Below are 144,179 nucleotides of genomic sequence, written 5' to 3'. Positions count from 1 at the left end.
GTCAGATTGTTCACAGGGACAGGAAGTAGATGTCTGAAGCGTTTAATGCCTCTGAAAGCTCCTTCACTGAAAGCTATTATACAAAATGGTTGTGAATATGTTGCCTGGTGCCTGAGACATTGTTTATGACAGTTTTGTGATCAGGTTTTGACCTAAAGCATATTTTCAAAATGCATGCAGGGCAGAGAGGTACATGCAGGGCTTTTAAAGGCAAAATTGCATCGTTTTTCCCCACTATTGTATCATTATCCAAATTATAGATAAAAACTCACTGGTCATTCTGGATAGTAAATAAAATGGATGTATTTGCTTTGTAGACCTCACAACCCCAAACATTATGTTTTTTCACAGATGCAACTATTTGAACAGAGAAACTGATGTCTTACCTCTTATTTTTAACTTGGCTTTATCATTTATGAGGTTTGTTTAAATTTCAGTTGTCAGTCCTGCTTTCATTATTTATGACAGCCTGAAACAACCCTTTGTTGTTTTTGCTATCTTAACAATCCTTTCTTCCTGTCCATTACAGGTTCCAGAGCAAGTACTTGTTCATCTTTAATTTGTTTACAACACACTGAAACAGCCTGTTAAACTTTCCCGCTGTGAAAAACAAAGTTCCTCAAAGTTCAAGGAGGAGAAAGGGCTCATCAGATGAAGGTTTTCCAGAGTCAGAGCAGAAGGAAAAGCCCTTGTTTTGGGAAGTTTAATCACAGTAAGGTGTATTTTCAGTTAATGGTGCATAATAAAGCTCCAGGCTGGTCTGTAAGTGTGTGCTCCTGAAGCCCTGCGTAGCTACTTTTTGCTTCAGTCAGTTTATGAATCATTCTACAAGATCAAAACTCATTTTAGACTTTTAACTGAGTTGGACTTTAGACTAAAATCATTTTGCTTTGAATGACCCTATACCTTAATTATGTTTGCGTTCTTTAAAAAAGTGACTGGACATAACATTTTATTACTACTAAAACAATCTTAACATTACTATAACTTGTTGTACCAAATGTTTTGGTAGTGACTGTTAGATAACTGTGACTGAGATAATTTTAGCTAATTTTTAGGATAACTCAAAAGCATTAGCTAGTAGCGAACCCAGCTTTGAACACAAAAAAGTATTTGATTGTAGAAAATATGTGTTTCACTAGTGACAACTCTTAATATTACACACTGATTTTCAGATGTTGGGAGACATTTACTTCAAAACAATGGGATCTAACTGCTCACCATGTGGCCATGAGGGAAAGGGATGCAGTCTCACTTCCTGCTCTAAAATGCAGGAGTGTGGCTAAAATAAGGCTCCACCTACAGACTAAAACTCTGTGTTTCGGTACTGACATGAAAACAAGGGACATCTTTAAATTTTTTCTTAATTTAAAAAATGAAACTCATGCTAAATGTAAATCAAAATCAAAATCAAAAAATTAAAAACAAAATTAAAAACATGCAAAAAAAAAATGCAAATATTACTTGCACAAGTTGAAATTTAGGGGTTAGGGTTTGGGACACCTCCCAGTAGAAAATACCCTATAAATTACTATTTTGTATAGGGATGCATCAATACCATTTTTTTTTCAGACTGAGTACATCTGTTTAGTGCTTGCCAATACTGAGTCCAATACCATACTGAGTGACCTACTTAGAATTAAGGAGTTGTTAGTGTAAATGCATATGTACTTTAACAGTTAAATCACAAAAATCGATTTGATTTTAAATGAAGTGCATTAGTTAGCCACATTATTTACCTTAGATTGGGTAGTGCTGCAGTGGAGAAGAGCAAATTTTGTTCCATGTCAGAAAAGTGCTTCTGTACAGCTGTAGGTAAAGTATGTTTCATAGATTTGATCCCATGGTCCTCTTTCAACAGCAGTCCCTGTAGCACAGTGACAGCAGGAATCACACCTGGGGCTAATCTGAGGAGCTCACGTTTTGCGTTGTTGGACTCTTCTGGTTGGCTGGTAGAGCTAGTTGAATGTCCTCTAAAGCAAGACAAACACTGTGCCATTTGAGAAATATTGTGATCTGGTGACTCTGATTGTAGGTTTGAATAGACCATCATGTACAAACAAAGCTTACAATTTATATTCACGCTGTGCGAAAACGCACCGTCCATGCTATGTGATTCACAGCCTCTACAGACAGCTGTGTCTGTGAACAAGTTCAAAAAAAGCTATTTTGTTCAAAATAACACACTGAGCGCCCCGGGTACAGAGCACAAGTACAGCAGCACTGCTAACAACTAAAACCAGGTGATGTACATGGTAGGACAATACAGTCTCTCTACAGCCTATTTTATAAAGACAATTTAATAAGTCAGCATATTAATGTTTAAACTTCGCTTCTAAATTCAGTTAAAAGTAGTAAAGTTGCAAATGTTGACTTTTTCGCCTCCGTTTGTTAGTCTGTGTATACCCGTCCATGTTGGGGAAGTGGTTGTGATTGTGTTTAAAAACAGGCTTAAACTGCACAGCATATGAGCACACGATCACTGCCAGCTCGAGTCGTTTGTTCATTAGTGTGGCAGTGTACACTAGGCTTACGTCACTTGGTATCAGCTGATATGTAAGTATGGATAAACATGCCATGGCAGATATCATATGCTGTCATGACAGATCGTGTCCTGTAGTATAAAATTCTCATGCTACCATTACTGTTACTTGGCATGACAGATGCAATAATGTTTGATGTCATGATGTCTAACTTGAGTCACTTACAGCAAAAATTAATGTCATAAGCTGTCATGACGTCAAATATTATGGCATCTGTCATGGCAATTTATCATAACAGTAATATGACAGTTATATTATTGAACAAAATCTGCCCTGACAACATTGTGACAGCATATGACATCTGCCATTACATGTTTATAGCATGGTTATGTCAATGTTATATAGCAGAGTTCAAGTAAAGTGATATTCTGTTATGGGTTTCTGCAAAATTGATAGAAACATTGCAGTAGCCTCTTATTGGTGTTTTGAAATGTTCTTTGAAATAAGTGAGATGTAAAAATATGACTTGTTTCTTCCTGGTAAGTTAACATTTACAGTCTGAATGTGAATGTGACATGAATTCACCAAAGCTATAAAAGTCATTTAATAAGTCAAAGAGAACAGTTTCTAAAATAATGACAGTGTGTGTGTTAGACATGGACAAAGTGCACTGGCAAAAAGGGGCAGTGGTCCTTAGTTAAATCTCACTGAATGCATTAGAAATGGTAATAAACATAAGAACAACAGAAAACATTGGGCTTCATTCACCGTTCAAGCGTTCTTAAGAAGAAATTTCTTCTTAAAACCCACTTACTCAGTTTTCGTGAAGTTTCTGACATTCACCAATGTTTTCTTATAGACTTTTTCTTCAGACCTTTCTCAAGAACATGTTGAAGAACAAACTTAGAAAGATATTGGTGAATGAGGCCCATTGTCTCTGTGACCCAGTCTGAATAAAACCTGTGTGTTATGACCTTCAGAAAGCTTTAAGTTATTTCTTTCCTTGAGGAATCCCACTACATTCAGGACTAGTACAGCATTCCAAGGATTAATACTGTTCTGAAGGTTGTCCTATCCCTTGTTATTAGGAGCTTGATAGTAATTTAGTGTTAAGGATTTGCATTATTATGTCCAATTATGTTCTATTTGAATGTATTTGAAGGTGTGTTAGTTTGCTCACAACTCTGTAATCAGAGGTGAAGAAATACCTTGTTCTTGGCATATAGAGTCTCATAGAACCCCAGTATGACACACCTAAATCTAATCTTAACTAGCTAGATCAGGGATCATGTTACAATAGGGTTGGAGCTGAACTCTGCACGGAGATGGACCTCTATAAGCAGAGCTGTGCTGTTGTGTTCTAATTTCAGAGACTGTTCATTTTTGTGTAAGGAATTACTCTAATCTAATTTGAATCAGGATCTCTTTTGATCAAAGTTTCTATTATCATAAGAATTAACATTTTGGTAACAATCATGTTTCTCTTGCAGTCAATGTCTTCCACCGTGTACTAATGAGATCACAATGACCAATGAGCTACGCTATCCAGGATTTTTACAAATTTAGGTGGGCATTTTATTTCTATACTTTATATCATTTTCATTAGCTTTTATAGCCATTTACATTTGACCTACACTGTCTATGTAAAATGCAAGACATGCCGGTAAATATACCACAGACAAGACTTTTGTGGCAATATTGCTATGAAATATTACAAGGCCTTCAGATACCAGTCATGATGACCACAATGACCACATTGCCACCTGCTGGCACATACAGTGTATTGCTGTAATGCCAAACCCCATGTTAGCTTGTCAGGGACAGAAAACTGAGGGCCAGAGTTCAGCACAGTTGGTCATCTCTCTACTCTAACAGACCAACTAAGCGTAAAACTAAACTACTGAGTTCAGGTGTGTTTGATCATGGAAATCACTACACTGAGCAATATTTCATCCCCTCAGGACTGAAGTTCCACACTCATGTGGAAAAGGTTGTAAACTAATTGTTCTGTTGATTGAGTGTTCATTTGCAGTTTGCATTTCACTTTGAAATGACTTACAGTACAAAAGTCAGAGACCACCCTGCGTTTATTTCTTTCTGAATGAAAACAGCCACTATGTATCATTCTTTTTTTCAGAAGATACTTCTGAGGAGATTAGATAGAAATGTGCATAAGGGGAAAGAACAAAGAAAATAAGTTAAAAAAAAAGTTTAAAAGCTGAAAGCGTGGAAAAACATCCCCACACAAGCGTGGACACACTAAATACTGAAACATTTGATATTATATTTTGTTTATGAGGCTTCTGTATCATCTGTTGAATATCAGTTTCTGCTTTTTCCTGACACTGAAAAATGTAGAATTTGTACGTAAAGCAACATTATATAATACTTTTTGTTAAAACTGAAAGAAATAGCTTTTCTGAGTATGGAGAAAACAGAACACCCTAAAATATGGAATGTGTGTCGTTGCGAGTCGCCCTGTAAAGCCTGAAATAATCATTTTTAAGTCAGAAGCGTCGGGGCTGATTTGGGGGGAGTTTTTCGGGCCACATCCTAAGTCTTTACCTATTAACATCACGCATAGGGGCTCAAAAAGAAGGTCCAGCTTGATGTTTAGGTCTCAAATATAAAATCAACAATATACTGATGAAGACATTATGAAAATAATGGATAATTCACTCACGTCCTCGGAGCACAAGTCCTTCACCAAGTTTTGATTGAGTTCTCTTTGAATTCTCTTTCAATGCACTCACAATCACCAGATTCATCCACTTGTAGGGGCCCGAAGCACAACTGACATTACAAAAGGCTCTTTCCCACATTGCATGCAATTACATATTTCCAGAGAAATCTCCAAGTCCCCAAATCCTATAGTGCTGCCTTAATGGCCGATTTGACTGGAAATTAAATAAATGAAATGTTTGACTTATGTTCACATTTCCTGAATCAACCATCTAAATTTTATGCATACACAAATGATTTACTGAGTATTCTGTAAACTTTGATATTATATCAATGTTTTATTGTTTGTGTGTGTGTGCTACATAAAGGCAACATTGTGTATTTTTCCCCAGACAAATCAGTAAACTTGTGATACAATATATTTAGGCAATATAAAAAGTGGTATAACACCATATAGCTTTAACAGTTAACTTCTAGACACCACAGGCAAAGAACCAAAAGTATATATCAATATCTTGATAGGTTTCAGTTAGGGAAAATGTCTTTGGAACATGTGTAGCATCTCAGAAGTTGATGTCTGTTCCGCAGCTTTCCGATTACACAAATTTCAAACAGTGACAAAAGTAGTACTGGACTTGCACCACAGTTTTCCAGTACAGAGCTTACAAAGTTTAACAACTGACTGGGTTACATTTGTAAATAAAAAATGGCTAAGGGTGGACAGTCCAAAATTATTTGACTGTTTAAAGAGCAGAAAGTTTGCAGTGCACTTTTGCAATGTGCTATGGGCTTTGTAATGCACTTGTCCATCCTACAGAGCCATAAACCCACCACATTTTCCATTTGCGATTCTCACTTCACCAACGTACGCCACAAGTTCCTGTGCTTGGAATTCTAAATCACGACAACCCAGTTCATCTCAGTTTATAACAAACTCCTGTTCTTGGGTTAGCCTGGTACTACAATAACTACATATAAGCTTTTAAAAAAGATACAACAGTCATACATTCCATTTGAAGTTATATATACAGTCGAATGGCATACCATACCAGAGGTTAATTGTTGCATAGCCTGAAATGTATATATTTTTTATCAGCAGTTTCAGATATTGGGTGTAGCATACAGAGCTATAATTGACAGTATGTTTGTAATAGTATACCATAGTGCATTACCAAGTTACATCACACTAAAAGTACACACAACAGATAATTCTCTCGTATACAATATGCGGTCTTATATGGGTGTAAACCACAATTATAGTCCTATGGAATATGATAATATACTGTACATCACTTTTACTTGTAAAGTAACCTGACAACATTCTTTCTGAATACAGATGATTTGGTTTATGTGACCTCAAGTGCAACATGATTGGAAAGAAGAACAAAACTTTGGGGTTGAAGTTCTATGCTCAAAGTACACTGAGAGGATTTTTGCTTCGTAAGTAAAGGCTTGGTCCTCCATGTGAATATTAAACAAGACAAATAAAATAGTTGTCTTGAAACATCATGTAAGAATCCTGCAGCTGTATTAGGATAAAGTAATAGAAAAAATTATTACTTCTAACACAGGACGAACACGATGTTGAGTTTGGATTATTGCTATGAATGTAATGACTGACGTGGAAAAAAAGTCATTTAAGATTCCATTTTGGTAAATACAGTGTTGAGGACATTCTTAGTTCGATATGAGCACAGGGTCTGTCTTAGAGCAAAGCACCGTTCCCTTAACAGGCTGTGGGCTGCAAGTATTGAGCCATGGACGACATGATTCCTGAGTGACAGGACATGCTCAGTGTTGAGAATCTGTCTTGTTTCTTAAGACATCATTCTCAGGTCAGCATTGGATTCTTCATCCGCACTGATTTGCGTATGTTACTGTCCATCAGCTGTGAGTCAGTGAACCTCATAAGGAGGTCTCCACGCAGGAGCCATTCCTATGGAAAGAGCGGTGGTTGGGGCAGCTCTCACTGCAGTGGACGATGAGAACTGGGAAGCAGAGGGCATCTTGGTAAGGCGGGGGGTCATCCTCAGCGGTGGCGATGTGGCCAGACAGGCAGCGTGTGTTTTCACTTGGGCTTTCAGGTTCATCCAGGCTGCCGCTGCCGCTCCTCCAGAAGCAGCTGCGGCGTGAGCCGTACAGCCGGCCCAGCGAGAAGCGGCTGCCGCTGAAGGGGACTCGAGGGCTTCCGTTGCAGATGCTGAGGGCGCTGCGGGAGAACACGGAGGAGCTGCTGATGGCACGATGGCAGCGCTCACAGTTCTGTCGGAAACCTCCAGAACGTTGGGCCAGGTCCATCAGACCCGCTTCTGAGTAGCTTGGCACCAACTGCTGATTGGAGCGGATGTGCCACTCTAGCTCAGTGCTGTCAATGGTGTTCACTCGAGGGATACGCCGGCAGTATGGATGCTCGTCACACGGCGTAACCGGAATGTAGTCGACCCCAAAAAGCTTCTCCACTCGGTAGTGGACGTAAGCCGTGCGGTACTCCGTCAGAACCCTCAAGGGCCAGGAGAACGTGAGGAAGGCAGCCGTCCAGAAGACATAATTTGAGACGTACCAGGGATGGTTGTCTGGGTTTGAGAAGGCAATCATATACTCTTTGAAGTCTACATTCTTCAGGTGCATCCCCTCGCGTGCTTCCATGTAATCGTCAAGACCCTCATTGTCGGTGAAGAACCTGGCCCGCTGAGTTAAGTAGGAATTCTCAGACTCCACGTTAGCAAAGCTAAAGCACTTAGTGAACCTCAGTTTGGTGATAGCTGACTTATCCAGGCCAACCAGCTGCTTGGAAACGTCCTTCACCCCACAGTGGCCGTAGTCGAATTCAGCCTCAGCCACGTGTGTGTTCACCCTCTCGTGATACACCTGAGTGGTAGTGTATGCATCTCCGTTGCGGTAGCGTGTCACCTGCCTCGTTCGCCGTACGTAATGGTAGCTGATGGCTTTCCACCAGATACAGGGCTTAGACTGCTGCATCCTCTGAACCCTTTCGTAGATGCCCTCCACATCTACCTTGTACTGCAGCTCATTTCTCGCATGGCAGTGCCAGCACTCCACCAGGTAGACCACATACAGCATGACCAGGAATGCTAAGGGAATATAGATGTAGCCGTCAGAGCAAGGGCTATCGTGGTACATCATGGACTTCCCTTTGTAGGCAGTGTCGAAGCTCAGCCGGGTGACCTTGGTGACATGACACCACACCATGGCGCCCATGCATCCGTACATGAGCATGGAGAGCAAGAGGCATTTCCAGAAGGCTTCTCTACACAGCGACTTGCTCAGGGACTGTTTCAGGGGCCTCTGCTGCTTGTCAACAGGGAGACACAACAGAGTACATGTGCAGTAGTTTAGTGAGTTGTAAAGAACATATAGCTTCTGCAAAGGTGGATTTGAATGACTTTATACACTTACAGAGGTGGATAATGAAGGCTATTTGTCAGCACTTGGACACTGGTGTGGCATTTTATTGATACACTTTAAAGGGCTCATATCATGGAAAATCTTCCTGAAGTTTGATGCAGAATGTAAGCATTGGTAAAGTTTTAAAAGCGTTTACTGTCCACATACTAAGCTGCAAAACAACCCATTTTGAAGTTGTTGTTTTTGTGATGTCACAAAAACAAATGCATTTACATTTACATTCCTGCCATTTCAGCCTACTGTAGTGTTCAAGTTGACAATAAAAGAAGGGTTTTGTTCTGTACTGTTTTATGAATGGCCCATAATACATGGCAGCCAATCAGGTAAAACGTCATTTGCATATGTCAGCCTTAAATGTACATTAAGAAAAACAGTCTGCTTAATTCTAAGGGATAAAGGGAGGCTGGGAAATGGTCATGTAAAAAGGAATCATGATTACTTTGGGTGCATAAACCCACCACAAACATCATAATAAGACCCTAGGGGAACAGACAGATAGATAGATAGATAGATAGATAGATAGATAGATAGATAGACAGATAGATAGATAGATAGATAGATAAGAAAAACGATGGCTATGGACCCTTTAAATGCAGCCTGCTCACTTTATTTCATGCCACTTGTTATCACATTTATTTAACGCTGATTTCCCATTTTCAGCCCTTCATATTGATGCTAGTACTGTGCATTGCATCTATGCATAACTTCCTCTGCTGCAGTGGTCTCCACATCGCCTGTAGCCTGTGTGGCCCAGTTCAGACCACAGGGATGAAAAGCCCCTGTAGACTGTATCAAGCGCGAGAGCAGGCTAATTAATGTGTTTGCTAATAAAATGACCATTAATACCTCCTCTCTGGGGCTGTCCGTGTCGTCCTCGAAAACCGTGGTGGTGCTGCTCTCACTAGCCGTCGCAGCCGAGGCTGGAGGGGACATGGCAGCTCTGAGAGCAGCGCTGGGCCCTGGAGCACCTCAGACGAGAAAGAAAAATCCCAAACTGCTGAACCGAGCCCTAAACAGCCTAACGTGGAGGAAAAAACTCGCTGTTTTCTGATTAACCGCCTGCCGTGTCGCCATCCAGCAGCCTGAAATCAAATCTCTTCGCCAGATCCTCAGCTGAATGAGTGCTGCGGCTCTCGGCTAATAACAGGAAGACGGCGGCTGAGGGTTAAACGATATGAAGGGAAAGACGGAGGAGGCGAAACATGCGCTGGAAACGTCTGTGAGTCGCAGTGTTTGTGTCTGATTCAGCATTCAGCCTCGCTCCATACCTCAGGTTTGGTACAAACGTTTTAAGACGGATTCTTGACGCCATTAAAGGATGAAGAGAAAGATGAACCTGTTAGCTCTCAGTTTTGCTCGTGCTGAAGGGGATTTGGAGGTCTCGCTGGAGGTTTGGAGGCTGAGATGTTGGTTCAGGGTGGAACCGTGTTGTTTCGCTAGGCCGCTAGAGGGCGCGCTGCTGCAAGCTTTAGCCTCACGCCTCATGGCGACAATTGAGGGAAAATTCAATTACTGGGGGAAGTTGACTGTAATGTGCAATTTTAATTTTACTGGGAGTTTTGAGCTGGAAAAACTGGAAACAGGAATGAAAAGGTTTTAATTTTCGTGCTTTTCCAACGCTTTTCTTGCCATCTCCTTAATTGTGGACGTAAGAATATAAAATATCTGAATAGTGAGTTTATTTACAGTTTATTTTGTCCTGTCTGTACATGTACGCCTTGAGAAATAAAATGTCCTAAAATTGTATAGGCTTATGCGTACAGTTCTAGAAAAATATCATTGATACAGAACTTGCAAAATTTCCTTAACTACCTGTTTTTCAAAATGTCTGCATAATTCAATCATTCAGATGTAAGCAAAGTCATTCAGTGTGGTTTGATGTGAAATTGTACACTGTAGAGAAACTTATAAACTCAGATTTTTACAGTGGTGTTGATGGGAACCAGAGGTCATAATGTCTGCAGCCCAGTAGCCATTTTTATTTACTCTCTAACCGGTGAACCTACATGTCTTCTGTTTTTTTAATATAATGTTGATGATGGTAAAATAGTGGTAGATCTGAAAGGCTTTCTTTGTGGACTGTTTTGCCTTATAATGATGTACATGTACATCTCCACCATGAATGGATTAAAATAAGTGGATTACAAGACATTTTAGACCAAAACTTTATGACAAAACTAAACAGAGTTTAAAATAAAACCTTATCTCAAAACAATGTCTCAGGCATTAAACAACATATTCAGCTTTCTGTGAGGTAACTGTTAGAAGCATTATACACTTTGGACATCTGGTTCCTATCACCACTGAACAGTTTTGACTCTGTTTCTCTACACTCTTAAAAAAGATGGTGCTTCAAGGGTTCTTTAGTAAAGAAAATTGTTCTATATAGAACCTTCAAAACTTAAAGAAACCTTTGGACTGATGGAAAATGTGCATGAATGTGCTATAGATTCTTCTATTGTTACAAGCTTGACACCGTAACAATAGAGGAACCCTTTTCGGTGCTATATAGAACCATTTTCAAAAAGGTTCTATGTAGAACCAAATGGATAGTTAAAGAACTTTTATTTTAAATGAGTCATTCAGAGTGGTTTGATGTGAAATGCTCAATTCTACAGTATTGAAAAAGACGGATCTTTCAGGGTTCTTTAGTAAAGAAAATGGTTTGCATATTTAAGGGTTCTTTGCATCATGGAATAGTTCTTCAGACTGATGGAAAACATGCTGTAGATGGTTCTACATAGAACCTTTTTGAAAATGGTTCTGACTCTTAGGTCTTCATTTCGACTTAGCACAGTGCAGTGATAGCATACCTGTTACAGGAACAGATGGTACACAGTGGGGTGTTTATCTGTGGATTAGGTAAGAAACCCAATGCACATTCCTAAATAATCAGTATGATTAATGATTACATGAGTTGCATGCAGTATTAAGAATATATTTTTTGTCATAATTACTTTTTTGTCATAATTATTATAAGTGATATTATATCTAATTATATTTTTGACTAACTTGCATATAATATATTGTTCAAAGGTAATAATTATATTAGCTAATCTAGACTGTGTTCCTATTTGATTAATTATAGCATTTGTTAGCTTTTATGCTATACATTTCTCAGTAAGGAGAATTGGGTCTAACATGTTTCAGGCGTGCACACATTGGAGAGCAGCCTAAACTGCAATAATAAAACTGCAAACAGAAAATGAGATTTGGGTTTATTACATGGCCTGTAGGAAGAATCCAGCGTCCAGCGATGGCCTGCTCTGTCTCTGTGGACTCGCCAGCACCATGGACAGCGCTCTAGTGCTTCACTACAGCGCCTCTCAAGCTTCAGGCTACCATGAATGGGCTTCATACACTATCATACATTTTATTTGATATTTTGCATATTTGTTCTATATTTTTCATATATTTTTTTCCTCACCCATCACAACTTTTTCTTCCCTTTTTTTATTTGTTTTGGTTTTTATTTTTTTTTATTTACCTCAAACTGATGAAGTAAATCAACAAAACAACAAAGGTTTAAAGGGGAATTCCACAAATTTTCAAAATGCCTTTATGAGTAAATCATTAAGATGTTAACAATCTCATTTAGAGTGGTTGGATGTGAAATTCTCTCATTCTAGAGACACTTACCAAGTCAGAATTATTCACAGTGGTGGTGTTAGGAACCAGACGTCCGAAGTGTTCAATGCTTCAGAAAGCTACATCACAGAAAGTTATTACATTAAATAGTTATGAATCCTCTGCTTGATGCCTGAGACAGTGTTTTATGGTAGTTTGGAAAGGTTATGGCCTTTTTAAAATCCATTAATGGCAGAGACAAACATGCAGGGTATTCTAAGGCAAAATAGTCCCTTCAATTTTATCTCTATTTTATCATCATCAACATCACATATAAAAACTCAAAGGACATGTGTAGGTTCACTGATCATTTTGAATATGAAATAAAATGGCTATATTTGTATTATGACTATATTAGACATTGTGACCCCTGCATTACTGCCACTTAAAGAAATCCAAGCTGCTAAGTTTCTGTACAATGAACCATTTCATATCAAATTACTCTGAATGAGTGATTTCCCATTTAAGAAGGGGGATCGAGGAGAGTTTTACTAATTGCTGTTTTTTCATATTATTCATCAGAAGTTACAGTAGTAACCATTATGGCCGGTTATTAAGCTATTTTGACGTTTTAAATAGAAATCAACAGCTTAACTTCATAAGTTAGACTTCTTCTATCAGCTCCATTACTATTTGCCCTTTTCTCTGTCATTTTACGCTGTGCAAAAACAGTAAAGGGATTAGTGACAGGTTATTATTTAATTGAACATTAGAAGTGATATTTTCACTGTCCACCAGAGAGCAGCATCGCCTCATGCCTGTTTTGCCATTGGTTCCCATTGGGGCAACTTGGAATTAACTCCATGGAGCTTTGCCTGATGACGTCCCCTTGTTTTTGCACCCTCCACCTGGAGAAAGATAACACAAATATTAAGAGATAAAGCTCTACACTCTGTGAACAGCCTTCGTTAAACATTACAACTTCCTTGTATTGAGGGTGAACCTTATGGAGCTTTTGAGGTTTGTAAATGTGGTTAGGTTGAGGATAAGACTACTTTTGCATATTACAATCAGAAATATTTACTGATTTCTCTGCTTGCATGGCAAAAGCCTTGTAGTTCAATGCTTGTACATTGTTTCTGAATTCATTCACCAATTTTCATGTAAATCCTTGAAAGATATTTTTTTAGATATTGAACTCTGCCACCTTGAGAACAGATTTCATTGACCTTCATGTGACTGTTTTCCCAAAAGTCTTCAGTATATTACAAACTAGGTCATTTATGCATATATACATATGCAGATTTTTTTCTCTGGGCACAAGCTAGAAATAACAACAGAGCCAAATTTACCCAATTAAGTAAAGTTATTGACAAATCACAGCATCTTAATGAGTAACTTTCAGTGGTGTGTGTGAGACATAGAAGTTACGCATCGCTGTTGTCGGAATAAAACCTTGTATCTCCATTTTTGATGTTCTTCAGTTTTCTCGAAATCTCGAAAATACTTGTTGCTCTTTACATTGTGTGTAAACTTCATGATGATTGGACCAAAAGAAATGACCCAAAATGACTTGGATAAAGATCTGGTTCCATTGATTTACATGAAAAGTAAAGTGTGGTTTTTCCTTCTCCTGTGAAGTTACCATTTTGGAGATATGAGGTTTTCTTCCGACAACAGCGTTATGATGTTTGTAGAATCTGCACTGCTGAACTCAATTTGAGAGGTAGCAGACTTCCCAATGACAAGAAGAATGTGTTGAAGATGTCTGAGAAAGAAAGGGAAAGCTGGTGTAGTAGGAAATATGTTACACAGTGATGGAAAACATGCTAGGTTTATATAAGACAGCTATCTGCAAAAAGAAATCTAAGTTCTTTGGGTTACAGCTTTTTCAACAGAATATGTATGACTTTAATGTTGGGCCTTTGAGTAGGTTGTTATGTTCAGGCCTTGGGTCTTTCTGTGGCTACTCTGGGGAAACTTTTTTGTCTTTCATCATGACGACAAGTTCCTGAAGATCAAATCTCAATGGCTGTTAGGTTCAAAGTGAAGCTGCTTCTGAAATCCATGTTAAGTTAAAAGTAATAATTCATGGAATAAAAGTGTCAGATTTAACCATCACTGATGCAGACTATACAACTCTCACAATGGATACTATTTTTAAATGCTTTTAGAAACAGCTGGAGGCAGAATGCTAGCCCTTCTGACTGTGACAACACAGATTCCCTACTTATTTCAAAAAGTAATATGCATACAATCTGTAACATTTCATATAACAGAGCCTATATTCAACACTTTCATGTATTTTGTCCACTTTTGACATGAGTGTGGTTTTATGTACCGAAAGCTCATTTTAATTCATTTTACATGACCAGTCCAATGAATATCCAGAGTTTCATTTTGAGATCTTTATGATCTCACTGGTCCAGGTTTTGAGAAAACACACCAGAAACAGAGAGGACTGGGATCACTGAACTGCCTTTCTGCTTACAATAATTAATTAGTATATTAGCAGGGCTTTTGCTTGCTCAGATATTTTTTGTTTACAGAGCCAGAGTCTATAATCCTTGCTAAACAGTACCGAACTGTTGCTATGAAATTATTCTCCTACCAAACAGGAGTGTTTGCCAAGCACTTTGTCGTTTCTATGAAATATGGCTCCCCCTCTGTTATGTATGTGACACAGATACAGGAATGAAAATATTCATAATATTCAGTGAATGTGACTTGCCATTGATGTCCATCCATGATCCACATGCTTTAGATTATATCCAAGTGCCTCTTGTTCAATCACATTCAAAGAAATACCAATGATATGACAGGCTAATGTGACTTTCTGCTTATTTGTGACATTTTTACTGTTAGAAAACACCAGGACAAAGGAAACAAAGAAAAAAAACAACAAATCTCATGTGAGCTCAGTAGTATTGTAATTCGATGCCGCTTCCATCTACAAAGATTCAAACGCTACTAGCTTTTGAAATTGAGGAAAACTGAAAATCCTCCCATGCAGTTAACATTGAAACTTACATTGAAGATTACATTGTCTTCTTATTGTGCACTCACTGTGGATAGGAACCCTTATAGAGTTAGTATCTTTTTAATGATTTGTGCAGTATTTGTTCATTGAAGCAATTACCTTTTTATCATATCCTTTCATTAAAAAAAGCTTCATTTGCACTTTCCTGAATTATTCAAATTGAATTTGTGCATTAACATACAAATTAAATAATGTTTCGAGTCTTCCAACGTGTGATAAGTTGCTGCCAAGAAGCCCATTAAAGTTTCTCTTTGAAATGTCACTTCTGACACTAAGATAGTGATCTTGAAAGTAGGTGGCATCCTCATTTTAGAACAATGACCGCAGAGGCAACAAGAAGAAAAATGTTACACAACAATGAAGCGGAAAATACTCTTCAAATGAATCTGGTTAAACTTCTTTTTACGGCTAGTAATACCTCTGGTATAATTTCGGCTCTGTATTGTGGTTCATATTGTGCTGCAGTTCACAGGCATTTTTCAGACAATTGAGGAAAACACTATCGAACTTTCGGAGCCAGTTCTTAAGCCTAGACTTGGATTTAATTGCACTGTCAGTGAGGGTTCTTCATTGACAAACCATTTTACTCCCAGAATGAAGTTTCATCTGCATCCAGCAAGCCAGCCGTACAGCTGGCACTCCTTTCCCATCAGCCTGTGGTAAAGATACAGGTTCCTCTTTTCACACTGTTTTAATTGCTATGCCGGGCAGGTAATCAATACCAGCACTGAAAACGCAACAATACTGACTCGCTCTCAGCAGTGAGTTTTCATGACTCACTGGCTGCTCATTCAGCTTCCCATAATAAGCAACACACATTGATATTGGTTGAGTCATTCTATTCACAACCTTTGTGCTACCATAAGAGTTCACTTGTTCTTAGTTTCTAGATGAAATTTGTTTGGGCCAGGCTCAAATGGCATTCCCTCTCCCCCTCGGTGCCTTTTTCTGAGGGTCGTATCCTGCTATTTGTTTGTTGTGGAATTGAACTTCTGTGGTATTTGACATAATATTAGCTGAATTTCAAAAAGGTTTCTGTTGATAACTTTGAAAAATTATAATATGGAGAAGTAATGTCACTATTTAGAGCCCCTGTGTCAAACACAAGGCCCGCGGGCCACATCAGGCCCACCACACAAAAGTGTTTTAATTTTCTATCAATATTAGCCTGTTTCACAATGTGCTGCACTACAGTCCCCAGCATGCACTGCAACATAATGTGCTCTGACTCTCCTACCCCAATAACAATCTATGGGACTGCGGTTACACCTCAATTCTACACAATTCTGCGCAATTCCACACCAATCATATGACCAAAATGCATTTCAGCTGCAGTTCAACCAATATAAACACTTCACATTAGCTCAGTAGCTCGGAAATTGAGCACAAGTATTAATGAAGTTAGTTAAGCAGATAGGTAGGTTTAAAAGACCGAGCACATATAAATTTTGAATATTTCAAGTGTCCATGTAATATTTCATGTGTCTGTATTTTCCTGTTGAAGTTTTTGCATATTATGAATAAACAATGGCGAGTTCAGGTTACAGCACAACATTAATTAAAAATTAAATAAAAACATTCTCTAGCCCACAGATTTGATGAGATTTTTTAATATTGCCCTTTTACTGGTTGAGTTTGACGCCCCCGAATTAGAGTATAGGACAAAATACAAAACTTTAATAAAGTTATTCATTAAAAATGCAAACAAAACATTTCAAAGAGGACCTGCTGAAAATATCAAATTTATCTCAATTTTACTTGCATAAACACTGAGACAAAGTAACTTTGCAGAAATCCACATTCAGCCCCCTAATGAGCATCGCTGAGGGCAAAAGTGGAAAGAACAAAATGTCTCTAATAAAAAGTAGAAACTCTAAGAGGAGCAAAGACTTAAAAGTGGGTGACACCAGATAGTGGAATTATAGCAAGTAGCAAGTTTACAAGTGAGAATAAAGTTACACTTAATAATAATAAAATAATAACCGTATCTCTATGTGTCACATCTGCAGTGTGTGGAAAAGAAAGAACACAACAGAATGAATAGAACTAAAGAACAGAAAATCTGTTGACTCAAAGCCAATTTAAAATAGAAGACATTTAGCATTTAGTAGCTGAATTTCATCACTTAATGTGTATGCAATTCTTCTAATACAGGTATTTATAAATTAACCTGTGAATCTGTATATTTCACTCTTTCAGAGACAGTCCAGGTTACTCAGATTTATTCACAGATTTCTGCCTATATTGTGACAGTGCAGTGGTTGCAGTTTCAAAATTTTAATTACAGAACTGTGCAAAAGTCAGAGACCATCAAGTATAAGTTATTCATTTTCAGGCGATATTTCTGAGGAGATTAGATATAATATAATCAACTTGCATTAGGAAGAGCAAAGAGTTTTCAAAACTGGAGTGAAAATTTAATGAATAAATAAACACAGAGACAAAAGGTAAAATGCATGTGACCAACAAATAATTTATTTCCTAAGATTTCCTACTGACCACCTGAAGTGGTGAGAAGTGCAAATCAAAAAAGGTCTCATAGGCCAACAAAGTCATGTAGGGACAGTCGCATGCGGATGTATGTATGAATGCTCTGCTCACACGGATGTTCTCTAGGAATCTTCTCTGACATTCTGATTGACTGAAGCCTTTGGCAGTCATGACATATAAAACTGTGAGAAGGTCAGAGACCGCAATTTATTTATTTAAGTTTCCAGTCAAAATGGCCACGAGTTACTCATTTTTCAGCAGATGTTTCATTACATGTAAGATAAGCCACTTGCATAAGGGAGGGGGCAGTCAAAGGAAAAACCTTAAGCTTCCAAAACCTTTCAATTTTTAAAAGATACAAAGAAAAATGAGACTCCTAACAGCCATGGGCAACCTGGAAGACCACCAAACCTGTCACTATCACATAAACAGCACTTAAAGCTTCCAGCTTTGAGAGAGAGCAGAAAATCAAGCTCCACTCTTACTTCAGATCTGAAAAATCCACAGGTGTTTCTGTTCATCCTTCCACTGTGAGAAGACAGCTCAACACTTTGAGTCTGAAAGGATGTCAAGAAGCCCTTATGGAGAAAACGAAATAAACAAAATAGAAGACAATTTGCAAATCAAACACAGAAGCTGCTGGTGTTCTCAGAACAATAGACTGACCACCCCAGAGTCCAGAATGTGTGTGTGGGATTGTGAGAAGCAGAAAATGCAACCAACTTCTAAGACTGAACTTTGAAAAACTGAAAGCAAGGCCCAATCCCATTTCACCCCCTTTGCCCCTACCACTTAGTCCTTACCCCTCTGATCTGCGTGTTCACACCTTGAACTTTATATACCCACCAATATGGCTGCACAAGCAGCCAAAGAAACCCACAAATGTGAGTATTTTCTCTGTTTTAAAATCACCGTAGTATGATCTTGTAGTTAGCCAGCTAAATTTCCCTTTCCACCTTAGATGGTGCAGCAGTTCTGATGCCTGAGGCACCAAAACATAACTGCTGCGCCATTTAAGGTGGAACAGGAAAATGAAAGCAAGAAGCTAGCAAATAGCTGACTTCAGCTTCATATCACCGAAGACTTAGGGGTGGTAATAAATAATTGTCACATCCCCTCTACTGGACAGCATGTTTCACCTAAATTTAACCTAAGACATGCAGCGAGGTTGCTGCCAGGAGTAGCCTGTTAATGAAGTAATGTTCTTCTTTATTTGAGGGTTGTCCCATTTTGTTGGGAAAGATTTCAACCACTACCCCTTTTAACTCAGTTCCAAGCAGCAAGGTGACACTCGAAAACATGGAGTAGGGGTAAACATAAGAAATGGGATTGGGCCCAAGTCTCTTGAAAAGAGTGGAAGCTGTTATAAAGGACATAATAATGTAATAAAGAGTGAACACACTAAACACTGAAAAATGCTAGTACTTAACTGTTGAGTTTTCTTTTAAATGTGTTTTCCTGCTTTTGCCTGATGCAGAAAAATGAATATTCATTCACCTCGTGGCAGTTTTGACTAGAAATAAAATAAATGAAAGATGATCTCTGACTTTTGCGCAGCACTGTGTATGATCATGTATTATAAGTGAGTTTCAAGCAATTTGGTTTTCATTTATTTCCTAAGGACAGAGAAACACATTAACATTATTGTTTGTTACCTTACAATGCAGACTGAAAATGCTGGAGTATTCCTTTAAACAAAGCTACTTGGGTCACACAGATATACTTGGATCTGTAAGCTAAGCTAATGACCAGTGTTAAAAATATGTCAAAGCTCTGGTGGACTACAGATTGGTTGGACATATATGTAGCATTCTTTTTGAGTATATATACTAGGCAAGAATTTCATTATGACTGTAAGGCAACTTCAGGAAAGAAGTTATGAGTTCCTGAGGATTGATGGTCATTAAGCTAATTACAAATCAAGACAGATTTTCCATTTCAGGGAGATGTGATAATAGACAGTTCACTGAAAGTTCAAATTAATTTTCATGATTGTTGTGTTATGAGAGTCTGTTGTTCAATTGACCGAGGACCAAAAATACATGCATCTCACAGTAAGAGTATATTTATCCATATGGTCCATACTGAAGTGATAATTTAATCTTCATTACAGACAATAGGTTATTTTTAAGCATGGAGAACATGTCATTTCATCTAGATCTCCACATTGGAAATAGCTTCGATCTACTGGCTAGCATCTGGTGTAAATATCGTCCTGTATAAATCAAGGTGGTCAGAGAGTTAGACTTTAGGGGAGCTTTAGGAAATCACTATTGTTCAGCCAGTACACCACTCCAATAATGCCTCAGGTACCTAGAGGCATATACAACTGGGCTAGTGTGTTTGACTAAAACAGCAGCAGACACGTACTGCCAAGAGGGATATTCAAGAACATCTGTCCAAAAGCCAACACCTTCCCATTTTCCTGCAAGAGTGTGTCCATCAGGGAATTAGCAGCAGGCCAACAACGAGCACTAGCCATTCTGAGCAAACCTCCAGTAGGGCAGGAAATTGGTCCCATGGCAGCGGTGCACAAAGCTGCAAATGGACAGCAAGTGTAAGGCAGCAGTGCGACCTGAGGCCAGCTAAGACTGGACTACAGCTAACAGCCTGCTGCAGCAGATAAAGAGCGCACGCTCCTCCATCACACAAATCCCAATCACCACTAACAGCCACACACCACTGCTTGAAAACTGCCATGGGTTTATTTTCAGATTGTGCACTTGTCTGCTGGACTTACTTAACCAAGCGCTGCTTTGGGCGAAGCTGGCCATATGCATTCCCCTGCAGCTCTACAGCTCTGGATGCAGTTACATATCGCACTGCGCTGAAAAAAAAATCATGCATTGAATTTTCCTCATTTAAATGTGTTTTCAGCAAATCCATTTCATAACAGTGCTGTGAAAAGTCAACTCCCCCTTTTTTATTTCATTTCCAGTCAAAACAGCTATCAAGTTTAAGTTATTCATTTTTTTAGCATCATGAAATAAGCCATACATCATGAAATAAAACATATATTTAACAAATGGTTACACAAAAGTGTCAATAAATAAATATAATATCAGCTTTGTCAGTATTTTGTGTGTCCACTTTGCCTTTATTATAGCTTCCATTCTTTTCAGGAGACTTGCTTTCATTTTCTTAAAGAAATCTGCAGGGATATTTTTCAAAATATCCTTCAAGGTTCAGTCTTAGAAGTTGTCTGCTTCTCAAGCAATCAGAAACACATTCAGTGAAGTTGAGGTCTGGACTCTGAGGTGGTCAGTCCATTGTTCTCTCTTCAGAAATATCTCCTGAAGAATATGCATCTTGTACTTAATGGCTGTTTTAACTGGATATTACATAAACGAAGGGGTTTTTAGCTCTTTCTCAGTACTCCAGTGCAAACTTGAGAAACTAAACATTTTGCTCATGTTACTGTTTATCAGCACCAAATTCAAGGCTATGTTTACTGCAAGCAGTAGATGTTATTACATTGGTTAGTGTAGTGGAGTGACTTATGAGTTTTCGTGATTTACAATCATAAACCCCAAATGACGTCTGAAGGGCTACAATAGAACAGCTCTTTTTTGTGTTCACATTGGGATGTTGCTCTTTGTCAGTGTATCAATGCCAAAAAAAGCCAACAGCACTGTACTGTACACTCAAGATGGTTCTTCAAGGGTTCTTTAGTAAAGGGAATGGTTCTATTTAGGACCATGAGTTCTATATAGAAGCATTTCCTGCTTAAAGGTTCTTTGCATGGTGAAGTGGATCTTCAAATTGATGGAGAATGTGTCGTATATGTTTCTATATAGTAAGTTCTATATGTTACAAGTTTGGCATTGTCACATAGAAGTACCCTTTCTGGTGCTATATAGAACTTTTTTCCAAAAGGTTCTATACAGAACCATATACAACACGTTCACCATCAATCTAAAGAACGGTTTCAGCATGCAAAGAACCATTTAGGCATGAAATGGTTCTATGTAGAAATCATGGTTCTAAACAAAACCATTTACTTTACCAAAGAACCTTTGAAGTACCATCTTTTTTATGTGTACATCAACACAGTTGCTGCCGAAGTAACTAAAAAGGCCACACTGTGTTGATGTAAAAATTGTAAATGATGTACTCACCTGAATCAACCGAATTCAATGATTTACTTTTTTCAGGCTGGGCTACACAATTGCCTTCATTCTTCAGCAGTGCATTAGTTACGCCAGAAAAGCTAAACATCCACATGAGACTGAATGCAAGACCTGATTTTGTGATTAAAAATGAATTAATTTAGGCTGATTTCTTTGATACCCTCCTGTTTCAACAATCCCTTAATCTGTGCACAGTGACTAGTTTTTAATATTAACAAGCCCTCTCCTGCAGAGATTCATATCATCTTGTTTATTTGAAAAATAACTCCCTGCTTTTCAAAATTAAGTGCGCCTCCAAGGACCAAAAAACATGCTGTTCTGGACACATGAAGCTGTGACTGCATCGCAGTGTCTCTGTGTGCAGCAGGACATGAGAAATTTTTAAAAGTGTTCATAGAATCTAGACGTTTAATGAAAATGTCACACAACCCCATTCATTTCAGTGGAAACAGGGGTGATAGGGCGGATAAAGACTTTGCTAAAATTATATAAAATTGTTATATAACGATAATCAGGGTTAAAGCAGATCCTTGACAGAAGGAAATGAACTAGGTGAGGATTCACTCCGACGCATTTTAATAGGTGTTCCATTTGGCAGGGTGTCCTTTTTGCAGCCTTTTCGGTTTAGCAGAAGTATATTCATTGTGTCAGACTCGACCCTGTTAAAGGCTGACTCCCTGCAGTGCACCCTACAGCACACTGCTTCAGCTCCGAACAATCAACTCAGCTGATCTCGGCTTTCCGCGCAATTTATTTCCATACCATTTAAAGCTCAGTTACGTATTCAAAGCAGAGGCAGGTTTAAAAAAGCTATGAAGGTAGAATACAGTGCTTCTACACCAGATACATTTATCATTGTCAACGCAGCCCCTAAAGCCAGTCAAAAGAGGTTTGTTAGCATGTCAAATTCTCCACTTTTAACCATAATCAACATTTTACGGTGCACTAGCAGTGCTACACATCAAGAACCAGCTCCAAAGCCCCACGCAATAGTGTACTCAGGCATATTAGTGAGGCAGAGAATGCAAAGACCAGACATTGACGAACTGAGCAACGCTCCTTTAAACTGTCTGTCAGCACCTACAGATCAGGTCCAAATAATGCTTGATAGCAGGAACAATTAAGTCAGCAGTAAAGGGAATGGCAACATACACAATGCACCGTGATGAAGCGTCTGAGGTACAGGCAGACAGTGATTACTCCACTGAGTGCACAGTTCTACTGAATTAGAAAGGAAATAAATACCTCGCTGAGCAATACAAAAGCAACAAGTAGGAATTAGATTGAGAGAGGTAAAGAAAAGTCAAATGGCACATTGTAAATTCACATCATGGAAAACTATAAGGAAATAAAAGGGCTTGATGTAGAATGTGGCTTCAGAGTATATCATTAACTCCTGTATCTATACATCTCAACTCCATATGTGGAAATGAAGCAGCAAAAACAGCCTTACGTACAAGGCTTTGAAATTGACATCACTTTATTAGATCAATCCACCACATTGGTTTGTAAACTTAGTTTTTTGTTTATACATGTGCTCACACACACTGTCAGAGCTTAAAGAGGCAATAAGCAACGTTCACGACCACAAGACATTATATACAAAAGTGATTTGTCATTGTATGTATGTTTCTTTTATAATGTAGACTCACCTGAGATGATGCCTTAAATTACTTTGTAAGCTTGTATGAACCATTTCATCATAACGGGCCGCAGGTCCATGTTTAGATCATGTGACAACAGTTGGCCAAACTTACTGTGGAACAAAAGATTTGATTGGTTAAAGCTGCTAAAGTTATACTGGACACTTTCCGACATGCTATTCAATGCCGTTCTGGACAAGTGAGTTCTGTATTGCCGAATATTGAATACTGAATGGAAAAAAAATATTATGGAGGATCTTCACTACTCTTTACAAACAGAAACTATGGTCGTTAGCAAGTAACAGTAGGCTGTGTAAAAAATGCAGAATAAACAAAGGAAGAAAACTAAGGGAGCAGCATCAGCATAGAAGCAGGGTGAACATCGATGTAAAGTTTTCCTGCTGGAAAACCCTAATGAAGGATGGAGAGCTTCAGAGTGAGGCCAGAGTTGCTGATTTTTCACAAGTATAAATATGTGTCGAAGTATAATGATGTTTTAGCACTAGCATACACACGAATAGTGCTCCCACTTTTCGTGATACAGACTAATAATAATAATTCACCATGCTGTGTTGCTGTAAGTCACTTTTTCAGTATGGTCAGCTTCAGCTGCAAATGTTAGCAAAGTTTGGGAATAATTTTACATTTGAAAACAGAAATCACTCAATCTCAAACATTAACCAGCCAACATAATGCTGCTTGATGCGCTTGGTAGCTGTCATGTGTTGCTTGAACAGATAACTAAACTTTATTGTTGTGACAACAGCCATGCCAGTTTTTGACTACACAGAATCCAAAAACAAACAATTTATACAGTTACCAGTAACTTACCTCTGACTACAATATCTTTTGAACGACACTGATAACATAGTTGTAGACTTTCGTTCCACTGTCAAATGAGGAGAGGGCCCTGTCTGCAACACCGGGGGGCAGTAAAGAAGCTTTGTATCACCCATCAAAGTCAAAGTCAAACTTAAAGTCAGCTTTATTGTAATTTTTTCTCATGTGTGTTGAGAGAGGAATGAAATGCAGTTTCTCCAGGACACTGTGCCACATTTAACAGACAACAGTGCAAACAGACAATAAATAAATATACTGTACAAACACTATACAATAAGTCCATCTCTACAGTATACAATAACTACGACTATGCACAGGACAATAGACAAAATAGACCACCTGTTGGTTCACAGCAGCAATAAAAGTTGTGCATGTATTGATTATCATATCATCTTTATCTTATAATCAACCATATACTTTTAAAGATTCTTCATGAGTTCTTTAGTAAAGAAAATGGTTCTATATAGAACTATGAACATGAAGAAACCAGTGCATCACTAAATGGTTCCTCAGATTGATGGAGAATATGCTATAGATGGTTCTATATAGAACCTTTTTAAAAAGGGTTCTACATAGCACCAAAATGGATTCTTCTATTGTTACAATCTCAAGCCTGTAATAACCGAAGAACCCTTTGGTGCTATATAGAACCCTTTTAAAAAAGGTTTATATAGAACCATATAAAACATATGAAGAACCTTTCATGATGCAAAGAACCCATTAATCATAAAGAACTCAGTCACTGATGTATTTAACTCAGTTACTGGCATATGCAACACAACTACTGACATACTTAAGTCAGTTAGTGACATATTCAATTCAGTTAGTGACATGTCTCTCTCAGCCGCTTGCACATTTCACTAAGCCATGGGCATATTTCACAGTAGGTAGCCTTGTAGCAAGCAATACTAGCATAGCTAGGTGGTTAGCTAATGACACTATTGTGTTGAACTATATTTCACCCAAAAAATCCAAAGTAGATCACTTGTGACTTGATGTTGAACATTTTATTCTATTAAATCTATAGAAATACAGTACAAATTGAGCTTGAGCTTGGTGTTTATTGGCATTCTCACTGTGATGCATCCTATGTGGTATTTGACTAGGAGTGTAGTTGAATGAAAAGTTCCTTTCCTATCTGTTTTTATTGATTTTGCCTGATCTGGAAGCCAGTTGGATCCACATCTTAGTCTGCCAATGTTCTAATGAGTCCATGGGCTACAGATCAGGAAAGACAGATTCATTCAACTGTTTAGAAACGGCCTAGACTTATTAACCCTGCAGACCACCCTTAAGACATGTTATGACATCCTGTTCACACACCCACATGCATTCATGCAGCTTACAGCTGTTTAGTTCTGTCCATTCACATTGAGGCTGCAGTAAATATGATATCCTTGGCACAACGCAGTCAATCAGATCATATACATATATCAGTCTTAAAGGTGTGACGAAAGATGTGACAAAGAGCATGTTGAATTCTAAGGTATAAAACATAGGTAGAAAATTGTCCTAATCATGTAGATAATGACTGTTTTTCTACATAAAAGCACAAAGATGTCATAAGTGGACCTCAGGGGAAAAATAGGAAAAATGTAGGAAATGTAGGCCTTTTAGAAGTGAAGAAAAACTGTCTGGACAATGTTAGAAATTACCCAGAAAGTTATTGAGAAACATATTATAGGATCAGTATCATTTTTTCCAGTCTTTTAATGACCACCAGATTATGATGAATGAAACCACATTTATGGGAGACAAGAGTCATCAAGTATAAATTATTCCATAGTGATCTGCTGATCACACGGCACAGAGGCAGAGAAATGATGGAGCGAATTAGACTCAGTCCAGTCAGTCCTCAAGGAATCCCCATCCAGTCAACTCTTTTGTTCTCTTTCTGTTCCAGCTTCTAACAGGGAGTCAGTCAAAGTGCCTTGAATGCTGATTACCTGGGGCTGGAACAAAACAAGATCTGATTTAGGAGACTCTGAATTAGCAAGCATTTCACAGCAGCTCTTTACTCACACTGCAGCAAATATTTTACAACAAAGCAAAAAGAATAACTGATTTTGAGCTTTATGAATGATGTGTTGATCATTAATTGATCATGGGGGGTACTTCTAAAGTGCCAACACTTATATATATAACAGAAAATGACAAAGAAGCCTCAATGACTAAATATGAAGTCATATCTTTCTACACCTCCTGAGAAGTTGGTTGCATTGTCTGCTTTCTGCTGTCAAGATCCAAATGGTAATGTTCAAAACACATTCAGTGATGTTGAGGTGTGGACTCTGGGGTGGTCAGTTCTGAGAACACCAGCAGCTTCTTTGTTGTTTATTTCCTTTAACAGCTTTTTCTCTGACATGTCCTTTCTGACCCATAAGTCTGACTTGTTGAGTTTTGGAAGCTTATTATATTTTGAAACTTGTTCTTTGTATCCAGACAGATGTTTCTATTTATGCAACACTTGTATCCTGTGACACAGATATGTCATTGTGACAGTCATTGTCTCTTGTGATATTTTGAGGAGGGAATATTTAGAGCTGTCAAAAATGTAAATAATGAAGTGGTAAGAAAGGAGCATTAGTGTCTCAGTAGGTGTAATGAAAGCATTTAATTATGCACAGATGAACAGACCTTTTAAATTCAGTATGGTTAAGGATGTGCTAAATGGGCCATATCTACAGATCAACCCCCTTTTCTTTTCGTTCTATTCAGGAATATTCCTGGAATCATAATGCTTGAAGAACCTCAAAATCAAGATGTATTTTGGTTGCCATGTCTTTCTCTCTGTTGCTGCCTCGCTTGCCATGTGAAGTTACAGTGCACTGGAGAAGCCATACTCGAGTGCCACAGATGTCATTTACTTCTACTGTCACTCATGCATGCAGAAGAGAAGTACCAGGGGACATGAGTGCTGGGCAGGGACAGAACATTGAGTTTTTATTGGATTGCTCAGCACAGGGCTGACAAAATGTGGGCTAATTGCAATGGAACGGGACTAATCCAGAATTTATATAGGCCACTGCGGAGGGCACGTCTAGATCTCACAGCTACCTGACTTCAATAACAATGGGGAATAGAATCTGGAAAGATAGAGAGACATTTTTCTAAAACACTTGCAGCCTGCGGCCATGGTACTGTGTATACTTATGACCTGTGCTGTCTCCATATTGATAACAAGTCCTCATAAGCTTTATGTAAATCTGTTTGTTTGAATATGACTGAGACTATGTTACTATGTTAACTATGTTAACATTCTTAGAGTTTTAAAACGCACTGCTCACTTCCCAGTCCATACAGTCAAGTTATATTGACTCCACACACCCCGTCTCAGCTCCAGGCTTTTTTATTGTATCCTTCTGTTTTTAAACATTAGGTCATGAAAAGGTACAAATATGTACTTTTCACCTGGAAAAAACTTATTTAAGCTACAAAGTTGGACTTTAAAACCAATGTTGTACCTTTGAGGGCACACTTACATTGCTTGTACCTTGATGAATGGAAAATGTACCTGCACAGTACCTTTATTTCTATTAGTGTAAAATCCTGTCAAGAGAAAAACATTTAACATTTGGCTGAATAAATACACTCATGAACTGAACTAGCTTAGTATTTTTTGAAAGAAGTTACCTTGAAGGACGAACTTTGGTACGTTCCATGCTCTGGTGAAGTACCGTACCTGAGGCCTCCTCCCTGACTGAGTCTACTCTCTATTCCATACTACTTTTATCCAGTCTGTTCATTGATCTATCTCTCCGTTTCAACTCTGTCCCTCTTTTATGCTGTTTCTGTCTTTTCTGGTTCTGTTTTATTTTTTTAATTAGATCTATAAGCATCATGATTTTATAAAATAGCTGATATAGATCCTGAGATTTGTTTTCATGGTTGTGCAGTGCAAGCAAATGCTTGCTAATGATAACTAACTTGCATTTAGCTTGATTAACCAAATTTAATATTTATTTTTACAGTAGCTATGGAATTTGCCATATGAGAAAGATAGCTCTATTCCAGTTTCAATACTGATATTAACCTATATACATTTCATATATGTGTCAAACTATTTTGACACATATATGAAATTTTGTTTAATCATAGAGTGGTGGCCATATATATATATATATATATATATATATATATATATATATATATATATATATATATGTATGGATAGATAGATAGACAGACAGACAGACAGACAGACAGATAGATAGATAGATAGATAGATAGATACTCATAGACCTAAGCTCTATATTATAAATACATAGCTGAAGAGGGTGCACTACTGAAGGCACTGCTCCAGCAGTGCATACTCCCCTGAAGTGTTCCACATACAATTGCATTTGTTTTTTGTAATTTGTGACAGCGAACATAAAATGCATTCTTGTCAAGTCAAACACTCTGTCCAAATCGTATTTAAAATTAGAAGATACGAGACATGTATTTTTTTTGTTTGTTTTTTTCATTCCAAAGATATCCATATATTTGAAAAGCAATGCCAATCTCTATAACATAATACATCAAATAGCCTTAGTCTAGTCATAAAATAAAACCTTTACAGGTACTTACACAAGAAATGTCTTGCCACAGGCCATTAATTGTGTATTGTTATAGGAAAGTGTAGCACACAGTACAGACTGTTCTACCAGAACCAGCCAAGAGAGCAACAGTCACAATCTGACTCCAGGACCATTTCTCATTTTAGGAAATACCATAAGATCTTCTAGAACCCCACTGTTAAAACTGAACAGCCCGCCCTTCAGCAGCTGCAAAGAACAGGACTGGGACACGGACAAAGATAAGAAAGCCAACTATCAAACCTAACCTGCACCACCTGACTCCTGAACAGTTCCACGGCAAAAGCCTTCCTAGCAGGATCATGATGTTTCCTGGCAGCCTCTGGCAATAAGAAACCGACCAAAGAGTGAGAGGAAGTAGCAGTCAGGATAAAGGACGGCAGTTTTGTCAGGAAAAAGAATCCTGAACAGATCCGAACTCCCACAAATGGACACCTCGTGTTCTTTTGTTTTTTTCTTTTCTTTAACTTTTTTACTTTTTTACTTTTGATCACACTTTATTATAATAGTCCTCTATAGACTGTCTACAGATGTTTTAGTTGTTCACAAATCTGGTGAAACTCAGCTGACTCAACAGTGCTTTTGTTGAGTTAGGATTTGATGTAATTAAATGTATTACATTCGACTATATTATTTAGTCGCTTTTTTTTAGTTTTTAGTGCTAGTTAAAGACAATTTGAGTATCACCAAGAATCTACAGAGGACCTTAATTTTTTCTTTTCTTTTTTGTACCAGTGCAACCTCCACCAGTGACTTGGTGTCACTGCTGAGAGTGATCCACCCACACAAATATAGGCTATTAAAAGCATCTATTTTATGGACAGAATACATTAAAGAGTAGACCTATACTTTCTACTAAATCATGTAAAGACCCAACAAACTTTACAGATAAAAAACACATTTAAACAGAAGATGGTGTGATTTTTATGACAGCAATAAGCTAATGGATCATAGCTTGGATGGCGCTGACCTGTACTTCAAGCCCAGGTGCTGTATGATCTCACTCATGTGTTCATGTGCAATGGCACAAAAATAAATGTCACTTCTGCTGAATGAACAAGTAAACCTACATGTGTAGAGCTAAAAGACCCACGGTAACAGTTCTGTATAATCTTAAGATAACATGTTTGTCCACTGTAAGAATTTAAATATTACATTTAAGTCAGACAAACATTCATTGTTTATGTATGATAGGGCATTGTGTAGTGAAAAACAGATGTGGTTAGACAGTGTTTAGCTTTAGAACTACTGAACTTTAGGCTATATTGCAGTAATGCATTAGCTCCAGTGTTTGTGCTCTGTGAGGAGGGGCATTTTTTAAAAGTATAATGAGCACATGAGCTCAGCTGCAAGTAAACTGCAGTCTGTGCCCATTTTGGACAGAAACATGGCACAGAAGGAGAATAAATTAGCCCTGTCTGAAAACACATGCCTATTTTTAGCCTTTTTAAGAGGTCCCAGTCCATATGTGACCGTGGATGCACCTTCACACTGCAAAAGCTTTCCTAACATAGTCCAGCCATTTGTGACCCCTCACTTTCAGGTCAGGTGAGGCAGCAATAGGAACACAAGAGGCAGACAGAGGGCTGGAACACTGTCGGTACATTTCATCCATTCAGACATTACATTGCAAGCAATAAATGAAAACTATTAAAATTAAAAGTTACAAAACGATTTTTTGCCATACAATCTGAAAAACTATGCTTTTCAGGATGTAATTGATGTCACTGTGGAGGTGCCCTCAAGGGTACATCTTCAGTACCTTTAGTTAGTGAACTGTCTCATATTATGTTGAAGTTTTTTAAATTGCCTTGACTCTATACACCCTGTCTTGACTTCAGGCTTTTATGTTATTTTTCTATTTTAAAAAGTTTCATTATGAAAAGGTACAAATATGCCCCTTTCATCTGGGAAAGTGAATGTAAAGTATCTTTAAAACTCTTATGCTCTAAAATTGGGCCTTAAGGACCCTGTGTAGGTCCAATTACATTGTAACTTGGGTGCAGAGCCAGTTGGCGCTATACGCTCGCTATGCACATTGCAAAAAACCACGCAAATTACGCAAAGGTCCCCTTTGTGTCAAAGCTGCTTATTATTTACATAGCCCAAACATGAGGACTGTCCAATCCCTCAGCTCTTGTCCTACTGGACAGGGTTGATTTTGGGCAAAAGTTGTCTGGCTAAACTGAAAAATCCTGCTTTGTGAAATAAACCACCAGGTCACGAAAAAAGAAAAAAAAAGAGAATTGCAGGAACAACAATGAGGTAAACTTGTATTTTCTCCTCTCCAAGTTTGATGTCAGCAAATAACAGTAACGTTTAACAAATAAAAGTGTTTATGTGCTATGTTTGATGAATAACAACAGGCAACAGTTTACAGTTGTTTACAAACTGCAGCTCGGAAAAGATAACCGCATTGCGCATAAACATGTGTTCATATGTGCATGCATAAAATGAAACTCTGTGGAGGCCGGTCCAGTCCAGACAATATTTGGGCGTGAGGCACCCATTTCATAGGCGCACATAATTTTAAAAGAAGACAATGAATATCTAGTCTCTAAGTCAAGGCTTAGTTACAACTCTGGACTAATGAAAAAATGGAAAGCAATGGATTGACATTGACTATTAATTAAATATTGAATTTAAAATGTTGATTATCAGGTATACTGGGCAATATGGATGCACATCTCTTTGTAAATAATAATCATCAAGTATTCAGCCAAGCCATAGTATAAAGAGTATTTTATATTTGAAAATGTGTAAAAGGAAATTGGTTATAACAGGTGTTGAACATGTTGAGATGGTCTGCATTATGCCTGTTACATGTTCAGTGACCTCTCAGGTTAACATTTACAGATATGAATTGGGACCCTCCAAATAAAGCGACAAACAACTGAATTCAGCAGATTGTGAACAAGTTTTATTTACACAGTTAATTAAAATTGTCTTGATAATCTACTGAATGTATTCATGCTGCTACATCACTGATGTGTTGTTGATATGTTACTGAGAGTCTGTTGAGGGTCTAAAAGGACCACTCAAAATAAAGTGTCACCAGGAAATCTGGGGAAGACAGTTTGAATGAGCCTGTTGCAGCTGATACAGTTAATAATAGTATTATCTACCATTTTTCAGGTGCTTTGCTTAAGTGTGTCAGTAGAAGAATGAATATTGATTGATTGCCAAATATTGTTTATTTATACTTTATTCTGTTCTGTATACTCATTCTTAGACCAACACATAGAGCAAACTGTTTTAAAGGAGGGAGGATTGTAGTGGGAGCACTGGGGTGTCCAGTGTGACTGTCTGGCAATTGCAAATGGTTTATAGCTCATGGGTCAGGTAGGAGGGCCCCTTTGTAGAATTTGGCTTAGGGCCCCAGGGAGGCCAGGATCAGCTCTGCTTGGAGAGCTAAAATCTCCCAAATACCCAAACAGTATTTTTTCTCTGAGAATTTGGGTTCATTAAAGATCCTTTCAGTGGATGGTTCTTTGAAGAATTATGAGATGCGTAAGAAGCTTTTAAAATTTAGAGGACCCCCACAAACCTTTTTTTTTTTCTAAAACTACATGTCCAAGCAAAAGCCATTTAGGAACATATTACAGAATTCTTCACTGTCTTTCCCATTTTTTCTACATCCAGGATCCCAAAGGGTTTCTGAAGACATGCAAAAGTGATGAAGGTTTTTAGCAACCCAGTAGGAGGACTTTGGCTGCATTTAATTCCGTTTTAAGGGTCAGATCTTTATTCTAATAATCTCTAACCCAGACTCGAGTAAATGAAATTTCATGTCACCAGGATACCCTGCCTAATGCTACAATGGCAGCAAATGGCAATTTGATGCACAATGATTTCCCACGGCTTCTCAGCTGCGTGGTCTCCCTCATCCATAATGAATAGCACCAGGATCTAAGCCCCTACATTCTGAAAGGTTTTTTTTCCCCTTATCCCACTCACTGCCGTTTGATGCCACACATGTACAAGGTGTCATCACCACACCGCTCAGATTGAGTTTCAGATGAAAAGCCCACATTATCAGAGAATTGTGCTAATTAAAATGCTTGTGAATTTGCATGTGCCTTTATTCTTTCTGCACTCTCTGAGATAATTGCTATTCTTTCAGTAGTGCTATTTGAGGATAAATAGTCCAGTGTATGCTGTTAAACGTTAAGAGGTATGTATATGTTTCTGGCAACTCTTTGGGGCAGCTTACAATTTAGTGTTTTTACGTGGGACTCGGTGTGCTGTTCTGATTTGCTAATGCAATGTTCAGTTATCTATTATTTATTGGATTGCTCAAAACATCATAAATTTTCAAACTGAAATTAACACTTTTTAAAGAAATGTACATCATGTACATTCCTGTGCAAAAGTCAGAGACTATACATTAATTTAACTTCAGGTCAACACTCAGAGACTTGCTTTCATTTTTTGAAGAAATCTGCAGGAATAATTTTCCACACCTTTTCTGTTTCTCTCAATCCAAGCAATCCCAAACACATTCAGTGATGTCGAGGTTTGGACTCTGGGGTGGACAGTTCATTGTTCTGAGAACACCAGCAGCTTTTGTTTAATTTATAAATGTTCTTTCTTTTTGACTATTTCCTTTTCTCATCAATTAATGGCTTCTTGACAGCTGCACATCCTTTTAAGACCCATAGCACTGAGTTGTCTTATCACAGTGGAAGGCTGGACAGAAACACCAGTGGATTTTTCAGATCTGAAGCAAGAGTGGAGCTTGATTTTCTCCTCTCTCTCAAAGCTGGAAGCTTTAAGTGCTGTTTATGGTCAGTACTTTTTACTACAGTATGGTCCACTGGGTCTTGCATAGTTATAAGGAGTCCCATTTTTTTTTGCATCTTTAAATCATTTTTTGAGCTTCAGTTTTGGAAACTCCTGTTTTCCCCTTACTTTCTATGACTTTCTCCTTCCTTATGCAAGTGGATTATCTTATATCTAATCTCCTCAGAAATATATACTGAAAAATGAATAACTTGGACTCACTTGTTGTTAAATGAATGAAGGGTAGCCTCTGACTTTTTCCCAGTAATGTAGATGAGATAACTAAAGCTAAACCCATTACAGAAGATCCAAAATCCATGAAGAAGTATCTACAGCGTGGTTTCTTAGTTGGACAAACAACAAGTATCACGCTAAATCACTTACAAATATACATTATTTGAGAAAGATATGGTAATATGGGACATAAACAGAGTCATGGCACTGAATGTTTTATAGAAATAGAAGTTCATTTGTGAGGAGCATGAGTGAAAGTTGGTTATATGCTTTTATTTACAACTTCAATGGAAATGGAAAAAGATAATGCTAAATGCTTCAGCCCACTGTGGGAGAAAATGCTATGAAAAACAAGCTGGGCTTTTTTATTCATTTTGCTCCTTTGCCATTGCAATAATACTAGAACAAAACAACAGGTCACATGATTGTGCTGAAAAAAGTGGACTGAGTTTGGATGATTCAAATGTGCATGTATCATTTGCACATGAATAGAATATATTACACAGATATCGACACAGTTTTGCCTTTTAGTTTGCTCACTTTTGGCAGGTACTGTGTTCATGTGTTATGTTTTATTCATGTGGGAATGCTGTACACATTTGAATCAAGTCATTTCAGTGCACTTTTTTCAGAGTGCATTGGTTCTTCTGAGCTTGTGGGAGAATATTGTAAGAGTACAGAAAAAGTATTAATAGAATGTAGATAGGACAATGAGACAATGTCTACAAGTGTGTTAAGGTGTTTATAATAAGATGTTAAGTTGTACCATAGAAATGTGGGTGGGGGTTAAATGGGATGAGTTAAGATGAAGTGAGTAAAGTATGTTCTTCAGTGCTTGATGACTGACACAATGGAAATGAATTCCAAGAGGATCTTGTGTACTTTTTCTACTTTGATATATTTAAAAATGATCACCAATTGATGTTTTCCACTGTTGTTTTGAAAGAAAGACCAATAACAAGCTCTGATTCTTCACTTCTAAAGAGATCAGTGATGGCTTTCATCTTCAATTATAGAAAGGTGCATATGTTGATCAGACAGGAGAGACATGTAGAGGAATGAAAGCAGGAAAAAATTCAAATGTGTTCACTACAGGATGCAGTGGAGAAGTAAAGACTTGACCCACATGATTAAAAATTTACTTTGTCCTCATAATCATCACCATCCTCATTATAAAATATATGATGCATGCATAACATTAGTGAATGTAGTTCAAAGACGGTACTGTTTAATAATATATTAATAAACAACAACAAAAGGGCAAGGGTTCCTAAGGAAGGTCCATCTGACCCAGAAGGTCGTGTCCTATCTCCAGGATCTTAGTTCAATAACCAGTAAAGCAGCGTCCATCTCTGACCTCTTCCTCATAGAGAGCACAGCAGGCCCTGCTTCTCTCAGGGTGAAAGCATTGCTCAACTCCTCTCTCCGGTCCATCTACAGCGATGTAGAAACATGAGCTTCTTTTAGGTCATGTGCTGCACACTGGGCGGTCATCACTCTCCCCCAAGCACACGCTGCTGTCCTAGGATGTTGCATAAGCAGCAAAAATGCCTCAGAGACAAAAAACATTGCTGCCTTCACATTTCAAGATTTGTTGGTGCTACACAATGGAGGAGATTCAGGCAGGATGGGAATTGGAATTGGAACTGGCAAAACTCCAAATACATTAATAAAAAATAATTCAAAAAGGCAAAGTAATAAATAAATAATACCACCAAATGTTCCCAGTGCGTTCTCCATTAATGACTCTCATTGCATTTTTGTTCGTTTGTTTGTTTTAAGTGGCTGAGTTGTAAAACATTAATAGCTTCATGGCTTGCACTGTTTGTTTTTGTTTTCCATGGCCTGTTAAAGAAAACTAAATGTAATCAGAATTAACATAAATTCATGCTTTGCCTCAGTGTCATGACTGCAAAAAGTAGCAGAAAAACAATATTAAAATGTATTTAGTTAAAATGTATTTTGCTCTGTTTTAGGGTTACTAGTGTTGTAGTACTCGAGTCTGGTCTCAGTCTCAATATCAAGACTGTAAACTAGTGGTCTTGGTCTTGTCTTGGTCTCAACATTGTTTGGATTCGGTCTTGTCTCGATGTCGGGGTAAGTTGGACTTGGAAATTGTTGTCAAGACCAGCTGTGTACTGAGACCTGTTTTCTATTATTGTTGAATATCAACAACATCTTTAAACAAACTTCACAAACTTTTGCAACTCATGATCTACACAAACCACTATGAAAGCTTCCATGGGTCACAAGCCCTAATCAGACGGGTTTTTTTCTGACTTACCTAATGAGATAGCAGTCCTTGTTTGGCAGCTACTGAGTGCTGGATGTCAGGCTGAAGAGAGGAAACCAGCAAACGGTGTTCTGACTCAATCCAACAGGTTTAGATACATATTCACTGTGTTTAGTCTCTGAGTAGCTGTGTAAATTGTTTGGTTTTAAAGCTTCATTTAAAAAAAGACCCCTCAGCAGACAGCACAGAGCAGAGTTGCTCATTTCCAGTTCACACATACGTGAAATTCACCACTATGTATTTACTGCTGTATTTCCTTCATGTCAGTTATGATTGCATTGAAAAATACCACTGAGCTCAATGTAAATATGTTTTTGCAAATAATCCACAATATTTATCATATTTAAAATTGCAGGTCAAATGCCTATATTGTATTGAATCTGTCCAGTGTAAAACAAACAAAAAACTGACGGCCAAACAGCCCCCTAGCAGTACCACCATGGCCTACTTGGGGGCCACAGCCCACAGGCTAAAAAACACAGATGTACATCTTATAATAAAATCTGTTTGCTGCCAGTTGAGAATCTAATTGATCCTTTTGATCTTTCCATGATGACATCTTATTTTTATTATTTTTTTCTTGATGTTCTTTCAAAATTTAGACATCCACTGAGAGTAAATCAGAATGTTTGATTATTGCTATGTTTTCAATTAATAATAAAAATGGTTCTATGTTGTTTGGTTTATGTTCAGTTGACTTTAGGTGGTGATTCTAAGTAAGTTTTAAAGAATTAGAACAGAGAATAACCTCACCACTGCATCCAGTTACAATGCAAAGTTGGACTAAGACTATAATGCAATAATAATAATATTATATTGTTTTAGGCCATATTTAATTTGTTATATTTTACAAAATATATTCTAAAATATAATATTATGTATTAATGTATATGATGTTTGATATAATTCAAATTAATTTACAATTAACTACAAACACATTTCAGGGTTTATATAATCTTGTGCCGGTCTCGTCATGGTCTCAGCCACTCTTGCTGGCTGTAATATAACACCTTTTTGAAGCGTGTAAACTGCTCACAGTGAGAGCTAACCAGGCTAAAGTGTAGCCTCCACACGGTGGGGTTAGTTTTAACTCAGTGTTACAAATAAGAGTCCATATCCCCCATATACATTCAAAACAGTTCATTTTTTATTTGTATGTTTTTTATTCAGTTTTAATGCACAGGTTCATCAACAATGTGCTATAGATGTTATATAAATAAAATATATTTAGTTTTATTGTTCTTATATTTGCTTTTCTGTTTCTATGATTGACACTGACTCTTTTCAGTAATCGTATTTATTCTGATGAATATATTTAATGTATTTAAGATGGAAAGCTTATCTGGTTCATACAGCATAGAACTGCATTGAATTAATTGTTTTGCACTGATTTTTCAGACTTTTTAGTGATTGTCACGACTAGCACCTCCATCTGTTAGAGTTAATCCCACCTATGGTTGTAACATTTGTGCTCACTCCTCTTTTGGCTGAATAGGATTATGGTAAAAAGGATATAATCTACACTACTGCATGTTTTAAATATTCTACTTTCTCTTTCCTTTTTTCCACACATATAGTTGAGCTTTCTAGAAAGCAGGAATGCAAGGTAGAGAACTTCTTGAAAGAAATGAAGTCTCTTAAGTTTGTAGCTACAGTGCACTATGGAGCTTTTAAAATGGTATGTCTATAAGATAAAAATGTGACTTTGTTGTATTGTCATTATTTTTATGGAGTCCTTCACGCCTGTCTAAAATGCATGAGCTGCCTCCCACAGTCAACACAATACAGCGTAAGCAATACATTTATATTCCTCCACAGTGTGGCTGAACATTCGATATCAAAGAGAAACCTGACTTTGATGTGCGACTCTGGCAGGAGATCTAACAGTTGACTGTGACAAATGAGCACAACTGCACTGAATAAGATGAAATGTTTTAACAAAGTTATGGAGCTCTGCTGATATTTCGCATGGGCCAAAGTGAGCCATGTCATCACGTTCGGGACAGAGGGGAATTGCAAGATTACTAACACTGATCGGTGATAACATGTTAAAATGCTTTATCTTCTTCAATTCCCAGGCTTATTGCAGCATAAGGCTTATTATTCAGCAGCTACATAGAAAGCAATGCAGACTGGCTGTGTTATTCCTAAATTATAATAGTGAAGAATGGAAGCTTGGTGGCTCCTGGTAGCTTAAGGGATTAAAAGACATGAAGCTGGAGGCGGTCAGTGGAGTAAAGGCCATAGATTAACTGATGAGGAATCAAAGTACTTCACATGGGTTTTAATTATGCATGGTGTTGGAAGTAAGTTTGCTTTTTGGGTTACTGTTTGCAATAGCATGATAATGAGGTGAAGAATAAACTCATGCTAACTCCCAGTATATTTTGTTCCCTGTAAGAGGCTGTGGAAAGCAAGAACAAACAGCTCAAGCTGCATAAACATAAACATAAAACTATTAATGTTTTATGACTTCAGCCACTTTAAACAAATACAAATGCAAGGAATCATTAATGTACAATTCATTGAGAAGATTTTCCATTGCGTGTGGTGGGGGTGGTGATGAGTGCGCTCTGTGTAAGGGGGCAGAGTATAATACTTTTAGTATTTATACTGAATTACACTTTCTCTTTAAATAACATAGAATTATGTCCAGTTGGTTTCCAATAGGACATCTAGTGAAGGTACAATATGATGAAGGATGTAAGAGAACGCCAATAGGCTCCACTTCTAAATACAAAATGTTATGTAATGTAAAGGGGCATGTTGATGGTAACTGAGCTGAACAAATTCAATTTATTTACATTTGCCTTTCCAAAAAGTATTGCACTGAATTTACTTGATTCAAATGCTTCCAAATTAATAACATATACATCAACACCATTGTTGCCAAAGGTAAGTAAACCTAAAGAAAAAAAATGACCAAAATGTTAATGTGATATATACTATATGGCTAAAAGTTTGTGGATATCTGACCATCATAGCTCCACTCTTCTGGGAAGGCTTTCCACAAGATTTATAGTGTGTCTGTCGGAATTTGTGCCCATTCAGTCAAAAGAGCATTTGTGAGCTTGATCACTGCGGAGGACATGTTTCCACTGCTCCAGTGTGTTTTACATCACTCCAGCCCATGCTTGGCCCTGCACGTAGTGATCTTAGGCCTGTGTGCAGCAGCTCGACCATGGAAACCCATATCATGAAGCTCCTGATGCACAGTGAGTTTGCATGGTCTGTCGCTTTGTTGCTGAGCTGTTGTTGCTCTTAGACACATTCTTTGTACAATAATAGCACTTACAGCTGACCAGGGCAGATTTAGCAGAGCAGAATTTTCACAAACTGGCTTGTGGCAAACATGGCATCCTATGACTGTGCCACGTTTAAAGCCACTGAGCTCTTCAGTATGACCCATTGTACAGCTAAAATGTGTCTTTGGAGATTGCATTAGCATGTGCTTGTTTTTTTACACTTGTGCTTGTTTTTTTACACTTGTTAGCAATGAGCATGGCTGAAACACCTGAACTCAACGATTAGCAGGGGTGTCCACATAGTTTTGCTATGTAGTATATTTAATTAATGTGGAAGTTGTATGTACTTTAGAATCAAGTAAATTCAATTTATCACTCTTTTCAGTGAAGAAAATTTAAATCCTTGAAAATACAGTATGCTGTATATGCTACCACAAGCAAACCACGGTTGATTAGGTCCTGTTCTTTTTTGAAATAATAAGTGCTATTAGCTTTAATTTTAATTTTCAACAACATCAAATGAGCCATTAGGAAATTATAGCATGCTGGTCACACTAGGCATTACAGTCATTTATAGCAGAAATTCCTCATTTGCTCTAAGACTTTGCTACATGCATTTGCTACATGCTTCTTGAAACCTAGAGCAGCAATAATCAAAAATCATTAGCTTAGAAATCCGTATATTCATTAATGATAGATCAGGAGTCATCCATGCATGAAGTCTGCTTCTCTGGGCTTCTGTGAGTGCAGCGAGAATGATTTTCGCAGATTGAAAGAGAGACGCAGTGGAAAGTCATTCAAAAGAGACGGGTGGCGGGGAGGGGGGAGGTGAGTGGGCTCGAGATGGTGATGGCTTTAGACATCATAAGTGAAATATTTTACCAAAGTCTGCTGATAGCAGGGAATTCCCAAAACATCTTGTGCCAACTGCTCCAGTGTGTACGACTGCAGACAGTTTCATTTGGAACTGCTTCAAAGAGATGGCACTGGCTCTGTGAGCAAACTTAAATAATCTGACTGCTTTTTTTTGTGTGTCTGGTTAATCTGATATATGCCAAATGCTCAAGGTCTGTATTATATTTCAGTAATAGAACAGAAGAACTTTACTAACATGTATTACATGAAGCATAAAAAATTAAATCAGACTACAGCCAACTAATGCAGTGAGAGAGAATGCTGACACAAGTTTTTGAAATAAGAGCAAACCAGTTCCTTTAGGGCCATCCCAAGTATGTGGTCAGGTTTTCACAATCAATAAAAAAAACACCTGTTTTCATTACATTACAAGACTGTATGCAGGACTAAATGTAGCATGTAATTTACCTTTTACAACACCATTTCCATTTTCTAAAAAAGTTGATTGAAAGTTGAACATTAAATGTTGAAACTGAGAAATGTTTGCGAAATATATGCCCATTTTGAATTTGATGCCAGCAACACTTTTCAAAAAAGTTGGGACAGGGGCATGTTTACCACTGTGTTGCATCACCTCATCTTTCAACAACACCCTGTAAGCGTTTGGGAACCAATTGCTGTACTTTTGAAAGTGAAATGTTTTCTCATTGTTGCTTGATATAGGATTTCAGCTGCTCATCAGTTCAGGTCTGCTTTGTCATATTTTTCATTTCATAATGTGCCAAATGTTTTCAGTGGATTACAGGTCTGGACTGCAGGCAGACCAGTTTAGCATCCAGACATGCTGTTGTAATACATGCAGAATGTGGTTTAGAATTGTTTTGCTGAAATAAGCAAGGCCTTCCCTGAACCATCACCATCACAGATGTTGGCATTTGAACTCCTGCTCTGATAACAAGTCAGATGGTCCCTCTCCTTTTTGGCCTGGAGGATGTGGTGTCCTTGATTTCCGAAAAGAATTTCAAATTTTGATTCATCGGACTACAGGACACTTTTGCACTTTGCCTCAGTCAATGTTAAATGAGCTTGGGCCCAGAGAAGATGGTGGCGTTTCTGGATCCTGTTTCTCTTTGCATGGTATAGTTTTAACCTGCATTTGTGGATGCAGTGACAAACTGTGTTTACAGACAATGGTTTTTGGAAGTGTTCCTGAGCCCCTACAGTGATTTCCACTACAGAATCATATCTGTTTTCAATGAGGTTCTATAGATCACAGCCAACCAATATTGGTTTTCAGCCCTGTCCCTTGCCTACAGAGATTCTCTGAAACTTAATAATGATATTATATACCACATATTTTGCACACTGTCCCAATGTTTTTGGAAAAGGGTTGTAATTGCATTTACAGTTGTATGCAAATTATGTTTTATTGATCATCAAAATAAGTAAACACATCCTCTACAGAGAACTTCTGCACATTTTAATGCACAGTTATTGTTTATTTTATTTTAATTTAACACATTGGGGGAAAACAAACATAAAATGTGACCTACACAAATGTTATGGTACATATTATGTTTTACGCTTTATTATTATTGTGGAGTTAGTGTAGAATAAGATGTGGGAAACGCTTAAAGGCAAATGTTCACAGGCAAATGCTCTTTTATCGAACAGGTGGCAAGTGAAAACCGCTAGCCTAGGGCTACTCAATAGCAGTGGATAGTGAACAGGTCACTTCTAGCCATTTGACTTCTCTTTATGGTAGACACTTAAACCCCCACTATCTCTCCCACAGCCCAATACAACAGAACACAAGCAACACATAAATACATCTCCTTCTACAACAATATTGTTAGCAGCACAAATATTGTCCTTTCTTTCCCGGGAGTGCAGCACTTCCTGAGAGCTTCTTTGCATGGCAACGCCTCCCATGGCCGTGTGGCCTGTGGCGGACACCACATTAGTTTTTTTTTTTTCAATGTGTTAAACATAGCGCTGATATTTGCAGAAAAAGCCATATTTAAGTGTGTTCCTTGAAGAGGTTGAGTATACCAAAGGAGGAGAGGAACAATTAGTTAACTGATCTTCACTTAGAAAAATCAATGAAACATGTAATTTGACCAGGGATGTTCAGACTTTTGCATACGACAGCATGTGCAAATATTCCAACAACATATTTTAGTTACAATTCTTAGAATTCCAAAACATGCAGATAAGACAATATTGATCCCCTTCATGTGACTATAATTATCTACTCCATTGGTACTTGTGCTAGTGCTTCTGCTTACACAGAGGGCACAGCTGTTTAGCCTACATCTCTTATGTTACCTTAGAACTTTGATGCTTTTCTCTTAGACGTAGCTGAAAGGCTGAGATCAGCATTCTTATTCTGAGAAGACAGATAGATAGATCAAAGAGATATTTGCTCCCAACTCCAAAGTTCAGTCTTAGAAATTGGTTGCATTCCCTGCTTCTCATGATTCAAGTAATCCCAAACATATTCAATGATGTTGAGATCTGGACTCTGATATTGCCAGTCTATTGTTTTTGAGAACACCAGCTAACATAAGCTACTTGTTTGATTTGGAAAATGCATCCTTTTTTGTCTATTTCCTTTTCTCTGTAACAGCTTCTTGATAGCTACCTATTCTTTCAGACTCATAGTGTTCTCATAGATGCAAGGATGGACAGAAACACCTGTGGACTTTTTCAGATCTGTACCAAGAGTGAAGCTTGATTTTCTACTATATATATATATACATATATATATTATCCCAAGCCAAACAGGAAATATTTAATGAACATTGATATATACACAATGAACTTTGATATATATACAATGAACTTTGATATATACACAATGAACTTTGATATATATGGAATAAACATTGATATACATACAATGAACATTGATATATATGGAATGAACGTTGATATATATACAATGAACTTTGATATATATGGAATGAACTTTGATATATATGGAATGAACACTGATATATATACAATGAACTTTGATTTATATGGAATGAACTTTGATATATATGGAATGAACTTTGATTTATATGGAATGAACTTTGATATATATGGAATGAACTTTGATATATATACAATGAACTTTGATATATATACAATGAACAGTGATATATATGGAATGAACATTGATATATATTGAATGAAAGTCGCTGTTGAAGGGTTGAGGATGGCCAAGAAAAACTGTACATCAATAAATGGGCATAACAAACTCCAGGTGGAGCTTAAAGGAAGGGAATTCTGATAAAGTGACCAGTATCTATACACAGTGATCCCGTGGACAGAGTGACCTGAGAGTGGCGGATATATGATGTGAAGAAACAGATGGGTGGAGTTTCATATTTACATAATTTGACATGGTGCAGAAGAAGAGTCAGATGAGGCCATAACTTCTGTTTGAAAAATGCTCTTTTACTGAGAGCAAGGGAAAACAATGCAACTTGAAAAGCAACTGAAAACTGAGGTAGGTCACTCCTAGCCCTACTCTTTCTTCTGAGGGTCACCAAACACAAACGCACTCTCCCTAACTCTGAGCTGGACACAAAATAACACATACACACACTGTAACTGAAGAACAACAACATAGCAACATTAAATAACAATGTAAACCTTTTTTTTTTTTTGCGGGGGGGTAGGCTACAACACACACAACCCCAAAAGTCCCTCTCTGTCTAAACAAAACATTTTATGAATTATATTATTCGTTTTTTCACCTCAATGTTCATGGCATATATATCAATGTTCATTCCATATATATCGATGTTCATTCAATATATATCAAAGTTCATTCCATATATATCAAAGTTCATTCCATATATATCGATGTTCATTCAATATATATCAACGTTCATTCCATATATATCAATGTTCATTCCATATATATATCAACGTTCATTACATATATATCAATGTTCATTCAATATATATCAACGTTCATTCCATATATATCAACGTTCATTCCATATATATCAATGTTCATTCCATATATATCAATGTTCATTCAATATATATCAATGTTCAATCAATACATATCAATGTTTATTCAATATATATCAAAGTTCATTCCATATATATCTCAGTAGAACAAAGATTGATATATTTGGAACGAACATTGATATATATACCATGAACTTTGATATATATGGAATGAACATTGATATATATGGAATGAACTTTGATATATATGGAATGAACCATATTGATATACAATGAACCATATCATTCCATATATATCAATGTTCATTGTATATATATCAATGTTCATTAAATATTTCCTTTTTGGCTATATAATATATATATATATATATAATGATGCTGATGATGATGGACTGGCAACCTGTCCAGGGTGTTTCCTGCCTTCTGCCCAATGAGAGCTGGGATAAGCTCCAGCACCCCTGTGTGTGTGTGTGTGTGTGTGTGTGTGTGTGTGTGTGTGTGTGTGTGTGTGTGTGTGTGAAATGTTCACACAATGTAAAGGGCAGCTGGAGTGTCCAAATGGTGTCTAAAAAGAAAAAATTGAGTTGTGAAGTTTTCATATGACAGCAATGATATCCATTTGCGTATATACAGTATATATGATTCTGTAGGCTGAACAATGACAAGGCAATGTCGCATTCGAAAAAGACGCAGACCTCTGTCACTTTCCTAGCTACTGAACACCAAGCAGAAAAAAATAGCGTGCCAAAATACATGACAACTAACAAGCGCCTCTGAAAGTTTCTTTGGTACAGCTGATCAAACTTTACATGCTCATATCTGTCACTGTTGTTTGAGAAAGAGACAGAGATTGATAGTAAAGATGCACTACAATATCCTTCTGTGTCTGACTGCACACTGAAGCATCCTTTCTTCAGCAGTGCTGCTCACTGAACTTTTGCATCTCTCAGTCTCAGTCCTGACAGGCTCCCGATCAGTCCCCTAGATTATGAAAGGCAGCGCAGGATCACAGCAGCTTTTCCAGTTGAAGAGCTAATGATCTCCCAGCCTCAAAGCCAGAAGACCTCGGTGCTGCTGTACACTCCCACTGTGTGTTTTACTCTGCCCTGTAAACTGTCAGTTCAGGCACGTGATAATCACTAAAAGAGGAATAAAAGGCTGATACAATCACTCTAAGGCCTTCAGCAAGCCCTTTCACTCTGATACTCACCAGAATAGTGTGACTTTTCTGACAAAAGCTTTGATGTCTTATTTATCTTAGCAGCAGACGTTCTTTTTATTAAATCTCACAGCAGCTTATCACTTTGCGGGTCTGTTGTCTTCTTGTGGAAGAAGTGCATCAGGGACTCATCCATGTAATTTACACTGAATGTCGATTTCATCATTAAATGGGAGACTTTCTATCCTATGTAATCCATGGGGCTCATCTGCAAATAAGACCTTTAACTGCAGCACAATATCACAATACGTCTGCACCAACAAGAATACCGCAGAAAAAAGAACAAAAACACAAAAAAAGCACTTTGGTGTTGTAATTTGTTGAAATATATGGCAGGTATGATTACAGATAATTATTACAGATCATTTTTACAGATTACATTAATATAAGAAAAAATGGAAATAACATTTATACAATAAACAGTCATTTTATGTATATTAGCTTGACCATTTCTTCCTTGACCACACTTGTTCTTCTAATTATTTTAGATGTTAACTACTTTTTTGAAAACAACATTTTTTAACACATTAATATTTGTTAGTCTGTTATGCATCTATTCTAATCTTATATAATGTTTTCAGGCAAAAACACTGTTACTAAGCAAATAAATGGTATTGCATATCATTGCTGATGAAACAAAACCTTGTATCTCCAAAATGGCAACTGTACAGGAGAAGGAACCATTCTATTCTTTTAATGGAAGTTAATGTTAGAAGTACAAGCATGTAAACAGTCACGAAAGTAGCTTTTTATCATTTGAGAAATATTGGTAAGTGCGTCCTTTTCTATCTCAGAGCAACGCAGAGAAACTTGTTCATGCATTTGTTACAAGCAGAGTTGATTACTGTGATGCTCTTCTTACTGGACTTCCTAAGAAAACAATACATCCTTTACAACTCATACAAAACGCAGCAGCACGGATCCTAACAAAAACAAAACAGAGATATCAGATCACTCCCATTTTAAAAGAGCTGCACTGGCTGCCTGTATCTTTCAGGATAGATTGTAAAGTTCTGCCACTAGTTTTTAAGGCTCTAAATGATGAAGATGTGTTTGAACAGGAAAATCCCCAAACTGTGCAGAAATCTGGCCCTCTAGAGTTCCCCACCTCTGCTCTAGTCCTTCATCAGTGGTCACAGGACACTGTCCACAGGACGCTGTTGGCTGGAAGTTTTTGGTTGGTGGACTATTCTCAGTCCAGCAGTGACACTGAGGTGTTTAAAAACTCCAGCAGCACTGCTGTGTCTGATCCACTCAGACCAGCGCAACACACACTAACACACCACAACCACATCAGTGTCACTGCAATGCAAAGAATGATCCACCACCCAAATAATATCTGCTCTGTGGTGGTCCTGACCATTGAAGAACAGGATGAAAGGGGGCTAACAAAGTGTGCAAACAGATGGACTACAGTCTGTACTTGTAGAACTACACCTATATGGTAAGTGGAGCTGATAAAATGGACAATGAGTATAGATTCAAGGAGGTGCACTTAATGAAGTGACCAGATGGAGAATCCCACATTACTCAGCTGTTTTGAGTTTGGGGAACTTTTTTGATGGTTTCATGTATTCAAATGAGATTTTTAAGTTGAATCAATGTGTTGAAATTTTGTTTCGTCTGTTGCCATCAGCAGCTGGAGAGACTGGCACAGTAGACACAGTAGAAGATTTTATTGAATTCTCACTCCATCTGTTTGCATATTGAGCATGAATATTCCATTTAGCCAATTTTAGTAAACTGTGTTGGATCAGAAAAAAAAAATCCAGCCTAAAGTTTTCTTAAAAGCCATCCACCAGAAGCTGACGCTTTATAATTTTCTGCCACGGTTGCATTTTCAAACTAGCTCAATTTGGTAGGAAAGACTTGGCAACCCTGCAGGTAAAGAAACATTTTTTGAGTAATGAATACCATTGATCTTGATTAAGTCAATGCCATTATTTATAACAATACTCCTATGTGACCCACACTCTCAGAAGAAAAGGTAGTAAACTGTCACTGGGGCAGTACCCCTCTTGTCACTGGGGTGGTGCCCTCAAGGGTACATCTGAGTACCTTTAGTCAGGGAACATAATTGTACCATAATCCATTGTAATAATATTTTCTAAATTTTATTGACTCCACACACCTCGTCTCGTCTCCAGACTTTTTATTTTATTGTTCTTTTTAAAACATTAGGTCATGAAAAGGTACAAATATGTATTTTTCCACTGGGAAAAACTTACTTAAGGTACACAATTGGACCTTAATATCACCGTTGTACCATTGTTTGTACCTCGATGAATGAGAAACGTACCTGCACAGAACCTTTATTTCTAACAGTGCATGACAGGATAGAGAATATTGTGGCATCAGTGTAGAATAAGATGTCGGAAACTGCACTGCACTTTGAAGGTGAATGCTCTTTTATTGAACAGACAGCAAGGGAGAACCACTTCTCAGTGATAATTAAGTGGCCAGGATAGCAGGAAGGTCACTTCTAGACTTCTAGCCATACATCTTCACTTTATATGGCACTAACACTGACACTACTACCCACAGCCCAACACAGTAAAGCACGAGCAAACATCAGCACCTCATTCAGCTAACAACCACTTATTTGCAAGGAATGTTTCTCCTAGCTCCTCGCTTCCAGAGAGCCTCTTCGTATTGCCATTTTGCATGGCCATGCCTCCTACAGTCAGTGGCGCAGTTTGCTTATCTGCTTTTTCTACACAAGCAACTCTATCTGCATTTTTTCTATATCTCTTTTCTTTCTCAGAGCAGCTAGACAAGATCTGTTGTCTGTGAAACATTAGACGCCTGCACTCTCCCTCTCAAAGCAATGATATTCTGATCCCCAATCAAATTGGTGGTCTTTCACAAACAGACCCCTGCTGCCAGTGCAAATGAGAACTCTGCTTGGAGAAGCCCAGGTCACATCCCACAGCCCCTGGATTTGAGAGGCTGCTCTGAATCCTGAGCAAGTTGCAGTTATATTGGTCGAAATGAGCACAATATATAACAGACAACAGCAAAGCTGAAGGAATGGGAAAATTCAGCATCTGAAGAAAATGTGAAAACAGTAATAAGTTTCTCTGCTGCATTTCACAAGCCTTAACCTCAGGGGTGTGCCACAAACTCTGCAAAGAGCTACATGAGAGATCATGAAAGCCAGAATATTCTCTATAAGTCATTGGATGTGCATCTTAAAAAGAAGTATGAAGGCAGGCACTTGTGCATCTGTTAATTGAGGTAAAATTCCTGATATCATCTGCCCTCCACAGAGTAACAAGCATTGTGACTCATGCATATTTCAAAACAATTATAGCTCCCCAGCACATATTAATATATTCAAATGATTTTGTTGACAAAAAAAAATGCCAAGTACTAATCTGGATTAATAAGCACTTGAATTGAAATACACTAAGTTAATTACATGCAGTACTGCTAGTATTTCAGAGCAGTGTAGTGTTGCTCGAACGCTGTTAAACATACATAAATAATCTATACAAAGCAGTTAATGGCCAATTGTTGAAAAATCTCCCTCTCCAGGAGGTTTTTTATGTATGTAAAGTATCTTGATCGGTTTAAATTAGTTTGAAGCAAGTATGGGGAAGTGAGAGGAGAAATTATGCTTTGATGCTAAGTTGTTGATGCAGCTTTCCTTGAAAATGTGAAATTTCTCCAGGGTGACCCACATCCTGACACGCGAGGAATAACAAACCATCGCAGAGGAGGTGAACAAAGCTGCCTCACAGGCCCATAGGAAGGTGTCTCCTACTACCTTGGCTAACTGCTTTGTCATGCTGCATTCTGCTGAGCACACCAGGACGTGGGTGGCGCGAATGTTGGACCCCCCTCCTTTTCCCCTTGCCAAAGTTGAGCCCCTGTTGTTCTTAGAGGCCCTTCTGTCAGGGTCCCTGTGTGAAATGAATGTTTATCAGCAAGGCCATTTGAGCAACGGTGACCAACTCTTTCTGGAGCCAAGCTGCTGGATCTGTAGTTGGCCCCGTGCCCAGCCAGCCACGCTTTACCTCCCACATCTCATCACCCCGCATGTAGCATCACAGTAGGAAAGCACAAGTAAGGCGTCGAAACACTCTTTCACCATGCAGCATGTGGCTTACAGCATCTCAGACTTGTGAAAGGCAGGAGAAAAAGAGGCCCATTAAATTTTCAGCTTTCACCTACAAGCCTGCTAGCCTTATCAGAAGTGAAACAGTATCCTCTATAACGGTTAACACTAAGCAAAGCAGTAATCAAATTATGAAGAAAGAAGGTTCAACATCAGAACAGTTTAGAAGCAGGCAATATGTTTGCTATATGTTATGGGCCATAATCAATTACCATCTACGTAGGGCATTCTGTGTAAAATGTATCTATGTATAAACGGCAGAAAATGCTTGACTTCACTTCTGCAGCCCTTCATTTAAGTAACACAGGACAAACAGAATAACGTCTGTGGCCGATGGCAGACATCTCCTTAGTGTATTATAATGTAGGTCACTTGAGAATCCTTGCACAGCGCCGAGGTGAAGACACAGAAGAGGTTGCTAGTGCCCTCTAGCAGTACTTATGATCATCTTTGCTCGTTCATAGGCATCCCAAAAACGCCGTACATGGGATATAAAGAACATAAAGCTTTTGAACAGTAGACTATACTATTCTATTTCATTTCCTTCCCCTCTGAATTATTCTTAGTGCCTCAAACCAAAGGATCCACTTCACACGACAGAGCCACTGGATAACCGCGTCGTGGCTAACAGTTTCAGCAGGCAGGCGCTTAACGGTTAAACCGTTGCCGTAGCAAACAGGCAGCAGGTGGAGAAGGCAACATGCAGTGAACCCGTATTCAGGCAAAACCTGCCTCATGCGCTTGGGATTGGCTAGCAGTTCAGGCTCAAAAGCAGCCCTCTAAATCGGCCAATCCGGTTCTGCGGAGTGCTTGCGAGGATGAACTACAAACCAATCCTAGCGCCCGACGCGGGAAAGGTGTGGCCAATAAGCAAGCGCAGGAGGCGGACTGTCTGGAAAACGGGTGGGGTAAAAATAACGTACATCAGCCCGCTTGCCTTAGAACGGAACGGCGTCGACAACTTAAGACAGCGGTTTAACGGATTCGGAGGGACGGTCGAAACTTCATCTGTTACGTGTACTATGTTTCTTTTAAATAATTTTTCCCGTGTATTTTACTAAATCACTTCTGGTGGATGTCCAAAAAAGCTGGCACCGTTCAAGTAACCTTAGTGTACCGTGTAGCTTGACGTTTTTTTCCATTTTTTTAACCTGACAAGTTAGCCGTTTGTACGACTGAATTCCTCTCTCTGAACGGGATGAGCGGGAGATGCTCGGGTTTCTCTTTCTTCTGCAGTGCACGGAAAGACGACCACGGTGAACCTCGTTAACCGGGTAATACTGGATAAATGACTGAGCAAAGTGTGTTTGACTCCAGCGGACTAAGCCAGCGGCTGCATGGGAAATGAACGTGGCCGGCAAACATCAACCCGATCTGTTAGAGCGACCTGCTAGCCTTTTAGTACCAACATGGGTGAGCAAAGACTAACGCTACTATTCTTGAAACTACACGTTTGAAAAAATGTCGTTTATTTAGGGGACATGTAATGCCACTATAAGAATCTAAACAAGAGAGGCTATTTTGTTTTAACTGAAGCATGCCAAAAGGGAAATTATTGAAATGTTAACTGCCCCTCATATTTATTCCGTATAGGTAGCTAGGTTAGCTTACCTAACTTTGTTAACCTAGTTAGCTAATGCCTGAGGTGATTGATTGTGAGTATTTTCTTGTTTAACGCCGAAATAATATTCAGAAAAAAGTAATTAGGGTCTCAAGTTTCACCCTCCAAGCAGCAAATGTTTAAGGTAAAGACTAAAACTGCAGTTTTGTAATAGAAGACGTTAAACAAGACATTTTACCACAGGATGTGAATTCTTCTCTGCTTTGTTTCTTCTGACGTTTGAATGTGCCAGCACTAAATGAGTATTTTATGACAATGCAAGGGTTTCCTTGTCATAACAGCTGTCTGTGTCAGATTTGTACAAATTCATATTTGAGAGAGAGAGAAACCTCCAGCATATAATACCTCTGGCTGGAATTTGAATAATTTGTGCAAAATATATATATATATATATATATATATATATATATATATATATATATATATAAACAATACTGAAATCTATTTGGAAAGACCTCCTTATAGACAGAGGACTGCCTGAAACACAAGACATATCAGGAATCTGAATCTTGAATTGACAAAAATAAGCTACGTCATTTTACAGTGCAGTATCATTTCACTGTTTGTGTGATTGTTGTGGTTCCCACATTCCCGTTCAGAGAGATGATGTGTGACAGTGTATGGAATATTTCTATTCTCACCATTCACAGGACAGTCTCCGAGGTATTTCTGAAAAGCAGAGCTGTGCTTAGACGGCCGCTTGAGAAGTAGCCTAAGTGTGCTCTTTTTCAGCTTTTACTCGTGGGCTAGTGGCGAGTGTTTCCTGTAAGGTGGAAAACCATGTCCTCTTATTTGTCCTTTTGATGTCTGTATAAAACTGTTGTACGTAATTTCTTTTTTGGTACTTAGATAAAGGTTAATGCTAGGTAAGTGATTTTAAGGTGTGCTCATTTTAAGAGGCAGGACTGAAAAAAAGGTCAAGTTCCTCCTCTTTCCATTAATGCACAATAACTGTTTATAGCCTTGGCCAAAGTTACCAAAAACAAGGAAATGCAGACTGAATAAGTTCGACAATATTATAAGTCTAAATACCATAGAAGAGACAATGTTTAAACAGTTTCATGGACACTTGATGGACAGTTTGAATTTTCCTCTCTTTTGAAAGTAGGCTTATTTGATCTAGTACAAACCCAATTCCAAAAAAAGTTGTGAGAGTAAGAAAAATGCAAATAAAAACAGAAAGCGGTGGTTTTTAAATTCAAATTGACCTGTATTTAAATGAAAATAGTATAAACACCAGATGTTTAATGTTTTGCCTTTTGAACTTAATTATTTTTGTAAATATATACTCATTCTGAAACTGATGTCTGCAACACATTACAAAAAACTTGTGATGGGGCAATTTAAGTCTTGAAACATTACAAAACATCTAAAGCAGGTGATGCAATAAGGCTTGGTATGAAAGGAACATCCTTTATGAGTGAGTCCTTTGTGAGTGAAGATGGGTAGAGGCTCACCCCTTTGCTAAAAAGGCATCAAAATGCATCGGTAGTTTATGAAGTTTATGTATGTTTATCAGTGACTGTTTGCAAGGCTTTTATTTATTTCACCTTCTATAGTGCAGAATATCATCAAAAGATTTAGAGAATCCACAGATTCAGAGATCCCTCAGATGGGAAAGTTCAAAAGCCAGCATCTGTCATGGCATGGGGGATACATTAGTGGTGTGGGTGGTAACTTGCACATCTGTGAAGCTACTATTAATGCTGAGGGGTACATATGCATTTTAGAGCAACATATGTTGCCATCAAGACTATGTCTTTTTCAGGGATGTCCCTGAATGTTTCAGCAAGACAATCCCAAGCCACGTTCTGGATGTGTTGTTTGTAGTAAGAGAGTGCAGACTGGCGTGCCTGCAGCACGGACTTGTCTCCCTTTGAAAATGTAATAAGCACAGCACACGACAATGGAGACCTTGGACTGCTGAGCAGCTGAAGTGTTATCAAGCAAGAATGAAAAGAAAATCCACTTTCACAACTACAACAATTAGTGTCCTTAGTTCCCAAACTATTACAGAACATTGAACAAGGAAAGGTGACATAACACAGTGGCAAACATAACCCTGTCCCAATTTTTTGCCATTTTTAATGATTATGCCACTCACCATAAATCATTATTCTGCTAACCCACAGATACAGTATTTCATTTTATGATTAAGATTACGTTTTGGAGATGTGAAAAGAGAGCCACATTTTGTGAGTGTTTTCCTTCATTTTTGCGTGTTCGGATTTCTTTCTTCGATAGCTTTCGATCAGTGGTCACAAAAGGTTACTATGTGTAAGTTACCATTTGTGTGCACCCAAGAAAGCCAGCTAACATTTCATTTTTGTTGAAATGTCTGTTGAATATCATAACCGCTATGAGAGCTTATCTGCCGACTATAATTTACATTGCAAATAGCGATTTTTGGGGTCCAAGCACAGTGCGCCATTATGGAGATAATACAACATAATTTATGGGCAAAGTGGGCCTGTATCTTAATAATTGTGGGCTCTCAAAAGAAGATCTAAACTTTACAGCGCTGTGGCTCACCAGGACTGGAGTCTGGCACTCCTGCCTAAACCCGTATAACACTGAAGGTCAGAACAGTTAAACCATGATGACCATTGGAGTGGGATGTGAGAAGACTACAGCATATTTTTTCTGCCAATCAGACACAGAACTCAGGAGGGGAGGTGAGATGCTGCAGAAGTTTTCATCCTGTGAATGAATGTGTGATTGAAAAAGATGCCCTCTGATTACCGACTGATGATTGAAGAGGAATGCGACAGCCTCTGTTGGAATAAGAAGGGCAAAGAGTAGGGGTTTGGGTCCCTACAAGGCCCCATCTTTATATGTACATGCTTAGATATGCAATCAGGATTTCTCTACATCCTCTAGCTTCCCTCTCAGGAGCTATGATGTTAGAAGCCTTAAATAGCGCATGCTGGAGGTGCTGCAGCTCAAGGGAAACTCAGATGGCAGGCAGTGGTCGGCACTTATGAATGTGTGGGTTTCAGGTTATTTCAGTGTACCCGTGGCTCAGATTAGATGCTTTTTGGCCAGGACAGCATTTTTGCACAAGCATTGACAAGCCTCAGAAGATCTGCATTGGCTGTCAACAATTAATGACCAATTTGATGTTGCTGCAGCTTCTTCTGTACATGACTTTTCAGTTTAAAATGAATCTGATTTGTGCTTGTAGTACTGGGAGGCTGTAATTAATGGATTCCTGTCACATCATTCTTTAAAATCCAGGCCACGTTTATAGCTGTCTTGTTTGAAAGATGGCTTTGTCATTTTTTGGCCATTGTGGCTGAAACACCCCAGCATATCTATCAGAAAAACACATTTATTGAAGGTCTTGCCTGACAGCTTTTGAACAGTGAACATTAATTAATCTATTTTTTGATCACTTGCTCTTCAGTGATATGACTTGATGTTTGAATACCCATGAGCAACTAGCTACTTTCGAATTTACGTTTGTGTTTGATTTCCATGCTGCTTATGTGTTCTGTGTCATGCTGTTTGAAATGCAGATTTAGCGGAAAAAAACCTTTGCCCAAAAGTCTGTATTTGCAAAGGCAAATTCTACTCCCAGAGTAAAAGAGTCTTTCTGTGGAAAAACATAGCAAGCAGAATTTCTCTGCAGCCATTTGTAATGTCAGGCACAGGACCCAATAATCCCCCCCAAACAGATGCTCAAAGGGACACGCAAATCTTGTGGAAATATGAGTATGGTCATGAGTGTTCTTAGTTGGTTGTGTAACAATGTTTTCAAGCTCAAGATCATTTTTGATTCAGAGGTAAAGATTAGTTTGGCTCTGTAACAAGGCAAAGCCCAAAAATTAAAACCCCTAGAATTTACAAGCGATATCAGGAGTCACCCAGTTATTTGAACTAGTGGATACATGCAGTGCAGAAGCCCTCACTCCACTCCACACATACACATTACTTTAATAGGATGCACCCAGATGCCTCATTTTGATAATTGACAGTCGTTTCCTCAAAAGACACAAAATAAGAGACCCTCAGAACAGAAACAGGGGTTTCAGAATTTGATACACTGTTTCAGATGTTTTTTTTTTTTAGATTTTTAAATACTGTGTAGAAATCATTACACCCTTGGTACTTGGAATATTGGGTTGAAAGTATGACATTGTACTGCTTTTATTGGGGCTGGAGCCACTTTTTGATTTACTGATAATTATTGAAAACTTCATTAATAAATTCTTCACTCAAAACGTTTTGTCTTTGGATTCTTTTTATGGATTTAATGGACTGAAACCTTCACATCAAGTCCGATGCACTGTTTTTTAACACTTTGAATTTGAGAAGAAGACTCAGAGGAAGAAATAATTCCAACGAGTACTTACTGCAACTAAGTTATCATTTTTCTTTTAGCCGTTGCGACTCAAAGACACAGACACTCTTGACTTGACTTGACTTGACACCAATCAACAGCCCATTCTGCTAAAAAATAAGTTAAATAAAAAACACCATAAGTGTTTCAACATAGTGGTATGAACATTAAAATTCGTGAACTACAGGGGCAACTAGGAGCTTCGATGAATTATATTAACGTGTACGTTTTGAAATACCGCTTTGATACGCTTTGATACCCCTGTCTGACACAAACAGAAACAGTCATGTGTGTAACTATAGTTTTAAATAATGAAAAAAAAAATCACCATCAGTATTTTTGGCCCGATTTATCGATTAATTGAGTTGCTTATCATCTCAGCTCTAATTCTTATAGTTGGTAACATGAGGATTTTGGTTGCATACATAAGTATATTAGTTCTTCTTAAGTGTGAGACTTCTGCCTGGTTCTCCTTAAAACAGAACAGAGCACGCTCAGGCAGTATTCTCCAGCCGTCGTTCTGATACCAGTGCTTTGTATGCTCTACTGGATTCCTTATACCTTTAGAAAAAAAGCCTTTATTCCTTACGTTTAACAGGTCGAAATGTATTGCTGCCTTCCATTGTAAACTGTAGAGACGATGATGTATGTCAGTAACCCACATTTTATTAATAGCAAAATCCAATTCATATCATACATGCCCCCACAAAATATTGCATGATGAATGAACTGTGGGATATTTTGTCAATATGTTGTCATTTAGCCATAATTTTACCTCTACTGCATTTTCCATCTACACAAATAATGAATTACATTTACCTAAACATCACCTGAATGAAATGCCCACAGTAATAGATGTAGTTCAGCATGAACTGGAATTGAAGCTGCTTGCAGACATGAATCATTTAGATTCACAAGTTGGCAGATGCATGGACTGCACGTTTGGGTTCCCTTGAGGAATTACGAAAATAAAACCTTCTGCCTATCTTTACATACCAGAATAAATAGATAAAGTTTCCTATTGCTTGCTGGTGCCCTTGCGATAAAGCCCAATGCATGGTAATGATGGGAGTTTTGAAGTTATTACTCTATACAGTTTCACTTAAAATGACTGCTTTATAGTTTATCTCATCTCCGGCAGTGGCTAGCTGACATTACCAAACAGACTGATTTCTGTACATATCTTGCTGTTGTCTTTGGGAGTTGGGGGGTTTGATAATCTGTGGTCTTGTGATGATTGCTAGCCGCTTTATATCCATAAATGTAGTGACTGTTAACCTTCTGATAAAAAAGGACAGGAATAAATGCTCACAATATTTCATTTCAAAGTTATCTTCTTGTATGTCTTATTTATGTTTGTATGTATGTATTTGTTTGTTTTTTTGTTTTTTTTGAAATCATACAGTCAATTCACCATGTGTTTTACCAGGGCCCCATCCAGTAGTGCTAAGTATGCACACGGAAGATCATTAGGTGTGCCATTTCACTGGCTTATGCTGATCCTCCTCAGTGGCTTTTAACATCACTATCTCATACAGACAACCATAATACAATCTCAGCTTCCAAATGATCCTGCAATTATTCTTGAGATCAGCTGGGTGGTACAGTATTAATGCTGTCCTGATTTGTTTACTGACCCAATAAAAGGGCCCACATCCTTCCTTCATTATTCCTCCCCACTCCATCTTTGCCTTTTCATTTCCATTTTGATCCAGGACAGGTATGAATTTTAATGCACACCCTCGCATTTTAAGCTTTCTCTCCTGAATGTTGAGATATTTTTAAAGAAAATGAGAATGATTGTAAAGGAAATGGCGTAGATGAAGATGACACTGGTGAAGAAGTCATTTGTCTTTATCAGGTTCATAAAATTTTGAATAGAATGTCCAACTAAAATATCATTAGGTTGTGCCTATGACAAAAGAAGGTTAGATGTTTCTTATTCAATTATGACTTTTTTTGAGTAAACAGAAAATGCTACAAATGATCTCACAGCAAATCATTGGCCTCTTTTCCACTGCAGGGCTAAATGGTTCTGAGGGCAACCAATCCAGTGGCATTTCCACATGGACACTGTTTGACACGGAGCGCTTAAAAACCAGACTTAGCAAGTTTTTGTCGACACGGTTTGCCAGCTGTCCTTGGGGCCACAGAACCATTTAGTGGGATGACGTAATGACGTAGTGCTGCTAACCAGGAGAGAGTAGCCAGTTAACATTAGCTTAGTTGCCATGTTGCTAGCTCTGCAGCTCTGCTTACCACAAAACAGGTTCGATTCTGACTAACAAAAGATCTACTGACGCAAGTTTAGATGAAGTCAAGTGGCTGGTATTAGAGGGACAGAAAGCCGAAATTAAACGTGTTCTGTGGTGTTTGGAGCGTTAGCCTCCTGGCAAAGCTAATGCCAGCTGGCTCCTCTCTTCTAGCTAACTTAGTTTAGTTAATGAGATTCAAAACCCCAGTACAGATTTGATTCCACTAACTGCGCTCTGCTGTCAGATGTATAGATGGTAAAAATATATGACAACAAGACGCAATATCGACTGATTGGTGTTCGAGTGACAGAAAGCCAAAATCAAACCTGTTCTGTAGTATTTTAAGCTGTGCGAGGCTAAGCTAACATAAGGCTCCAGTGAACCGATGCTTAAAAACACCCATTTAAAGGATAAAGACATCTGAGATCACACAAATGTCTGGTGTTGAAGTGACAGAAAGGTAAAAAAACAGAATTGTTTTGTGGTGTTTTAGCTGTGCTCTGCTCACTAATGCTAACATAGTTAGCCGCCTGCAAGTGCTACCCACCAAAGTAGAGGCTCAGTTTCAGTACCTGATGCTCAATTAACACCTGTTTAGAGTATAAAGAATCTGAGAGCATGCCGAGAGACTGGTGTTGGAGTGACAGATGATATCGAATGTGTTTTGTGGTGGGTGCTGTGTGTAGCTATTAGCCTGTTAACCAATCTTTTGTGTAGTTTTCTTCAGTATTTCCTGGTACTGATGTAGTGGCAACAGATAGAAAAAGAAACCATAACCGGTCTCATTAGTCCACAAAGTACGGCCCTGAGAACCATTTGGTTCGACAGTGGAAAAGAAGCAGTTAATGCTTTTCTGTTATCGTATACTGTATTTAGTTAAAAATTAATTTACAAATGGTTTTTGTACTGATATGACACATCTGCCATCTTTGCCTTGCACAGGCAAAATTAAGCAAGGGTAGGTTTCTTATTTTACCTTGAATATCACTGTTAGACAGTAGAATGATGACTGCAATAATCTACATCTTTAAAAATGATGTTAAGACTGTAATGTTTTTGAGTGACCTTGGTCTGTTCAGCTATTTATGTCATTAGTTCAGTCACTTCACCAGCAGTTACTTTGCTTTGTCCCTGTACTGTAGACGCTGGTAGTGTTTTAGGTGTTGGGTTGTGAATGAAAACCCCTGCCATTACAGTTTGTTTCTGACAAGATTAGAGCAGGAAGAAGCATTTTAGGCTGAGAATGGGTACCTGTCCTCCCCATGACTGTGGGAATCCCTGCTGGAGTTTGCTGAAAAAAATCCATTAAACTCATTATAGCCTTGAGCTTCATGGCGGCCATCAAGTCCATATGATTTGTCCCCATGCAGTGCTTTTCCGTCTTCCAGACTATCAGAATTGGTGCACAGGGCACAGTTCTGGAATATAGATTCAGCAGATTTACACTTTGCAGCTTAGAGGGACTATATGTCTTTGATATGTGAAAAGTCAAGAAACAAACTACTGTAATAGGTCTGATGCACCTAACACAGACTGTGTTTCCCTTTAAATGATGTTTTGGATGTTTAAGGATGTAATAAAAGCTGTTTTTCACTTGTCCTAGCTGTGGAGAAAGATGATATTCTTGGCTAACAGTGTGAGAGAACCAGCCCTGGAGGAGAGTAACATTATCAGGTCTGATCTCCAGTCAGCAGTTGACCTCCAGTCTCCTTCTAAAATTGCTTTGATTGAGGCAAGCCAGTGCCCAGATTCTCTGAGAAGATGCTGTGGCAATCTTCCCTGTATAAATCAAAGAGCAGTGTGTGGTTTTAATTATTTGAAGCAGGTTGCAGAGCATTTAGGTATATTCAAATAAAGACTTTCATTTTGCGTATTTTTGTGCTGAAATCACGCTGTCCTTCAGAAAGAAGTACCCTGCAGAAAAAATGCAGAAAGAGAAAATATCAGTAGGTACATGGCACTTCCCGCTTGGTTGAGTTTACCACATCCACTCCTCATCAGCTGCCATGTTTCCTGTGAGGCATTGCAAAGCTGTTGCGATTTGCAGCATGGAAAACACTGTTCAGTGTGCTTAAGCAGTGATTTTATGCATTAAGGCCCTTTCTCTTGGGCTACTCCTGATTCTGCACTGTCTTTATAACCTTTAAAGTGAAACAGAAGATATATCAAGCTTGGCAAAGAGCTACAAGCTCTCTAGCCAAAAACTCCGTCCAGAGCTTGTTAAATGCTGTACTATAAGTACTGAAGTGGGTATATTTGTATTAGTTGGTATGGTAAAACACATCCCAGACACTTTGAAATTCATGTAGGTCTGTCATGATTACTTGATTAAAATCTAATACTCAATTAAAATTGATCTATTACGTTTACTTTCTCATTGAAACGGCTTAGAGATTCATTTGCAATTTAAATGATAATAAGGATATCTGCTGGTCTTTATAAAGCCTTATTTGGCAGGCTGAAGATTCTCTACAAGTGGGGAGCTGTTAGCATTCAAGTCACTTTTGCGCATGACTGAAAAAGAGGAAACTACACCACCAGGATCTCACTGATGCGCATTTGTTTGTAGCTACATATTACATGTAAATGAAACAGAATTATTTTTTGCTGATACAAATTGTGTGTATATGAAGTAAAAAAAAACTGTGTAATTCAGAATAGGCTGAACATCTCAGCAGACAGCTGACAGGCTAACAGGCTTCTCCAATAATATTCAGAATTTGGCTTGTTATTTGTCTGTGCTTTGTGCTAATGTAACATACAGAAGTGGTAACAGTTTGTTAGCTTAACTATTGCCAGACCTCTCCTCAAGGAAATCCAGTATTTAATTAGCCAGCATTAATTAGCCAACATTTTTTGGTTGTGACATTCACATGGGTCAGCAGACCAGCAGTGAACTTCATACTACAGTGTAGTTTATTATTAGCCTCACAGAGACTTACAGTAATGTGCTCCTGTCTTTGCCACTCTAGCTGTGCAGTTTGAATCCCAGGAGGCAGACATGCAGAGCCCAGTGGTGATCCCCAAGTGCATACTGTACCGGTATTCTCATAGAGTCAGACCATGACTCAAAACTTTGATTAATTATCCTATCCCTCAGGAACTAGAGGGGGAGTCACTTGACCTAAATCTCTGTGTCTCACGGGAGAAATGCTCGCGGTGCCGGCAAGAGAACTAGGCCCGGACAAAGTGGCTGTAGATCTAGTTGTGGCTACAAGAATCAGCAGTGTCACTCTCACAGGGAGCAGCAAATGTGACCATAATTAAAGCAATGTCTGATTTGTGACACATTCATCTCTGAGTGTGTCTTTATTTTTTCTTTTTATGCTCTGTTTTTGTCATAGCAAGGTCAGTATAGAGGAGGATGGAATTGCTGACAGCAAGGATCTCTATAAATTAAGCAGTGAGGCACAAGCAGTTGTGCTTAGATTGCTTTTGACACTCTGCTTCCTGAATTCCCATTCGAAAAGTAGATGGAACCAGGATGGGAAATCTTCTTGCTTCCATTTTATTCGTTCACAATCATTACAGACCTGTTTATATTTCACTCACGTTCTGAAGAATATTTTTCAATTTAACAGCTACAGGAATGTGCTCTTGGGATTAATTTCTGAGTGTAACTAAATTAACTCAGCCTGTAAAGCTTCGTGTTATCTGTCCTTTGTGCCTTATTTTCCTGAAACAACGTTTCAAAGTTGTACAGACCTGAAAGCAAGTTTTCTTTAGCACATTTTCAATTAACCCCTTGAAGTAGACAAGTCTCTCAGCAGAAGGGTAGGATCAGTCCTCTGGACTGTGCTTTTCATCTAGTATTATAGTGGAAGAATAAATAAATGCTTTTTGTTCTCTGCACCTAAAAACGGGCTTGTCAACAAAGTCAAAAATTCTAAATATGTTTGCGCCTTGATGCTTTTCTTATTTTTAAACAGCATTCTTGGTAATTAAGATAGATTTCAGAGTCAGCTGGAACGTTTAGGCCGTTCAATATCCTTTGTTTTCATTTGAAAGCTGATAAATACTTCCACTGGAACATGCTGGATCAGCAGCTATTGAGACTAATACAATTTAGAGTGTTGAGAGGGGCTTTAATAAATGTAAAAACTCTTTATTTGCAGCACACTGACTAACGCTAATCCCAAATCATTCAACTGACGCAGCATTTTCCCTCTCTGTTTTGCAGACAAAAACTGGACTGGCCCTACTGTATGACGAAGACACCAATAATACCTACGACATCCGTTTAAAGTTAACAAAAGAAATGTTGACCATACAGAAACAAGATGTGGTCTGCATAGGCGGTGGTGCACATCATTTAAACGTAAGTACTAAAGCTTTATTCTCAAAAAAGGATTAAATTTCACTGATGCCCTAGCTTCTTTAGATGGTTGTTAAGAGCTGAACATACATCAACATTTTTTTGGCCTTGTGTGCAGTACCAGTGCAGTGTTGTGGGAGAGTTGCTGTGCTACTGACAGATTGCAGAGGATCAGCAAAAGGAGAGGCATTAGAATATTTTTCATTACATTTGATATCCCAGTCAAGCGGCACATTCTAATGCATAGTTTGGAAGAGTGAGACACTTTTTCTTTCACAGTTTACATCACTTGGCCTTTCCTCAGTACCCTGGTACTGCTTTTGCACAGTGGAACGCATTATGTACATTTTCTCACAGATATCATCATGTTTGGGCTGGTACTGAATAAATATGTAATCAGGATGTGCATGCCAAGTTATCAGTGTTGTCATTGTCGAACATGTCATCCTGATGAACCTGATGCCTAAATAATTTTACCAACTAAATTCCCATTTTTTAAAGCACAGAACTGTTGTACTCCGAAGACAGGCAACTGGAGGCCTTGGTCTGAGTATCAAAGTAGGTTTATTTTGTCTGCTTTCTTAAAATACATCAAGTCATTTCAAGGAACTTTACTGAGCATCCTTATGTATTAAGATGATCACCCTTTACCACAGACAAGAAGGATGATTGTTCAATATGAATCTGTTTTAGGGATCAAAGAGAGCTTTGTAGTAGAGATTAAGGCTCATTACACCATCCAGAAGAAACTTTGATGAGGCAATAGAGCTGGATGGTGCTCTAAGTTATGAAGTGTGGCTTCTGTAATTAGTAGGCGGTAGAAGTACAACTACATCACATTGATGGACTTTTATTTATTTCAGGGAGGAGCTGAGCATAAAGTGCCTGTGGTCATTTCGAAGATTTTCAAAGATCAAGTAGGTGAGGCACTATCGAGTTTTCCTCCCAATTACTGCACAACTAAATTAGTTGAGGCTCAAGCAAGGAGTATACTCTACTCTCTCACAACTATCAACTGCGATTAACTCTTTTTAAGTTTGTAATTTAGACTGTCCACAGCGCCGTGCCAAAATCCACTTGATCTGTAATGGCAGTCCGTTTGAAAGCGTGTAATTAGAGGCCGTCACCCGTGCTGGTTTGCTTATCCCAAGTGTGCAGAAGCTCTAGGATAGCACTGAGTTGTGGCTCTTATGCCGCCTCTGAACCATGAAAAATGAAAGGCTTCATATAAGCATGCAACAGAACTTCTAAATTTCTAGTCCATTAATAGGTTCTTTTCCAGGGGAGAACGGGAACAGCATCCATTACAAATGGTCTTCTGTGGGTAAATGTGAGTGAGTATGTGTATGTGTCTGAGCAAGACTGTGAGAACAGCTTTTTTTATTTGAAGTGTTCTACACAATGGCTACCATATTAGTTCTCTCATGCCAGAAATGACACAGTGCTGATGGTTTTTCTAGTGGCTCCCTGAGCCGACTTTCTCTCATGAGCAGATACAATCAATAGTTTGAAATTTCTGCTTCCATTAATGGTAGGTTGGGTGCAGACCTATATCATACATGAACTTCAGGCTTCTCTGGCTCTGTAAAACAGCAAGAAAAATCCTGTAGAGTGACTGAGAGAGCTGCGGTACAGACTCATCAATCAAAAGAAAGAGGATGAAGAAAGGTGTGAAACGATTGCCCATAGCATCAGACATTACATCTGCAGTATCTCAGCAAAAACTAATGACGGGAGCTTTCCCTAAGCAGGCGTGGAGCCATATGTTCTGTTGCAGTAATACAAACATGTCAGTGCAGAGTGTGGAGGCTGTTACATTTGGAAACTCATAGCAGAGGCTTGGTGTGGGTTTTGGAAACCCGTTTCATAATGGTTTGATTATATTTTGGTTAGGTTTTATAACTTGCAGTAAAAGATTATTAGCCTCTCTCATCTCCAGCTTAGCTATGCCTCTGAGACAGTTTGGCTCTTTTTAATTCACGCTAACTTTCAGAGCCGCATGACAGTGTTCGGAAAGCTAATAAAGTCCCATTGTATTTGTCAGTCACGATAAAATGAACTAAATTCCAGATTTGTGTGAAATTTGGATTAAATTCCGTCTTGTCTAGCACATTGCTTAGGGCTTTATGGTGGGATTCATCAGCTGCCATTGCTGATTGCCATTTCTATCACATTAGCACATATGAAATGAGTAATTATATTCCAATGTTTCTGTTAACCTTTGACTCTGTGTGTCTGGCCTACAGCGGATCAGACAGGAATGCTGTTTATCGGTGATGCCGTGTTACAGGTTAGTGCAGTGAGCATTAGCTCACTCTTATTCCTCACACTGCCCAGGGCCATAGGTGCATGTCAGAGCAATGTGCTCTCTGCATTCTAATGATGTCTTCCTCTGATTCATTTTCTCCAGGTTGACTGCTGGTTTAACCTTTGATCTCATTATACGAATCTGAAGAATAGCTATAATGAGGCATTTAAAAAAGCGTAATCATTTTTTGGGCCTTGTTACCACAAGTGTCTCAAATGGAAAAGAAGAAACGTAATGAAATGTTATACCTTTCATCTTCTAATTTAGAACGGTGTCCTATTTTCCCCTAGACTAATTTCATTGGACTGTTTTCTGCTGATAGATGGGACGGGTAGACATTTAGCTCTCTACAATAAACAAAGCTTCTTGTGCTATTGCTGAAGAGAGACCTATATATATTAGTGACCTTTTAGTGTAAGTTCAGCTATCCTCGCTTTACCATGCTGTGGCACATTTATCAAGAAGACTGAAGTTTTGCTGGATTTGAGTTTGGAAGCCTAATAGGATTATGTATTAAAATACAGTACAAACAGGTACAGAGCAAAAAAAAGTACTCAGAAAAAAATAAAGTGTTTAGATTGAAATAATGTAGGAAAAAAGGGCTGATTGGAAGATTGTGACACATTGATTGTGGTACTTACCTTGAGTTGGATATGAATATTAAACTAAACTAAAATGTACTATATTTTATACAGATATTCTAAGGTTATAATTGGATAAAGCTGTTCCAGTCTGTTCAGGTGCAACTTTGACCTTTCTTGCCATATAAATATATATGAAAAAATCCTGCACCATTAGTACTCTCCGTGAAAGTGGATGTCCTTCAAAGATCAGGGCAAGGGCACACAGCAGAAGTGACAAAGAACCCTAGGGCTACAGCTAAGGCATCTCCTGCATTTGATAACAACTGTGTTCATGACTCACATGGATGCTCCTCAGTTCTACTGAAACAAAGTTCCAAAGGTACACATTTTTGATAAATGTAAACAGCATTACATTTGCAGAAACAAAACCCTGCGTACCAACATTAGATCGTCGTCCCGGCTGTGAAGCATGGTGGGGGGAAAATAAAGCTGCTTTATACTGTCTCAGGGCCTGAAATAAAAAAAACAAAACACCAAAAATTATACTTGTTTGTCATTGGTTGACATTCAAACAAATAAAAATAAGTGCAGACTAGAAGCTGTCAATACAGATTGTAAATTGAATGTAAAAATATATAAATGTGTCTCAAACTATTTAATTATATATGTATTTACAGTCATTGGGCGCCAATGCCTTTCGCCCAATGACAGCTGGGATAGGCTCCAGCACCCCACCGCGACCCAGAAGGATAAGTGGTTTAGATGATGTATGTATGTATGTATGTATGTATTTACAGTTTGCAGCATGCAGGCCAAATACTATATTTTGTTATTTTTTGAGTTGAAAAAAAGTACACACAAGCTGTTCAGCAAACTATTTTTCAATGCACAGTTCCTTTATATTTGATGAACTTAAAATAGTAATTGTAATGATATAATAAAGCCTGACTTTTCAGACCTTTTTCTAACACAGAGCAAACATGTTTTCCTTAGCATCTGGCTGAAGACATAAAAAATTAAGCTAATTGATGTCTACAAAGCAGGGAAGGCTTTAAAAAGGTATCATGGCGATTCTAGCTTGGAATTTCTGAATTTCTTGGAATGTCTGAAATGTCATTAAGGAACGGTAGTTAAGAGGAACTGTGGAAGTCAAGGCAAGACCTGGAAGACTAAGAAGACTCTCCGATAGAACTACTTGTATGTTGGCCAAAAAGGCACAGCAAAACCCCTATATGACAGCAGAGAAAAATTGTACACTTTGGCCAGGATCACCAAAGAAATGTTTGGAGAAAAGAAGAAGCAGCATTTGATGAAAAGAACACCGTGCTGATTGTTAAGCATAGAGGTGGATCTCTTTTGCTTTGGGGTTGTGTGGCAGCCAGTGACAGAGGAAACATTGCACAGGGAGATGGAATAATGGATTCCACTAAATATCAGCAAATTCTAAAAGTAAATTTGACAAAATCTACTATCACTACTTCGAGAAACACAAGCTGAAATTTTTTGAATGGCCCTCACAGTCCCTTGACATAAACATCATTGAAAATCTGTGAGTAGATCTTAAACATGCTGTGCTTGCAAAGCAGCCAGTGAATATTGCAGAACTGTTCTGCAAGTAAGAGTGGGTGAAGATTGTCATTTAGTGGTTTAGAAAGACTCCTAACTGGCTACAAAAAGTGTCTGCAAGCTGTGAAATCTGCCAAAGGAGATGTTACAGAGTACTGATTTAGTCCACTTTTGCAAAGCCACAATCACAATTTTATTTCTCAGTTCAGATGTAAAGTTAATCATAACATTAAAATTTGTGGGAAAAAATAAATAATTTGCTGTTTATTTTACTTCAAAAATGAACAAAAGATCAACAAAATATGTAATTCAGCCGCACAAACTTTTGCATTCAACAGATGTAATTGCATTTGTACAGTACAGCAGAATGAATGAGTAAAGTAATACAATTTGAGTATGTTAGTTACAGTTATTCATATTAACTTCCTGACTACTGATTTCTGGAGCACATTTTGATAGAATGCCATTTGTTGCATCCTTTCCACTCATGACAGCGACAGTGTATAAAAGAACTCAGTTTTCTATGAAAACAATTTCTCATAAGAACTCTTGTCTTGTGCAGGTCAATGGCATTAATGTGGAGAAGTGCACACACGAAGAAGTTGTGAGTATTTGCTCATCAATTGTTCCATTTATCCTGCCTGCAGTGTTGAAATGGCAGTGATGTAGCATTGATCAAAGGTGCAGCAGATGTCTCATTGAAGCGCATGCAGTCCTTTTATTTCTAACAAATGTTTCTCTTTTTTTCTTCCTGGACCTCAACCATAACAAATCGATAGGGAGTAGATTCATCACACGCAGGCCCTAGTGAGAATGAGCAGACACTTTCGGAGGGCTGTGATACTCCGATGATTCTCTCTCTCTCTCTCTCTCTCTCTCTCACTCACTCACTCACTCACTCTTTCACTCTCTCTCTCTCACTCACTCACTCACTCACTCCAAACAGCTGCGTTCTTACATCCAGGAAGTCAAAAGACATGATTAATGATCTTACTCACAGAAACCACTACCTGACAAAGCCAAGCTGTCTGAACAGTAACAATTTCTCAGCGACAAAAGCGACCACTGATATTTGAGGGACAGATACTGAGGGAATCATATGATCATTGTGGGTGATAGTATGGTTGTGAAGAGACACGGTTAGATTAAACTTATTCTAAGCTCAACAATGAAGGAAACCATGTGAGGCACAATCGTAAGCCACAGGAAGAGATTTGGGTCTTTATTTACTACTTTTTTACCTGGCTTGTGTGAAATAATTGTCATCGAATTATGTAACCAGCTTGGTCCCACAACTGGTAAAGTTGTAAACATTCACACGAGTCAATGTACAAAGTTACAATATCATTCAAAAGTTTGGAATCAAAATTCAAAAGTTTGGTTGCAGATTTGGTTGCAGGTATAAAAGTATAAAAATATGACATTTCACATGTCTCCAAAATAATGAACAGAGCTGTAGATGATTCTAAAATGACTGAGAAAGCTGTGTGGCCTTGAGTTATAATAGAATTAACATCCAAAATGCTTTTTATTTAAAAAGTGGTGATCAAACCTTGAGGTAATGCGTTACAGTGAATAGATGATTACAGTGTATTATTTACTATTTAATAAGTGTATGCTGTTCCCAAAACACCTGAAATGTTAAATTTGGTTTTGGTTTATTACAATGATAATGGTTCGTTTTGGTAGCAGTGCTTAATACAGAGTTGTAGTATATAGTGTTTTTCTGGTTTAAACCTTATCCTGTTTTTGGATTGTGAATATTGATTTGCTTCAGTTAACACTGCTATCTGCTTGTATTTTTGACCTGCTTGACATTCCAGTGAGTGCTGCAGAAGTCATAATGATTGTTCAACATGATTACATCCTGCTATCTCTATTTCCCTTATTATACAGTTAGATTTTATAGACTAAAACTCTCTGTGCAGTGTCATTGACATGTCTTGAAGTTGTAATGAAAAGATGATAGGGTACTTTAAATAGTTCCATTTCAGAGTCAAGATTTAGAGACCCTTTCTTGATAGAACTCCTCTAAGAAAGGGTTTCAGCAGACACTACAACTAAGGCTACTTTACGGGGACAAATGTTAATCTGGGCTTTCTTTTAATAATGCATTTTAATATAATATGTCCAAAGCATGATGAGATGCCAAGCATATTGTCAACCATGTTTTAACCCTGTTCAATCAAGAGTGGATTCATTTTAAGGTTTTTCTCTTTTTTTTTTCAAAGCATGACCTAAATAATGCCATACGTTGTGCTTAAGCATGTCAAAACAGGGAACAGGCTCCACAGGGGTGTTTCTGGGAAAACACCCAATTTAATTTGGTGTCAGCCCTCTGTGGAAATGCTTTACGAATACTTCAAGTTGATCAGAGAGGAAAAAATTGACTTCAAAAATGTAGTAATTCCTCTGTTTATGGTTATAATTATATGATCAAAGGCATGTAGCAGATATAATCATGTACTGAACCAGTTCTGTTAAAGGGACAAAATGTACCAGGGTATTTGAAAAGTATTAAACAGCTGTTTAGAAAATGGAAAAGCAAAAATTACTTCAGCACTGACTTTTTTCTCATGTTTGGACTGTGGTTTTAAATCCTGATGCGTAGCAGATGATGCAATTTGAAGCTAGCAGACACTGAGAGGGTAATTACTTGTCTGAGCGGCAGTTAGCCAGCCTCTTACAATCACATGAAAACCCGGCTGAGGTTACAGAACTCTTTGTAATTATTCATGGAAGTTAGCTTGAACTCTGCTGTGCGCTTACATTTTGATTACATTTGATTGTAATTCAAATGTTAGTCAATTAAGTGTGAAGTAGTCATTTTATGCGTTTGCAAGCTCCTTTTTTAACGATATCATCTTATCTGTTCATCATGTAGACTGTCCTGCAATGTTAAGAGGATCTCTGCCTCTATATCCCTCCCTTTCAGTGCTTCTCTCTCTCTCTTTCTCCTTCCCTATTCAGGTTCATCTCCTACGAACTGCTGGAGATGAAGTTACCATCACTGTGAGGTACCTCAGGGAGGCACCAGCCTTTTTAAAGCTCCCATTAGGTGAGCTCTCAAAGCGCTGCTTGCAGCGCATCTTCACAAGGCAAAGCTCTGCAGGGGGCTACAACAAAGTTTTAAAGCACTATAAAGCTAAGACCATTCCGTGAAATGTAATGCTGGTGCTGTATAATGGCATTTTACTGGATTGTTCTGTTTCACTAGTGACTAAATGCCTTTTAAAATGCATATAACCTTTTTTTATTCATGTATTATGTAAAGAAGCTTTGTGACTTGTCCAGTCGTCGTCAGTGTTTTAGTAAACACAGCCAGGCACAGTAGTGAAGCTAGACATTGTTACAATATTGTAGTAGTATATTTAACAAGCTGTCATGTTTTTTAGGCTCTCCAGGACCATCCAGTGATCAAAGTAGCAGAGCATCTTCTCCTCTTTTTGACAGTGGTTTACATTTAAATGGGAACTCGAGCAACACAGTAAGTGCATCTCTCTTTATACACAGCTTCCTACAGATAGTAGTGTAGTATTGTGTCAGCTGAAACATTATTCCTATGTAATGGATCTCATTCACAGCAGTTGAAAGCTGACTGAATGACAGAATCAGGTTGTAAATATAGCATTGTCAGGCAGAGAACCTTAAGTTGACTAGAAGCACATTGGGTCAGGCTTGATAGTCAATAGGAATTACTGTCTTTGCTGTTTGGGCTTGTGTTCTATTTATAACTTTGAAACTTCTGTTGTGGCTTCCGTGTATAGTAGTGAAAACCCTGTGCTGTGATTGGCCAGTGTTACAAACATGAATTTAAAACATCTGTCCCAGTGTTAAGAGGTGTGAATGAGATTTCATTGGCTTGCTGAGGTGAGAAAAGAATTGGCACACATACAGTACCTTGGAACAGTGTAATCTAGAGGCTGCTGGTGAAGGGGTCTTTTCTTGCTGATGTAGCATGGGATCAGACACATCCTTTATGTCTTGATGTCACATTACACAGTTAAATTAAGAAATCTCTAAGGATGTGATGTCATTTAGTGGTTTTCCATTGGCATCTGTATGAACCATAGGGCGTCAGTGTCATGCCTGTATTAGTAACTCCACATCTAAGTTGGTATACTGTACGAGAAACACAAACCAGCAGGCTTTGTCAAATGTGGTAGTTGAGATACTTTGGCAGTAGTAGAGTACAGCTTGAGTAGCTGGTGTTGGTATATAATAGTAATATAAAATAATGTTTAAATTTAATAAATAAATAATTTAGTGTTTAAATTTAATAATAATAGTGTTAAATTTAATAGAAGACTTACTTTCATATGATGTAATTTCATTGTGCATGAGTGTCAACTTGCTTGTAGCAGGTATATAGCATTATTCATATTTTGATTAATTGCTAAACAACCTCATCATTCAGGGGGTCAGTTGGCAATGGCATTGTTTTGGGGGGTTAGTAGGACTCATATGTTAGTACCCCCCCACAAAGGGACTTTGTGTTGTTTAATGTTGTTAGCTGTTAGTTTAGGTTGTGTGTACATGTTGTTTGTGTTTTTTTAGTGTCAGGCGTTGTGGGTTTTATGTGTGAGAGGAGGTCACCATCGGGAAGAAGTGTGTGGCTGTGTTCAATAAACAGCACTTCTTGCAGCAGATCATGGCTGCCCCTGTGTTTCTTCTTCTGTCAATGCTACAATACCCTGCGCAACCCAGCTAACTTTTTGAGTTATGATGAATTAAGTGACTTTGGCTACATCTTTGGTTTAGGTTAAAATTTGAGTAGCTGATGTTATAGCATAGTGTTGAAGAGTGGATAGTCATTGTAGTAATCTTGCTTATCATGTAACATAATGATATCTATTAAATGTGCAGAGAAGTTAGTTTGCTTGTGGCATGTATACAGTAAGATTTGCCTGCTTCTTCCATTTAGTAACTACTTAATGATCTCATTTTTCTTTTTTTTTTAGAAGTCTCAATAACATTCAGTGTGAAAATATACTTAGAATAAAGCATATCTGCACTGGAGCATTTTTGTTTACTACAGGCTGTGGTAGTGGCAAAAACCTCACCACTTTTTTTCCATACACTCTCAGAAAGTACTAGACTGTCTAGGGGTGGCATCCCTCTTGTCACTGGGGAAGTACCCTCAAGGGTGAGTTTCCAGGACCTTTAGTTTGGGAACATGACTATACCATTGTCCATTCTATTTTTTTTGTTCTAAAAAAAAACATTAGGTTATGAAAGGTACACATATGTACCATTTGCCTGAGGAAAAATGTATTGAAGGGACACAGTTGGACCTTAAAACCACAGTACCTTTGAAAGTACATTTACAATGTTGGTACCTTGATGAATAAAAATGTACCTCCAGTGCACTTTTTTCTGACACTGTAGGCAAAAACAGCCCAAACTCTGTTAGTTAATTATTAATTTCGTCTGTGTAGTAGATGGAGTTCAGCGTGTGCTCTGGCTGTGCTCGGAAGGGCGGGATTGACCTAATCATGTACTGAACCAACCAATAACAAGACAGCAGGTCATAGGGTTGCATGTGGCCTGCTCCCTCTCAGATAGGTCAGGTAGCTGACACAGCCTATTAGGGAGCTCTCTACCAAACAGAGCGTGCAGTGCCAAGGTCAACATGCAGTGGCCACAGCGTCTGTTCCACCAAAGCACCAGAGGTTTTCTCCAGATGAGTAGTATTGCATATGTTTTTGAGTAAAATAATTGAAAAAGTAGCCTTTTCACAGCTTAATGATTTCTTAAATGAGCACATTATCCATGAAAAATTTCAGTCTGGCTTTAGAGCAAATTACAGCACTGAAACAACATTAGTGAAAGTAATGAATAATCTGAGAATAAATGCTAATGTAGGTGATGTCTCTGTACTTATGCTTCTGGATTTAACCTCTGTATTTGATACTGTGGACGTTAGAACTCTTCTGAATCAATTGTGTTTTTTACACATTTAACAGGAAGACAGTACTTTGTAAGTATATGTGAACATATCTCAGATAATTATGATATTCTAGGTGGTGTCCCACAGGGCTCTGTACTTGGTCCACTTTCATTTTCTTTGTATATTTTGCCACTGGGTGAGATAATTAAGAAGCATGGCATAAATTTTTATAGTTATGCCGATGACACACAACTGTATATATCTGTAGCACCAGATGATGTCACTGCAGTAGACAAGCTCATAATATATCTGTCCAGCATTGTTAGCTAGATAAATAGCACATTTTTAAAAGTTAATTTTGCCTTAATTAGAAAAAAATATATTTCTAATAATAATTATAATTAGAAATAATTATAATTGGTGTTGATGCAAAGAGGAAAATGCTGTATGAAAGACTTGGAAATCTGGCTCTACAAATAAAAAAGAAGTTAGGAATCTTGGCGTAACTCTAGACTCTGATTTAACCTTTAAACAACATATTAATAATACAACTAAAACTGCTTTTTATCATTTAAGGAATACAGCATGAGTTCAGCCTTCTCTGTCTGAAAGATGCTAAGAAATTGATCCATGCTTATGTTTTTTCTCGACTTGACTACTGTAATGCTTTGTTCATAGGACTTCCTACAAGTACAACAAACAAACTACAACTTGTGCAAAATGCAGCAGCAAGAATATTAACGTGGACAAGGAAGATCATATTAGACCAGTTTTAGCATCACTCAACTGGCTGTCTATTACCCTTAGAATCAACTATAACATTTTACTATTTGTTTTACTACTACTACATATATCTAATGCTTAATGGTTTAGCACCTTCATACATTTCTGAGTGCCTGATAGATTATGTTCCATATCATGCTTTAAGATCATCTAGTGCTAACCTTTCTCTTATTCATGTATGAAAAAGAGTGGGGAGGCAGCGATTTATTTTTTATGCACCAAAGATCTGGAACGCTTCATGAACAAACATTCGTCAGGGTCCTTCTGTCAGTGTTTTTAAAAGGCTGTCATTCTGTAGGGCTGTCATAATCAATTATGTTTATTAGACTACTAATTGATTTCACTATATGGTCATGCTTTATTGGGATGGTCCCCTATAGATGATAAACAGATGCTTAAATTATAAGCAGTATTTCTGGTAATAGTTACAATACAATCAATACAATCAACAACATTAAGGTTTAGGTGAAGGTTTAGGTTTTGCCTTGAGGTTAGGGTGAGGATTAGGTTTAGTTTAAAGAATAGTTTTGATAGAATCTTCCACACTAAACTTCAAGTTAGGTTGTATTTAATAGATATTTAGTTGAATGCTACTTAAAGATATGCTGAGCATCTACAAAGCATCTACAGTGGACCATCCAAATAAAATGTTACCCACAATATTTAATTAGATCAATGAGGAAGTCTTTAAAAAGACTTTACAAAATGTTTACTGTAAGATATAATTTAAAAATGCATTACCATCATGAAACTTGCCAATTCATTGAGAAGGTAAAATGTAATCAGTGATTTATTTTTAATTAGGTATAAAATAATGGTTTGGTAAAAAAAAAAATCAAATTTACACAAATTTCTTCTTAACTCAGAGTGCAGTAGATCAAACATGTTTGGTGTACCAATTTTGCCTCTTTAGTTTAACACTGGAACTACGAGACTACAGACAACAGATATTGTGCCAAACTCCAAGCCATATAGACACAGATTACATTCACAGTTTCTGTTCTTTATTTGTATAAACTGTTAATCTTCACATTTCAGTTCTCTAATTGAAAAGTTATGTTTGTGAATGGAAACAAAAATCACAAGTCTAATCAAATGTCCATACGAATGTGTGACATGGCTTCTGTGGGTGCGTTGAAATTTGGCACAACGCTGCTGTTGTCTGAAGTGACTGTCTGCTGAGTTTAACTACACTGTTAAGTTTTGTTTATTTTCATAGCTCCCAGTGAATTATACTGTTCTCGAAACCACATCCACAAGTCCATACTGAAGACCTGAATGCAGTTTGATTAGGTTGAAAAAAGTTTTGAGAATGGAATTATGGAAAGTATTGAGTGACTATTGACTGTGAGCAAAATAAGCCTCGTAGCACCATTGCAAAACTAAAAAAGAAAATTTGGACACAAATTATGTAGTGGCTGATTAACTACAATTGTGTTTAAGTGAAAAAAGTAGATTTTTAATCAAACCATTCTTTTGTATTTTTTAATAGAGTTTAATCGTGTTAGTCGGAATCACATGAATTAACATGCATCTTGAATGAGATGCTCTGTAATTGCTGAGGACAACAATTGTTCCGTGAGACATGGGCGCTCTTGACACTGTTGTGAGTGTGTGTTAATCAGCTCAATCATCGGCTCTCTCCTTTACAGACGTCGATGCCCTCGAAAGGCTGGATGGGGTTCGTTTTAATGAAGTCCTCTGAATGAAATATGCTCTGCTCCATGACAGGCTAAGAGGAGTGAAGGGATTGTTTCTTTTTCATGGAAAACAAATGAGCAAACAAACCATCTACAATCTAGGCTGCTTCATTATTAAACATTGAGTGGCAGCCACTACATCCAATTACCAGACATGGAGGGAAAACAGTTGAGTGTGTTTCTTTTATTGACGCGCTCTCTTTCTCTCTTTTGCTTTCTCTCTCATCCTTTCTCAGTTGGAAGCCACAGATGAGCTAAAATGCTAAAACATGAGCTTGCCTAATTGCTGAGTCAACAAAAAGTGTGCCTCCTTGTGTTCTCTAAATGAGAGCTTTTTTTATCTGTCTATATTCTTGGCGTTTCCTTCCCTGCGGGTGATTAGAATTCGCAGAGCTTGTCGTCCCCTCTAGGCTCCTCCGACATTGAGTTGATTGACAGTGTTTTGCTTTCATTGCACCCGCGGGTGAACATTGATTCATTTACATGCCTTCCAATAATTAGTGTCGCACCTCTCATTGCCTCAGAAATATCTCGAGGTATGGCAGGGAGACTAATATGAAGGACAACAATGTCAGCTGTGCTGGCGTTTGGCAAGGTCCTCAGTAGCAAACAGACATTCTGTCACCATAATCCATCTTGACACGCTGACAATATTTTATTCCTTGTCATCTCAGACTCTCTCTAGCATAGCACAACATGAAAGTCAAATCAACTTTAATTATCCAGCCTTGGAGTGCATAAACAGTGCAGAAGAGAGCATCTTGCTTGAGAAAGCGCCTCAGACATAGGCCTAATTGGCAGTGGCACCAAACTTTTGATTTGATTGCAAGCACACGATTTGACTCTTCTGAAGTCCTTCTAAGCATTCTGTGCTAGGTAGTTATTCATACCTCCCTTTTCAGCTGAAATAACTACAGTAATGCAAAGACCTTGTAGCTTTGAGTGCTGGTTATATGATCTAAACTGTTATTTCTGTTCAATTGTTCAGTCATCTACCTCATGTGATCTCGAATAATCTTGTTGCAGATCAAATGAATACCTATTTACATTTTTATGCAGAAGTAATGCAGCCTGCAGCCCAGATTATGGATTCACAGAGCTATTGGAAATTTTTCACTGTTAAATGTAAAGTATATAAGTGTAGCACGCTAGTGATTATTGTTTATTGGTCGGGAAATGTCATGAAAAGTTTTAATGACATGTAGGACTGTTACTATCGATTATATTAGTCATGTACCATGGGCTAATTTCATTAAATTTCAAATAATTATAAGCTTCTTTCTGACATTTTTGTCAAGATTGAGTTATGTACATATAGAGCTTACATCCTACAGTTTTCTTTCCTTTTATTTTTCCTCTAAGATCAACTTATAACATATGTGTGGGTTTATGAACCAAAAACATCATAATTAATTTTTACACAACCATTTTCGAAACTCTCTTTATCCCTTTGAATAAAACAGGCTGTTTTTTGTTACTATGCCTTCAAGACAGATATAGGTAAATGATATCTGCTGTGACTGGCTACCTTGTATTGTGCAGTCCAGGCTGAAACACTCCTTATAACTTTAATATGAATGGGCGAGGCTTAACTACTGTAGGCTAAATGGGTGGATTTGTATAAATGTTTTTACAGAAGACATTTATACAAGGACAGTTGTATTTTATGTAAAATGGGCACTTATTTAGTACTGATTATTGCTGTTTTGGTAATGTTTTGAAAACAAGCATTGTTGAGTCTGTATTATTATAAATATAATAAAATAATATTCCCTCTTGAAAATACTAGATAGTCATTCTAAGGTTCTTTCTGTAGTCCAATTTCTACCAGTTGTATCTCTAAAATGGCAATTTTACAGGAGAAGGAAAAGATGTTCTTCTTTTTTAATGGGAGTTGATGTAGCAATATTTTCCAAGTGATTTTAGACACGTTTCTGCTGGTCTTTTCATCATCAAATTTTAGCACAGTCTAAAGGAGACTGATGTTTTCAAACAGAACATTTAAAATACACATTATCATAATGCAAACTGACATCTGAACCCTGTCGAGTTATCGATACGGTACATTTTATTCACGGTTTTGCTCATCAGCGTATCTGGCCTTACACCCTGTTTTCAACCAGTTTCTGAAGGCAGTTTTCAGTGTATTTAAATGACAGTAAATACCATAAACACTCTTATTTAAGATTTGTAGAACAATGTACTTTTTGCTCTCGTTCAGGCAGTTTCTGCAAGGTTTTTTTTATTACTTTCTAAGTAAATGCTCCCTGAAGTAAAAATACTTCCAGTACAGCTTTTCAGTCCTCTTTCCGCTACTGCTGTTTGGCACTGAAGCAGGGACGTGTAATCTGTGGAGGGTATAATTTGTGGACTAGACAATCTGAGCTTTTCTGGGTCAAGTTAAAAGACTGTGAAGCTCTTGAGGTCTCTATACAACAGAGCCGATTTTACTCTGCCACAAGAGTTTCTTGGCTGTTTTAACAGATACCTGACTGAAAAAATGCATAAAAAGATGTAAACAAGGTGTCCTAGAACATGTTTGCAGGAAAGTATCATACAAGCACAATTACTGTTTTAGTAAAATCCAGTACCCCACCGCGACCCAGAAGGATAAGCGGTTTAGATTATGTATGTATGTATGTATGTATGTATGTAAAATCCAGTGAGATTTGGATCAGGATCATGCAAATCTGCAAAGCATGTTCATCATTGCATTAGCTCAGTTCACAAATCTGAACTGTTGTAGCATGACTCATGATAGAATCAGTGTTTTATCTCAGTCCTTTAATGTTTCTGAGCCTTGGATCCAGTTCTAGGACAGGATTTTGGCTATCGTAGTTTCTAGGCTGTTTTAAAGACTTACATGAATAGTCTGCAAACACTAATTTGCTTCAGCCTTTCATCCCTTGTATATCTTAAAAGGCTCAGAAGTTCCCATGCTGTTTGCATATCCGTGAAAGAGTATCACGCTTTCATATAAAGCACCCCCCTGGTTTTCAATCAAATCCTTATTCATTTATTAAATACTCAAGGATGATGGTGTTCTAATGAGCCAAAGTTATTATCTGTGGGTGGGTAGGCAGCATGCAGCTTCGCAACTTAAAGGGCTGCAGATACTACTGAAATATGAGACCCAGTTGTTGTTGGGCCGCCTGCACGCTGATCAAAGCACAGCGTAGAGAGGCTACGATGAGATACTTGTCCTCTCCTCCTCTCACACTCTTTCTCTCTCTGCCTCTCACTGTGTCTCTCTCTCCTCATTTCTCTCTCTCTCTCATTTATTCCATCTAGGCTCCGTCTTCGCCCTCCTCACCCTCGGCTAATGAACCAAAGTACGAGAAGCGCTGGCTGGATGCCGTCTCCCTCCCCCTGTCCATGGCCCGAGTCTCTAGACACAAAGCTGGAAGCGATAAATTAAGGTAATCCACTGTGATGCAATACCAGCCCCAAAGTGTGCCACAACCTGGCTGGCTGTTGGTTTTGTAAGCATTTTTCATTTACGTGAGAGGATGTTAAGTCCAATATCTATGCAGCAGCATGCAGCGTCTGAAAAGGTCACTGATGCACATCGCCGATAGAGGGACACTAAGTCACAGGGGTTGATGAGAAGTAGTTCTAACTTTAGTATACTGGCCTTGGATTGTGGGGAAATATCATGTATTGTTTTGGACCCAGTTGTCCTTGCAATAAGCAGCATAGCAAATCAATTAAAGAGAAAAATAAATATATAAAATCACTGCATTGGAGTTTAAAGATCATAAAGTATATCACTTATGCTTTATTCATAATGGGGAAGGATGCCTCAGAGTGGATATATTTTATCATAGTGTAATTTGATTAGACCTCACTCTGAAAGGAATTGATTTATTATTGCTTTGCTCCAGGCACCTCTGCACTTGGTGCTTTAAATGCCAGCTATCTTAAAGGAGAATTCCACTGATTTTTCCAGATTTCTGCATTATTCGGTCATTAAGATGTAAACAAATCCATTCAGTGGGGTTTGATGTGAAATGCTCCATTTTAGAGAGAATTGCCAGGTTAGAATTGTTCGCAGTGGTGGTGATAGGATCCAGACATCCGAAGTGTTTAATGCCTCCAAAAGCTACATCACATAAAGTTATTACACAAAATGGTTATGAATACATTACCTGATGCTCAAGAAGCCCATTGTTTTAGAATAGTTTTGAGATAAGGTCTTGGCCTAAAATGTATTTTAAAAGACGTTTATGGCGGTGAGGACATGCAGGGTATTGGAAGGAAAATAGGACTTATTTATTTATTTATTTATTTATTTATTTATTTATTTAGTTTGATTTACATTCTAACATTTGTGCAGATTCTCCTTTGAAAATAGCTATTAGTCTCAGACTAGGCTTGGTCTTGGATACCTTAACTAAACTTTAACTATACAAGTTTTCTTTAGATTATGCATCATACGCTCATTCCCAGACTGTATCATATCCCCAGAAAGAGAGATTCATTGATTTTATCATTTCAAAACACCTTTGTGAGCCTGCCTCCCTGGAGAGCCTGCATTCACATCACCCTTTTTAGACCTGAATTCTTTTGCCTTTCCACCCCTTTCCTCCTCATCTTATTTGTTTCCACTCATTCTGTTATTCTTTGTCTCTCTGTTAGAGCCCTTTCGCAATGTATGCCTAGGCCCAGTGAAAATGCACTACTCCAGACTAATGGATTTTTTATTGTGTTCTGTCACTCACACAGACAGTTTCTTGGTTTCAGAGGACTTGGCGGCAGTCTGCTGGTAGTTCAAGCAGAACATTACATTCTCCAGGCAATTTCTATCAGAACCAGGCCAAGCAGGGAATAGTTGTACTGTGCACATGACCTGCATTAATTGAAATGATGGTACTCTAGACAGCAACATCGAAAACAAAGTGCTACCCCAATTGTATTATACTGTGTTGACTTAGCCGTACTTACCTGTCTTCCTCGTCATGTTCATATATCGTTGTATGAACGGCAATTCCGAATTCCAGAGACTGATGATTCTTAACGAGTTTTGTTGACAATAGTTTTTGTTTACGGAACAGTTATTTATTTAGACTTAGAAATAAATGAAGTGTTTCATTTCAAAACACAACAAAACCAACTTCACATTTTTTTCATGATACATATTGCTGGGAGTGAGCTTTACATATACAAAAAATATCAGTGCTATATTGTGATGAAGTCCACCTTTACTAGAGAAATATAAATTTCAAACTGACATCACCCTCGGATTATCACCACTAACCAGGCGGCCTTCTCCATAGTTGAAAAAAATGCAAGGAAAATTCATCTACCTAACATTTTAAACTAAAATGTGTCTTATTCAGTGTTTATTAGCTGTTCTGTTTCCACAACTACTACGACTACTACTATAACCGCTACCGTTAATTATTGTTATTACTATAGCAATAGTAGCAGTAGTAGTAGTACCAGTAGTAGTCGTATTAGTAGCAGTAGTAGTAGTAGACATAAAATACATAAAATGTTTAGTAAATAGTTTAGTGTTCAATTAAATCAAGTAAATCTACATTTACTGCTATTGTGATAGCATTGGCATTCCTGCTAAATGCAATTATGAGTAGTTAATCTGTGTTCTCACTGGATTTGTTTGATAATTCCATTCGTTTACAGTTTTCAGTTTTCAGTTACTCCTATCATGCTGTATGTGTCGCCACGTCATGAATCCACAGAGGCAAGTTTAACTGTCGGTTAAAATTAGAATAATACAAAAGTTGTAGCTAAATTAGCGCCTTTCCTGTCCAGTATGCAGTGTTCATGTTGTGTGCAGTTTTTGCTTGAATGTTTTTTTTGCGTGCAGTGCTGTTATTTTGCTGTTAACATTGTTATCATCAGTCTAAGCTGACTTTATATCAGAAAAGTGCAGAAAAGTGAAAAACATACCTTCCACAAATGCAAGATAAAGCTGTATCATGCAAAGAAGAAGCCATATGTCAACACGGTCCAGAAACTGTTCTGTGGTCAGATGAATCAAAATTTTAAATTCTTTTTGGAAACCACGGACGCCGTGTCCTGCAGATTCGTAAGGAGATCCAACTTATCAGCACACAGTTCAAAAGCCTACCTCTGATGGTATGGAGTTGCATTAGTGCTTATGGCATGGGCAGCTTGAACATCTGGAAAGGCACTATCAATGGTGAACAGTATATAGAGGTTTTAGAACAGCATATGCTCCCAACCAGACAACATCTCTTTCAGTGAAGACCTTGCATATTTCAGCAAGACAATGCTAAACCACATACTGCATCCATAACAGCATGGCTTCGCAGAAGAAGAGTCTGGGTGCTGAACTGGCCTGCCAGCAGTCCAGACCTTTCACCAATAGAAAACATTTGGCACATCCTGAAATAAAAAAAAGACCCAGGACTGTTGAACATCTGGAATCCTACATCAGACAAGAATTGGACAACATTCCTCTCCCAATACTCCAGCAAATGATCTCCTCACATACCAGACATTTACAGACTGTTGTTAAAAAAAAGAGGGGATGCTACACAATGGTAGACATGGCCCTGTCCCAACTTTTTTAAGATGCGTTGCTGCCATCAAGTTCTAAATGAATCAGTATTTTTCATTAAATGTTAAAATGTTTGATATGTGTTCTGTGTTCTGTTGTGGATAACATATGGGTCTATGAGATTTTCAAATCATTGCATTTTGATTTTATTTACATTTATTTACATTTTACACAACATCCCAACTTTTTTGGAATTGGGATTGTAGTTTTAGTTAACAGTTATTACCCTGTCACTTAATACAGCAATTAAAAGGAATTGGGAGTTCATTTGGTCAGCAGGTTTGATTCAGAGTCTGTTTTTCTTTTTCCCGTCTTCTGTTTCATTATTTTAAAATAATACAGACATTAGTTTTGAGAGCTGTGCCTTGAGGTCTTGGAGACCATCATGATGAATGCAATTGCTCAACCATCATCCAGATATGTTTTGCCACTGTAGTCACAGTCATGTCACATTCGGTTGAACACAACGGATAGCTGTCATTAAATACTCAGTCCACCACATCAAAAGGTAATTCATCTGTGCCGTAGTCCAACCACACACTGAAATTAAATGTCAAAAACATCCCATTAGATACAATTGATGACAAGCGGCTACCGTGTCACGTTTTTCTTTTTATGAATCTATTCCATAGCCTTAAACTGGTATCAATAACTACCTCACATGGAAACAAAAACAAACTGCATGACAATGAAGTAACCGCATACATGCATGACTATTTTTTTTCTGTTTGTGAAAACTATGATTAATAAAGGATGTTCACATGAAAAGAATCCCTGATAACAGCATTTTACTCAGAAGAAATGTGTATGTTCTGCTAATTATTATTTTATATATATATATCGACACGGTGTATAAAGTCTTATTTATTTGTTGACACATCTGTAAGAGCAGAAAACGGCTGTATTGCTGTAAAAAATTGATTACCATGGTATCAACAGAGAACTGCTCTTCTGAAGGCAATGAATTTTTCTATGCTTTTTAATATCAATGCATTCAGTATCTCCTCTCTCTCTCTCTCTCCCCTCCCTCCCTCCCTCTCCTTCAATCAGGTCAAATAGTTTTGAAGTATTCGCCTTAGATGGAGTATGCACCAATGTTCTACAGTTTTGCACTGCAGCCGAAAGCACAGATTGGCTTCAAGCAATATCAACCAATATCAATGATCTGACCCAGGAGAGTGTGAGTATTGTCTGTCATGCCTAGCACTGATGAGTGTGTGAGTTTATAAGATGCTGACTGCCCCGTGAATATTTGCATTCCGAAAACACTGTTAGACACTGGAAGCTCAGCTAGGTGAAGCTAACGGAAATAAGACAATTACACCTAATGCTCATTTTCCACCCACTGGCGTATTCACAGCAGAGGATGGTGATGGAGAAATTGTCGATTGCGGCAGAGAGGTGAGGTAAAAGCAGCCCATTATTCTGTTTGAGCTGAAGCATAGCCACAGGAAGTATGAGTATCTGACAATAATAATGAAAAGCCCAGAATTTCAGCTGTGTTCTCTGCATCATGGTCAATTTCATGTAATACTCTTTTACTTCAAGCACTGACAGTTCCACTAATGCACTGTTCCATTGCATATTAAAATGAAAATTTCTACCCTGTATCCAGAATCTTGTATCCTCATGCCCAATTCTCCTGTTGCAATGTTCAAAAATCCTGCAAGAATATTGCCTAATGATCTCATTTCCTGTGCAGCATCTTAATTAGTGCACTGATGATCCAGTGGGCCTTTTCTATAGCCGAGCTCAAACATGCTCTGATTTACTGCCACGCAGCTGCCTGGTTTACACGCAATTACTGCCCTTACGTCAGCTAATTATGGATACAGAGACTGATTGCTAAATGTTCAATTAAGAACTGATTGTATGTGAGAGTGGGAAACGGAACTCTGACTTTTATTGTGGTGACCTATAACCCATAAATAGACTGTGTGACACATGGCTTGGCACTGACGAGTAGGGGTGTTTAGAAGGATGTTATTTGACAGGTCCTGACCTGCATTTTCTCTGACAAGGATGTCATTACATGAGAAGTCAGCCTTGGCTCTGATTCAGCGCTTCATTAATATACTGTCAGTCATTTTTTCAACACAGTGGCTCATTAACAGAGAAGCAGCCCAGGGTGAAATTGTCAGATTTTGCAGTGGAAGATTTGAATGTTGTAAAATTGTTGAAAGGTCAAATAAGATTTAACGAATCTGCAAAAACATTCCTGCATTTTATGATGGGAAAAACCCTTTCTCCTGCTCACCAGAATTAATTGCTGTGTTTTTTAGTTTTCTTTTGCAAAAAAATCAAATTCCACCCCTGGCCTTTTTTATAGCTGAACTCAAAGCAGCCTTACCTTTACAGCACATCGTCAGAACACTAGAGCAGAAATTTTGTTGCTTTACCGTAGGATGCATGCATATTAAACAGAGAGTGGGAATAAAAGAAATGACAAAGTCCTAGTTGCAGAGACAGTCTCTCTGATTGCACTTGTATGCATGGAACACGTGGTTGTAATTAAGGGCTGATTTTCCAGACACAGGTATAGCTCTCAACGATGACACTTTGGATAGATAATCATCTTTAAGAGTACTTTAGTCCACTGCTACATTTTATCTATATCCAGAAACACAGCCCTATGGCCTGTCTGGTACTTATGACAAGCATGAAACAGGTCAGTGGATAGCATCACTCTCAGACAGATGGTTTGTACCCTTTGACCCTTAAGCTCCTTGTGCGGCAGGTGCACTGCAGGCTGACGCTGTGTTCTTCCAAGCCCACCTATACTCATGTGATCACGCTAATCATTGGTCTACTGTTCAAAAGGCCACCCTTCTTTTATTTAATTTCCAGTCAGGACTGCCATGTAGTACAAGTTATTTGTTTTTCAGGAGATATTTCTGAAGAGATTAGATTTAAAATAATCCATTGACATAATGAAGGTGAAAGTCAAAAGAAAATAAGAGAAAAAAAGAGCAAATCGGATGTGTTTGGGATTATTTGGATCGTGAAAAGCAGAAAATGTAACTAAATTTTAAGACTTTACTATGGAGGTGTGTAAAACTGTCCTTGCAGATGTCTTTGAAAAACGGAATGCAAGCCCAAAATAATATAAGCTGTAATAAATGCAAATGGTAGACACACTAAATGTTGAAAAATGTTGTTATATTGTGTAATTTTATGTTAAAGATATGTTTCCTGATGCTGAAAAATGAATAACTAGTATTTAATGGCTGTTTTGACTGGAAATTAAGAAATGAAGGGTGGTCTCTGACGTTCACAAAGCAAAAGCATTGTAGACAGTTGTTCTCAACTTTTTTGAATATTAAACAAATCATTTTTATTTGTAAATAAAACACATGAACCTCAGCTATCTATTGTGGAATTTTAAAATATATGGGAATATTTTGCAAACATCTAATAGCCCTTTCACCTGGTCAGTCTGAGCATAGCAATATCTCTATATGCTTAAGCGTAGTACGCCAAGAATCACTTGTAAGGTAGTGAACTTAGCTGAAAGGTTAGCTGTTTGGCTAAACACTGCTGCACACCATCACCAGTAGACTTCTTTTGCTGCCAGTCTCTGTTTTAGCATGTAACGATACATTCTGTGTGGCAGTTTTTATGGAAAAATCCCTCTCAAAAATATGGCCTGTGTGTTTTTTTTTTTTTAAAAAAGCTTATGTTCTTATTCATAACTAAAGAATAATAGATGTTAAATGACTCTCTTGTTTTGTTTCAGATAAAAACAGCAAACAAATTCTATTCTCCTGATGAGCAGGTAGGTTTTCATGTTTATTGCAGAGTTTATTGGAGAGTATGTACTTTACATGTTCTTTTTAAACTGTTTTGCAAATTAGCCCATTCACCATTATTGGGCTATGTCATATATACATTTACAGGGAGCAAAACATATTTGTATTTATACAACATTAACAGTACTTGCACCGTTTGTAGTTTGTTGTGCTCTTTCTAGCCATACCCACCATCTGTGGGCTAAAAGGCACAGTTGACAGATGTGTCATATCACATCAAGTCCTATCAAATGTGTAGGTGCCTTTTGTCAGTACTGTTTTATTGTCAATACTGTTTTGTGTCATTGTAACCTAGAATGCCAAGAGGAGAAGAAAGCCATTTGTTTCTACCATCCTGTGACAAGTTATTATTTCATGCTTATATCTGCATCGTCACAATTACTTAAGCAACTGAAAACAGAAATATTGCAGATTTACTCACAAGCAGGCCATGACTGGTGTGGGGGAAAAAAAAACATCCTGCCGATGTGTGCTGTGCTCAGCGTGAGAAACTCTCTCAGCTGAGAGAATTTCTGCAGTTTCAGGGCAATTGATTTTCAGCTTGTGAATGTTTTTCTGTGCAGATCATCCATATGGGTTGGGTCTGTGAGCACCTTCATGGGAGTGATGCCAACCAGATTCAAAACTACAAGTTTCTGGCATTGAAAGGATCCTCTCTCTTCATTCTCAGGGGCCCTCCTGTAAGTCTGTAGCTATACAGAGTAAAAGTCAAAACACCTTTGCACAAAACATAAATCACAAAGAACACAGCCCCACCCAAGGACACTCTTTTGAGTCAAGGGGATAGGGCAGTCAATCATGAGCTTGTCTCCAAGTCTCACATAAACATCCTTTAGGCATCTTTGGTGCTTTGCAGATCTCAGCGCATCCTTCATAATCATGTATAATGAATCCATTTGTTTTTAATGGATTGTGCAGAGGGAAAGCTATTACCATGTTACCTATATTACTTGTGACAAATGTTTTGTCTTCGCCTTCCTTCAGATGTGAAATGCAGCCTTATATTGTGTTTGTATCTATTTAAGTATTATGCATAAAACTCTTCTCTGAAATTCAGTGTGCTGTCACTTTGGTTTACAGTCATCCAGTCAGTACAAATTGGGTTTTTTTTTTTAGATTTAGTAACATTGGCGTAAATGATAAGCATTACTTTCTAAAAAAAATAGTTTAGTATTGTGAAAAAGTCTGAGACCATTTATTTAATTTCTAGCAAAAATGACTATGAAATACAAGTTATTAATTTTTCCAGAGATTTGTTTGGAGAAGATATAAGACGCTCTTGCATAAGAAAAGACAAAGTCAAAGGTAAATAAGTAAAAAAACAGGAGTTTCCAAGTCGGGAGTTCAAAACATTATTGAAAGATATAGAGAAAGTGGGTCTCTTAAAAACTGTGGAAGATCTGGAGACTACTAAAACTGTCACTATCAGATAAACAGCACTTAAAGCTTTCATCTTTGAGACAGAGGAGAAAATCAAGCTCCACTCTTGCTTCAGATCTGCAGGTCTTTCTATCCCCTCCTCCACTGTGAGAAGACCACTTAACACTATGAGTCTGAAAGGATGCGTATCTGTCAGGAAGTCATTACTGAGAAAAGGAAATAGACAAAAAAGAAGAACATTTTCAAGTTTCACAAGTTATTGGTGTTCTCAGAACAGTGGGCCGCCCACTCCAAAGTCAAAAAAAAATTATCCTAGCAGATTTCTTTGGAAAAAGCAAGCCTTTTGAAAAGAATGGAATCTGTTATAAAGGCAAAGGGTGGACACACTAAATAGTGAAAAAATATATATTTTAGTTGTAGTGTGCTTTTCTGTTAAATATATGTTTGCTGAAACATTCGTAACTTAGAGTGCATATTGACTGGAAATTAAGTAAATGAAGGGCTCTGACTTACAGTACTGTATCTGTGTTAATAAACATCACACAGTGCTGTCAGAGCTGTGTGCATGTGCAGAATGACTGGTTACCTAAATGTATCAACTCTGTGGGTCATAAGGAGCTGAACTGCACAGATATGCCACTTTGTCAGCAGACAAAATTTGCTGAGCTGTGGTGCCACGCAGAATATTGAAAAAGGGCCAAAAACCTATGAGTGCTGAGCAGCCTGTAGTACAGTTTTCCTTTACTGTCTGCTGAAGGTTATTAGCGGTATATAAGCACTAAATTGGATCTCACTGCATTGTTCACTGTTTGTTTTCTCACATCAGGCTAGTGCATCAGACTGGGCTCAAGCCGAGGCCACATTTAACCTCTGTGAGGTTCTCTTTAAGGTTCATAAGGTACAGTTTATTTCTTTGTTATTAGCATTTTATTGCAATGGCAGATGTTCTGCTTGTGAAAAACAGGGCCACTATAAATGATCATGCTCTGTAGAATGCGATAGCTGAAAAAGCCTCTGTTGCAGTCTGAGTCTGTATGTATGTGTGACTGTAGCTGTGGATAGCGGAGGACTGCTGGATTCAGACAAAGCTGTACCCGGGCCTGCAGCAGGACTGTGAGTTGCGGGACAATGAGCCTTTCTGCTTCAGTGTGCTGGTGGGTCACGGGCAGAGCCACTGCTTTAGTGTGGAGCTGGGCACGGAGCTAGCGCTCTGGGAGAAGGCCTTCCAGAGAGCCGTCTTCATGGAGGTGCAGAGAGTAGGGGTAAGTATGGGGACCACTGTGCGAAAATGCAAAGTTGTCAGAAATCTCAAGCTGGCAGCCAATGAAGTGTGTTTTAAACAGATGTTTGGAGACATTATAAGGTCTCCAAAGATAACCCTTTCTAAAATATGTTGAACAGTTGAGATGGGGATACTGCCATGATTTTATAAAAGGCATAAAAAGTATAATATATTAATAATCATTGCCATTCTCTCTCCTGCTCTGTAATTCTCTCTAATCCTTTATAAGTAATATTTATTGCAAACGTACGGCCCAGTAATTTGCTGTTAATTAACTTATAATAACTTACTCCTTTTTTATTAGCTTTCAGTTATTTTTGAGTCTACATTCTCATGATTTGTAAATGAGTATGATTACTCATTTTATATTTCACATCCATTGGCTTTTCTATCTAACGTTTAATTTATTTTTCTATGTAATCTATATTACATAGCTCATGTAATTGTAAGAGACATTTTTAACATTAAAACAGTTGCAAGAGCAGACCCCAACACAAGCAGTCCACATAGACGATACAATTACAATTTCTAATTTACAAGCGAACCATTACTTTTAATTATCCTCAACAAGGCAGTCCATACAACGCAGAAATGGAGGCAAGCCTGAGTTCAACGTCTGATTTGTTCCTTTTCAAACATTATTATTTTTTTAATTAAATTTCTCTGAAGAACCTGTTTTGTAAGACCTCTCCTCATTGAGCCGTTAAATTGCCTCTCCTACACAAAGGTCGGCAGCATCATTGGTCTACTGATGAACTCCTTCAGGGAAACTCTTGTAAAGTATGAGCTGCCATGAGTTCACGAGGTGAAGGATTTAAGTTTCAACCATTCGTTCTGCTCATTTCTCTTTAAAGTCTGTCAAAGTCAGACCACAGCTTCTCATTACAGCACTATATGCATGCTGTGGATATATATGTGGTATTTTAGAATGGCTCCCATGCCAGACTATATAATAAGCTTTTGGTAAACTCTTGCTACTAACTTATGTCAAACTATGTGATTTGATGCTGCTGTATTGCATTCTGTCACTCTGTGTGAGCCATGCTGTGAATTACTATTGTCGCCAGTCTTTTGTCAAGACACTAGAGAGCTTGCAGGGGCAGTTGCGTGTTTGTCCTTGACCCATTCTTTACTTGATGCTATCTCTGGAAGGCTAGCTGTTACAAAACATTAAAATCATATTTATTATAAGGATTTAAATTTAAAATCACTTGAGATTATCCAACAAATTGGATCTTGTTAGGTTTTGTTTTCCTTCAAATATGTCTTTTATTAAAATATATCTTAAGATTGTGCCAGGTGTCGGGTCAAGGATTTCAGAAAACGGCCTACAGTGCTTGGTATAAATTTCCGTTTTCACTGAATAGAAGTAAAGTAAAGGTTGAAAAAATAGGAGCTCTGAGCCTGAGGGCTGTGATGCTTGGAACCCTTAACTAGAGACATTTATAAATAATAGAAAGGAAGAAACCAGTCAGAAGAGATTTAAATCACTACAATACTCAAATACAGCAAGGGCAAAGTAGCAAAGTGTAACCCCCCCCCGCCAAATCCTAGGCTATGGTTCTGCGCCGACGTTCCTTACAAACCAAAAGCCACCGCTCCTGCAATTATCTGCCTTGCATAGTATTTTCTATACCAGCCGTTTATAGCTTTGCAAGTGTATAAGCTGGGAGTACCATAAGTAGACAGTCTGAGGGGTCTATGAAAGATATAATAATCATATTATGTTCTGTGGAGTATTCATGAGGAGAAGTCACAGGGAGTTCAGGATCGTGATTCATCCAAGTTCAATTTCATTCCCATTTAACTGTGTGAACAATAGATTCTAAGGCGAGCGCCTAACTCAAGAGGTGGAAAATGTTCACATTTGATATGGAGGGGAGAGTGAGGATAGCGCTGCTCTTTCAGACCATATTAAGTGAGATTAAATACTGGTTGCTCTTAATCCACACTGGCCAAATCCTTGTAGGCAATGTGCACAACTGCAGTCATCAATGGTTCTGCAGCATGTAGTGCCATTACTTAGATGTAATTAACAATAATGTCTCCATTAAGCGATTTGTGAACTTGCTTTTTGAAAGCCAGCAGCTCGTCTACCACATCATCATGCCACCAACATGGTACTGCGCATGATTAATTAAGATTTTACTGCTTGGTTTTGGTGTTGGATTTTGTAATTCATGGTGCTGGGAAATTGATGACTGGCTTAAAAGAGCAGAGTTAATGCTCCGTGTGGTTTGGTTGCTGTCAACTTTCAGAGCCACTCGGGATGCTGATGAGTTTATTCTGCATGTGTGAACATGCCCAGTGTGAGGATTATCCTGAGGTGTTTTTTTCCGAGATGTGCAGAGAAGGGTTGCATGCTAGGCTTCCTAAGTGCTGAGCACTTTTTCATGAAAAAGAAACAACCAAAAACAGCACAGAAAATGACCAGTCCTCTTTCCCGCCTTAATGATGTAAACTTGAGACATTGTCCTGTGGGAGACTACTGAATGTGATGGAGGATTTCAGTTTGTGGGTGATGCTCTGTTCTCCAGCCAATTAGTCAAACCTCCTGTGGTCTACAATAAGTGCTCAGCAGCTCATCTTCAACTGAGACTTGCAACTCAACAGGACGCGGTGTGAAATAAACATGAGCGAGCAAGAAAATAAAGGCTCTTTGTGTTTGTCCAGCTCATTTAAACATGATGCCAGTTTTAAGATCTGCGAATTACACCATGTCTCTTTCAACACATTGCAGGGAGCTACACTGTTTTAGGCATTGTTGTTTTTGCCACCAGTTGAAGAAGTCAGAGGAGGTTCAGATGCTCTAAGCATGCTGCAGCATTAAGCATGTATGTTCTGAGTTGCTGCCTTCGTGCTTTGTTAAGGAGCCAGTCACTGTTTGCCGACACTGCTGATCAGACTTCAGCTTCACTCAAGCTGACAGGAAGATCCTAGAGCACACCTCACTATGTGTTTTCCCAAATTCCCTGAGGAAGCTCTCCAATTAGCGCTGTGTAGTCTGCATTTTACATGTCACAGACAGCGCTCACACTAGGCGACAGTAAGCAGTGGAAATCCGCCTCAGCGGCATCTTGCTTTTCTTGGCAGCTGAATTTGTCGTGCCTTCTAAAGCATGGCAGTGCATCTGGGAGGAGAGCATGAAGTCCTGCTTCAGTTATTGCTGACGGGGCTCTGTGATTAAGGCTATTAGCAGTCCATCCCTGTCCTAGCTAGATCATGGGCGCTAAAGTGCATCCCTGCTTAAAACCAGCAAGTGCACACACATACAGCTTGCTAACATGTCTCCACTGACGCGAAATTGGGTGTTCTGACATTCAGGCCGATTGAATTCCATTTGTACAATGATGAAGCAGGGGGTGTAGACATGCAGCAGCAGCAGAGAGCTACAAAGAACTGCTGAAAAGGTTTATGCAGCACAGAAATGTTACCAAAAGGACAGCATGCAAATTAGAGCTTATGAACCTATTGACTTTGTGTGTACGTTTTATAGTAGTTAGATAAGAAAATAATGGGGCCCACGAGAAATCTCAAGAAAGCTAGTGCAGATAATTTACACATTCTCTCAGTATCAGTGGAGGATATGGAGCCATATGCAGGAAAGATGGTTTGTATAACTTTAATAGTGTCTCTTCAAATCAGATAGATTCGCTGCTGTTGTAGGGTGATCAAAATGTTACTGCTAGGTGACCATAAAATCACTCTCTGGCTCTGCCTAATTGATTTAATGTGACCACTGACTCCATTCCCATGGATTTCATGCATACAAATGTTTCCTCTCCCTGGAGGATTTGATGGTGATTTTAAAACAGAACCCAGCAGCTTTGCAGTGAGCAGCACAGCTGTGATGGAAAGCGTTGGTCGAATCTGGGCATGATACCCCTTTAATCATATTGGCTAAACACATACTGCCAATAATCTAATTATGGTGAAGGTTGAGCAGGAGATTATTAACCAGCTGAAGAAAAAGAAACACAATTACATCAGGCCTTTCTGGTCGCCACTGCTATCTTGACTCCTTTTCCATCAACGTCCATTAGCATGTGGCGCTTATTTCTAAGCGAAAGCAAAGGAAAACAGTCTCAATTAACAAAACACCCTCTGGCAGTCTGTCCTCTAAGATAGTTTACTAATAATATCTAAATTGTTCTCTATTGACTGCATAATATATTCATTAGATTTCAAACCCTTTGATTTTTCTAATTTCCCTTTCTGCTAAGGAGAGAAGTGCCAGGCAGCTGTTGCCATAGCGACTAAACTATACCTGTCCTATTCCTGGGGAAAGTGACTGCTCCGCTGACAGTGGGAGTGCTGAAAATATTCACTTATTTACATAAATATGAATGAAACAGTTGGAAAGTATGAGCAGGCAATAATGAACTGATGTGCTGAAATGCCCTTTGGATGCAGTCTGGTGTTTATTATGTTCATTATTAGTGTCATTTTACAGGCTTAATATTAACTGATATTATTTTTTTCATTTGACAGTCGAAAACCTACATGTGCAGTAGCCAAGGGAAGATACTGTGCTTTACAATTGACTTTGAATCCGGCTTCTCTTGTTCAGAGAGCATTTCAAAGGTAAGATGACTGAGAATATTGCAGTCTTTACTCTCTCTTCACTCTGATACCACTCATTTCTGGTTTTAATCAGGCAACTGGAATATTTGTGTGTGCACCAAAAGGAAGGAGAGCATTTAGAGTCCTCACAGTCATCAGCTTGTGCTCCGATCATTTCCTAAAGTACATTTTGAGGATACTTGCTCCTTATTACCAAAACATGGTTAGATGAAATGGCTCGGTATTATATCAGGATTACTATAATCTAGACTTATAAAGCAGTTTGAATATTAATAGGCGAACACGAGTAGATTTCAAGGCTGACAGACTGGCCTAAATCTGGGCTTTACTGTTAATCATTCCAAACTTATTTGCATAGGAGTGAGCGCGTGTTAGCTGATCAGTTTCACTCTGTAAGGCAGCCGTTACAATGAGCGGGGATGACGTATATGCAAACGAGGCCCGATCTGGCCTTTTAGCAGCTCATAATGAGCTGCTTTCAGTACAGACTCCAGCTGTCCGTCTTTGTTTGGGACTAAGTACAGCACGATTTTCATGGACCGCTACAGCAGTCCATTTGCAGAGTCACTCTATATGAAGCAGGTAATTAATACATTCCATTTAGGATGATGATGCGGATGCAGCTTGAAAAGCTGCTAAAAATACTGTACACATCCGGTGTGGGCACATTGTATCATTATTTGTCATATAATATCTACACATCACTGCCTGCGGAGTAAATAACTATTACCATATCCTTTACAGCTGTCATTTTCTTCATTTTTACAGTCGAAAATCTCCATGTGACCTAGCAAAAGGAAAATAATGTGCTTTATGTTTGAATCCATTATCCATCGGTTTCCACTCAAGGATTAAAACTGAATACAAACGCAAGCAGAGTGAGGAAACCTTTCCTTTTGTAGTTGGTGATGATCAATCCCAAAAAAGCCATTACAATTCTGTATTCTGTACACAAAGCTCTGTAGTAATGGACATTTCTCAACTTTGACTTTGCTTTAGCTTTTTGACCTGCCTGCTATATTTGATTTCCTCTGGTCTTGTCATCCACAGAAAGTCATTTGGAGATATAAATTCTCCCAGCTAAAGGGTTCCTCTGATGATGGAAAGACAAGAGTGAAACTCTTATTCAAGAACTCAGAAAGCAAACAGATAGAAATGAAGGTAAGGTGTACGTCTGCAGCTCTCGGTATTAACATAGTGAATACAATCTGCAATTATCTCGTCAGTAATGAAAATAACTACAGAAATAATGTCAGTGTTCTACAGTTACAGCACATCCCATACTCATTATTCACACAGAAATAAACCTGTCAAGTTTTATTTTTAAAGATCTCTTCATTTATTCCTACATTTGGCCCAACCAGGAGCTGGAGTTTGCTAACCTGACGGCTGTTCTTCACTGTATCCACTCCTTCATCGCTGCCAAAGTGGCCTCAGTGGACCCACTCTTTGTCAACAATCAAACCATCACACGAAAGTACATGTACAACAGCTAGGAGTACAAGTGTTGTCAAGAACATGTACCATCTCGTCTGTGGATTCAGTCTGCTATACAGTCTGCTATTTTATGCACAATATCTATGAATATATCTAGTTCTTGTTATTTTTGTATGACTCTTATAAACCAAGAACAATGTAAAAAAAAAACATTCAAAAAAAACTTTTGGACTAGATGATATTTTGACATGCATTGATTAACGGTTTGGTACTCAACTACAATATGTTCATTGATCTGCTTCAAATCAGTTCATGTTGATCATGTAGCAAAGCAAATGTTCACATATGGTATATGGCATTATGAGTTTGTTAATGCATGCATTGCATTTAACAATTTACAGACTAAAACGGGTGAACCTTGGAAGAACTTTCAATTTGTATTTAACTTCTTGTCCCTGTGTCTTTCTTTAAGGTTATCGACTCATGGGTATCCCTGAAACTGTATACAGGTGCAACTCTTTAAAAAGATTTTTCACAATTATAAACTCCATTATCTTACTTCAAATATTATTTTGTCAAACTGATGTATATTAAAATTTGCAGACATCAAAAATCAACCGAAACAAGGCCTCAACTTTAAGATTTTTTATTCTTTTGGCATGATCTCAAAACTGTATTCAATTTTGTAATCAATGTCCATAGTTTTTTTTTTCCTTTGAATCTGAAATTCCTTAATTATAACCACATCACACAGATTTTTAGTGTAGCTGTAAGATAATTGTTTGATTGAACAGTAATTAGATCATGTAGGGTAGCCAACAGCTGTCCTAAGAAAGTTTCTTCCTTTTTCTAATCTGTGATAAAACTGAAGGCCCCTCATTTGCAGCTCTGTTCTGTATGGTGTTATCCACTACCTTTCCAAATAAAGGAACAGTTAATGAACTGTTGACAAAGACGTGTATGATCTTTTTCGTGTTTAGATTACTAAGAAAACTGGATGTTCAAAGCTGGCTGGTCTCTTTCCCTTTGTTTCTGCTCATTTTTCATGGTTTTTGGAATAATTAGTACAGTTAAAGAAAAATGATTCTTTAGTACAGCTGCAAATACAGATGCCAGATAAATGTCCCTTACCTTTAGGAAATTACAATTATAGAGTCACTGGTTTTCAGCAAACACTACTATGAAAAACATATTTGCACTCATTATTTTTATTTTTAGGTGTATTGTGATGCAATTTACTTTGTTCTGTCCGATACAGTACCCTGTCAACAGCGGAATATAGTTTTCAGGAGGCAGCATAAGCTCTTTGAACAAAAGAACCATCTGAAGCACTTGGATGCAAGGCAAAAAGCTTTGCAGGGTGAATTCTAAAGTAGCAGTACTCAAAGTTAGATTCAAAGAGCTCCTGCAGTCCACTGGGCAACAGCGAGGCAGTCACTGGAAAGTGAAAATTGTGGTAAAATAAACGTTGGAGGGAACAGAAACGTTGGAAGCAACAGAATAAGCGGCTTTAAAACAAAAGAGCTGCACATTGTTTGTCTATTACAATCTCAAAAAAGATGACGACACCGTGCTTTGTGGAGCACTTCAACACGAGCTCCTCACTGCTCAATTACCCACACATCTTCAAGGGAAAACGTTCCTTACTGAAGAGTTTGTGTTGCTCAGGCTTTACGTCGTGTGTTATTGTTCTCACAACAGTGATGGCAGAGCTACTGATGCAAGTTATACACAATGCCAGTTAACTTGCACATTGTGTGCACATTTTCTGACACTACAGAAATTGTACAACTGTCTTTTATAATGTTATCCATTATATATAGGTTTTAACATTGTAGTGCTACAGTTTTGAGAAAAAATGTTTTAAAAGTTGAAATAATAAGGATTTCCAGATAAACCGTTACTAAAATATAATCTGATATTCATCTATCTCATAATACTAATTTATTTAATTAATGTTTTATTTAACAAACACAATTTACAGTTGTGCTTATCTTTATTGAAAAGATGGTTCAAACATTCAACTCCACTCAAAAAAAGGTTTTTCTTTGCATTCAGTGATAAGGGGAAGCTCCTTTATGGGCTGATCTTTAATACATAGAGGATAGGATGTATTTTGGTCCTTACACAAAACTGGTTCAGTACATTCTTGGGATGTATAGTTTTAATGGTCGGCTTCAGGTGACAACACAGCTGTTCATTGGGATTCAATTTACGACTCTGATTTTTAAAATACAAAATCTCTTCTGTTTGAGTCACTCTGTTATGCCATTTCTGTATATTTTCCTGAAACTGATTGGTTCTTCTGTGTTTGAAAGCAACTCCACATCATTATAATCCCTCCACCATGCGTCAAAGTTGGGATGAGGGTCTGGTGTTGGTCTGCAGTGTTTTCTCCAAACATAACTCTATATATTTATGTTTTAATGTGGTGCCTCCACGTTACCTATGACTCATGAAGTGCAGGAGATGCCTGCAGACTCTCAGCTGTTTGAGAATTCTACAGCTTGCCCTTGCACTGATTTTTGTAGGACAACCACGAGAGACGGAGAGCAGCAGCGGATCTGAATTCCATTCCATTTTTAAAATGTCTGCCTGACTGTGGGCTGGTGGAGGGCTAAGTTTTTAGAAATCCTTTTGTAACCCACCTCAGAACTTCAACAATGTCTGAGGCTGCCTGAGATCTCTTTTGATCAGGCTACATTTCTCTTGAACACAATTCTCTTCTGAAGAACAGGTAATCATCACTGTGTGGTCTTTATATTACAAATCCACACCTGAATTGATTAGAACACCTGATTGACCGGAATACTTTATTTTCAAGACATAATTTTGAATCAATTACTTTGACTGTATCAAACTACTGGCCCAAGAATATTTATTATTAAATGTGGGCTGCAAATCTTTTGTTAGTAGACTTACTTCACCCACCAGACACCTTGGCTGGTTACTCAACAAAGGCTATATAAAATCAACTTAAAGTGATGTTTTTGAGTTTAAAAGCGATAAAGGTGAGCTGCAGGCAGGAGGAACCAAGCATGAATGCTGCACCCTCAGCAGGCATGCTTGTAATTTAGCTATAGCTAACTTAGCTATTATTCTAGTAAAATAGATTGATAGTTAGGTCTGCAAGTCTTGCAAATGTAAGGTTACTTGACTTAAAGGGGAACTCCACCGATTTTGCAGAATTACTAAAACATTCAATAGTTTAGATGTAAACTAAATCATTCAGAGTGTTCGGTATGAAATGCGCCTGTCTACAGAAATTTACCGAGTGAAAATTGTTCACCATTGTAGTACTAGGAATCAGACGTCATTCTGTCTACACTACAAATATCACAATTTTATCTGCAATCCAAAAGGACCAGTGAACTTACATGTGTCTTCTAAGTTTTTATCTGTCACGCTGATAATGGTAAAATAGTACTAAATTTGAAAAAATATTTTTTTTCTGGGTATTGTTTTTTCCTTACAACGCCCTGCATGTACCCCTCCGCCCTGCATGCCTTTTCAGTGTGAGTATTTATCAGAGGAGCCTGTAACAGATCACAGTTACACCTTGCTGGTTAGTTGTTCGGAAAGGTGGTGAACTGCGCTGTACCAGGGTGCAAAAGTAAATGGAGAAAATACAGTAGAGTGCGTTTTTTTCAGTTGCTGTTAATACCAGGAGTCCTGAAGTTGTGGCTAATTGTTTTTAAACTACACACAAATACCGAAGTCGAGTAACTCTAGGTTAGCTAGCTACAAATTTGGGGTTTGTAGCAGCCACTTCACCAATGAAGACTTCTCAAGACCAGTGAAGAAAATACAAATCAGATTTCTTCAAATGCCCTCTGCTGTTCCCTCTGTTGTATTTTCCACCACAGAATCCCAAATCAAGGTAAGAAACATATATGAGTGAAATAAATTAGCCGTCATTAGCCACTTAAGCAAAATTAACATCACGGCTGATTCGTGATAACACACAACCTCGAGTGTTCTATTGCTTTTATACAACAGTTAAATAAATAAAGTAAGAAGTAAATAAATCGGGCTGTGAACGTGGCATTTAATGTTCTAACGTTAGCAATTCCTGCCGCCAAATTCTAGTTCCTTAACAAGCAGCTTGTTGCTACGTCAGTGTAACGAACTCCGCTCACTCGGTGCACAGCCTGCTGTAAGCCTCGCCTTTTGAAGTGCGGACTGAGCCATAAAACTGCCGCAATATCAAGATTAACTCAGTGCTGTCTTTTTTGCTAGATCAGTATTAATGTTGTTTTGTTCCAGCCAGTCTGTAAAGCATCTTACAGCCCATTTTGTTTGGCGAAGGGTATTCGGTTCATTTCTGGCTGATTCCAGGTTGTTTAGGTTTTCTTCTGTCACAGCTGCCGACTGAAAAGCTGCTCAGTGGTAATGACAGTTTGGGAATTCAGTGTAGTCTCATCTTCAGAGTCTGACCAAATCGGCTGTCGGTCAAATGCGATCTTAAAAGTATCCATTTTCTGTTTGTGCGCAAAGTAAGAAGTAAAAACGTTCAAATGGCTTGAGCGTCTCCTACAGCTGTCAAAGTCGTTGCTTAGCAACGATGTCTCGGCGGAGTGATACGGTGTTTGTGAAAAAAACGTGACGTTATGGCGAAATAACAGCACGGTTAGAACACTTCTCAACCAATCAGCTGGCGTGGCCGGAACTAACTGTTGTATAATGTGCACAATATCACTGTTCGCTATTAGCTTACAGGCTGTCTAAAGTGGGCCATGCAATAACATAACTGTCTGCCTCGCCATCCTACCTCATAAACTGGTAAGCAGATTAGCAAGTAGTTTGTTGTTGACACCATCAGTGTCCATTCGTGCTGGGTTGTTCTGCTTCGTCGCTGGCGGGTTCGGTCTCTCTCTCTCTCTCTCTCTCTCTCTCTCTCTCTCTCTCTCTCTCTCTCTCTTTCTCTCTCTCTCTGCTTCAAGCCACTGCAACTCATTTATGTCTTTGGTTCAAATCGATTTGGCTCTACGACATTTTGGAAACACACCTCCTCGAAGTCCCCCTAATACTCTGCCATCTTCCAAAATAGACAAGAAACCGTAAAAGTAAACGGTAAACAGAACACGCTACCGGCGTTAGCCGCGTTGAACGGCTGTAGCTACAGGCCAGTAACAACAGAAGCGCGTTAGCTCGCGCATTGATCTCAGTTGAGAATGTGATTTTGAGAGGAAATACGAAAGTGATCCTGGAGTAATAGTTTATACTAAAAATACGTTTTAGGCCAAAACTTTATAACAAAACTATCACAAAAAAATGTCTCAGGTATCAAGCAACGCATTCATAACCATTTTGTGTAATAGCTTAACGGGATGTAGTTTTTAGAGCCATTAAATGCTTCGGACGTCTGGTTCCTACTATTACAATGAACAATTCTGACTGGAAAGGCGCATTTTCCACCGAACCACTCTGAATGATTTTGTTTACATTTAAACCATTGAATGATTAATAAATTAATAATATTAGTAGTATTAATAGTATTAGTAGTAGTAGTAAATTATTAGTAGTATTAATAGTAGTAATAGTTGTGGTTGTGGACAAGAATTGCAAATAAACATTTACTAAAATGTGCTGAAGTGATTGTACTTCTAAATGTTATGTTATTAAATTTCAAACAAGATTTTTAAATGCATTTTTTCTGATATTTTTGTTTAAATGTAAATGTTATATAATTTAATACACACACACACACACACACACACACATCTCCTAAGCCACTTATCCTTCTGGGTCATGAGGGGAGCTGGGGCCTATCCCAGCAGTCATTGGGTGGAAGGCAGGATACACCCTGGACAGGTCTATAATTTAATATTCATACGTAAAAAATGTTGGGACATTTTTGGACAACCTGGCTAGTGGCCCCCAGTCTTTACATATCAAGATTTTGTTCTGAAATTTCAAAACCATTCATACAATAAGCCACATACTTTCAAGTTTTTTCTCACAGCTGTACATATTCATGGGGTGTTTTGAGGTAATGTTGAACTTATCTAAGTGCACTTATTAATGAGAACAGTGTATACAAGCTCTCCGCCTGAGTAAAGACACAGAGATTAAAGATAGACAGGCCTGGAATGAGAGACTGAAAATTAAATTTAATGCCAACAAAGTCTGAAAATTCCATTCAAAATGTAAGCATCTGCTCTTTTCCAGGATCAGGCGGCCTGGTTTCTGCCCAAGGACAGGATAAGAGAACTTCAAACAGTTGAAGGTTTTCTTAACTTTCATAAATTCTCTAAACCATGAGGATTTGAATGGTAATCGGACTGTGATTTCAAAGCCCTGAAAAATTTGACATACATAGCTGTGCTGTGTGTTTATAGTTGATCTTTCCACCTACGTAAATCATGTGCTTGGAGAGCAGCAAAAGACTAGAAAATCAAGTGGCTTTTGTGTGGAGTCAGCAGGGTATGACTAGGCCCTCTCAGGAAGAGAGAACTCTGATGCAGAGAGACAAGAGCGTAAACAGTCAGACTCTGCTAGAGATCACACCCAGAGAACACAGTAAGGAAATATTTGTCTTTTACTTTTTAATGTTTGACCTAAAAGATCAGAATTTCTGAGTGATTAGATAAAAGGTCTGGTTTTGGAGATTTCCATGTTAACCTTTGCTTGATGTTCAGCATTGAAAAAGAAAATAAATGTGTTAAAGTAATTGCACAGTAATTATGGTTTGTAATGCATTTCTAATTTATGCCATGGGATGTACTTTATGATTAGTCTTGCTTCACTGTCTAAGGTTGTGAAAAAATGCTTGTAGGGTTGTCCATGTACCTTTTAGTACTGTGCAAAAGTCAGAGACCACCATTCATTTTTATAATTTCCAGTTAAAACTGCCTTTAGGAGAAAGTTTACTTTTCAGTGTCAGGAAAAAAGCAGAAAACACATATTTAGGATGAAATTACACAGAAGCCTCAGCAACTAAAGATAATGTCATTTTCAGTATTTAGTGTTTCTGTGCTTTGCTTTACTCATTACTCGTTACTGCTTCTCACAATCCGAGTAATCCCAAACACATTCAATGATGTGAAAATTAAATAAATGAAGGGTGGTCTCTGACTATTGCACAGTACTATAGATTTCCTTTTCTTTTTTAAACATAATGTTGTTGTTGTCGTTGTTGTTTTCTTCATTTTAGCACTGTAGCAATGTCCAGCTCTTTGTCCTGGCTCCTGCTTTGCTGCAGTTTGCTTTCATGCTTGTCTGCAGATGCAACTACAACATCTATACGTAGGTCACACATCTTTTACCTTCTTACTTCTTATTGTTTGGGGTCTTCTGGTTTAGTATCAGTGCACATTTCACTGTTAAAATGTCCATTGTGTTATAGTAGTAGTATATTAGTATATTAGTATATTATTTGTATATTGGCATGGTAGTGAATAGTAGTACAGTGACAATAGTATAATATAAACTGGTCAGGTGGGCTGCAATGTACTGCCAACCTGTCCAGGGTGTTTCCTGCCTTCTCCCCAGTGACAGCTAGGATAGGCTCCAGCACCCCCCAACGACCCAGAAGGATAAGCAGCTTAGATAATGTGTGTGTGGTCGAGTGGGTAGGTATACAGTAACCCTGAACAACTGCATACTGTCAGAGGTACAGTATGGTACGAAGGTACGAAGCAGGTACAAAAGTACAATGTAAATGTACCCACAAAGGTACAACAATGGTTTTAATTATGTGTACCTCAAATGTGAAAATATTTAAAAATATTTTTCCCTGAGGAAAAGTACATATTTGTACCTTTTCATAATGTTTTAAAATAGGTCAGTAAAATAAAAAGCCTCGAGATAAGATAGGATGTGTTGAGTCAGTACAACTTTAAAAAATATAATTTCAATGGATTTCAATTATAATCCCTAACTAAAGGTACCCTTGTGATATACCCTTGAGGGTACCACCCCAGTGACAAGAGGGGTCCCACCCCAGTCCCAGTTCAGTACCTTTTTTTCTGAGGATTCAGACTAATTATACAGAGCCTGCAAATAACAACCACTGTATAGTGTCTGCATGAATTGTATAGTACCAAGTACTTGATTGGATGGCAGTCCATTGTCATTACGTATTTCATTTAGTTGTTTATTTATGTTATTAAATCTAGTGATATTGCCTGCAGTTTAAAATAAATTATTAGTTACCTGTGCACTAGTTTGTTTGTGACTGTCTTAGCTCTGGTTTGAGTGCATGTGTCCCTGATGATTAACTCAAGTCTGATTTCTTGTTACTTCAGCTGCACTCAACTGGCAGCAGATGCATTATAGTTTATTCAGTATTTTCTGACGTTTGTCTCACAGAGTTTCCAACCCAGCTGTTCTACTGCATTTGGCACCTCACGTTCCCCTGTGGCTCATTTGATTATATTTGCTGACAGATTAGGCATCATCCAATTCAGATGGGATCGCCATATAGCTCATACATCCCCATAACATAATCTGGAAAGTGGAAGTGATACAGGATGTTACTGCACTATATGTGGTGAGACAGGCAGGATGACTCACTGTGTTGAACTTGTTTTATAATTCAGCCAATGAAGTGTATTTTGTTCATGTCTGTAAAGTCCTTAATTAGACACAGCGTAGGCAGGGTACAATTATACCTGTTTGCGTCATAACACAGTTTGCTATATCGGAGGACGTTTGACCATTCACCTGGAACTTTCTCATGGTGCACTAGCTCCTTGTGAGTAGATAAGCCAGAGATTAACTTGAGTTTGGTGCTACTCGTTCATTCAGCCAAGAAATCAAGACGCAATTTCAGTTCTTTAGCAGTGTGCTGGTGTGTGTCGTATTTTGAATTAAATCTCCAGCTGTGGTCCAAAGACGTGCCTAGATGTGTAGACCATGATAGAGTTAGAATATGTCGCTTCCATACCCATTTACAAAGCAAAAAAACGAATTTATAAAATGTCAGCTTGTGTTGCAAAGTCTTTGATTTGTGAATTTGGTACTTACTGTGGTCTTTTACCACAAAAGCTAAAACAAAAATGTTAAAATATCAAAGCAAACATCTACTATTCATGCATAAAGTCATCAAAGGTAAGATAAAACAGTTCATAAACAGTTTTTTCATGCCTGCTGTGGCTCTATAGCCTATGACACTCCTGTCACCCATTTACCACCCCAGTAAAACTTTCTAAATCCACCACCGACTGACGACGTGTTTAACTTTAAGTCAGTCAAGAAGGTTTGACTGACTGTATCAATTTAATTTCTTGCTTGCCATCCATTCTATATAATAACAGTTCAACAGATTAATTCATTCTAATAACTGGGCATAGTGAATTGTTTTATATATCATGAGTCATTGGTGGATATGAAGATTAAACTGTCTTTCATTTTTCATTTCATTGTATGTAACAAGAGGGATTTTTTACTGTTACAGTCTAACTTACATATTCATTCTTACATGTATATTTGCCAGGAAAACTATACAAGCCTGAACATTTGCTACAATCCTCAATAGAGGAGAGTCTTCAGATGGTCAACACTGCATTAGAACATTCCGAAAAAGGGTAAACAGCACTTATTTTCTTTTGCACAAACTATAAAATATGACTTTCTATTGAATAATAACAAAAGCAGTTCTTTTACCTTTGTTTTTTCGTTCTTTCTTTGTGAACAGCAGGAATTATACTCAGTCATCTTGCCTGCAGATGTTTGCTTTCTCCAGGCAAGCAGCAGCTACTCAGGGGATATCAAGAGCAGCAGAGGTCTTTCAAATGACTTTGCAACTTTTAAAGGATGAAGCAAGAAGGAGACAGAAACGATCTGTCCCTGTGGCAGGTAATATAGAGCTCCAGTTCAATCCAAAACATAAATTATACTTTGTAAATGATACACTGAGCTAAATGTAGTGATGTCGTGCAGACGTGATCACAAATTTTCATCAAAAATTACTGCAGTTTCCAAACGAAATGAGGTTCAGTGCATATGTGCAGGAAAACACTGCAGAGGTAGCAGCAGCATTATTGACCAGCAGCGAAATGTCAGATTTAATGTATTCACACAGGTTGATGACAGGTGCTACATTAAGTCCAGAAATGGGTGCTTTTCAAACTCAAAGGGAATATTTATTTGAAATATTGATTGTAATTGAGCTACCTATGGTCCACCTACAAATGTGCTTGTGTTTAGCAACTGTTGCAAAGTTGGGCAAGCTTTACAGAATCTTAGGGAAAAAAAAAACCATTGAGTGTAATCTGAAACTCAGAACACATTAATATTCTAACTGGACCGTTATGATGTTTGTTTTCAGTGCTACTGAGTTGCATTATGTTGTTGCAACATATACTGGTTTCATATTGATATCCGGAGGTTAACCTTGGTGTTAAGGTCACCGCACATCTTTCTTGATAAAAAATTAAAGCACCATTGTTTTTAATGAAAGTGCACACACCATCACTAACAATAACTGGGGTGACCATATACTGGCGGGGGGGTGCAGCAAGGTGCAGACTGTAGACAGCAAATTCAACATTAAGTAAAGCCAAATCCCAAACATTTTACTCTTTACATTCAGAAACACTGGAAAATGGAAATGGAATGGAAAAACTACATCACTGGAAATGTCCTGGAAAAAGAGGACCGGAGTTGTGCAAAATACTTTGAACCAGTGGTGATGGCTAAATACTGAATATACTCTTTTAATGTATTGAGTAATGTATTCCATTACAATACTTAAAAAGTATCATATTCAGAATTCAATTTATTTCACATTGATTTACTCTGTTTTCTCTGTTTCCTCTTTCAATATGTTTCCTGAAAAACTCACTTTGTCATCACTCAATAACAGAATCTTGCCAATTTGGCTATAAAGTGGACAGCTATGTGATTTTCAGTAAATGACAAATGTAACTTGTAGAGCTGGGCGATATGGCCAAAAATGTTATCACGATAAACAAAATTTATATTGTTCGATATCGATACATATCGCAGTAAATGTCAAATCATTATTTCTTTCAAGTTTGAAGGCTGATTTCCGCTCCTGGGGGGTTAATTGCTGTTTTAAACTATCCTTTATGGTCGGAACACGACAAACACTCATCAAACAGTGGAACATTTCACAAATCTGTCATGGGAGAGTGGGAGAGAGTGTCTGGTGAGCTGTTTTTACCAGCTGGAAAAGCATGGCTATTTTGTAATAGTCATAATTTAAGAAAGAAAACATTATTTTTAGCTGGTGACGAGCGCTCGGCTACCCCGTTACAAATGACATCACAGTATTCAGACACCAGCTAGCGACGGCTGGATATTCAGTTGTAGTAGTTTAAGTGGTGAACCGCAAAATATCAACACCAGACAAACAGAGTCCTCCTTTTAGGTATGTTTAAACTGAAAGCGGTGCTTTTGTGTCGTGTTTGATCTACAGTATCATTAATTCGCCGTGTCGTGCAGTGACGAAGCGCTGCTTTAAGTTAGCCAGCTGCTAAAAACAGCTAGCCTGGAAAGATAGCGCTCTCCCGCTCTCCAATGCCTCACAGCTTCCTCAGTTTACTTTTGTTTACATCAGGGCCGTAACTGCATGAACCCACTTCTTTCTTTCACTTTCGTTGCTTGGGAATGCAATACTTAAATATGACTATCCGAGCGCTGTAACAGCGCTGTAGTTGTGAGGATTGTGATTTAATGCTGCTAAAGCTGGTTAGGATGTACAGAAAGAGGTGAGTTCGCTGTAGGACAGTACAGTTACACCACTGACCTCGTCACTCAGACTCGGTCACAGGAGAACAGATTGCCTGTCGCTCCGCTCAAACAGGGAATGTACAACTCCGTGTTTCAGCCGTTGCTAAAGACTCATCTTACTCGTGGCCCCCTCCCTCTCTAATCATGTAGAAAACCTCGGAAGTGCGCCCTCTCCTGGCGACAGCACAGTAGTGTCGCTTTCCTTGCAGTAGAAAACGCCACCAAGGCTTTCGCTGAACGTGGAAGTGTGAGAATGGTGTATTATATCAAACATTTATCGAACATGTCGTATCGCTCTATCGAGGAAAAGTTATATCGCGATAATTATCGTTATCGTTTTATCGCCCAGCGCTAGTAACTTGCCATGAAATGCCTGCATGAGTCTAGTACAACAACAATGCTAAGCTTATCACTGGTGAACATGCCCACTATGAGGAGATTGTTCAGTTCCATCATCCCTCAAACTAATTCAGTAAAACTGAGATTAATAACTGGCTCACATTGATTTATCAGTCTACTCAGGCTTTAGTAGGAACTTCAGTGTTTTCATGGAAGCCTTTTCTTGAGTTCTTCTGTAGAGTACCTCAATGTGCTCATTTTAAATAGTTCATAGAAAGTACAGATGGTGTTTCTTTTAATCTTGGTATGTATTTTTTTAATTTAAATATTTTTATATTTTAATTTAGTGAAGAAGTATTCTAAAAGTATTCTTCTATAAATTCAAAAGGTAACTGGATTCTGTAACTTGGATTTATTAAATAAATGTTGTTGATAGTTTAATTCCATTAAATCTATACCAGTAAAGTGTAAAATGAACTGGAATTTGCTTTTTATTGGTGCCCTCACTGTGACACATTCTATGTGCTAAAGCTGCACATGGTCCTATCTGCTTCACAATGTATCTGGTGTGCAGTGGCCTTTACTTGATGTCAGCTAAAAAAGAAAGTTTGTGTTTTTTCCCATCCCCACAGAACACCTGATCTGGGCTAACAGTGTGGCCTGCCACATGCATACAAAATAAATAACATTTTAAGTAAATAACTCACACTAAGTTTGGCCATTTTAACAAAAACTGAGGTTTGCGCTGCAGTATCATCATTTAGAAGAATAGGACATTGTTAACGCTCTGTAAAGCTTGTTCGACCTAGCAACAGCAAAGATAGTATTTGTGGGTAGAGCGAGGAAAGGTCAATTAGTCAATCTCATTAGTTGATTTTTCCAGAGCTCCTTTCCATGGAGGAAGTGGAGCTGATAGCAAACCTGTCTGGGTGTCCTCCAGCCTTTCAACCAGCCAGCTGCCCCAAAGGTGGTGATTCAGAGAAATACCGCACTATCTCTGGAGTCTGCAATAACAGGTATGTAGCCTCTTCCTTAATAATTCATCCATAATATACTGTTCTGTGGAGCAACAAGGCGCATCTCCCAGGCTGCTCTGAAACCATCCTAATCAGCCATGTGCTCTCTCAAGCTAACTGGACCCTGGCATTTTGCTGAGGGAACAGGGCCAAGTTGATAAGATGACCCATGACAGATAGGACGGGTCAGGGCTAGTGTAGCAGATGGAGGGCAGGCTAGTCACAGCGTGAGGGGTGAGAGCAGCGGGCAAAAACAGCACTAAGTAGCACAAGAATGATGCGTTCGTGCACCAAGCTTATCAAGCACACAGAGAGACACTTAAAATCAATATTTAAACCTGTCCATGTGGCTCACAGTGGTGCAACAGACCTCCTCTGAAGGTGGCTCAGAATTCACAAATTAAAGATGAAGTTCATTAATATATATTGCCTTTTGAGCTTCCACTTGATACTCATATAAAGATAAGAGTGTTCTGGCTGTGATCACATACGTACATGTATGTTCTCATTTCTCCTGATTAGCGTTGCTGTGTCTATAACAGCTGACGAATAGCTTTATAAACAGGATCAGCTTTACTGTGCATTTAATTACTGTTTCATCTAGAGATGGTAATTGTACATAATTGTAAAAGTGGTGGCTTTATGTGTGAGTATTATGTTTTTTTTTTCACAGTGCACTTCAAGCAACCCCTGTGTCTACAATAAATTTCTAAACTGAAGATTATTTGAGTGGAAATGTAACCTATATCTCTTTGCCACACATTATGCAAAGATGTTTGTTTTCCTATGATGCCCCCAGAAACATTTCAGATCCAACATATACAGACATACTTTCTTATTCAGAAATAACCCTCTCTGGGGAGCAGCCAGCACTGTCTTGGCCAGATGGCTCCCGGCGGAGTACGAGGATGGAGAAAGCCAACCAAAAGGCTGGAACACTGGGCACCAATACAGTGGCTTCCAACTTCCCGCAGTAAGCCACAGACTGCCACCTTTATTTAATACCACAATCACAAACGAAAAGAAACATGTAGCCTAGTTACTGCGTAAAATACAAAATATATATATATATATATATATATATATATATATGTGGTTTTTATGTACATGTACAGTACTGTGTAAAAGTCAGAGACCACCCTTCATTTCAGTCAAAGCTGCCATTAAATAGAAGGTATAATTTTTTAGTGTCAGAAAAAAGCAGAAAACATATATGTGGTTACACCAAAGCCTCAACAGATAAATTAAGATTAAGATTAAGATTACTTGACCGTTATTAGTCCCACAATATGGAAGTTTCACCTCTGCATTTAACCCATCCGTGCAGTGAAACACCACATACACACAAGTGTAAACACAAATATAACATCAGATTTTTCAGTATTCACTGTGCCCTTTTTTATCGTATATCTAATTTCATCTTTTCAGGAGACTCACTTTCAGTTTTTCAAAGAAATCTGCGGGGATATTATCCATAGCTCCAAAGTTCGGTCTCAGAATTTGGTTGCATTTTCTGTTTAGGACCTGCAGCATAATGACTGGGACAGTGATTGGATTACTCCGCAAGACCCAGTTGTTTTTACAGTCATTATTTATTGTGCTCCAGCTAATTTATAATTAACTTTTAAACTTTTAATTTTGTCTTATTTTATACATATATTTTATACATATATATACCAAGCCAGTCAACTAAAACAAGTACAAATAAAGTAAGTACTTGTAAGCTTTCATTTTTGTACTGCTTTTGTCATTTCATTGCTTTTAGTGTTTATTATAATTACTGTTTTTATTGTATTGAATACAGTTAATGGCTTCTTGACAACTACACTGTCATTTTAATAATTTTTTGAACTCCAGTTTTGAAAACTCCTCTTTTTTTACCTATTTTCCATAATTTTTCCCCATTTCTCATGCAATTGGATTATCGTATATCTAATTTCATCAGAGATATCTTATGCATAATTAGTACTGTATACTTAATGACTTAACTTATACTTAATGAAATCACTGAGGAACAGTCTCTGATTTGCACAGTACTGCACATATCAAAATTACATCAGCTGACCAATTCCTCTGTCCAGTCTATTTACTGCTAGAATGTATATGATTTTGCCACTACATAGCAATCAGCATAAGGTTAAAACAGTGGAACGGCCTGCCAAATACACTAAACAGAGCACATACTTAAGAAATCCCCATTCCGGCTTATTTAGCCGCCACACACTGTCCTTTCTTTGTGGCAATCTCCCATTAAAAATTCAGCACTGTGCACACTTTTAAATATGCAGACCCTGAGCCTCCCACTCCAGAGAGGCAGCAGAACACCATCGCCATGCTTTCTCTCCTGAGTGAAAGCATTTTTTAATGAGGATGAACCCAAAACATTTCAGTGTGATAAGTGCCAGGACAAACACGCAGCTTCCCGCCTCCTGAGATCAGCAATGATGGCACAAGCGCCGTTCCACAAACACTTTGATCACGTATAGCATTTATATGAAGTGGAAGTGTTTCTCTGATTAAACTTTTTTGCAGATAAACAAAGGCTAAAAGGAGAGGCTGATTTCACCTATTCTGTGCAACACTGTACAGTAAGATTGAGGATTTTGTCTTAATGCTGTTAACTATATCAGGCCTTTTGGATTGTAGTAGATTCAATCTTTTTCACAGTAATGAAACCCGTTTCTTATCTGTCATAGCAAGACTTTATCTGCAAAACGTTAACTTTATAGGAGAAAGGTAAATACTCTTTGTTGTACGTTAGTGTAACGAGATTTTGTCTGGACTATTTCTATAGTACCATCTGTTATAAAATGTTTGCATGTATTTTCAGATGATACCAAAAAAAAAGTTTTGATCTGACAGTGCTGAAATGTTCCAGACTCTGAAACAAACTCTTTGGCCTTCCCTGACCATCTCTCAAGTAAATGGAAAAACTTAGTGTCTACATTAAAATGCATGAGCTTCAGAAAATGTTGGAAATGGTCTGAGGCCTGAAAGCTGAAGAGAGCAGCTATAAAAACAGCACATAAAATTATGGAAGAAGTTTGGAACTGAAGACATTAATCAGATTAGTCTTGTCTGCTTTGAACATCATGCCAATCATGCTTTTGAAGGTTCGGGAAGTCAGCAACAGCATTATGCAAAGCTCCGGCCAGATCACATTGGAAGATGAGGCATATTCCCAGCTGCTGGTGGACTGGGGTCAGTACATAGACCACGACATCTCCTTCACTCCTCAAAGCACAAGCAAAGCTGCCTTTCTGGAGGGTCTCGACTGCCTACACATGTGTGAAAATTCGGATCCGTGCTTTCCAATTCAGGTAACGTCTGTGTTCCAGAAGTTACAAACAAATGACAGTAATTTGCAACAAAAAATGCCAAGTGAGATATTTTCAGCTCTGAGTGCTTTGCTTTCACTTTTTAGTCTTTTAAATTGATTGACCTTGTTGCTATGATAAATTCAGTTCACCTCCTCCATATAAGGTAATATCAGAATCTGAATCTTTTGAACAAAATGTACAAGGAATTTCTCCTGGTGGAGGGATCAGCATGAATCCAATAAAATATAGAAAAATATATAACATAGACAAGTCACAGAATAATCTAGTATCATGAAAGACATGCAGATTGTAAGTATTGTAATATGTCTAAATTGTATGATCATGCATGTCAGCACTTGTTTAAGGAGAAAGTCAAACACTTTGTTCTCTCTGATATGGCCAGCCTCTATTGTCAGAGGTGTGAATGTATTTGCCACTAGTTCAGGGCAGTTGATTTTAAATGTGGGCTGGGGATGGGGTTAGATGGAGGGGTGTCAGGGCCTGTGGCATGAGTTTAAAATTAAAAAGTATATATCTCATTGATTGCTTCTTTATCTCTGTCAAACCACAAACACCAGTGAAAGTAGCGAGTCACTGAGGCGACTCTCTCCGGATAGGGCTGCGTTTGAGACTCCTTCAGGGCAGTGACTGCTCATAGAAATATGGGGGATATTACTGAGCAGTGTTGTTTTGTAACTAATCTCAGTGTCCCCAGCCAGAGGGAAGGAGGCAAGCACCATAGATATACAAAACAGCACATTTTATTCCCATCCATGCTGAGCCCCAGCACACGCCAGCCTCTGAATACTAACACTGTGAGATTCATCAGGATAAATGACAGGCCAGAAATATCAGAAAAAGTGTTGATCCATATAGTACACACTGAAGGACATAGTAACATGTAGCCCTCAACTGATTGCAAGGCAGTGCATTCTAACAAGATCATGACAAACAGCAATGATTTGCAGGTGCCTGAAATAAATTCCTGAGGACTTTATCATGTATAAATTGTGCAAATTAAGCATGCATGATAAATCCTATTTTTATCCTCATTGGGTTGTGAGTTACTGCAATAAACTCATGGCAAAGGCTTTAATAGCTCAAAATAATTACTAGAGTGAAATCTTTTATGGGTGAATTGATGGTAATTAAATGGGCAGGAGTTAAGTGTGAACACAAGCTGGAGTTTGACGTGACAGCTTACCTCCACGAGACTTTACCATTCCTGGGAAATGACCCGGAGGGCTCATATGCACACAGAAGCCATTACATTACCAGGAAATAGAGATTTGCTTGGGCCCAATTCCACCACAACCTAAACATTTCGGCCCTGTATAACTGGTTTCCATCTGCATTAGTCACGAGTGAAAATGGCTGTGTTCACATGCAAAGATTTTCGGCAGTTTGATTGAATACATCCTGAACACACATGCGCAGAGCGTACTTAAACTTTCCAATTGGGAATGTAATCGGATACAGGCGTTTACATGTTTGTTATTTTTCTATTTAACGGATTATTTACAGGATTACCCATCTCATTTAATCGGATAGAAATTGTATTCTGAATGGAGTCAATCGGACTAGCCTAGTCTGATTGAGGTGTATACATGGACGTATTCTGTTCTGATTGAGCTATTAGTCAGATTATTAATGGATTATCAGGCTGCATGTAAACGTGGCTAATGACTGCCATAGGTCAGGTTTGTCTTTAGTTGGCTTTATTGTAATGTGTCTGCCTTTATTAAGAGCAGTTCCCACAGCTAAAGGCTCCACCATTTCTTTAGCATGCAAAAAAGCAATTTACGTGATTCATGTGATTGCTTCTAGTTAGAACTAGTTTAGAATTTTTGCTTAGAATGAGTTTATTTATTTTACTGTTAGATGTTATTTATATATGCCAATTATTAAATGACAGTTATCATTTTATTTGGGAAATGCATTAATTTGTGGAATTTCTCTACACATATATGTTAACCCTCTCCAGCCCACACTAGGCTGGTTAACCACTCTGTCCCACGTGTGACATTGAAAATTAGCTCTGCACCACAAGATATTATGTGGACCTGTACTGGGAAAGGCAATGACATGTTCACTGTGACCTGCAAAGGGAAACGTCTCTGCGATGCTTTTGTTTTTGTTGTGTTTTCCTGAGTAAAAAACTTTACGGCTATGTATTTTGTGCATGGTTAGTGGAATATCACTCAAGAAAAATAGTAAAAAACTGAGATTTGTGTATGTATGGCGCCACTGGACACAGGTTGGCTGACAGAATGTGTATGTGATGAGAGAAAAAGGTCACGGGAGTGTATTTTGTACATGACTGGGCAATGAAGAAGCTGTCAGACATTCATGCTTACGTGCATTCCTACAGTATTGAATACCATTTACCAGCTACCCAAGCCATCTCCCCAAGCTTAGTCATATGAACTGCAAAGACAGTTAAGCTCTGGTGTTTATGGTAGTTGCAGTCTGTCAGGTAGATAGAAGGAATTTAAAGATTTGTAAAGATTACAGGAAAATCTCAAGATAATTAAAACATACAAACACAAAGTACAAAATGCCCAAAGTTTGTTTAATTACAGGCTGTAATGTCGTATGTAAAGCCAGCAACAATATATATTGCTTTGGATTGACTATCAAGTTAGTGTTCAAATCTTTTCACTTTCTCATTTCCCACATATTTATTGTGGGGAAATTTAATAAGCTGTACATGTCACAAACAAAAGTTCATATTATTATGGCATCTTTGGAATCAAAGCACCTTATGGACCTGGCTAACACACTCACTCATTCACTCACTCACTCATGTTTAGCAGGCTTAACATTGTCCATAAGGGGGTCGCTGTTAGCACTTATGTAGCTTTTGGTGCTTTATAAGGGCAGTGCTTTGCATCAGTGACACTTTGTGTCCTTGTTAATATTGGTGCTACAATACCCTTGTAACTGTTCTATCACCAGTGCTACCTAATCAGAAAGTTTATATACGGGCCTGAGGATGCAGTGTTGACTCTCTGACAACTTGGGCAATCATAAAACAAAATCAATGAAAAATATTTCCATTTTTAAAATGTTTCAAGCACAGAAACTGTATAGGCTACATGATTGTAATTCACTACCTCAGACATCCTCACAATATCCAGCAACTTTATCATACACTTTTTATCCTCATTGTGCAACCTTATTCCAAATCAATAAAGCCATTTCAGCTTAATAAACATCCGTCCAATTTGAATACTTTCTAAGGATGGATTACAGGAAATGCAAATAAACACATTGTGCACAGCTAGACGTATTTCTCTAAGCATGCTGTAAAGATCAAAACCGACTGCATCTTCAGTATGCGAGCCTGAAGCACTAAGAAGTGCCCCCGAGCAGCAGCGCTATTTTAGGAACATGCAAGCTGTGTTCCAGAGAAGAACTTCACAACAAGCAAAATATAGACCAATTGAAAAGAATGTGACCTGCCAGTAATCGCTGCCTGAGAATGGCCCTTTTTTCAGAAGTATTGGCCTGAACCTCTAGCCTGCAGCTATGGTAACCCCACTCAGGGGTGTGTAGCTGCAGAGTGTGCTCGTTTGCAGAATCCTCGGCTCTGAAACGGAACCAGAGGGGATTAAACATTTTAGAGGAATAAAAGGAAGGCTTTAAAACTGAGTTTATGAAGGTGAGGCAATGTTAAACTGTCAAAGCACTGCACTAACAATGCACAGAGGAACACTGATATACACTGGCCACTACATTTGAATCCTATTTAGGAGACTGTAATACATTTTTGCTTACAGGTAAAAAGTAATATTCTCATGGTTTCTTTAAGGTAAAGTCCTTTGGACCCTGTTCACCTGGTCATTTCATAGGACTTGGTTTGAACCACATGCATTTATTCCTTTGCATTTACTTATGCTGTTGCTCTTTTTGTTAGACATAGAGGAAGATGACAGTCAGTGTTTACAAGATTACAGCTGTTTAGTCTAATTAGCCTTCTGTATTGTCATTGCAGTCATGGACCATGTGCGTTATGACATATTGTATTGAGAGTGGTTTTGTTGGCTTGAAACTTGTTGACTTGTATAATATATGGCTAAAAAATACATTTCAGACCCCTTCCTGAGGTGGACTTTCAGAGGTGTCTTTCACTGATTTTTCTAAATGTCTACATAATTAAATCATTGAGATGTAAACAAAGTCTTTCAGAGTGGTTTGATGTAAAATGTGCTTTTCTAGAGAAACTGCAAGAGGAACCGCCAAGTCAGAATTGTTCACAGTGGTGGTGATGGGAACCAGATGTATGAAGAGTTTAATGTCTCCAAAGTTTCCCTCACAGAAAGCTGTTATACAAAACGGTTATGAATACGAAGCCTGATGCCTAAGACATTGTTGCCGTAAAATTTAAAATTACATTCAGGGTGTTACAAGGCAAAATAGTACCAAAAGCTTGTCATTTTCTGATTTATTACTCTTTAACCATTATCAACATCACATATAAAAGCTCAGAAGACACATGTATGTTCACTGGTCATTTGGGAAAGTAAATAAAATGGCTATATTATAGTTCATTGTCACTCCTGGTTCCTATCATCTCTGACATAAGGACCATGAACCATTTCACTTCAAAACATTCTAAATTAATCTCAGCGATTAAATTTTGAAGAAATCATTGGAATTCTCCTTGAAATCTGTTTTTAAATGTGCAATTAGTGCATTTGCACCTGCATTTTTATGTGGATAATTCTTATTTGTATATAAATGCATGAAACGGCCCGATGTAAACAGGGTCTTAGCTAAATAAATAATATACTCTTTGAGGAATCTTTAAGTAGGTGATAAAATAGGTGATGCCTCATTTGCCAAATGCAGCTACCACGTTCATGTATGAGGGCAGTAGGGCTTTTAACTTTAAAAAGGTCATTCTTTACATAAGACAGTATAAAGAGTACTACATGAGACTGTTTACAACACTAGCACACTGTGTCTGCTTGTATGACAGTTGTGGTGACAGCTGCACAGAGGAGGCAGTTAAAGGTTAACAGGGCAAACGTAAATAGAGCAATTACTCTTCTAAAACAATGCACTCTCTTTCTCTCCTCCTTATGTGTGTGCGTGCCACAGATTCCTCCACATGATAAGCTGTTTGGAAGTAAAAGCTGTCTCCCATTTTTCCGTTCTTCGCCAGCCTGCCTCAGTGGTCCAGCACACACTCTGCAAGCACAGATGCTACAGAGACAACAGATTAATTTAATCACGTCCTTCCTGGATGCCTCCACTGTCTATGGACACTCTGTGGACTTAGAAAACGCTCTGAGGAACCTCTCGAGCTCTGAGGGCCTGCTGGCGGTGAACAGCAAATACACTGACCATGGCGGTCACCCGTACCTGCCTTTTGTCAGCCTCACTCCATCTGCATGCATTCAGCAGCCCAGCACTGGGCCGAGGGAGCGGGTGGAGTGTTTCCTTGCTGGAGATAGCAGAGTGAACGAGATTCTGCCCCTCGCTGCTCTGCACACACTGTGGGTGAGGGAACACAATCGCATTGCTACACGGCTGAAACAACTGAATGCCCACTGGAGCTCAGAGACAACCTATCAGGAGACGCGCAAAATCATTGGAGCTTTGCATCAGGTACGAGCTATCGCATTACAGCACTATCTCAGGAGCAGCAGTGTGACTAGTGATCAGAAACAATCACTCCTTTCTGCATCATAGCACTCACGTCATATGAAGCGAGAAGCATCCGTTTCATAAAGCTGGGAAAATCTTCAAGTAACACAAGTCACCACAAAACTCAGCCATTAATATCAATTCATTGTTGATAAAGTAACATTTTAATTTAAGACTGGAATGAAAATTAAAAATTATTGCTAAGAACAAAAAAATAAACCCTATGGGGTGATTAAACTAAAATTATCTCAAAGCTGAACAATGATTGTAATGGAACCTGACTTCTTAAGTTAATTTATGTAAAATATATTCCATAAATTACTTATGCTTCAGAAACTTGACCTCCGAGGGGCGATTTCTAATGATGAAGCTATGCATATTTGGGTCTTATTCTCTTAACTGATTGAAAGTACATGCCTCAGCATTAGAGTGAAAATGAAAAGAGTCATAATGCTGTACTGTAAACAGTTACACATATAGATGTATTCAAATCTCTTGAATATCCACAGATATTTCATTGTTCACATCACTCACCAAATATGAGTAAATGATTTAGATGAAATACCATGAATCAGTCTTCTGACATGACGTGAAATTTCCTGAAGAAACTTTTAAGTTGGCTTGACAAAGCCAGCTAATAACATTTCAAAGGTTAAAGTAGTTGCATCACACTGTTGATTGTTTTTAATAACTTAGTTGGGTTTATATAGTAATTCCAAGTAGTTGCTAGGGTGTTGCTATGGTATTCCAGTTTGTTGTTGTGGCATTGCTTGGTGGATGCTAAGTTTCTAATTAGACCATGAATTAGTCTTCTGACGTGTTAGTGCATCATGTTACTTATTTTTATTTTTTTAGTATATTTTATTATATGTATGCATCACTTTATTAGGTACACCTACCTTGTATCTATCCCTATCCATTTTATCAGGTCCACTTTGTAGTTCTACTGTTACCACCACCTAAATAAGGCCTGTTCAGCAGTGGTCCTGGGGATTACTGATGAACTGGTTAAAGGGGGGTTAACTAATTATGCAATGAAACAGAACGACTATGGTATGTAACTGTACAAAATGCATCTACAGTACTGTGCAAAAGTCAAACACTGCCCTCCATTTATTTAATTTCTAGTCAAAACAGCCATTAAGTTTAAGTTTTTCTTTTTTAGAGATGTCTGAGAACATTAGATATAAGATAATCCACTAACATAAGGCTGGGATACATCAAAGGAGAATAACTCTTAAAACAGGAGTTAAAACTGGAATTAAACAATGGGTAACACTTTATTTGGATGGTCTACTGTAGATGCTTTGTAGATGCTCAGTCTACCTTTAACTAACATTCAACTAAATATCTATTAAAGTTGTGTGTGAAAGGTTCTATTAAATCTAAACCTAACCCTAATCCTAACTTCAAGGCAAAACCTGCACCTACTCTTAGACCTAACCCTGACCTTAATGTTGTTGATAATCAACTGAGTATCAACAGAAAGTTTGTTAATAACAGGTCATCTATAGGGCACCATCCAAAAAAAGTGTGACCAAAAAAATAATTATATTATTATTGAAATAATTAATATAGAGAAAATGGGACATTGTGCAAGACTTAGTAGGACACCAAACTGTCAAAGCTGGCAAATTCGCAAGTTAAAGAAGGTGCTGATGTTCTTGTGTGTTTGCGATTACTTGGACCACAGCAAGCAGAAAATGCAACCAACATCTACGACTGAACTTTATAGGGGTGGTTAAACATTCCTGCAAATTTCTTTGAAAAACTGAAAGCAAGGCTAGTGAAAAGAATGGAAGCTGTAATAAAAGCAAAGAGTGGACACATGATATTGTGAAATTGGGAAATATGATATTGTGTTCAGTTGTTGAGATTTCTATGTAATTTTCACTGGATGTTTTAACTGGAAATTAAATAAAATGGCAGTGGACTCTGACCTTTTCACAATACCATATATGGTGATGGGACCTAATAAGATGAGTGTAGTAACATAACAGGTGTAAATTAATGACCATTAAGCATATACACATGGCAACATGCTTTCCTCTTGTCTGAAGGATGCCATTCAGTATCTGCAGTAAAAAAAAAAAAGAAAACGTCATGCTCAGGAGCAAAGGTTCATTTATTCCAGGGATTTTGCACAAGCAGCTAGATGGATGTAGAAGCAGATTTTGTTTGACAGCTAGCCAGCTTTATTGAGAAGAGTGTAGGAGGAAAGGTTAGTTTAGTCCTTTTAGACTTCAAATCCACCTCTAAGAATTTCAAGATGCTTCTGTTCTTGCTTGCCCTTTAACCCATACTGAGACTACAGTATGCCACTTCTATGCTACAGCAGAGCTGATTCTTTTAGATGTGTAATTATTGGCAACAGGAAAATGAATGACCTTATAATTAGCCAAATGATTTGCAAAATGGATGCAGGAGCTATTCTCCTCCTTTCAGTGCATTGCTGTATTGTTCCAGTTAGACCAGTGCAGCAATGCTCTGGAGTGCAAACAGAAAGGTGATTCACCACACTGGGCAGAGGCAAAATTTGGGGATTAACGGCCTTGAGCCACACAACTAAAGCCTGTCCTCTTTGAGCAGTCTCCGCTGGATCAAAGAAACATTTCATTGCCCACAAAAGGATCTGTAAGGTTGAATGCAGCTCAGGCCCCTTAAATTAAAGTGGCAGAGAAAGAGACTCTGAAGTGTTACAAGAGAAGAAGTAGATGGAATACATCAAGCAGAGTGCACTGTTTTAACAAAGTCCCAGAGGGCCTGACTTCACAAAACCAATAAAAACGCTTTCCACTTTCTGCTACTGAGGCTGTTACATTATAGCTTCATGGACAGTGAGTTTTGATATACACATGCCTGCTGCTAAGGAGATGGTGGGGAGCAACACTTCACTCAGACAGGCATGTGTCATTGTAAAGCCTGCTGGAACATCTGCAGTGTGGGTGTTGAGATTCTGGAGGTGAGCAGGGCTTATTTTAAATGATGTTTTTAATAAACTGATAAAGCCAGATGATTTTCTGCAGCATATCAAAGAGGAAGGAAACAAGCAATCTTATCTTATCTCCCAGCTCAGGATGTCTCAAATTGTGATCTCAGGCACCGATTTCAGTTGAGTACGTGTATAGACTTCTGTGAGAAAACCTGGCCTCAAACTCGACCTACTAAAATCTGTTATCGTAAGGTTATCTGGAATTTCAAACTATCATTTGATGCATCTTTTCTCATCTTGTAGGTGCAGTCACTTGAGAAATGAGCACTAGAAGTTTCTGAGATCTTCTCCTGAAAAGATATACAATCATAAGAGTACATTTGTCCACTTTACAGATCATAACCATGAGGGATTATATTCCAAAAATCCTTGGAAAAGAAGCTTTTGATCAAACTATCGGACCTTATGAGGGATATGATGAGACTATAAACCCTTCAGTTTCCAATGTGTTTGCCACCGCTGCATTCCGCTTTGGCCACGCCACCATCTCAGCACAGATGAGGAGACTGAACGAGAGTTTCCAGGAGCATCCGCACTTTTCCTCCTTGAGTCTACATCAGACCTTTTTCAGTCCATGGAGGATCATCAGAGAAGGTACCTCACCCTCTCTTTGACGTGTTGCTGCTAGCTTTACTTCATGGCAGTCACTATATGATTTTCATGAGGTAAATTCTAGTTGAAGTAGGAAAACTATCTAACATTATCTGGTTGAATCACAGAGGCAGGACAGTGGACAAAAATATTGAATTTATCAATATTAAATTGTGACTGCTCATCTGAATCAAACTGTGAAGTCCTAGTAGACTCATTAGGGATGGCACTGCATGATTTTTCCCCTCTTTGGTATGTAACTCTAGAATTAATTATCAGAAGTGCACATACTCCTAACTGGCATGTCCAGAAGGCATTTTCTGTACTTGTCAGATTATAGAATATAGAGTACAACAACATGGTTTTAAATGACACATGCAAATACAGAGGCTGCAAAATAACAAAGATCTGTAAGACAAATAAGAACAAGACTAGGCAAGCTTGGTTTTGCCGGACCGCAGTTGGCTGCGTGGTATTTGTGTGTTCGGTACAGGACATAAAAACACTCCAATTAACATTTTAGTCCACTTGCCTGCAGGGTATGGTAAATGCCCACAGCAGCTTTTTACCAGCCACTTTATATCAATAAATACAAGCATACTGGCATAATAACACATTCTAATGTCTAATTTCCTGTAATGTATAGATCTTAATTTATAATTTCTACTCGCACAAACACACAAATGTCTGCAGTGTGCTGCAGTCACACAGAATCATGTGAAGTCAAGCAAATTTACCATTTGCACTTGAAAGTGAGCGTTCTTTATCTACTAGCATATAGGCTAATAGCACTATCATAGTAGCATCCAAGCTAGCTAATGTTACATTGACAAACTCTTACAAAGGGTTAATTCTAAAAAAACAAGATCAACACTTAAAAACACTATTCCAGTGTATAATCTTGTGTAGGCATTTGTTTTAAGACCCATGTCCTGTTTTAATGAATGTTTACTGCTTTCATTCATTATTTGTATTTTAGCTCTACATTCATTTAATTAGGTGTAGACAAACACTCACTGTTCATCTTGGGCAACACTTGCGCTTGATTTAGTAAGAGACAGCGATTCTCGTAGACTCGTAGAGACAAAAAAATGTCTCTAAATAAAAAATATCTCTGAATAAGGTTTAAAAACACTCTGGGTCTGATGTACTTAAGCTTCTGAGCAGGTTTCAGACATAGTTTGGACACATTCCTGCTGCACAAGCCTAATCATGCAGTTTCTGGGTCCTGCGCATGGAAAAATGCAGGTTGTGCTTCTTATGCTCATGCATATGTGTGTAAAGAGGGCCGCACAAAACGTGGGAGGACTGCACAAAAATGGGAGAAATTTTGCAAGTGTGTTGGAAATTGAATTTTGCTCAATTTTACAACTGTACTCCAAATAATTTGTAATTATTGATATTAATTAATTTTTACACATTTTCCAACTAATTCATTTCCCACCATTCCTCCCAGTTGTCTCTTCTCTAGTTAACTACTTATTATACGCTAATATCTAACTAGGCTGAGCTGACATTTAAAGTAAAAATTATGTTCTACTTTAAATCAAGTATGTAAAAGAAATCTTAACAAATTAATTAATACTTTTAAGTATAGCACAGTTGTTTGGTCTCAAATGTCTTTAAAATGTCTCTTTGGCTTGTAGTATATACAAAAATGCAGTTGAACTCAAACTATAACGGAGTGATCGATGGCTGGTGAAAAGCTATATGAACACACCCTGTGATATGTGTGATCGTCTGTTATTGTCTGGCAATTGCAATTTCTTTTTTGAGAATGGATCATGGCATCTCTGCTTGATACACTGCAAAATTTGTGAAACATCCCTCAATGTACATGTGTGAGAAGACTTACAGTATATGTACATCTGGCCTTCTGTATATGCTTTGATTGTAGAAGCAACACCATCTCAGATTTGTTTGTATTGAACAGATTCCTGGATGGTTATTATTGATCCAGAAGTTGATTTTGATCTCAGATTTTTTTTCCTACAGTAAACCTGTTTTACTGATGTATATACACAGAGCAGGTGAACATTGATCAGTCTAGATGTGTGTTAGCTCTGAACGCTCTGTTTGGAGCTTTATTCATAGTGCACATGACTTAAACATCAAACCTTTGAAGATATTTCTGAATGCTCTACCTACAGTGTACCGTATTTGTTGATGTGTGTAAAAGTTCAAACACAGCCTCCTGGGCTGATTCCTGGTTGGCGTTTACGCACTGCAGGAGGATTAGATCCAATACTGCGAGGTCTCCTGGGCAGGCCTGCTGCCAGGCTGAACCAACAGCACCTGATGACTGAGGAACTGACAGAGAAGCTGGTGGTGCTCAATATCCCAGAAGCACTGGACCTGGCAGCTTTAAACCTCCAAAGGGGACGAGATCATGGCCTTCCAGGTGACTGCACAGCCATAACCGTTACAGAAATAACACTTCACTTGTTAAGACACTTGATTTTCTTTTTTTTTTTTTTTTTCATTTTTAACACCTTTCTCCACATGCGAGCGTTTAGTATTGCACATTTCTATTTTGGCTCACATCAGAATTCTTTCATTTTCATGTGTAATCCTTTGATGTTGAAATTTTTGAATATTATCACAAGTGATCACATAAAATAATATAACATCACAAGTTTACTTGAGATCACATATGAAAAACGTGATCATGTGCAAATTTAGGGCATAAAGTTGTCACATTTTATTCACGTGCACAAATAAACACATATGAAATGTAGAAAAAAGTCATTTCCAGTCAAAATGGGCAGTAAGTACAAGTTATTCATTTTTAAGTATCAGAAAAAATACACAAAAACCTCAAACACTTATGTGTAATATCAAATCTATCAGTATTTAATTTGTCCGCTCTTTACTTTGTGCACTCTTCTGCACTTTCCATCCTTCCAGTCTTAAAACCAGCCAGTCACAGCTGTGTTCTCCCAAGAAAAGCTGCTCCCAAACACTGTCATTATTTCCCCTTCAAAGAGACTCTAACATTCACACTAACAACTACACAAACTTAACTGCCTTCAGTTTTTTCAGATGTGTGTCTAAAATTGGAGATATTTCTGAGGATGTTAGATGTAAGATAATCCACTTACATAAGGAAGGGGTAGGCTGAACGAAAGTAAGTGAAAAAACAAGAGTTTCCAAATCTGGAGTTCAAAAAATGATTGAAAAACACAGAGAAACTGCAAAAATAGGTATATAAAGAGAAAGTGAGACTCCCAACAACTGTGCAAGACCTGGTAGACCACCAAACTGTCACCTTCAGATAAAGAGGAGAAAATCAAGCTCCACTCTTGCTTCAGATCTGAAAAAAATCCACAGGTGTTTCTGTCCATGCTTCCATGAGAAGACCATTTTGGCTAGAAATAAAAAAAATGAAATGTCTCAGATTTTTGCACAGTACTATACGTAATGGAAAATTAAAAATAAATATGACTCAAACACCATCATCATTAAAAGACACATTTTACAGACTGTACAGAGATGCTTCAAGCGACACTTCAGGCTATCTAGTCTATGTGCCTTTAATATCATCCCTATCAACTGCATTTCAGGTTACAATGACTGGAGGGTGTTCTGTGGATATGACAGAGTGGAAAGCAAAGCAGATCTGAGGGCTGTGGTACGTGACAGGGCTTTGGTTGAAAAGCTAATGGATCTATACGGGCATCCCAACAATATCGATGTGTGGCTGGCAGGGCTGGTGGAGGATCTGCTACCTGGCGCTAGGACTGGCCCTCTCTTTGCATGCTTGATCGGAAAACAGATGAAGATGCTCAGGGAAGGTGACAGGTAAGACGGTGAGGCCACTGTTATTGTAAGCAATGAATTGTGCGTTCAATGCGGAGGCCTTGTCAAATGAAAAATCATCTCCAAGTCCCATCATGGGTAAACTGCACTATTTTACAGATCAATAAAAGAGAGAAAAGGTAATTTTCTCTGTATTAAAGTGTTGAGACCTGCAATTCAGTTTATACATTTTATTTTAAAATACAGAACTCTGTAATACTCTCCTCAGTGACCTAAATGGTATGCCAAAACTACTGGGCCTGTTTCAGGTTTTGGTGGGAAAAGCCTGGCGTGTTCTCTTCACGGCAGAGACAGGAGCTCCAGAGGCATTCCCTGTCTCGAGTCTTCTGCGACAGCAGTGGAGTGACAGAGGTTCCCCTTGATCCATTCACTCTGGGAACTTACCCTGAGGACTTTCTTTTGTGCAGCAGTGTACCATCATTAGACCTAAATGCATGGAAGGAGGAGCCTGAAAAAGGTAGAACATATTCCTTTACATAAAAAGCACATGTAGGTTTAGGCTCCCACAGCAAGAAATCAAAATGGTGTTTAAAACCATGAATACTAAACAGAGGCCATCATTTAAAGATGATGAAATTACACAGATAAGTCAACGAGAGAAAAAAAATGCCTATTTACTCTCAAAGTGAATGGCTTAAATCTCTTCTGTTCAATTTGCGGAGCTGAAAACCCTGCAGGCTCCCAGGTGAGATGGAGAATGGCTAGTTTCTTCCAAAGCTGACAAATTCATTGTGTGGGATTCGTTACTATGGTTATACTTTAGGAAGGTGCTATATTTAAGCACTAAGCGAGCCAGTGAAATTTAACAGCTTTTTGAACCACTGCTGCAAGATACCTTTGATTGCCTTGAAAGAAGCATCTCTTAAATATATTGTAGACTAAGCTGAACTGAAAGCTCGGCTTCAGCTAAATCTTAAAGGGTCCATATTCTACATTGTTCTTGTAGTTTCCCCAAGTCCATTAATGATATTTGTTTGAGTTTATGTACCAAAAACAGTAATAATTAATTTATACATGACCATTTTGCAACCTATCTTCATCCCTTAGAATTAAACACACCCACACACATTGTCTAAGCCGCTTATCCTTCTGGGTTGTGGGGGGTGCTGGAAAATATCCTAGCGGTCATTGGGCAGAAGGCAGGAAACACCCTGGACAGGTCACACGGACATACACAATCTAGAAATAAACACTATGTATGTAAATAATCTCTGTTTTGATTGGCTGCCCTGTAAAAGGCTTTATAACTTCAATGTAAGCAGAACTAAACTGCTGTAGGCTGAATTGTTGGTTTTTGTGATATCAAAGTGGGTTGTTCTTAATGTATGGACTTTGTAGTAAATGTAATGTCATGAAATAATATTTACATATTACATCAAAATTTGTTTTTCCACGATATGGGCCCTTTAAAATTCTCACATTGATGATTATAACATGTATCATACCATAAACAGCAATATTAATGCACAACATGCTCCTGTTATGGTCAACAAAGTTTTCAATGCTTTTAGGCATGACCTGTGAAATTGCCTGTAATTGACCTCTTGGATTGTTATTGAGCCTCTTGATTGGAAATCTCAGTATCCTCTTTAAAAGGTCTTTAGAGTCAGGAATTTTCATGGGCTCGTAATCTCTTTACCTCTGGAACTCTGCCCAGTGGCAAATATCGATCCATTAGGGAACTGTAGCTGTGCCAAAACAGTGAGCGTATTCACACCTGTTACACAGAGGTGTTTATCTTTATAATGAGTAAATACATATTCATTTGTGCATTTGAATTTCGAGCGTACTCCACAGTGCAGGGATTAGTTTATAGTGCACGTGAGAAAAGCTGCGTTTGAATCTCTGCCTGCTGTGGATTCCGTTTGTATAAATGGAAGCACTTGTCATTCTGCATAGTTCCAGATATAGAAGCAGAGGCAGATTTACTTTAGCCTGGTCTTTTGACCTCTGAGGTCCTGCCATACTCTAGACCTATCTCTAGTGTTTATTCAATCTACCTCTGCAACCTGGCTATGTAATAGGCTGCTGCTGGACTGCCATGGGCTGAGATAATGTCCTTGGGAAAAGATAGAGGGAGGAAATGGATGTCATAGTAATGCCTGGGCCTCAGGCCGCTGAGGGCACACATATATATATCTCTCTCATGGTAAGGGGCTCCCGACTGACAAAAATGGCTCTTTTCTCCAATGTGATTGCCTTGACATTCTCAAGAGGTATACAGCAAATAGGTTCTTTTAATAAAGCACCAAACAAATAAAGCAGAGAACACTGTGAATTACACTCAAGAGCCCTTGTCCACCAGAATCCTCTGGATGGGTTCCTGTTTTGTTCATTTCATCTGTTGGGGAAAAAGTCTGAAGAGGATATACATCCATGTCTGCTGGATTCACGGGTGATAGCAGATTCTAAAGTCACAGTGCCGACCCCAGAGTAGAACATTTCAGATATGCCAAGAGACACGGCTTCAAAATGACGCTTTTACGGAGCCATGCCTAGCTTTAATTGCTCATTGCTCTCTGAAGTGAACTTAAACGTCTTCAGAAAAGTGCTTCAGACGCACCTCAGAAAGAATCACACATCAGTGCTTCCTGATTCATGCAGAGCGCCAGACTGTTTAATGTATGGCAGCATCTTCTTTAGTTCTTTAACGGGAAACGCAGGATGCATGTCAACAGTGAACACCATTCTAGAGCTGGCAGATTTAGACATCTGATTTTTCTCTGTTTCTCTCGATAACAAACAAAACAGAAATAATGAAAAACACAGTTTCGATCGTGAAATTACCACAATGCCTTGATTGATGGAGGTCAGCTCTGTCTTAAACTAATTGTTGTTTAGAAAGCTTTTGAAGTGCTTTGTGTACCTGGTTGATGTTGTTTGTGCAGTCGCTGTTGTTGCTTTCAGTGCTGTTTAATTAATTTCTCCTGTCTTCAGACGTAAGTGACTTGGACAGCGCAGAAAGGCATGTATGACAGAGGTCATCTGAGTGTCCAAAGGTGTCAACATCACAGCTAGCTGGAGGTGCACTGGCGAAGGTCTGTGCTAACTCCCAGCCGCAGCAAGAAAAGCAGAACAAAACCCAAATCAAATAAAAAGAATTGTAAAAAAAATCCAGTTTGTGAGTGTTTTTACAGAATGACAAGTATGACACATATTTATGGACAAATGGGCAATTTCTGCACCATATGCATTGATATAAATTTTGGCAGCTCATTTAGCCTGTATTATTAAATACTGGATTTTCCTTGCTTTTTTAAATGAAAGAGTTTCATCTCATATGTAAACATGTGTTTACATGCACTCAATAATCCGCAGAATAATAAGTGCAGAAAATCAGGCTTTGTCAGTAATCTGATCAATGCATTTACATGCGCTTGAGTAATCAGATAATGGGGAAACTCCGGGTATACATGAGTCACGCAGTAATCGGATTTCTGCTTTGCAATCAGCTAATGAACGTAACGCAAATGTAACATAAAACTTGAAACTCATGCCGTGGCTTTTTTTTAAAAAAACATCATGTCACTTTTCCTGAAAACAGGAACATAAATCATGTAGAAGATGAAGAAAATCCATATTTAAGTCCTTCATTTCATCAAGGTTGGTTTCAGCATCGCTCCAAAAGTGTTTTGCTGCCATCTCGCGGCATTGCTGCTTGTTTCCGGTACCGCAGTCTGTTTTGCACATGTGCAGACTGAGAAACCTGAAAGAAATCTGAATAAGAGTTTACATGCACTGACAAATCGGATTACTGATCTACTCCAGCTCTCTTTATCAGATTTCTTAATTGGATTTCTAGACCTTAGTTCAATCCAAGAAAACGGAGTATGCTGTTAACGTGACCATTTAAATAATCAAAAAACTGCAGAAATCCAATTATGATCAGAATTTTGAGTGCATGTAAACTCACTCACTCCTAAAATTTCAAAACCATTTACTTCCCACTCCATACAGTCCATATATGGAAGGGACGAACCCTTTTACATATATCCATCTATTCAGCCTACAGAAATTTAGCTCCACCCACTCATGCTGAAGATATAAGGAATGTTTCAGTCCAGACTGCTTTTTGAATACAGAGCAGAAAATCAGAGATCATTTGAAAAATTTCATTCCAAAATGCTATTTTTATGTATAATGGAAACCACATTTTTATTTCTTTAGATAATCATGATATAGCAGTGATGTTTGTTTGTACATGTAAGGCCCACTCGCTATAATGTAGATCATGAAAAAAAAAGAAAATTCTTGAAAGTGGTCTATAATGCATTTTGGAATGAAACTGTTCACTTACACATATCAGTCTTACAGGTACGGTGACAAACACAGCCTGTTTAAATCTAATAGATAAAGAGAGATGGGAAAAGGGTCTTGTGTAAATGAATCATGACTGTTTTGGGTCCATAAAACCACTTAAGAGTCATAAGTGGACCTCAATGGAGAAAATAAAATTCAAGAAGAATGTGGGACACTGGCTGCTATTAGTGGATGAATAGTCTTTATAAATGACTGCGCTTTGTTCCTCCACATGGTACAAAAGCACTGCCTGCTTTTTGAAAATAACTGGGTATGCCTGTATGCACAAATCTTCAGCAGGTGCACACAAGCACAGACATTCACTAGTTTTATGCCCAAAGGATGAAGTGTGCCCATGAAGAAGAGGACAGGATGATCTAAAGACAGAATGTTGCCTTTTCTCCTCTCTGGTTATAAATGAGCATGGATATATTCACGGATGTGGGCTACATTTACATCTTAAACATGAGATGAAACTCTTTAAAATGCAAAGGCTCAGGTTTGACAAATAGGCACAACATTTACATAAAGTGATATCTCACCCTGGTTTTGTTTCAGAGATTACAATGCAATAGCTGAGGAAAAGGAGACAGCCTCAGATCCTTTGAATTAAGTGGAACCTAAAATTTTAGGCAGACTAATGCAGTGCCTGATACTTCATCCAATTACATGTTTCTCACATGACTGGTAAATCAGAGCAAAATTTTGAAAGTGTCCAGTCTGGTTTGATGGCATCCTCCATGCATTTACACCATAATTAGAGTACAGAGATATTCCAAAGGAAAGCAGGCTGTACCCAGACAATAAGCATAGATTATTAAAAGACAAAATTAGTGCTATTGATAACTACGCAAGAGCTATAGTGATTTAATTTTGTTGAACGGCCAAAAACAATGTGTAACTAGCGTCACTGCAAAATGTCTAACCCAGTGTCACAGATATGATCACAGAAGAAAAGCTTTTCTCTGGATTAGAACAGGCAAGGATTCCAATGCAAAAGATTGAAGTGCACAAAAAGCTCCTTTATACCAGATTTCATCAGATTCAGCCTCTTATCTGATTATTCACATACTGTGCAAAAGTAAGAGACCACCCTTATAATTATTTATTTTCTAGTCAAAACAGACATTAAGTGTAAGCTACTTTTAGGAGATATTTTAACAAAATGAGATATAAGACAATTAACTTGCATGATGAAGGGAAAGTCAAAAGAAAATAAGAACAAAAAACAACCATGACCTGGTAAAACACAAATACTGTGACCATCAGATAAACAGCACTTAAAGCTTTCATCTTTGAGAGAGAGAGAGGAGAAAATCAAGCTCCACTCTTACTTCAGATCTAGGGGGGTTCTGTCCATCCTTCTACTGTGAGAAGACAACACTACGGGTCTGAAAGGATGTGCAGCTGTCAAGAAGCCCTTACTGAGAAAAGAAAACAGACAAAAAAAGAAGGAAATGTGCAATGAAAAAGCTGCTGATGTTCTTAAAACAATGGGCTGACCACCCCAGAGTCCAGACCTCATCATCACCGAATGTGTTTAGGATTAGCAGAAAATACAACCAAATTAAGACAGAACTTTGGAGGTATGGTGGAGGTATCCTTGCAGATTTCTTTGAAAAACTGAAATAGAGACAATAAGTATAGAATATGATATTATATTCAGTTGTTGGGGCTTCTGTGAAATGTTCTGTTAATATACGTTATGTACTGTTTTTCTGACACTGAAAAAAGAGTAAGCCATTTTGACTGGAAATGAAATAAATGAAGGGTAGTCTCTGTGTCCCAACATGGTCAAGATAGAAGAGATCATAGAGACACATGAAATAAAACCTAAAAAGGATTTAACCAATATCAAAGGCCCAAATGCCACACGTTTGCCGTGACGCTCAATGTCATGGCAGCTTTGTGTGAGTAGGTGGCAGAGAAATTTGCATGGTGATGAAAATTTAAATAAAACACTATGTTTGAAAAATGTTCAAATAGCACATCTGGGACTTCGCACTAAACGTCATCCGTTTGAAATGTAAAATCAGAAGCAATCAGTACAATGAGAGAAAAACTGTCACACAACATGTATCTGATCATCCAGAGCAGACATGAACATTCTGCCCCAGCGTCACTGATATCCACAGTGTGTAATGCAGAGCAAAGACAGATACTACATTCATGTCGCATCGGCTCGAGCTTCTCATGTTCACTGTTGCAGGATAATGCTAAAATGCAAACATTATACAATGAGCACTTACGTATTCCTCATGTAAGATGTATTCTGCCATCTGCTGTTTGAAAAAAAGGACTTGTGGGATAGTTGCCTGCATACTTTATTAGTTAGAGTTTACATTCTAACTGCTGTAACAGTGTAATTGAAGTACAGGCACTTATGGGAACTTCTAAATTAGAAGTATGATCATGTAAAAAACAATGCAGAGAGCCATAAATTATCATAAACTACTTGTAGAGCACACAGAGCAGGCCTCTGTACTTCATTAGTATTAAAAGCAAACACATTAGTGAGAGCACAGAAAATCCTCAGTGAGTTTTTGTTACAGCTCTACGGTTTTCTCCTCTAAGTGACAGAATCTCTCATTAAACACAAATGTATTTAACTTGAGAAGATCTCTTCCTTGTCTATGCATATGCTAATACTTTATTAGACATAGTTGTTTCTCTAGATGTTTCATACACACAGCTATTATTAAACACATGATGAAAATAGCAGTGCCAAGGCCTCCAAATACATCTTGACAGTGAGCTTTTGTCCCTTCTCAGTATACGTACATATTCATACATGACTTGATAACTGCACAGAGCTAAGCCTCGTTATCATTTTATATACAGTTGGTATGCAGAAGTTTGAATACCCCTTGTTAAATGCTTGTTTTGTTGATTTTCTAAGTGAAAGTCTCATACCATATTGGGAAAACAATACAATATAAAATGTGGTCTAACTTTTGCACAGGCCACAATTTATATTTTTTCCCAATATGTTACATTTAACAAATAAACAGCAAATGTGCATTAAAATGTGCAGAAGTATGTTCTCTGTAGAGGATGTGTTCACTGATTTTCACTCAGAAATCAACAAAACATGTAATTCTCCGGTTGTAGTGGGAAACGTCACAAAGGTTTAAAAAGATGCTTAAAATATCAGGCACAGCTCCAAAAGTCAGTATGTACAATTACACAGTTTCCTGTATGATTTCTCCGATTTTTCTTTTATTATCCTGTTTCATAGTCGCTCTGTGTGTGTAATACTGCTCGTCACAAAACCAATTTTCAACATTTGAGAAACCATTATTAATATAAAACAATATTTTTAAGAGGTTTAATTTCAGAATTTGTATAAAACAGATTCATTTTTACTTTTTGTATCATTAACGTTATACTACATTTAAAAAATATGTATTTTACTTAAAAAATTTTGGTCACTGGTGTTATCAGGACTCATATTACATTTTAACAACTTTCAACTCCATTAAACTACTTCTTTGGGTCAAGGCTCATCAGAGAGGAAGCGTCTCAAGGCATGAGAAGGCGAGTCCATACTTGCTTATTATATTTCATGAATTTATTAATCATTTTGTTTATCAGGCAGCACATAACTTCTGTGTGTCACTGGTGTTATGTGCTTTAATGGCTGGGTAATTTTTTTTTTTTTTCAAAATAATGCTGTACATCACTTTTGCACAAGGTCACCTGACCACCAGTCAGAGAGTCAGACAATTTACAAAATCCTCAGTTTTAACCAGAATGTCACTGGTGTTACATTATATTCCTATAAAACCAGTGACATGTAAATTATGTTTGGAATTAAGCTCTCTTTTTTGCATTTTTTGGGTAGCGCTGTCGCCTCACAGCAAGAAGGGCCTGGGTTCGATTCCCGGCCGGGTGACCAGGGTCATTTCTGTGTGGAGTTTGCCTGTTCTCCCCGTGTCTGCGTGGGTTTCCTCCGGGTACTCCGGTTTCCTCCCACAGTCCAAAAACATGCAGTCAGGCCAATTGGACAAGCTAAATTGCCCCTAGGTGTGAGTGAGTGTGTGACTGTATATGTCTGTCTGTCTACCCTGCGATGGACTGGCGACCTGTCCAGGGTGTATCCTGCCTTCCGCCCAATGACAGCTGGGATAGGCTCCAGCACCCCACCGCGACCCAGAAGGATAAGCGGTTTAGATGATGGATGGATGGATAATAGGAGATGTTAATGGACATATTAAGATTAGTTAGTTTCGGGATGAAATGAGATTATGATCATTAGCCAGCAAGTTCTTCAATACCACATGAACACTATAAGCTGGGAAGCATGGTAAATATATGAATGACACTTCAATTTCTGTATCATAATGTGTGTAAGCGACTGTTAGAACAAACCTACTTTAGTGAACAGGCAAACCCATCAGAAAGCAACTAACATTGTAAGTGATGCCAGGAGTCCAACTCAAGCAGATTGTTCATCTGACAGATTTACGAATTGCCAGTGACCACTCAAACACAAACAACCAAAAGTTGTGATTTAGTGATGAGCATCAAAATGTTTCATAACGAACGTCCATATCTACTGGGCTTTCACAGCCCACCACCTCCCCATCTCCCTTCAGTCCTTTTATCTTTAGGTCCTATGCCTCAGTTCTTCAAAGCAGAATATGCCCAAATTCCAATTCCCAGAGTTCTGAGAGTCATACAGTTTCTGTTTATACTACAAACTTAAGTTAAAAGTTATATACATACAAAGTACTGTGCAAAAGTTTCAGGCCCCTGAGAAAATTAGAATTAAAAGCTATTTATTTGGGCAGTAAGTGTTTAATTGCTCAGAAAAACACTAATATTAGATGAAATACAAGGACTATTAAAATAATAAATAATGATTTTATGCCTGTCAATGTGTTTGTTTAACCATTTCCAAAACTCTCCAAGTGGCAGCTGAGTAATATCTGTAGTCATCATCCAAAACCTAGTTTATCTAATCAGTACTTTATTATGTTAAATGAAGAGTGCTGTTGATGGAATTTAACAAACGCTTGCGATGGCTGGGCGCATCCAGGACAAATCTGAAACCAAACTTCTTCAAACTAGCTCATTAAATATCAACTACTTTAAAAAATAGTTTTTTACTGTAATTATGTCTGTTTAAATTTATTCTAATGCTATATGCTTTTTTTCAAGCATAAGCACAAAAACACACAGCCGAAAGAGTTTGGTGTGGAGGAACTCCAAGTGGCCTGCACAGAGCCCTAACCTAGAGCCCACTGAACACCTTTGGGATAAACTGGAACATCAACTGCAAGCCATGTCTTCTCATCCAACATCAAGGTGAAGTGGAGGCTGTTATAGCCACAAAGGGGGGAAACTCCATATTAATGCCCATGATTTTGGAATGTGATGTCCAACAAGCTCATACAGATGTGAAGGTGTCCACATACTTTTGGCCATATGGTGTATATATGTATATATATATTGTCACTGTCATGACAAAACAGCTCCAAAACAGTAACTGGAAATGCTAAGGAAAAAACTTTGGAAGTTAACAGGACAAATTGTTTTAAGTAATCTTCACTTGTAATGTTAAAAGTAATTGTGGAGCATTTCTATTTGTATGCTCAAGTAAAAAAGTAACAATGTGAGGAACAGTGAGCGTTTTCAAATTCAGAAAAACAGACAAACATGGAGATATAAGGTTCGACAATGACGATATGTAACTATATATATAAATATGTAGGTATATACAAAACTTAAACCCGCATGGTTGGATGATTGAAATACCGCTTATAGGTCATTCAACATAATAGTTCAATAACATGTCATACTCAGCCTGGAGAAGACAGCTTCAGGTGCACAGAAATAGGGATTAAATGAGCACTCTTTCATCCTTCAAAATCTCCCCAGTGCTCATAAAAGCACTTTATCACAGCACATGCTTTTCACAATCATCCTGTCATTTTTCTCATCCTTTTCCTCACATTTTCCCCACAAACTGTTGTCTTTTTTCCAGCACATTATTTTTGATTCCACTTATGCCTGAGTCAAAATTTTGTCACTCTAAGAAAAAAACAAGGTTAAACGCTTAAATGTGCCATAGCTGAAATGATAATTGCACACTTGCCTGCCAGGCTCCCCCCAAAAGAAGGGGGCAGAATATATATCTCTGTGTTTGCGTGTGTTAAAATGTCAAACTGTAATCATCTGGCAAGGGGAATAATGATGAAGTGCTTGTGACCTAATTGAAGTTTCTGTCTGTGAGTGGCATTCATGCTATAATTTTAGAACTCCTCCGCTGCAGTTCTGCCACTTCCACCATGCTGCTCTGACAAATGAGTAGTGTTCACTTTCCTCCACCAGACACATCTATGAGTATCATCTCTAGGGCAGCAGGCCAGAGCGAGAGAGAGAGAGAGCGAGAGAGAGAGAGAGAGAGAGAGAGAGAGAGAGAGAGAGAGAGAGAGAGAGAGAGAGAAGTGCACAGCAGTAACACCATTCACCCTGTTGAGTGACTACATAATCCCAGTTCATACAGCAGTAAGTGAATGGCTCAGACCTCAGGCTGTCTGCTCCTCCTTAATGCACATTCTCTCTGATACTTCACACAGAGTTCCCTTTCTTTATCTATTTTATTATTCACCATGATTATATTACTGGCTTATGAAATATTCTCAGCAGCCAGTGAGTGCATTATGATGGCAGACCTAACCACAGGCAGTGCTTAACAGGTGCATCTAATTTAATGTATTTAACTCTGCTGTAATGTTGTAAAAATCAGTACAATAAGGTTAGGAAAATAAGCATTAACACAATAAGTGCATTAAGAAAGGAGCCAATCCAATTTTGTTGATGACGAATGAGATAAGATAAAAAACAGACTATTGCCATTAATATGGAAGGAGGAAATGGTTTAGGTCTACTAGACCACTTATGTGACAACCAGTGTTGAATAACACTACCTAAATTAACACATTAGCAAACATATTAGACCGACCAGTGGTGTGCCGTGACTATTAAAGCTAAGTATTCTGATCTGGCCATAAATGTCAAAACTAAGTCAAACATTAGGGGGAAAACACCTATATAATAATGCTAATTACAGCAACACATATGGGTTTTATGTTAGTCCTAAGTCAACAGTGATTCACATAAACATTTTTGGCTGTTCTAGAATAAATGCAGGCATCTAGCAGTTTTAAAATGCCTCTTACTTTACTTTCAGTTGAAGAAACCTGACACAGAGCTGCCGCTGTTTTCCATCTGACTGAAACACATTGGTCAGGCTACCACTTATATCTGTAGTCAGTGGTGCATTTAGGACTTCTAGAAGAACTAGAGTGATGTTATTTTGTGATTTCTAATAATGTTAGTGGTTAATTAGACATTGACATGTTCGTGGCATTCAATCCAGCTCTTGGATTGCTAACCAACTTAACTTAAACTTAATAATGAAGTAAAAGAATTACTACAGCACTTTCAGAGATGTAATGCAATATGCATGATGATTTTCTTAAATAAAAATGAACAAGAAAATACAGACATTTAATCATTAGACCTTCTCTGAAGGCCTAGAAGGCCCTGAGGGTTCCCCACTGAGGTCTACTGATTACTTTAATTTATGGCTAATTAATGCTGCTGTTTTGCCTGAGTAACAAGTAACATTATAACATTGCATGCTGTAGGCTACTACCTGACTTGAACAAGCACTAAATAAAGTGTGCAGGTTTTAGAAGCAGAGGGGTAGACTGCCAAATGTACAGTAAGTTGTGTAAAGTTATATTTCATTCCTACTGACCACTAGATACAGTGAAAAAGCACAGTACTCCTCCTGTGCCTGCAAAAAAGTCAATATTCCAGAATGACCTACTGCCAGATGTGTGAATAGCACCCTTGCTGACTGGCTAACCACTATCTTAAGAGAGCCCTCTTGCTAGCACCAATTTAGTTCAGGTAGTCCTGCTGCAGTTGCCACAAGTGGTGCCTATACTGTTGGTTTTCCTGAAGTGGTCTGTCTTCAGATACTGCAATAAGGTGACTACTGATGTAAGGTGAGTACTGAAGAATGCTGTAAAAGCTATCATTGTGCAGCTAGCTGCTGTCTCCATAGCTACCTACACCCAGCACTACTGCCACCTCATCTACCCCCACCTTGCGATAGACCACCACAGCTGATTGTTGTTTAGTGTCTGCCATAATGGCGCTCAGCAGAAGCTAACTCATCTACTAGGCTTATTAGCTGCTTCACCTACAGAACCAGACCTCACACTGTGCAGATATGCATTTGGCTTTCACCTAGTGTCCAGCATCCTGGTGTCTTAACAGTAGCAAGCCACTGGCTAATTGGTTGCTTCATCTAGCCACACCATCTTCTTCCTTACCTCCTGCCACTTTAGCAGAAGCTAATCACTACCTCTTGGCTAACAATGCCTGGAGCTGCATTCTGTTTTCTTATCTCCTGCTATGCTTAATCCAGATAGTAGTATAGATGTAGCAATAGAAGTGTATTGATCACCAGAAATAGGTCCTTACAGACTCATGCTTGAAGTGTAGTATACTGTCAATGGCCTCGAGGTCTTGTGGTCTTCATCCCAAGTTAGGCACTCTTCTCCCAAAGTGTGAACCAAGTTGTGCTCAACACCCCGCACTATGCAAAAGTTCGCTAAGAAGGCTTTATCTTTACCAGTGGGGTTGCAATGACGTTCTAACTCTACTATAAACAATGAACCAGGTGTTTTATCACAATGTGTTCAAACTTCTCCCACTCAGGGCCTTTCTATGACTGTAGCTGAGTGCTTTTTAGATACACTTCAGAGGTAAGGTCATACGTAGTCTCTTGCCTCTGCCCTTCATCATATCAACCCCCACCGAGAGGGTATAAGAGCTGGAAGACCACCAAAACGGCCACCATCAGATAAACAGTACTTAAAGCTTTTATCTTTAGTGAAAGGAGAAAATCATGCTTCACTCTTGCTTCAGATCTGAAAGAAATCCACAGGTGTTTCGGGTGATCCTTTCACTGTTAGGAAGACAACTTAACATCAACCTATGAGTCTGATGTTTAGCTGTCAAGAAGCCCTTACTGAGAAAAGAAATAGAAAAGAAAATTTGCGTTAGAACAAGCTGAACATCTGAGATGTGGAGTAAGGTTTGATGGACTGATAAAATTAATTTGTAATTGGGATTACTTGGATTGTGAGAAGCAGAACATGCAACTAACTTCTGAGACTGAACTTTGATGGTATGGAAAAATATCCCTCTAGATTTCTTTGAAAAACCAAAAAGAAACCTGAAAAGAATAGACATTGTAATAAAGGCAAAGTGTGGATACAATAAATACTGAAATACTTTATATCATATTTAGTTGTTGAGGCTTCTGTGTAATTTTCTGTTAAATATTTGTTTTCTGTTTTTTCCATGATGATAAAAAAGGAATAATTTGTACTTGGCCATCTTGATTGGAAAGTAAAATGAAAGGGTGGTCTCTGACATTTGCATAGTGTGCATGCATGCAAGTCTCAGTAGCTAGTGTGGAGGATTTGATCATGTTTGAAAATAGTACTCCACATAGTGAATTTGTACATTTACAATTTTTTTTTTCAACATGAATAACAGAATTTTCATTCTTATACATTTTACCAAAAGACCAATAAGTAGTATCTAGCCTGTCACTAAGTCAGTCTATAAAGAGTGAAATAAGGCTAAAAACCTAACATTCCATTATTCCATTCCAAGAACTGCAAGAAGATCAATAACAAAATGCTAAACAAAGTATATTATTAGACAGATGACTGTCAATTGTCAGTTATTATCACCATTATCAACAAAGTGTGGGTTTCCCATCAGGCTGAATGCAGCTGAAGAAAAATGGAACTGCCTGGTTTTGTCTGTCTGTCACAGCAAACACATATTAATGTCCTTTGTATCAGTGGAGAGAGAGGAGTCTTGCCATGCTTTCAAGCCACTGAGAGCATATTTCCGTTTTTTCTTCAGCATGACTGGACAGAGCAATGACTACCTCACTGTACAATATTATGTTGGCTTATATACAGCATTGCTTCAGTTGATCTATGTGTGTGCAATAACATTTGATGCGCTCTCAGATCTAGCTTACCCTCTAGAATCTTCCTAGCCCTGTTTCCCAAAGCACCTTAGCGTTAAGATCATTTTAACTGGTAGAGATAGCATTCAGTGTGATGCTTGCTGTTCCATTTAAAAAACATCTTATGCTAAGATGCTTTCAGGAAACCCACGCCAGTTTGGTTGCTGTACGCTAAAGATCTTGCAGAGAATCAAAAACTGTAATCAGTGTTTTACTAGTAGCTCCATGTGGTTTCCACTGCTATACATGCTAAGGCAATGCGATCCACCCTTTGAGCTGCTAACATGAGAGGATCTCAAATTGCACTGAAAACCGCCCTTTTATTTACAATTATTTCAGTTATATTTGTCTCGCTGTGCTCATGGTGGAGTTTAGATCACTCCACCACAAGGGAACAGTATTCAGCTTAGTGGTGTTATGTTATAGCCTAATGTAGCATTTCTGCCCAGGTTTCAGCCTCTCATTATGCGAATCAGTGAATGGAGTTGGCCTCTGCATTCACATTCAAGATTCATGCTGCTCTGTTACACCCGGAGAGGCTACTTGGTCAGCATGCAGATTATCTCAATTTTAAGTTATTGTTTCCCCGAAATTCACTTGTGACTTTGTTGGTATTCATCCACCATACAGCACTGTGCAAAAGTCAGTGAGCACCCTTCATTTAAAACAGCCGCTGAGTACAAGCTATTCATTTTTTTTAGCGTCTGTAGAAAACACATTGCAGAAGCCTCAACAATTAAACACAATATCAAACTTTCAGTGTTTACTGTGTCCATCTTTTGCCTTTATTAGCCTTCCATTTTCAGAAGACTTGCTTTCAGTTTTTTCAAAGAAATCTGCAGGGATATTTTTGCACATCTCCAAAGTTCAGTCTTAGAAGTTGGTTGCATTTTCTGCTTCTCACAATCCAAGTAATCCCAAACACATTCTGGGCTCAGGTTTGGACTGTGGGGTGGTAGTTCATTGTTCTGAGAACACCAGTAGCTTCTTTGCTGATTTGCAAAGAATCTTGTCTATTTTCTTTTTTCAGTAAGGGCTTCTTGACAGCTACACATCCCATCAGACTCATAGCATTGAGTTGTCTTCTCACAGTGGAAGGATGGACAGAAACACCCATGGATATTTTCAGATCTGAAGTAAGAGTGGAGCTTGATTTTCTCCTCTCTCTCTCTCAAAGATAAAAGCTTTAAGTGCTGTTGATCTGATGGTGACAGCTTTGGTGGTCTCCCAGATCACACACAGCTGTTAGGAGTATCATTTTCTCTGTATCTTTTAAAAAAGTTTTGGAAGCTGATGGTTTTTTCTTCGACTTTCCCCTGCGTTATGCAAGTGGCTGATCTTATATCTAATGAAATATCTCCTGAAAAATGAATAATTTGTGGCCGTTTTGACTGGAAATTTAAATAAATAAATTGCGGTCCCTGACCTTCTCACAGTACAAAATGTCATGACTACCAAGGGTTTCTGTCAATCAGAATGTCAGAGAAGATTCCTAGAGAACATCTGTGTGAGCAGAGCATTCATACATAAGTCAGCATGTCATGCGACTGTCCCTACATGACTTTGTTGGCCTATGAGACCTTTTCTTATTTGCACTTCTCACCGCTTGAGGCGGTCAGTAGAAACTCTTAGACCATAAATTATTTGTTGGTCACATGCATTTTTCCTGTTTGTAATGACTGCACTTGCATGAAAAAAAATATCGTCTTGCCTCCATTTCAAGACGGATAGCAGCAGCTGAAGAACTGCATCTTCAACAAGGCACTCTAAACATAAAGATATCATAAAACATCATAAAAATAATGTACACTCATCATAAAAACTTATAGCCCACAGCTTCCTAAGAAATTCTCTCCTAGGTTCCTTGGTGCAAGTGTTTTTTGCCTTTATTGTACCAAATGGGCAGTAGGCTTGTGAAAATGATGATACCACCATGATGATTGAAGAAAGGCGCATTAATGGTTATTGTCCCCACATTTCCTGATGAAGAAGCTGAGCTTATGTTTCATAATAAGTGCTAACAGACACCCCACAACACATTCACCCCACGATATAAGGAAAGTTAAGAGGTTTAGAATAATTTCAGTAGCTCCTACAATTTTTTTACAAAAAAGTAATCCATAAATAAATAAAAACAATATAAATAAAAATAAACACTAGTGCAAAGGTCCATAGGGAGCAAAAGCGAAAGTCATTTGCCTTTGTATTATTAATTACAGCACAGTATTACAATATGATCTGGGACTGAGGGGTGTTTGATCTGCATAATATAAAACATGTGGGAAGTGCAAGAGAAAAGCCAGTCTGGGCAGCACAAACAGGAACAAAAGAGACAACACATCACCACAAAACACTGCTCTGTTTGAACCTCACTACAAATCCTTGATTATTGTGGGAGACTTGGCCAATCCTATGGCAAGCCTGACACAGTTCATAATCCATAACAAACAGGGCTTGATAGACAAAAAGGGATTTCTTGCAATCCAGGGTCAACAATTGTGGTTTCTGCAAGAATCAGCAGGCGTTTTATAGGGAGGACCATTCAGAAGCTGTACACCACAGCAGCTAAATATGGTCCTGTAGGCTTCACTCTGCAATATGCCATAAACAGAAACCTAGCCAAAGTACACACGTCCACATAACAACCGAGAGTCTTTTATTTTAGGTGAAAACAGCTACTGAGTACAAGTTATTCATTTTCAGTGTCAAAAAGCTCCAACACTCATTATGACGTCAATTCGGTCAGTATTTATTTAGTTCACTCTTTACTTTTGTGCACTCTAATGCACTTTAACTCTTCCATCCTTCCGATCTTGAAACCAGTTACAGCTGTGTCCTCCCTACAGAAGCTGCTGCCAAACACTGACATTATGTTCCCCTTCAAAGAGACACTGACACTCAAACAAGCAACTACCTAAACTCAACTTGGCTGCCTTCAAATTTCTTTCTCATATGTGTCTAAAATGGCTAAAGGAGATATTTCAGATAATAATAGATATCAGATGAGATATTTAAGATAATCCAAGGTAAAAATCAAAGGAAAAGTTCCAAGTTCAAAACATTTTCAAATAATACAGAGAAAATGGGACCCCTAGCAACCATGCATGACCCGGTAGACCACCAAAACTGTCACCAAAGAGAAAGGAGTATGTCAAGCTCAACTTTTGCTTCAGATCTGAAAAAAATCCACAGGTTTCTGTCCCTCCTTTTACTGTGAGAAGACAACTCAGCACCATGGGTCTGAATGGACATGTATACAAATACATGGAAAAGGAGAACATTTGCACTAGAACATCCAAACAAACATGCCAAAACGAATTGGAAGCTGTAATTAAGCTGAAGTGTGGACACACTAAACACTGTAGAATTTAATATAGCTGGCTGCTGAGGTTTTGGTGTATTTTTCTGTGTAATATGCTTTCTCCTTTGTTTCCTGGTGCTGAAAAATGAATAACTTGTACTAACTTGATTTGAAGTTCAGTTGGTCTCTGACTTTTGCTGTGGTGATGGAAATTGATCGTATTTTTTAGAAAACAGTACTCCACATAGTGGATTCAGTACATTCACATTATGTCAAAATGAATCAAAGACTTGAAACAGATTCACCTTCACACACATTTTACAAAAGCAGTATGTAATGTCCAGCTTGTCCTCAGTATCAGTTTAGTCTATAGAGACAGAAATAAAGCTAAAGGCCTGCTATTCCAATATTCCTTTCCAAGCACCGCAAGAAGATCAATAACAAAATGCTAAGTAAATTATTAGACAGATGACGGTCAATTGTCAATAATTATTGCCATTATCAAGAGTGTGTTCATGTGTGGGTTTTGCGTCAGGCTAAACGCACTTGAAGAAAAATTTAACTGCCTGTCTGTGTCTATGTGTCATAGCAAACACACATTAATGTCATCTGTATTGATGGGGAGAGAGGAATCCTGCCATCCTTTCAGGCCACTGAGAGCGTATTATGGGCAATTACAGCCCACTATCCTGGACCCACATGGATAGGGAATGGCACTACAGGGACTCGAATCCAGCTCTAGAGGAAGTGAAGATTCAGCCCATTAGCTTTTCCTAGAGTTCTACACAGCTTTAGAATGATCACTCTTATTATTATGGCTGAGATGAGGATCATGTCAGTAATGATGGCCATGAAGAAGAGAATAAGAAGACTTTCAAACCTATAGGAATGATGAAACTCCAGGCAATCAGCTGATTAGATATGGACTGCATTATCACAGAAAAAGGAACAAAAGACTTAGCATATAAATGCTTTTGACTTTTCATTTCCTGCATTAAGGTTTAAAGCAGTATGCTAATGTGAACTAGCAATTAATGTTATACATTACAACAATATATTACAGCTATTAACACACCAGTAACACTTTACAATGCCTTAAGTTTTAGGTATTAACCAGATAAGTGTGAGGTACACACTCAAAGTGCTGTGTAATTTTCTAAGTATCCAGACAGTGTAAATAAATTATACTGAAAGTTCTGGCTTTTAAGATGAAAAAGGACATAATAAAATATCACAAAACCAACTCATAGTTAAGTTCAATTAGTCTACAAGAGATAAGAACTGCACCTTGTTTGAACTAAACTATTGCTTTGGCATTGCTGACCATCAGTTTTCTGTGTTAAAAAGGAACGATCAACATATTGATCAACATATCAACATATATGCATTTTTGCTTCTAACAATCCAAATAATCTCAAACATGTTCAATAATGTTGAGGTCTAGGCTTTGTGGTGGCCAGTCCCTTGTTCACCTGTGGATCTTCTCCTCTCTCTCTCAAAGATGAAAGCTTTAAGTCCAGTTTATCTGATGGGGACAGTTTTGGGGGCCTATCAGGTTGTTAAAAGTCTCATTTTCTCTCTGTATTTTAATCATTTTTAGAACTCCAGTTTTGGAATTTTTTTTTCATTCTCACTGCAGTTTTTTATCTCAGTGGAGAAAGTAGTGCTTAGAGACAGTTGCTAAGCAGTGGATGGTCAATCATGATTTGGCTTAAAAAAAGGTCTAAGATGTCAAGTGTCCGATCAAAGTGTTCAAATATATCATTGGGAAGCAAACTGCACAACTGAGTTCATCCATCCTCTCTATTTAAGAAAGATATATAACAAAAATATATTACAACTAATAACACATTGATAAGGCTTTATTTTACAATCTCCTAAGTAACAAAGTAAATGTGTTGTACAAACTCCAAAGTGCTGTGTAATTTTCTTGGGTGAAATACTGGTAAGTACCCAGACAGTATAACTAAATTATAATGAAATTCCACACAGGTTCTAGCTATTAAGGTGAAAGAGGATCTACTAAAATATGTCATTATTATCTCAGAATCAAAATCTTTTTAGTGCATTTCAAGTATACACTCATACAGTACAACATGCTCTTTAAAATATTAAGAGAAACGAGACACTCACATAATCCACAACATATAATCAGACAAATGCATAGCTAAACATTATTATAGAATATTATAAAGACTGTGCAATATAAGTCTGTATTGCATCTACAATTATAATACATTCTTAAACGGGTTAAATATGTAGCTATAACGAAAGATAATGTTATCTCTGATAGAATAAGCAGTGAGGCAAAGTCCAGCTGATCGTCCTTTCACTGTGAAATTAAGCACAGTGGAATCTGATTTTTTCCAGGCAACACAACAAAATGCATGCACACACGCACAGACAGAAGCCACCTGACTCACAAAGCTACACTCCAATGTCCATTCATCACCTTTTGCCTGGTGCATCAGAAACAAATCCATCTAGAAATCTATCAGAAATGCCCTCAATTCTCAGTTAAGGACCTGTACAATAGCTCGTTTTTCATTTTACCCTCAAAAATGGTGAAAAGTAAGTTTTTGTAAACTGCTTTGTGCTCCCAAACACAGTTCTCTAGGGTTCTAGAAGACTGCATGTGGTCTCATAAATATTCAAGTTCTACATCGTGCCCCTTCCCCATTTATTTTCAGTGCACTGTGAATCGTTGTGTTTAAATGATGTCATGACTAACAGTGGAAATCAACCAGGAACAGAATCTAGTCTCACAGGCTCAAAACAGCTCCATAACAAAGAAAATAACAGCTTCACTGTGAGGGCAGTTAAAATCTTGTGGATTTGGGATGTTTTGACTGAATACACATATAATAGAGAATACATTCTGCTTATAATAATTTATTCACATACAACTGAAGGTTGTGAGTGTGTGAATTTTCATTTATTTGCTTGTTCATTGATTTAGTTTTTTTTGTAGCTTACTGTCTGCACTGCCAGCATCAATGTTCTTTTATTCCTCAGTGATATATTTTTGTCCAGATTAATGCTTGATGATATGATGACATCACAAACATTTTTAA

The 144,179-nt window shown here is 38.1% G+C and overlaps 3 protein-coding genes across 3 annotated transcripts; 2 read left to right on the top strand and 1 right to left on the bottom strand.

Annotated features, from left to right (window-relative positions):
- Positions 1-7,002: 7,002 nt before the first annotated feature.
- Positions 7,003-9,862, bottom strand: tmem151bb (transmembrane protein 151Bb). Its single transcript, XM_036593607.1, has 2 exons — positions 9,438-9,862; positions 7,003-8,474 (listed from the first exon to the last, which is right to left on the bottom strand). The coding sequence occupies exons 1-2, from the start codon at positions 9,522-9,524 to the stop codon at positions 7,071-7,073; spliced, it is 1,491 nt and encodes a 496-aa protein (XP_036449500.1). The 5' UTR covers positions 9,525-9,862; the 3' UTR covers positions 7,003-7,070.
- A 40,641-nt stretch (positions 9,863-50,503) lies between these two features.
- Positions 50,504-94,951, top strand: sntg2 (syntrophin, gamma 2). Its single transcript, XM_036593098.1, has 17 exons — positions 50,504-51,008; positions 61,994-62,131; positions 62,630-62,686; positions 62,992-63,049; positions 64,375-64,418; positions 67,149-67,190; positions 69,557-69,644; positions 69,982-70,073; positions 78,251-78,378; positions 82,557-82,686; positions 85,243-85,281; positions 85,879-85,995; positions 87,522-87,593; positions 87,748-87,957; positions 92,469-92,561; positions 93,612-93,722; positions 93,926-94,951. Exons 1-17 carry the CDS (start codon positions 50,940-50,942, stop codon positions 94,055-94,057), a joined length of 1,620 nt encoding a protein of 539 aa, XP_036448991.1. The 5' UTR covers positions 50,504-50,939; the 3' UTR covers positions 94,058-94,951.
- Positions 94,952-101,620: 6,669 nt separating this feature from the next.
- Positions 101,621-126,471, top strand: tpo (thyroid peroxidase). The gene is made up of 11 exons (XM_036592642.1): positions 101,621-101,631; positions 103,639-103,799; positions 106,921-107,053; positions 107,897-108,026; positions 110,167-110,373; positions 115,480-115,989; positions 119,356-119,614; positions 121,842-122,012; positions 123,175-123,412; positions 123,679-123,887; positions 126,368-126,471. Exons 1-11 carry the CDS (start codon positions 101,621-101,623, stop codon positions 126,403-126,405), a joined length of 2,067 nt encoding a protein of 688 aa, XP_036448535.1. The 3' UTR covers positions 126,406-126,471.
- Positions 126,472-144,179: the final 17,708 nt, after the last annotated feature.

The sequence above is a fragment of the Colossoma macropomum genome, unplaced genomic scaffold (genome assembly GCF_904425465.1).
Source record: "Colossoma macropomum unplaced genomic scaffold, Colossoma_macropomum, whole genome shotgun sequence".
In the NCBI taxonomy this organism is placed as follows: Eukaryota; Metazoa; Chordata; class Actinopteri; order Characiformes; family Serrasalmidae; genus Colossoma; species Colossoma macropomum.
Note: the sequence above shows the minus strand (reverse complement) of the source record. Positions and strands in the feature narration are given on the sequence as shown.

Coding starts and splice junctions, on each gene's coding strand:
- tpo (XM_036592642.1), top strand. Junction 119,615..121,841: donor ATGGAGGATCATCAGAGAAG/GTACCTCACCCT, acceptor TACGCACTGCAG/GAGGATTAGATCCAATACTG. Junction 122,013..123,174: donor ACGAGATCATGGCCTTCCAG/GTGACTGCACAG, acceptor ACTGCATTTCAG/GTTACAATGACTGGAGGGTG.
- sntg2 (XM_036593098.1), top strand. CDS start 50,940: ATGAACGTGGCCGGCAAACATCAACCCGATCTGTTAGAGCGACCTGCT. Junction 67,191..69,556: donor AGTGCACACACGAAGAAGTT/GTGAGTATTTGC, acceptor TTCCCTATTCAG/GTTCATCTCCTACGAACTGC. Junction 92,562..93,611: donor GTTCAGAGAGCATTTCAAAG/GTAAGATGACTG, acceptor TGTCATCCACAG/AAAGTCATTTGGAGATATAA.
- tmem151bb (XM_036593607.1), bottom strand. CDS start 9,524: ATGTCCCCTCCAGCCTCGGCTGCGACGGCTAGTGAGAGCAGCACCACC. Junction 8,475..9,437: donor CGGACAGCCCCAGAGAGGAG/GTATTAATGGTC, acceptor GTTGACAAGCAG/CAGAGGCCCCTGAAACAGTC.